This window comes from Micrasema longulum, unplaced genomic scaffold (genome assembly GCF_059751315.1).
Source record: "Micrasema longulum isolate JH-2025_06_02 unplaced genomic scaffold, ASM5975131v1 h1tg001221l, whole genome shotgun sequence".
Taxonomy (NCBI): domain Eukaryota; kingdom Metazoa; phylum Arthropoda; class Insecta; order Trichoptera; family Brachycentridae; genus Micrasema; species Micrasema longulum.
In genome coordinates, this window is record NW_028278408.1 from 3,490 (window position 1) to 147,668 (window position 144,179).

A 144,179-nucleotide genomic window follows, 5' to 3' on the forward strand; every position below is an offset into this window, starting at 1 on the left:
AAATTTTAGAGTATCATTATTAACAACAATTTAAATTATATTTATTATTAATATTTAAAGCATTAACTTTGTGGTTAAACATCTTACTAAATGTTATTAAATATTTGTAGATAACCACTTACCGACTTTTCAATGTCTACCGGTTTCGAGACGTACCTGTCTCTTCATCAGGACACCAATTAAACCAACATGCAAACCAACATGCAAAACCCACTATACACCTTCACCATAGTTGTTGCACAAAAATATAAAACCAACGCGACATGCATTTTAATAAGCACATGCACTGATTAGGACAAACATGGACTGATTAAATTATGAACATATTATTTTGTTTGAGAATTAATGAAAACGTAGAGGGGATGGAGGGAGGGGGTAAGCCTTATAGGTTTTATAGGGTGACCATTACAGTGGAACATTTTTTATTTATTTTTATTCATGAATTTCATAAAAAGTACATGTTTTGTAAAATTCTAAACATATCTACTTTTACACATCTAGTAAATGCTATCACTGTAACTCACCAAAAAAGAGACTAACTCTTGTGCTTGGAGAGTGACTTACACTATTTTAGTTACTTACACTGTATTAAGATACGCTGCGATCGGTGTACCAGTGATGCAGTGCCATATGCACCATTAGTTTCCGAAAGTTCAAGTCTATAGTTTAAATACGTGTAAAAAATATTATGAAAAGTAAGCATGATAAGATTATGAAAGGGTCTTTAAGATAGTTTGGCCGTTTGGAATAAATGGATAAAGAAATAATGGTAAAACTGGTATATATGGCGAGAATGAACGGTATCGTGGAACAAAGAAGATCGAGAAAGACGTAGCATGATCAGATGAACCGAAATCTTAAGTTTGGTCACGTTAAAAGCAGGCAGAACCGAAGGGCGTATATGACGAGATGAACGAATGTGGAAGAAGCTAGGAATGCATGCCAGGATAGACGCGCTCGGCGGTCCATCCTCTTTGCCTACCCCCGTGGGGAAATGACATGACGGTAGAAACAGTAAACAGCGAGTAAGTACTACTCCTCATGGGCTATTCTGGGTTAAAGAAATTATTGAAAAATCCAGCCAATAAAAAAGCCACAAATAAAAAAAACTCAACGATGACATTTTGTGATTAAACTCCGTCGGAATTCATTAATGTAGCAGGAAAAGATATTGTGGGGAAGTTAATATTGCTACCGGAATCCCCCTGATGATGCCTCGTGACCTCGTGACAAGGGTCTGTACTGGCGCACGGCGGTTTACCGGTTTAATCGCAATTCTTTCAAGAAAACGCTTATCATAAAATTATCACGTGAAATGCTTAATAAATGATTAACAAATTACAACAGGGATGAAGAATACCTTAAATAAGGGAATATGGAAGTCTAGGCATTTACAGGGCTTATGACCTGTCGTTGGCTGGTTCAAGTGGCCACTTTACACACTGTGTAACATTCACCATTTTGCCTATGTTTTTACTGACATTTCTTGGTTCATATTGTTTCAATGTATTCATTTCATTTCATTTTTTGTATTGTGTATTATTCTATGTCGCTTTATTCTTTGGTCATTATTTGTGTAGACTTGATTTTGTTTAGTTTTTTTTGTAACAAAGGTTTTATTTAAATTTTGTATTACTACTACTACTACTACAAACATCACGCCATTTCACAGTAGGGGTAGGCAGAGAGAATGGACCGCCACATACGTTTACCCTGGCATACATTCCTAGGTTCTTCCACAGTCATACATCTTGTCATACATGCCCTTCGGTTCTGTCTGCTTTTGACGTGACCAGACTTAAGATTTTGGTTTATCTGATCATGTCATGTCTTCCTTGGTCGTCTTCGTCTCACGTTGCCGTTCACTTTCGCCATTTATACTTGTTTTAACATTCTTTCGTTGTCTATTCGTTCTACATGCCCAAACCATCTTAGAGACCCTTTCTTAATCTTATCAATTATACTTTACTCAAATTTACACTCTCGCCTGATTTCATAATTCGTAATCCTGTCATACATTGATTTCCCACACATTCATCTAAGAGATTGAATTTCAACCGCGTTCACTTGACTTTCATCCTTTCTCTGCCAGTTCCATGTTTCACTTTCATACATAAGTGTTGGGACTACAACTCCATTGTGCACTGCCAGTTTAGCTTCGATTGTTATTAGCAATTACTGTGCTTAGTGCGTTGTTCATTTTGTTGCCCGCATTCACTATCCTTTCAACGTCTTTTTCTACTCTTCCATCTCTTAAAGACATGCTTGCCAGATACACAAATTCTTCTTCTTGTTCAAGACATTCGTTGTCTACATTTATTATGCAGTCAGTAACCTCACTTCCCTTTTCAAATACCATAACTTTTGACTTAATCTCGTTCATCGCCAATTCGCTCTTCAGGCATACATCATATATTCTAGAGACTATTTGTTGCAGATCCTCGTTGCTGCTTGCTAACTGCATCATCAGCGTACAATAAGTAGCTTACTACTGTAAATTTTGAATCCGTTTTATTAATAAATAAAGAAACATAAGCGTTGAGGAGCTCCCAGCGGTGGGAACGACGTGTTGGCCTCTTTTCATACGTCCTCCTCCCCCGCCATTATCTGCATTAAGTTCTAAAAAAAAGTGTTTGTAAGAAATATTACGTCTGTTGACGTTCCTCTATGCACAGCTAACAAAAAAATTCTCAGGATTCGGTAACAGCTGTGGGTGGATGGTGGGGTTTTGGATCTCCCTCAACGACATGTCTCGGTGTAACTGCATTTTAATTATTATTATGAATGAAATTTCCGATGTTGTTGCATGTTGGTATTATATTTTTGTGCAACAACTATCGCGAAAGTGTAGAGAGGGTTTCGCATGTTAGTTTGATTAGTATCCTGACGAAGAGACGGGTACGTCTCGAAACCGGTTGCCATAGAAAAGTCGGTGAGTGGTTAGTGGTTATATACCAATATTGAATAACATTAAGAAACTGTTCGATTTTAAATTCGACTGGAAATTATGTTTCAATCACTTACCGTGTTATCACTGAACCTTTATACAAATCATACGATTTCATTTACGTTACATATAAAATCGGTTATTGTAATGTAGGTATCCAGTAAATAAAATGTTGGAAGAAGATTATTGTAAAAGATTATTCATCATAATTCAAATAAAAACAAACTTTTTTTTTTTCAAAAATGGAATTTATTTAATTGCCGACTGTGCCTCGATAAAGGATAACGTGCTCGCACGCTACGGAACATAATTTGAAATCAATATTTCATGTCCATCCTGCCATGAATCGAACCTGCGATCTCAAGCGTTGTCGGCGAATTCGCCAACCACTGCACTACGAGGCGGAATTTTCTCCGTTCGATAGTATTTTTCCCGCCTGGATAAAGACCGAATTCTGTTTACAACTGCTCAAGAAAAAATATCGGTGATGAGTGAAATCATTACAAAAATTCTTAGACAATCGCGTTAAAAATCGGTTACTTATGCATTTAGCTATTTACCGATTTACCGGTGAAACCGTTTACTTTGGTTTTGCATACCCTGGCTGACGTTTGTGCCCCTGGTAAGAACCACTTTTAGGATCTACAGTCATTTAAGTTATTTCCTTTGTGCTGCGTCGCAAAATGGCTAAATCGGACATATTTTTAACATTCCTTTTTTGTTAAAATTCCATCTGGATTTGTGTACAAGTGTAGCTGGTAGGCACAAACACAAATCTCTCCCGGTCACGAGAAGACTGCTTTATGTAATTTCATTAGGCTGAGAGAACTCTTAATAATATTTATGGCAAATTTTGTAGCTTTTTACCCGTCAAATTTATTTTTATTTGTGTTAAAAAAGATCTTTAAATTTTAATCACGTTAAGTATTTTTTAGCATTTCTTTGAAATAGTTAATTATTTTAAATATTTAAGTTTGTTGCAAAAGAGAGGAAAAACATTTTGTAAAGGGGAATATAGACGTCTAGACATTAACATGGCTTATAACCTATCATTGACTGGTTGAGGTGGCCACTTTACACATTGTGTAACATTCGCTAATCTGCCCACCTTTAAATATCCACATTTCCTCAACTTGTCCATCTGTTGACTTTTGTGAAGTGAAAGAGCTGAAACCTGTTTCACGCGGGTGAGGTTCATCCGGCTGAGCCAACTCACCGGCCAGGCACTAAGCTATTCTAAATATCACCCAATTCCGCTCAATTTACCTTGTCACGAAAATATTTATCATTTTCTGTTATTTTATCAAAGAAAATAGGATTCAGACTTCTATTTCGCCTGATCCAGTAAGTTAAAAATCTGAATGTAATTATTTTCTAGATTTATCTAGAGGAAAATCTCGTTATTATTTTATGGTATTCGAGTTTTACCATGAATAAGACATGACAAAAGTAGATACGACATGACATAACATGTATTTGTCTAATCCTAAGGACTTTGGCTTTTTTGTACTGTAAATTCGCTGGAAAGGTATGAAGATATTTGTGTATTATCTTTACATTATAGTTTTTTGGGTAATCACGAAGGGTTTAGAATAATATCATATCTAACATAAGATAAACAGAAAGCGACCCTAACCTAACGGAAGGGAGTAGATGGCTAGCACTCACCGAGATGAAGACTTCCTCAGCCTGCTGGAGAATGGCGACCCTGGACCAGCCGAAGCGCTGCATGAGGCGGATCCTGGTCGGGTTGTGCACGGTGGCCGAGGGGTGCGTCCGGAACAGGGTGGGGAAGCGGCGGCGGTCCGACAGCGCGGGGGAGCTGGCGCCGTAGCACAGCTGTAACACAATGCAATTGTCGGATCATTCTAGAACATACCAGCAGATCGGCAGATCGGAGTTCAGATGGGACCCCTGCTTTCATAATCACGATAAAACTTCATTTCACAAGTCAGAGCAGAGAAGCGAGTTTTGTAATGGTTGACATATCGGTAGTGCGGTGGCCAAAGGGTAAATCTTTTCGGGGCCGCATTAACGCTATAGGCACTCTTGGTCCCGGCATAGGGACACAGACCTCGAAGGGACTACAAAAAACGAATAAAAATGCTGAAAATTTAGCGGATTTTATTTTTAAAGTGTTTCATAAAACGATTATATTGTCAATGTTGATCTTCGAAAGTGGTTATTGTAATAGTATAGCGAATCCGCGCGTCAGGGGTTCCGAGTCATCAGGTGGGCCTGAGCTCGACCGCTTTTTAGTTAAAAAATACTTAAATGTTTTAAAAATGTTGTGTACAAAATAAGTGATTCTATGTCCCAAACCATTAATTAATTCTAAATAAAAAATTTTAAATGAGTGGATGTGCTCTAATCGTTTCTTCTCGCTCAGTCACAAAAAGTAAGCCCCTGACTTCTAGGGGCCTAAATATCATGGATCTTTTAATGCTGGTCTGCATCCGTCATTTTCTAAAATATAAAGATATACAGGATAAGGGAATAATAACATTTGTCACATAGTTTAACGTGTAAAAAGAAAAGATGAACTCCATATTTTATTATGGCATTCTGACAAAAGCTGTTTTAAAATATATCATTTTGTGGTATGAAAAAGCATGATCATTTTAGCATATTTTATGTTTAGCTCTGTGTTATGGAAAAAGTGACATATAAATCCTTTTGCCATTACCCTACCGATGTATCAGATGGCTTTTGTTATTCTAACTCTCTTCTGAAACCTACTGGCTCTGTTCTACATTTCAGGAACTTTTCAAGCCCCTGAAATCACAGCGATTGCGACAAGTTCCAGATATTTGGTTAAAAATAATTGGCAGTTTGAGATTAACGATTGACATTTCATCCTCCAAACTTAAGCCCTACGCGCTACGCTAAGAACGATTGATCTCGCATCTACATAAAAATAGATCTTGGTCTTCATGACCAATAATTTTGATGAATGACAAGAACCGGAATATCTCACGTCCTTGGGTACCAACTACAATATTATTTTAATTCATTTTTTTTAAATAATTTTTTTATAAATTTTTTTCCATTATAAACAAAGATTAATAATAAAAATAGTTTGACCTCACTTGGGTTACCCGTGCCGAGGACACTTAACAATATACTTTAAAAAATAATAATTACAGGAGGGAATAAACAGAGGAGACTTAATATACAGAGATAATTAACAAAATGTTCAGATAGTTTTAAACACTACGTATTTAAGTTTATATTTAATTTATGTACACTATCATAAAACGAACAAAAACATAACAAAAACTATGCATTTGTGGAGCAGTTGATTCAATATTGCTATTTTACTTCTACTTAGCTCCGCTATTCAATTTTTTATAGCCTTTTTGAATATATTCTTATTTCTAATTGTTTTAATATACAGTTAAAGTAGGTTATAGATTTTAATAGCATTATACTTAAAATCCCTTTGTCCAAAATTAGGGATATGAATTTTCATAATCATACCTAGCACACAATTATTTCGCGACTACCTACAAGTATAGATTTATATAGATATTTTTCTATAAACAGCTTAGAGCGAATGCGCGCCTGTCTTTAGCTTATATACGGTGTTTAAGAGATGGACCGCGAAACTTCAGATTAACATTCTTCATAGTAAACTTTTAAAAAAATCTAGATTTTTTTTTATTTTGTTTTTTTCAAAATTTGAGAACGCATTAAATCCTTAATCTCTCAGACTAGCATCCCTTTCACAAACCCCTACTCCTCCCCTACCTATACGTTTCCCATGTCCGCGTCCGGTGCGTATCGCTTCGTTGGTTAAATACGTGTTTTTATCTTTATATCAAAATAAAGTTAATTACGGGGTCTGTGAAAGGTCCGAGAAATTAAAGATTTATTCCATTTTTAAAGAGTTTTTGAAAACAAAATATGGGGTTTTTAAGTTTCGCGGTCTGGCCCTGAAACGCCGTGTTTATGTCGTTAAACTGTTATATCCCTAATTGTTACACACAGTACTTCACAGTATGTTAAATGTTACAAATTAGCAATAGCAATCTGGACCTTTAACAAAATATTCTAAAAAAAATCGTAAAAGTTAATCACCAACAGTCATAAAATGGAAGAAATACATGTCTTTGACTTTCCGGTGTGTGAGCACAGTGTCACTTTAACAAAAGAAAATTATTGTTTTAGCGAGAGATTGCGGACATTTCCAAGGCAGTAGAAGAAATTGCTTCAAGTAGAAAAGTAAGCTTTATGGCAGTATCGAGCCAGTTTATTGTGTATCCAACACAGGCTGTGATTTATATTACGAACTTACTTAAGCCCTCGGTAAAAAAGCTAACGCCGTACGAACTTCGTAAAGCTTAGCTGTGTTTACGAATTATTGTTGTTTTGCGATTTATAGGAAAGAACACTTCTATATTTATTTTAGAAAAACTGAATAAAACAGAAAATAATGAATATGTTGTGTCCCCTTATAACGCATGTGTATCTTTGAATTTAAAATACGCTATTGTTTTTTTGGATAATTCTACAAAATGCTTGATAGGAAAATGGTAAACGCTAATTACCTGGCAACATGTAGGCCACTAAATTTCTATTAGATTTAATTTATTAACATTGACGGGTGTTTACGTGTATGAAACTTCGTCTTATCGTAAAATCAAGACGTAAATATTTTAGCAAACAAAAAAAAACCAATTTCACAACCCTAGAAAAAAAAAAAAAATTACATCACCGTAAGTATAATTTATTCGAAGAGAGCCCATATTAATTTATTTTTATATTATGGAAAAAAATGTAATATATTTTTTGCAAGAGGGTTAATAGTGTTTCTAATAAATAAATTTTACTTTTGTTTTAATTTATTTAAACACTTAATATACATATACAGTTTACAAACTTATTTATAAGGGCGGCCATATTGCCTTAAGGAAATTTCGTCCTACCTACCCAAACCGTTCAAGAGAAAATCAGTGGTATATGAACATATTGATATTAAAAATTTCATAACAGAACAAAATATTGAAAAACATAAATATTTTTTAAGAAGTAAGAATTGACTAAATATCTACATTAGACTGTGAAGGGAGGAGGGGGTAAAGAGGGAAAGAAAGAGGGAGGAGAAAGGAAAAACGGAAATATTCAGGAAGTAACATTTCATAAAATGTGAATTCAATGTTGCGAAATAATAATGTGCTGTTCCTCGATCAACACAGCACCAACTATGGCTTGCATGCGCCAATGTCCCAATTGTGTCGTACTGTAAGCTCGAGACAAGATCTGGACTTTTTTGGTGTAAGTCTTTATAGATTTAAAAATTTACTAAGAGTAGTTTTTATTTTTTTTGTCCTAGCTTTAATTTTATTAAGTTGTATTTTGTTTTATTAGTGCCTGTATTAATTATAAGAAATTGTATTTACCATCGTTAGAATGGACTGCATAAGTCCGTCAAATAAATAAATACGTGATTTAAATGTAAATAAAGATGATTATTGAATATTTGAAAGATGCAACGGAGTAAATTAAAATGTTTTAATGTAAATAAAGAAAGTACTAGGTATGATCACATGTAATTATTATTTTTACTTTTCAAATTTAATTAAAGAAAAAAATGTTATTTTTTGCTTGGTCTACCTATAATAAATTTCTAAAAGCGATAAATCCGCCATTTGACCATGTATACATCTGTTTTATTATGTTTAATTTATTACATTGCATATGATATTATGATAATAAACTTGTTTATTATTATAATTATTATTACAGAAGTAAGCTGTCAAATTTTAAGACTAAATATAAAAAAAAAACCTTAAATATTTTTATGTAATTGCAATTTGGTTATAAGAAAAGAATGACAATAAAGTTTAAATCAGGTCTGAAGAAACATCTCCTTTCTCTTCCTTAATCTCTCTTCTTTTCCTCTGTCCTCTTTTTTCCTGTAGTATTAATTTAAGGCAATTTATACGTAAATACAGTTATTTATATTTTTATATACCTTTAATTTTTTAAATTTGTTTTCTATTAAATATGTTTCGTAACATAAATTACAAAAATTAAACTTTTATTTTATTGGGTGGTTGGAAAAAAAATATCTGGCAAAGCGCACGCCTATGTACAATTACTTTATGTAAAAAAAGTTAAATAAATAAAAATAAGCAAAATATCCGACAAAGCCTTCCATACAAATTTAAATAGAAAAAAACCGATCAATTTTTTTTTGCACCACTACAGGCCAGGAGACCCAATCGTAGTCGTGAATTACAGCACAGAGCATCCAGGCTTGAGGGAAATCCCATTTTTTTGTGTTCTCACCGGGAATCGAACCCGGAGGAAACTTTTCGAGCGTGAGTCAGGTGTCATAGCCATTACGCCATTTCCGGTTAAAATTAAAGTATTTTGTTAATACGATCATGAGGGCCGAAATACTCATCATCATCATTACCTTTCCGCACCAAATTGTGCATAAGGCACAGCATTGGTACACTAATACTAGTGAATCTTGATCATTTTTGTTACGTGAAGGTAAGATGCTCAGTCTTACGCTTCAGATACCAGTCCAGGGACTGTGAAATATTCTAGAGTAAGAAAACTCTTTTTAATAAATATTTCATATCAATTATGTCAGGAATCGAACGCCAGACCTCTTGCATGGTAGGCAAACGCGCTGACCACTACACCACGAGGCCGATGTATCGGTAATAGCAGTTGTCACGAATGGTTATTAAAAAAACCACCAGAGAGGTGGGATATTGCAAAAATATTATCAGATTGTCTTTCGGGCGTTTAAACTATAACCGATACTCGGTCGGTAAATCCATTAATTGTAGATATTCAGAGAAAAATCAAGCATCTTAAAATCAGGGAGATGATTATTCAAATATGCTGGATAAGAGGACATGCTGGTATCGTAGGAAATGAGAGAGCAGATGAACTAGCAAGAGCCGCAACTTGTAAAAGAACGGTACCTTTTTTCTCGGAATTTCCTCTTAGCTTTGCTAAACGCTGTTTAAAACAAAATACGCAGCAGCGTTGGGAGGATCATTACCGCGCTTCTTCTACAGGTAAAATCACTAAAATGTTTTTTCCAACGCTGGCTGATGCAGGAAACTTCCGTCGTCATCACCAAAGTACTTTCGAAACGACCCAAATTTTTACCGGACACGGAGCTATGAGAAGTTACCTATATATGTTTAAATTGAGGAATGATGACTATTGTCCATGCGATGATATTTCTTCACAGAGTATCCGAATATCTGTTATTTCAGTGCTCATTTTTCAGTTTACAACGCCATAATCTTGAAGCAGAGTGCAGGAAAGATGGAATATCCTTAACAGATATCCACACTGTAGTTAAAAGTAGTTATCAAGCGCCATTGTTCTTGAACTTAGCAACAATGGTGATTGGACTCATAAAGGTAATAAACCGAAAGCAGTGATCGAACATCCCATTTCCAAGATAAACAAAAACGATTTTTTTTCCAAGTACCTTAGCCTTGTACATGACACGTAAGGCTACTAAATACAGGGGTCCATGTATATAAAAAAAAAGTAGTTGTCAACAACTTAAACCCTCTAATCTTAATGAGAAGGAACGATAGCACCCCAACAGAACAACACGACACATGATGGAGAGTCTCGTCCTTCGCGTGATTCGATTATCAAGGATTCGTGAACAGGATGTAAGTTGTGGTAGCACGACCCTCTTCAGGCGAGGCCCCCGGTGATAGAAGACAATAATACCGTTAGTGGGCCATTCTACCCGGCGGCGGCGGCGCGCCGAACAGAATGGGGATAGAGAACCAACACAAACCCTCCGTTTAGTTCCGCCAGACTGAGGGATGACGCGGTGGAAACGTTGCCCTGTCACTCTGCGGCACTAGTGACGCAAATAATCGTCACAGTAATAAAGATAATACGCTAACAATGTTTTGAGTATGTCCAAATGTTTATTGAACAGGCTGGATTTCACTCCTTAGGGAGATTTTAAGTTCTTAATATGGAATTCTAGGCATTTTCAGGACTTATGATCTGTCAGCGGCTGCTTTACGCATTGAGTAACATTGAGCATTTTGCTTGTATTTGAACTTTCACGTTTCCTCAACTCTACTATTTGTTGACTTGGCCCCACAAGAGACCCTATTACAATGGTAAGTTACAGCACAGTACACTCAGGCTTGAGAAAATCACATTTAATTTTTGTGATGCAAAAGAGCTGAAACATTTATTGATGCTGATAAGATTCATCTGGCTCAATTGTTTAACCGATTCAGCAACGCCCACAGAAAAAGCTGACTGGCGAATGTTTCACAGTGTATTGCGGCTATTTAACCCAGCTTGTTGAGTACAAAACAGCATTTATCGATATCATTTCTGGCCGATTACCTTTGTTTCCCATCCTCCCCTTGACTCATTCTTATGGTATTATGGGCACGCACTCACGCTGCATTTTTACCGCTAACAACACCGCGCAAGGCACATCGGAACTGCTCAACGTCGACACGATCGAAACCCGCCAAACTCTCCGTGTTCCTTGTCGGTTTCAGTTCAGTTAGCTTTTTGATCTCTCTCTCTCTCTTTAAGATTTTTGAATACCCGCATAATATAAATTTGAGTCAGGGTTAATTCATTCGTCGTTGTATTAAATTTAATCACTTTTTGTAAAATTTTGTATTCATCATTATTATCTTTAAAAACTCAGAAAAATGTTAGTGAATCTTTCATTCAATTTCATGCAACATAACAACAAAAACTGCGGTGAGTCAAACTATCTATTTCATTCCAACAAAAGAATTCACTACCGTATCTACCTAACATCGAGAAAAAATGGTAAATTTAGATTTGGAACAGAATAAACAAAAATTTGTTAAATATAATAATTATAGTGAACTTTCATCATCCAGGGCACTAATATTGAAAACCATTATAATCGCATAATGGTAGGTTCATTTTCGTGCAATTTCGGTCAATTTTGTACAAAATGGAATGATATTCGTTTTTTACACCGTTGAATATCATCCCTATTTCGAATAAATTTTAATAAACATGTTTTACACTTGTGCCCTTAAAATTATTTAAGTAGGGTAGATCAGAAACCTTTAATGGGTTTGATATTATGAAATAATGACATAATGTTTGATTGCCTCAGAGTAACTTGAACACGCTTGTATCGTTAATGAACACAATGTACCCTCTAATCTCATCTCAGTTAAGAGAGTTTAGATCAGAAGAGAAAGTTTAGACCAAACTCCTCTGGCAGTTAACTTGTACCAGACCTTGAGCCTGTTAACACTGTTATATAATAATATGGAACGTAATAACCCAATGTATGTAGGTACTGTACGGCTCCAAGTACGCGCTTTGTTATCTCAGGGCTTCCAAATCAGGGTCCGTATTCTAATGGGAAGTTAAAATTCATCTTTAGTTTTATCTGCAAAGTAAAATTATGTTTTCTGCTAAAAAATATTTTTTTAAATTATTATTATTCATATAAAGATACATATAATTAAAAAATAAGGTATCCCTTGCTCGATGAGGCCAAAAATCCTGTGTCGAGTTGAAATACAACATAATAGAAAGTGGAAGTATGCATATTTGACGAATACTACATTGAAGAGAGACCCTTAAGCTCACCATTCACCCGCAGCTGTTTTAAGAGTCCCGGAGACTCTCTGTCAGCTGCGTATAGAGGAAAGTTATTATAAACATTCCTAAGGAATACAAACACTACGCAGATTAAGGGAGGGAGAGGAGGATGTATGGACAGAGGCCAACACGTCGTCCCCACTCCTCAGGTTCCCCTCAATGCCTCTAAAATTTACATTAATAAACGTATCTAAATATACAGAAACAATTCCTAAAACTATAGTAACACAACAAACATAACATGCACAACGAACAGTAAAAACACGGATAATTACAATGAGAGAAAGGCCTCGAATAAAGAATGACTTCCCGGGTGGTCAGAGGCAGAGGATTCGAATACCACACCGGGACAAAACAAAAAAAAAGAATACTACAGATAAAAATTATTACATAAACGTAAATTTTAATGAACATCTGGACAAGACGCTTAATAGACTATGTACAAATATATGCAATGTCTCGCGGCAGTCTCCTGCAATGACTATGAATATGTTTGCTTTTTTTCTAAGCATACTCGAGGAGGGGGAGGGGGGAGTCTGGACTGCACGGCCGCACCCCCCTCGCTTCTCCCCTGCAGAAGTATACAACCATTTGTTTTTTTCTATTTTTTAATTTTTAAGATTTTAGTCGTTCTAAAAAAATATTTTAATATGCCAATATGTCTTCTTGCTCATACTGATCATCGTGGTTTCGGATGTGACAGGGTTTAAAAAACACCTGTATATTCAATTTGAAATAAAATGTAAAATTATCCTCGTATTTAAAAATAAAATAAAATAACGTTTTGAATTCAACGAAGTATTCAACTACCGCGAAAATCAATCTTCATGAAATTTTAAATAATAAAGAATGTAACGGTAAACAAATATTATATGTTTACCATCAATTAAATATAAATCAATTTAACGATGTTATTTTGACTCGGGATAACCAATTGAGGATGTTAACTAAAATAATTAAAGTTCGGTTATAAACAAGGTAACCCTCAAGTCCTAAGAACAATGTGTTCGGCTCTAGCAAACGATGCACGGTCGAATGGCTGATCAATACGAAACGTATCGTGCGGAAGTCCCGTCCTTAGTCTACACTCTACACTGTACACTACCGAGGATAATATACCGAGCGGCGCAGCGGTAAGTATCGTTTAGTTTCGTTAAGGCTGCCTGGATTTAGATTACGATATCGGGAAATGTGTAAGCCGCAAAGTGGTGACGTCACACGGAAAATGGAATGTTTCAATCCATTTAGATGATTACTTGATCAGATTTTAGTTGGAGCTATTCCTGGGAAATTATCTATGAAAATTACATTTATATCAACAGAAATATTACCATATAATCGACTGAAAATGCTGTAATATATCTATGGGAAAAACAAAAATAGTTGGATATCCTAGGAAAATTTTGAATTTTTTTTTTATTTCGATTAATTAATTAATTTTATTTGATTTATTCCGAATTTTTACTACTATTACATAAACCACGAGTAGAAATAAATTAATAATTTCGAGAAGAAGGAATATGTTAATCTATGCATTTACAGAGCTTACGACCTGTCATTTATTATTTTATTTATTTATTACATTATACATACATTTGTTAAGAACAGAGACACAGTTTATAGCGACACAATCAAGAATGACCCATGTCTGTGAACTTGCTCCGACTCGCTAGAAAATCCGTGTTGAGTCGGGGCACTTGTAATGCATTCATAACCATACATTCACATACATATATATATTCGCACATACATATTTATATTATATTTTATACATACATATACATATATATTAAGTTTAAGTTTAAGTTTAAACACATCATTGATACTTTATACATTATTACATTTTACATTTATAAATACATATTGATAATGTACCAGTTAGTCCACATTTGATCTTTCATTGGCTGATTTAAGGGGCCACTTTATACGCTATGTAACATTCACCATTCTGCCTATGTTCGAACATCCACATTTTCTCAAATCTTCCATCTTCCGGATGATCTTCACTCAATTGATAAAGGTTTCAGCTTTTTTACTTCACAAAAGTCAACAGATGGAAGAGTTGAGGAAATGTGGATGTTTAAACGTGGGGAGAATGGTGAATGTTACACAGTGTGTAAAGTGGCTACTTTAACCATCCAACGACAGGTCATAAGCCCTGTAAATGCCTAGACTTCCATATTACCTTCTCAAAAATGTTTTCCCTCTCTGTTGCAACAAATTTTTATATCATTGCCAATCAACGCCTTATTACGTCACAGAAACTGAAACACCTCGATTCCAACAATACTTGTAATTGCGTCGTTATATTTAAATAATACAAATAACATTTATGGATTACGTAATGCTAAAATAAAACGAAACATTTTGATACGAAAGAAAATAGAAAATGAAGTAGAATAATGTATTCTGTACTTCCTTAGCACGGTACTAGATAATATAATTTACGACATATAAACTAGTAAAATATTTCTCTAACGGAAGAAGTTTGATAAGACACAGTAATCAAAACACGAATTTTACGGTTCAATTGAAAGTTTAGTGTCATTTGCTTCCCCTTACGCGATATAAACTATTGTACGAAGGACTTTATGGGTCCTGCCAGGGAGACGGATCCAGTACCCGCCCATACACCCATACGAGGATACGGGAAAAATATTTCACGAGGAATAAAGATACAAATTGGAAGATCCTTATCCTCTCTCTCGGAGTTATTATCTTCTGGAGTCGGATTCTGGATATGAGATTTGAAATAAAGATTAATTTAATCCAGCGGTTCCTAATTTTTCCCTTCATACTACTTCGAAAAAAACCTCAAACTTACGTACTCCTCATTGCGAAAATGATAAATAAAAATGAAACGATTTCTTTTCTCATTTATTACCATCAAAGTACAGTTCTACTGATGTTAAAAATCAGTTTAATGTGACAAATGCGAGCGTTTTTCTTTGCACAACTCTGGTTGCTCTTTGGTCGGCTTCAGTCTCAAGTCGTCTTCAAGTTGAAGTCTGTGACGATGTTTCGTTTTTAAGCTTGGCATGGCCGAAAATCCGCTCTCGCAAAGCTACGTTGTTCAAAATGGCAGTAAACTGTTGCATTTTAATAAGCAACCCTAAAATGCACCGATGAGGTTATGAAAATATTTTATGTTGCAAAAGAAATAGCCGAAAAAAGAGGGAGGGGCGTGAGTTTAATAGGTATGGGCTATAGGGTGACCATCACAATGGTACATAGTATTATGGGCTATATTAAAAGTTGTTGTTTTTATATTTTTGTACAACAACCATGTTGGTTAAATGGTGTTCGGACAAAAATGGGTACGTCTCGAAACCGGTAGACACAGGAAAGTCGATAAGTGGTACAATACTAATATTTAATAACATTAAGTAATTTGTTTGACTACAAAGTAAATGCTTTAAATATTAATAATATTTTATCGGCTTGTTTACATAATTGGTTTTTTTAAGTTAAGTTAAGTTATCTTAGTCGAGAGAATGCCGCACTACCCCTTGATGCAACATCGCGTACCCCCGGGGATACGCGTACCACTAATTGGAAAACACTGATTTAAAATACATATTTGACTCTCGTAAACAAAAATAATGTTCGGACATACGATGTAATATGATTTCATTTAAACACTACGGATTTATGGAGCTTGATTGCAATGCTTACATTTCGCCAGTTGTGAGTTGATTAAAAAGATAGTGGGTGAGTTTTCATCATTTCAATTTGTTGAGAAAAAAGATTTTTTCTTTTTCAAAAATTTGTTTATTTACAAAAAAAAAAAAACGTTTAGTCCTGCTGGATTGCGTTTCTTTATTTTTTGTTTGTGTTTAATTCATAATTTATATAATAAGTACAAAAAATATCTATAACTCAAAAACTTGAAATGAAAATCGTTAAATAATATATAAATATTTTCGTTAATGTTTTTGTTTTAACAAAATAAATTAAAATAAAATAAAATTAAATAATTTCGAGAAAAAACAAAGAATTTTTTAAAAATAAAAACGCTAAAATAAAAGGCAATTTTCCAAAAATCTTAACACATATTTTAGACCACGAAAATGGTCACATGTTCAATTCGTCAGCTTCAAAATGAGAGTCGTTATGGAAGTTTTTACGTGACCGAGTCCACAAGATAAACCCGAATCAAGAAATATTAGTCTTTTCCGGAAGAATATAAATTGGGGGTTAAATGGCGTAATAAATTAGTGTCAATCAGAGAAGATTGTTATCCCCTCGCTCGGAGGATCAGAAAGTTACGGAAAAAACATCTTTTTTATTTGGTCGGAATGATATCAATCTTATCAGAGCTGGCCATCTTGTGATTGGGTCGACGGTCGCCATGCTTAGGTACTACTGACTTCTGACTTCTTACTACGGGCAACTGTTTCACGGCCGATAGACTGAGTAGTGGGAGGTGGGAGGCGGGAGGCGGGAGGCGGGAGGTGGTACACACCGCTCATTAACTGGAGCTCCTTTGAAAGAAGAAAAACATAAAACCAAATGGATTTATTTCTAATTTAAAAATAAACTTTACGTTTTTGTTCGATTTCCATTATTTTTAAACATTAATAATGTTAAGAATTATTTCTTTATCATTTTAATTGCTCGTTAACTTTTAAGCGAATGACGTTTTTTTTCTCTTTTAATTACTATTTCGTAATGGTTGTGCACGTGTCCTTCAAAAACTTCTTAGTAAAATTGACGAAGCTGGTAGAAAAATTATCTTCGTTTTTTTAAGTTAGTCTTCTTTATTTATTCTCAAATGTAATTTTAAAAAAAGTATATTGTTAAGTGTCCTCGGCACGGGAAACCCCAGTGAGGTCACATTATTTTTATTATCAATTATAGTTTGTAAGCAAAAAATGTGAATAAATAAATAAATAAAAAAAATAAATGGGCTTGAACACCAATGAAGCCAAAACAAAGATAATGGTGTTTAGCCGAAACCCGCACAATAATGCTGTATTGCGAATAAATGGTCAAACAATCGAGAAAGTGACTAGCTTTAAATACCTCGGCAGTCAAATCACTTCTGATCTGGATCCGGATAGAGGAATCAGATGCAGAATAGAGATGTAAATGTAAATAGCACGAACAGCATTCAATGGCATGAAATCATTCTTCTGCAGTGATAGTCTTCATTAAAAAATTAAGACAGAGGATGGTCAAGTGCTATGTGTGGTCAATACTGCTCTACGGGGTTGAAACATGGACTCTCAAGGTGAACTCTATGAACAGATGAGAGGTTTTTGAAATGTGGCTTCATCGGAGAATGCTGAAAATTCCGTGGACAGATTGCGTGACCAACGTGGAGGTGCTGAGACGAGCCAGTAAAAAAGAACTACTGTCCTCAATAAAACAGAGAAAACTCGCATATCTGGGCCATATCATGCGTGGAAGCAAATATGCGCTTCTACATCTGACCATGATGGGGAAGATCGAGGGAAAGCGTGGAGTTGGAGGGCGACAGATGTCCCGGCTGAGAAACATCCGCGGCTGGACGGGAGTGCGCGGGGTTGAGGCGCTGCTCCAGTTGGCGCAGGACCGGAATGCCTACTCTAGAGTGATCGCCAACGTCGGGGAGACCTGATATGGCACAGAAAGAAGAAGAAGAATGGTTATGTTACAACATTTGATAAGGTGTCCAAAATAAAACACTTTTATTGAATTTAATTCTACTTCAATTGTTTTAATGTATGTAACGTGTTTCGTCTTGTTAGGAAATTATAACACTAGGATATTTGATCACTGATTTAGGTTTATTACCTTTATGAGTCCAATCACCATTGTTGCAAAGTTCAAGAACAATGGCGCGTGATAACTACTTTTAACTACAGTGTGGATATCTGTTAAGGATATTCCATCTTTCCTGCATTCTGCTTCAAAATTATGGCGTTGTAAACTGAAAAATGGGCTCTGAAATAACAGATGTTCGATACTCTGTGAAGAAATATCATCGCATGGACAATAGTCATCATTCCTTAATTTAGACCTATACTTCTCATAGTCCGGTAAAAATTTGGGTCGTGTCGAAAGTACTTTGGTGATGACGACGGAAGTTTGACAGGCACCAACAGACCTTCCGTTACATTTTGAGAGCGTTCGGCATTTTGTGTCCTATTTTTATTTAATTCAACAAAATTAAATTAATATTTCTAGAAAATGCGGATGATGACAAAACATTTTAAATATCTATTCATATAGTATTTAGTATTTTAGTCGGCCTCGTTGTGTAATGGTCGGTGCGTTTGCCTACTATGCAAGAGGTATCGGGTTCGATTCCCGACACGGTAGATATGAAATATTAATTTAATAGGGTGCTTTACACTAGCATATTTCATAGTCCCTGGACTGGTATCTGAAGCAAAAGACTGATCATCTTGCCTTCATGTAACAAAATTGATCAAGATAAGGTGAAATTGGTGTACCAATTCAGTGCCTTATGCACAATAAGGTGCGGAAAGGGAATGATGATAGTATTGATATATTTTTTTTATACAGATAGCAAATTTAAATACGATATTACCTTATCTACTTAATACAATTTTTAAATTAATTAATAATATATATTTACATTAACGTTTCCCATTACGTAAAAGAAAAAATAATTCTTGTGTACATAATGGGGAGTGACATCTTACAATAGATTGTTTATTTTATTTTTAATTATTAATGTTTTTAGTATAACATATATATTTGGTTCATAACACCAAAAGAACTTACATAAAATCTAATTACATTACAATTTTATCATCATCGTTGCACCGACAATACCTGTTTGGTAACATTCTAAAAAACATTTAAATAATTTAAACAAAGTACCTTTTGAAGATTGATTTTTATAAAAACATATTTTTTAGTAGTTCTTTATAAGTACGTAATTTTTATTTTGAATAATGCTTAAGCATATTTCGTTGAAACAAAATTGTGTATTCTTAATAAGACATTAAAAATACATTTAAAAACGAAAACGCAACGACGCGCAACGACGCGCAACAATATCAACGTTTCTCCAGAACACATTTTAAAATTAATTTAAAGTATTTCTAGCTTTACCTTTTCTTTTATGTCTTCAAGAAACTCATTGTACAATTCTAATCCCTTGCACAATAAGTTTTGAGACTCTGTTTGATATGCAGTAGCTACCTATTTTTTGTAATTTTGTAAAACAGAAATAGTCTGTATATATAAAAGGCAATGTTTAAATAGTTGTCCTCGACGGATTGAATAACTACCCGACCGATTTACGTGCGGTTTTCAGACAAATGTACATCTTTGCCGCGAGAAGGTTTTAAGCACATAAAATCTTCATTTTATTTAGTACAAAAAAGTAAGGAGCGTAAATGTTTTTTTTATCCATCACCAGGGTTGCATTCGCCAAAAATGTGTTTACAAAAAAAAATGGATGTTATTTTTTTGTGTATACAAAAAGTTTGTTTTTTAATGTTCTCAAACAACATTGGTGTTTTTATGGATCCCAATCAGATTGTTTCATTGAATTCCTTATAATTTCTACCCATTTATTTCTTTTTACTGGATTTTTGGTTATACTAAAATAATATCAACTAAAGTTCTATACATTTATGAAAATCGCAATCTTGACTAAAGTGCCTGAGCAGTTTGACATTTGCTAAAAGAATTCTTATTTGAAAATAATTTATCATTTTATGTTTTGGAATTCAAACATATACATAGGTACCTACTAAAATTCAATTTTTGAATATATGTTATTTTTAGATTTGGAATTCAATCATAAGCAAGTACCTATGCATCTATTTACCAATGAAAAGTTATAACATCTTCTTTACGTTTATCCGAATAGTTTTTACTAAAGATTTTTTGATAAAGTTTTGTAAGTAAACTTAATTAAGTTTATCCTTAAGAGGAAATGCGGTCCGACTTTTCTTCATACAAACGTATTCACGTATTTTCTCTCTGAATTATGGCGTTTCAGATTTTTTTTCTCAATAACATCAACAACAAACTGTCACGCCGTTTCCCCGTAAGAATAGGGGGAGAGGATAGAACGCCACATCACTATATATTTGCATTCAGATCTCGTTTCCTCTACATTTATAAATCTTCTCATGCACGCGCGCCAATTATTCCGACTTTTGCTATTTCCATCTTCAAGTATTTGTAGGATTTGGTCATGCTATGTCTTTCTCGGTCTTTCTCTATTTCTGCATCCATGAACATTCGCATTTTAATATTTTTAGCCGTTTGCTCGTTTTCCATTCGCTCTACAAGTTTAAACCAACGCAGAACTCCTTTCTTGATTTTGTTGTTAATGCTTATCTCAGCATTATATAATGTACGGATCTCAACATTTGTGCATCTATTGTATATATTTTTACGACACATTCACATTCGAAATCGTATTTCGACAGCATTTGATTTTGATCATTTAATCTATATACGAGTATGAACTCAAATCTAACAATAGCAAAGTATTGCCGGGTTCAGCTTGTTAATTACATAACACAAAGTATGTTTTAGCATAAATATTATTATACATAAAAAGACAGTCGTGCTGTGTATACAAATAAAGAAATACATTATCTTAAAATTGTTTCTAGCAATGCTCGTCCCGATGGCCACTGGAGACTGGAGACCTGGAGATCAGATACTAGAGACAGGAACCGGGAGAAGTGGATGTGGGATTACGCAGCCGACTGCGGCTGTCGTAATACGAATTGTAATCTAACTTATGATCGCGGCATGAAAAGACGGCTCCGGAGAAATTGTTGCGAAAATTTTCATCAAAACATTTATTAGCCTTTATAAAACATGGCCGTAAAATGTTATATCAACATTGCTTTATCCTACAAAACGAGATAAGCGCGTGTTTACGGGAGACGATGAGATTGTTTCATGGTTCTTTGTTTCTGGTTAAACAAAATAAATTATAATCTACAATTTTAGGGATCCCTAAATAATTGTACATAACAAAAGAGAGTGTGGACTGGAAAACTGGTGATGAATTGGTAAATGAAAACACAAAACAATTTGATAAAACACCGGTTCGATAAAAATCTCCTATAATTAAATACCGAAAAAACATATTTCATGCCTAACAAATTACAACAGGGATGGAGAATACCTTTAATAAGGGAATGTGGAAGTCTAGGCATTTACGCGACTTATGATCTGTCATGGGCTGGTTTTGAATGGTGAATGCAGCGTGTAAAGTGGCTTCTTTCCATTCCATTCCCTTCTTTCCATCCCTGTTGTAATTAGTTAGTCTTAATGAATCCGGGGGGGAGGGGGGGGGGTGGTAAAATCAAGTATTTTGTCTGCAAACATTTGGACAAACTCAAATATTGTAATATTTTACGCCTTTCACTATAAACGAACTCAAAACCGATCTGAGAATAATAATAACCATACGCAATTGTGCATTTAAAAAATAATTTTAAAATATAAACAATAGAGAAATATTACGTTTCTTTAAACATTTTTAAAGTAATAAAGGTCGATAAAATACTGTCTAGTAAAATAATATTTTTTTCGATAATTTTTAGTAGCATAAAAAATACTTTTTAATTTGTAATTTTGAATTCCCGCAAAACGGCCATTTCATTGGCCACTCCCCTAATACGTCACGATTCATGTTTATTTGTTCCGGATCATTGAAATTTCAGAACATATCACGAATCTTGACGTCACAACAACCAAGGCCAAGCACGTAGCATTTTTCTAGCAACGTATTTTTATTAGATTTATTTTTTACAATTATATATGAAAACATTTCTCCACAATATCCATATTGATTTTAAAAATACAATTATTTTTTTCAGATACATTTGATATATTCTTATCGGTACTCGTAGTATGTGATATTTCCCTATTATGCTCAATTGTAAATTTGATTAAATAGAGATGGGTATGGGTTTTAGACCAACATTTTTAATGGAAAACACAAATTGATATTATTAGTATTTAAAGCATTTAACTTTGTGGTCAACCATTAAACCAAACCAAAACCACTTACCAATTTTTTGTGTCTACCGGTTTCGAGACGTACCCGTCTCTTCGTCAGGACAGCAATTAAACCAACATGCAAGAATGTAAATCGAATATGCCTGAATGCTCTTAAAACTTAGAAGTTTGGTGTTTTGAGTTTTAGTAACGTTAAATATTTTATTTGAGAAGATAAAGTAAACATTTTCGTTGATTTATAATATTCTAAATATATATATATATATAATGGAATTCGTGTAACTAACGAGTGCAATAAAACGACAAAAAAGTTAATGTTTTAAAAAGCACCGCGCGGCAGCAAAATGAAATGGAAAGCTACGGACGTTCATTTGCTCCACTAATAAAACACATTTATATCGCAATTAAAACTCTTATTACCTGGGGGCAGTTCCAGGGCCGGGGATGGAACCCGGCGCACCAGATTACGCCACCTCCCTTGCAATCCCTTCTCCACCGGGGATATTACGGAGGCCTTGTTTCACTTGTACGGAGAAAAATGAAGAATTAGCAGCGAATCCCTTTCATTACACCGAGGTGTCTGGTATGAACACAGCCGTAAATGAACGTGAAGAAAATTCGCCAGGCTTAAGTCTTATGATAATAATAATCTTTCAACGAAATTTTGAGTATGTCCAAATATTTGAATTGTTGAGTTAACTGACTGGTAAAAGAAGAAGCATAACAATCGGAAAATTGTTTTCAGGTGTTGCCTAGTAAGTGAATTTGTTCAGCCGGGTGAATTTCACCCACATGATAAGGGTTTGAGCTCATTTACTTCACTAAAATCAACAGATGGAAGAGTTGAAAAAATGTGCATGTTTAAACATACACAGAATGGTGAATATTACACAGTGTAGACTTACATATTTCAACCTCAAAAATGTTTTCCCTATCTTTTTACAATATTTATTAGGCATTTTTAGAAAAAAATGGATGGAACTTAAACATGGAACTGGCAGAGGAAGAATAAAAGCCAAGTAAACGCGGTCAAAATTAAAGAATCTGTATCATAAGTACATAAACATAACATTTACATATCGGCAGTAAAAATCATCCTCATAGTCATTCACTTTCTGCACCTAATGTTGCATAGGGCACTGCATTGGTACACCGATCGCTGTGTTTCTTGATCATTTTTGTAACATGACGGTAAGATGATAAGTCTTACGCTTCAGATACCAGTCCCGGGACTGTGAATTATACTAGTGTAAAAACACCTTTTTAAATAAATATTTCATGTCAACCATGTCGAGAATCGAACCCGAGATGGTAGGCAAACGTGGGAACCACTACACCACGAAGGCGACAAATAAAATAATGTTACATAAATAATATCAAGGGCACTGTAAAAAGGCAACAAAATATTCAACGGTAGAGAAAAATCTTTAATATCTTATGTCGTATGAGACAATTTTAAACTACGTAAAATCGATGCTTGAAAAATTTCTTGCATGAAAATGTAATTAAAGAAACCATTTTCACAAAAACGAAAAAAAAATAGAAATTCGTCAACTTTTCAATTTAAAATGAAAAGAGAAGGGAACTGGAAATTTACAAAACTATGGTGATCGAGTTAGTGTAGAGTGGGGTTCGAACCTCGGATCTTAGATCCGCGAGTCCGCGGCACAAGCCACTAGAATGTACTTTCTTCACTGCGACTGTGCTCTAGGACCCGCTTCGTTCGCTTTGAGGTCTGCGGGTTGTCGGAGACAAATGCTGTTAGGACGATTAGGAATTTTGAACAGGACTGCATCTACATATTGTTTTGCGAGAGATATGGTGTTACGACGAAATGGAACTTAGCGTCAGTTCGATAGGATCATGTTAAAAGATCTGTGTTGGGATTTTGCGTGTATTTTCATTATAATTTAACGACCCTTTGTGCTGCGGAATGCAAATTGTATTTCTTTTGTTTTTTGAGTGATGATGCACTGGGCAAATTATGTGATGATTCTTAGATGTGTAGGAGTTTTACGTAGTTGCGTACATTGCAACTATCACCGTTTCACTGTGATGTGATGAAATTAGATCAAGGGGAATGAACTGACCGTGTTTGTATTTGATTGATCACACATTTACAATACTGCAGTAAGGGGAGGTACGATAAAAGCTTTTAAAGTTTTCATGTTTGTTTTCGGGGCTTGATTGTAAAGAAATATTGAATTTTCAGCAAATGAGTTTTTAAAATAAAAATGTGAGACAATACACCAAACTTAGTAAAGACACTACATGGCCATTATGATTATTGACAATTGTTCTGTTACAATTTCGTTTTATAAGTTCGTTCGTTTCTTTATTAACGCAATCAAAATCGTATTTCGCTCTCTTTTCCGCTCATACGATACGAATACATTAACGACACGTATTAGTTACATAAAAAGGTCCCAGTTTCGGGACAGGGGCGGAGGCTTTCAATTTCAATTTAAGATTATGTTTATTTTTATCATATTTTCATTACTTTATTCATAAAAAAATGATTCAGTGGATGGGTATAGAGGACAGGACGGAATTTTAGGTAACGAAAGAGCGGATAAAAGGCTCGGGATGCTACGATTAAAAGGACAACTCTTGAGTTTTGCTGAGTCTCCACTTAGTTTTTAAACGAAAGTTATTTGGACAGATAACTAAAATGTTATACTCTTAAATTTTTGATGCTCTGATTTTAGAAAAAGGCAGCGGATGAGTTTTGAACTCACACAAATTCTCAAAGGCCATTGCGGGTTTACGAGAACCTGCAACGTTTTAATCTTTTCAAGATCAACAGCCTTCCATGTGATGATGAAACCCTTCGAGACGTTCCCCGCTTGTTGACGCATTGCCCCCTTTTCAGCGTCGAAAGACATTACCTAAAGGCGTGACGCAGAATCATCGGTGAGGATCTGAGGTACACCCATTCAATAAGTCACAATGACTTATTGCAAGATGTAGTATCTTTCATGGTACGGATGGTACAGGTAATAAGAACGATACATGATAACAGGACACAAAGTGCGGTGATCTGTTCAAGTGAGACGGAAGGCCTACTGATGCCTATTAATAGTCCGGCTTCTCTTGAATGAGTTTTCAGTGGTTTCCTCTTGATTAAGCAAATGCGAAAAAGTTCATATTAAGCTTTACATCCGAAATTTCCTCCTTTTGCGAACGTTATTTAGATATAGATAGTTAGAAAACAAAATCTACTTGAAAAATATAAGCCTTGTGCATTATAAGGGCGGCCTCCGTGGTGTAGTGGTTAAGACGCTTGACTCACAGACGGAAGGTTCTGGGTTCGATTCCCGGTGAGAACACAAAAATTAAAATGTGATTTTTCTCAAGCCTGGGTGTTCTGTGATGTAATTCACCGCTGTAATTGGGCCTCCTGGCCTGTTGTGGTGCAAAAAAAAAAAAAAAAATAAGCAAGGTCAATAGTACTGTAACTCCCACATAAAAAAACAAAAGTTTATTTAAATGCATTGTATTTGTAAAGAAGAAGAGTCCTTTATTACTTTTATTTTACGTGTGATTATTATTTTTTTCTCTCGTTATCTCATAAAATACCTAATAGTTCAAATAATAAAATAATTTCATCGAGTGTCATAAATGTCAATAGAAAAAAGAATGTCAACGTTGTGGATGGAGTATATTCAAATATTCATAAAGCCTTCTTCGTCGCCTGTCAACTTCTGTTCGTCCTTCTAAGTCAGATCCACGTCCCGTAGTTCCGACATCAATTTCCGACGAACTGCCTTCGGTGGACTACCAGATCGTCAAGAACACGAAACCTTGTAAGGCACGCAAGCGTGGTTTTACCATATCGCTTCCGCTTGATGACAGTTTGTCACCGGACGGGGTTTCCTTATTTCTACGTAATATGATGAATATATCAGGGTCGTTTCGTTTCTATATGTGATGATATTCACACTGAGTTACCTCTTTTACAATTCGAATCCAACCCCTCCGTCAAAGTACCGTTTTGCATGTCAATAAAAATGGGTTTCGTTTATACAATTTAGAACGATTAGAAATTAGTAAAGCCATTAATTAAAAACTTCAAATAATAAATAATCAATTAAATTTATCTTCGAGTCCTCTTTTAAAACATTCCGGATGTGATTAATTTTATCTTTTTTCTCTCTCTTTCTTTGATTTTTCTGTCTCTTTCATACAATATTTTATAATATAAAAAGCAACACGTGTAATTATAAGTTAGTTTAATTCCTGACGATGAGATAGTAACCTCGAAACCGGTCGAAGTGTAACTCAAAATTAAAGTGGTTTATATAAATTTATCAGAAAAATCTACCAGAGAAGGCAACGGGAAACCACTCTGGTCATCTTTTCCAGGGAATCACTATGGCGAGTATATCTAATAAGCAGTTGTCCTGGCTGCGGAGTAGCGCAGGACCAAGATGCTTCCGCTGTAGTGATCGCCAACGTCGGGGGGACCTGACAAGGCATCTCAAGAAGAAGATACAAACTTATAAACATATTAGTGTAAAATGTCATACCACAAAGTGAACAATGTTTTTGATAACAATATTAAAATAAAACTGTGTTTTAAGCTAAGCACTATCGTAACAAAACTTTAATGTTTTTGGAGAGATATTTGGGTTCATATGATTGATCCAGATATTAAAACTTTAAGGGCCATTTTTAAGGAGTTGTAATTAACTTACTATTGGAAAATATGAATCAAGTTACTCAAGACCTCGGACCATGGACCTCTGATCCGTGAGTCCAAGACACTAGCCACGGGACCACAATCTGGTATTTATCCATAATCTTTATGACTGCCAAAGTACAAAATGTGTCGGTCTTTGTTTTTTTGTGACTGTTGGATAGATCTTATTAACTCCTTAGGGAGGAAATCCAGCCTGTCTACGTGCATTTGGACATACTCAAAACATTGCTGTATTTTTAACGTGTATTCCATTTAGTAATATTCATACAGAAAACGAGTATAACAACTACTTTTGGAAATAATTAGAATATAATGTATCGAGCATTTTGATATTTATATAAACATCCTGATATTTTAGAGTCCTACATAAAATAATTTTTACGTGTACTCACGAACGATTTCGATTGATATTTTAATTCAATATAATATGCATTTTTGAGATTTATTAATTTAAAAAAGCATATTCCTATAAAAAAATCAACTACATGCTTTTGTTAAATTCTTTGAATTCACTAATTTTGAAGGATTGCAGGACAACAACAAACATAATATTTATTTAAAAAATCATCAATTTTAAATTTTATTATTGCGAACTCCTGGATTTAATAAATATTAACATTCTAACACGCAGAACAAGACAAAATAATCTTTATTATTGTCACCCTTCTCAAACCAACTATCTTTATCACTCACTTATACCGCGTATACACAGACTAGAAAATGAATGTACCTCTCATATCGACATTTTTAACTGGAGTCTCCATGAATTCAAATCATCTCTTTATAAATAGTTTATGATGTTCTATAGAAACGATTAACGGATAATTTGCAAAAGCTACTTATGCTCATGATTGCTGTTAACTCATTTTATGTTCATAATTTACTGACTTTTTTATACATGTTGTATGCTGACAAACATAATATGTGTACATATATTTTTCTTGTAATTTTTATTTTTCGTTGTATATATACGTGCTTAAATATTGTTTTATATTTTTGTATAACTAAACTCATTATAATGTTATATTTTATATTATTAAAGACACTTATGTTGTATAGTACATACATTAATATTTTTTTTTAAAAAAAACCATATGAAGGTACCATTATTTGGTGAAAATATTACGCTGGCGAACGAGCAGAGATCAGACTTGTACTGAGGACCTTTGATGTATGAAGTTGATCAGTCACAGAGTACTGCGCATAATATGATATAATGTAGTATTTTGTGTTGTTTTATGGGAGAGTATCCCCTCTCAACTCACCCCTAATCGACCCACCACTCACCACTCACCACTCACCACCACCTACTACTACCCTTTAACAAGAGTAATGTACCGAGTACCGGGTTACGCGTCCCAACTCATGGGATGAATATTACAGCGGTCTATCGTTGTATTATTTTATATGACTTAAATATCGATATACTGAATCCAGTCAGTGTCTTAAAAAAAATTGTACCAACTCTAAATATTGTTGATAAAACCAACCGGCCCAAGAAGAAGTTTAAAAAATTTAACAATATTTTCAGGTATGTGGATGAAAAAATTTAGTCAGATGAATCTCGACCGTTTTAATAAAGGTTTCAGCTCTTTAACTTCACAATACTCAACAGATGGAAGAATTGAAGGAATATGGATATTCAAACACAGGCAGAATAATAAGTTACACAGTATGTAAAGTGGCTACTAAACCAGACAATGACTGGTTATAAGATCTGCAAATACATCTTCTTCAGTCTTATTCTCTTCACTGCTGGATAAAGGGCTCTTCCAAAAGTATCTTTTCTTTCCTAACACCCGCTTTTATCATTCATGTTTTACCAGCTATCGAGGCAATGTCATCGACCCATCTTTTCTGTGGCCTTCCAACAATTATTTTGTTTGCCCACGGTTTCAACTTTATTATTCTGGCCATCATTTTGCCTAACCGGGTGTCCTGCCTACTGCGATTTTAATTTTGCCGGACGATCCATGATATCTACGACTCCAGTTTGGCGCCTTGTTTCTTCATTTCTTATTCTGTCTCTTAGACATACACGGAGCATCTGTCTTTCCATGGGTCGTTACGTGCATTTCAGTTTTTGACTGCTTTTATGTGTTACAGCTACGGTTTGTAGTCTTGTCTTGTCTTTTTAAGCATACTGGGACATGTTTATTTTTTACATTGAAATATTATTGTAAGTGCATAGATTTCTTTATTCCCTTCATCTTTGTTGTTATATATTAAAGGAAATTTACTGGCAAACTTGACTCAAGATCCATAACTATTAAATTTAATGTTCGAATTTTGTCATTTTTATTCAATTTCTTGGACCAGCTTATTGTTTACTGGCTAGCATGAAACGCGAAATTCTGAACACCGCTCGCAAAATCCGAAGATTATTTTTAATAAATCAGAAACCTTTTCGATGCTGGCTGAGAAAAATTATCCATATGTTTTTTAGTGTCCCAGTGCATTTTTTATATATATTTGAAGCAACATGATTTGATTTTATTCAGCATTTTTACAACTATTACAAAACAATAATTATTAGAAATATGTATATTAACAACTGGGTTTTACCCCGGGCTTCGCTTGTATGTATTGGGGAGAAAATAATCAAGTAAATAATTAGTTTTGTCGTTTAGACGAAGAACTTTCCCGATGAAATAATATATTTTTGAGAAAGAAACTAGCTCGTATCGATTGCCGGTCCTCTAACTATTACTTTGAAAAAAATATGACGTAAGTCCATGACGACGTAGCATCTTTGTTCTATTGAGAAATCCGTAATCCTACTACAATATCAAAATGGAAGGTAAATCAAACTAACCATAGATAAAGCAAGTCAATTGTAAAAATTAAAAGAATTTATATCGAAACAATTATTTTTGACATCCCACCTTATCTACCGCCTGCTAATTTTAAAATAATGTTGTTCATTGTTGACACATTATGTATTTTTTATTCTACTTTCTTTAAATTCGAGGTACAAAATAAGTTTACTATTTTACCTCTCATATCTCCGGCTATTTCTCTGTAAAAAAATATGTCAATCAGTCGCTCTGTTGAGACGTGAAAGAAACACAAACAAACAAACACACTTTCGCAAATATAATATAAGTTTGGATACTAGAGCCAATTAAATAAATCCACTGCCAATCTAATAATATTATTACTATGGATAACTTATAAAGCGCCATTTTCAGGCTATGATTTATGGATATAAGTATTTCTATAAATAAATAAATTATATTTATACTTTTTAAATTTGTTATTCAAGTAAAACAATTTAACATATTACAACAGAGATGAAAAACATTTAAGGGAAGGTAATATAGAAGTCTAGGTATCTACAGAGCTTATGACCTGTCACTGGCTGGTTTAAGATGCCACTTTACACACTATGTAACTTTCACCATTCTGTTCATATTTGAACATCTGTATTCCTTCAATTCTTTCACCTGTTGATGTTTGTGAAGTCAAAGAGATAAAACCTTTATTTATGCGGGTGAGATTCGTGTAATTAAGTTATTTTACCTACATACGAGGCAACGCCTGAAAATTTTATTTTTTCAATTTCTATACTTCTTCATGGGCCAGGTGGATTTATCTGCAATATTTTGAGTTTGTCCAAGTTTTTGTAGACAGACTGCATTCAATTCCCATTTCACTTCATCCTATTTCACCCCATTTCATCAAACTTGCTTTGTTATCATATGTGTTACGGATTTATTCAAATTATTTAGAGAACAAGTAGTTTTTTTCCGAAACATCACTTTACTCACTTCACAATGTATAAAGGAGAGAGTTATAATAATTTTATGTATGGATGTGTGCGACGTTTGTATTCATGTCTGTGTACTCGCGTGTTTAAATGAGTATGTACCTAAGGGTGCGCGTGCGGGTACGTAAGTAAAAAAATAATTTAATAACGTATACTTATGTAGGAATAAGTAATTGAGGGTTTGGTTGGAGTTCCTACCCCAGTTAGAGATTGACAGAGAAGAAACGAGGTTGCTGTTAAATGCGTATTTATTACATGGCAAATAAGATACAGCACTTGGTTGTGTGGCACGAGCGTAGCAGCGATAACAGGTTGAAGTAACTGCACTTGGAGTAACTACATGTTGGAGCTGAGCAAAATGCACTGATCTTGTTGGGCTGACTGAACGAGCTGACTGATGTTGGCTGCGTCCTGTGGTCTCTTTATATACCATATTCCTTTGTAGTTCATTTCTTCATGGTAGGGACGATGTGAATGTACTGCAAGGCAACGATCCCGTCTTTATGTGCAACATTGCTAGAGTTGCATTTTACGAATGTATTGGATTCGATAGAAAATGATGACATTGCATCGTCGGTCATTAGTCTACTTCGGGTGAACTAATTTAACACGTGTGTGTCATCGACTATGGACTATGGACCCTACACTTATAACGAAGAGGGTGTAGAAGAGCTCGGTAGGAGGTTCGATTATTTTAAAATATGTTTACACTTACTTACATTTGAAACCTTTTTTAAATATTTTAGTACTGTAATGTTCTAATGCTTTGATTGTATTTTAAAGAGTAGGGTAAATTTCAAAATCTTATTCTGAAAAAGGCATATTATTTTTAAATGATTTTTTTGTAAACTTGTTACATTGTTGCACGAAGCCAACAAAATTTCGGCGATATATATACTCGGTAGTCGGTAGAGGGTAGTCGGTAGTCGGTAGTCAGAATATTAGTCACGCGTGTGTTTTGAGTGCTCAACACACAGCAGCCGTCGGAATATCATATTATTATGGTCCTTCCTGTTTAATGGACCGAATTTGCGAGGAGGATTCCGAGTGACAACAGACAACATACCCGTCCGTCGTACTCGTACCGGGAGTATCGAGTTCGCGGGAGATCGTCTTACTAAAAGGATACAAATGTCGTTGGTTTTTTGTCTTTACACAAGAATATCATTGTTCGGTACAACTTTTAAATATTAAGTCAATCGCTCGAGTATTTTTCTTGATCCAATTACTTATTGTTTTTTTTTACAATATACATAAGAGGTAAAACAGAGTTTTAAAAAATAAAGGATAGTTACATAGCAATGAAATACATATTAATAGTAAAAATAGTAAACAAAAAATCCCACACAGGCATAGCCTGTTTGTAGAGAAAACGAAATGAATTCTCGCTCCTATAATAAATAGACAGTTATAATATTTTTGTGTGACATAAGAAAGAGAAAATAAAATATTCTGTAAAAGATTACATGGTATTTTTTTTTAGCAATTAAAAGGAAATAAAAAATATAAAAATATTCCTTATTATTAAAAAGCAACAAAATATATCATAGAAAAAAAGAGTTCATGTCTTTAGTTTAGAATCCAGGATAGTGCGTGTTTTTTTAAAAGAAGGAAAATTTTGAAAGTTTTCTGATCAATAAAATATTTTCAGTAAAAAAAGAATTAAAAATTTCGGGCTTATATAATATGCATGTCTCTGTGCGAGCCTCGTTTTACAATGTGGTGTTTCTAACACACGATTCCTTCTTTGACTTGATCTATTTGAATTACTTGTAAATAAATGTTGGTTTTAAAATATATATTTAAACAATATATTTGTCTTATTTCTAAAATTTTAGCTTCTTGAAACAGTTAAAAAGAGGGAAAGGTGCGATTTTTGTGAAGCATTATTTTTAATATACATTTTTAAACAGTTTCTAATAGTTTAATATGGTTGTTGTAAGTTCCCCCCCATCCAATTATTCCAAAGGAAAGCCATGACTGTACAAGTGCATTATATACCATTTTTATATTATTTAACTGGGCATAAATACTAAATCGTTTGAACACATAGGGTTAATATCTCAGTTTATTAACAATTATTTCAAGATGATTGTTCCATTTAAGTTGACATTCAATGATTACTCCCAGGTATTTTATGCACCTTTCAGATTTTATGTTTTCGCAGTTGTAACATATGTCAAGATTATAATATTTATTAAGAAACATCACATTAAGGGAAAAAGAAGGGAAAGATGATTTTGAGTTGTAAAATGAAATGAACAGTGTTTTATTACAATTTAGCGAGAGAAGATTTAGATCTAACCACTCCTTGATAATAGTTATACATATATTGGCTTTTTTGAAAGTGTTATCCCGGGTATCACTTTGCACAGTTATTGCAATATCATCCGCATAAGAAACTAATTTACCAGGGACAGCTATATTACAAAGATCATTCATATATATAAGAAACAACAAAGGGCCAAGAACCATTCCTTGTGGGACTCCGTGTCTTAGTATTACTAACATTAATTCCGATCCTGGTACATTGCAGTCTATTTTCTAAGTAACTTTCAAAAAACAAAAGTACTCATATTTAATGCCAATTTTACGTAATTTACTTATTAAAATTCTACGATTTACTGTATCAAATGCTTTTTTAAGATTTAAATAAGATCTGATTTTTTGCTTGTACCTTATACATACACAGCTTGTTTCTAATATAAATATCTCAGAGTAATAATGCGCCAAGCTATAGAAGAGCCCAAACGTAGGAAAACCATTTTATGACTATTGGGTATTGAGTAAGCTACAGTTCGCAGCAAAACAATGGGCCGTACTTAGGTCGAGAATTGCCAAATGGATATTAACTTACATTGTAAATACTTTTAAATATGAACCCGCGTATTTATTATTGCATGGTTATTCCAATTTATTTTTTTATAATTCGCCTATATTTGTTTTGAGTTTTTCTACTGACATTTCTTGGTGCAACTGCAATTTAGTAATAATAATAAAAATACGTATATAGTTTTATTCCACTGTTATTTATAAATTTTAACCAGCGACCGGGTTTTGTCGTGACCAACATCGTCAGACCAGTCTGACGACAATGACATTACGATAATATCAGAAAATATCATATACAACCTTCTAAAATGAGACAAGGACAGTCAAGACTAATAAATCAGGGACTGAAATTATACAATAATCTACCAGACAAAACTAAACAAAAGATTCAGACAAACTATTCAAAAGATGTAAATAATAATCTTATCAACAACAAAAATAAAAAAGAACATATAATTTTTGTAAAATGAACGTTATTTATTTTATTTGTTAATCTGTAAGGGTTCATAAAAAAATATCAAATAAAAAAATGTATATATTTTTCTATTGTGTCAATTTTTTAGTTCTACGTCTACAATTATATCAGTGGTTAATTCATGAAAAAAAAATTAGAATTCTACTTGAAATAGTTCAGTTTTATTTTATTGTTTAGTTTGATCAAAGAGTTCTTTAGTTGCTGTTAGATAAGGGAAATCATATACTAACTTAAAAGCACTTTTGCTTTTACTTTCATATTTTTATGGCTAACCTAAATATTTTAATAATGGGAACTATTACTAACAAGTTATTAATCATAAACTTGTTGAAAACCGGAACCAAGTTGTGTTAAACGGAGTTCAAACCTCGGACCTGTGCTCCGTGAGTACTTGACACTGGTCTCGGAACCACACCCCTGTTCTTATGTTACTACATAAATGGCAGAACGTATTTTAATACCAAAATTATTTATTTATAAGTTCACAATGGGACTCAAATGATGTGAATCGCAAAATATTATCTTGTGACAGTATCCAACTTGATGAAAATGCAATGAGTTGATTCGATTGTTAACCACATGTCAGTTAAATAGACATAATTCAGCATGTGATAATATTCTAACGTTGAACTTACCACCATCAGGTTCCACATCTTGGCTGCCTCCGCCACCGTGGTGCACACCGTACTGCAGCCGGCGAGGAGGAGCAACTTCTGGGGAGGGTTGTACAGCAGATTGTACATCACGCTCGCCCCCAGTCCCGGCTCGCACTGGAACAACCACGGACACCGTTACTCATGTTGGTGGTAATTGAGGGAGTGATGGATTCATATTGGTGCTAGTCAGGGAAGTGATGGATTTATGTCAGTGGTAGTAAAGGGATTAATGGATTCATATTGGCGCTAGTCAGGGAAGTGATGGATTCATGTCAGTGGTAGTAAAAGGATTGATGGATTCATATTGGTGCTAGTCAGGAAAGTGATAAATAGAGGGAGTGATGGATTCATATTAATACTAATCAAATAATTGATGGATTCATGTCGGTGGTAGTAAAAGGATTGATGGATTCATATTGGTGCTAGTCAAGAAAGTGATAAATAGAGGGAGTGATGGATTCATATTAATACTAATCAAATAATTGATAGATTCATATAGTTGGTAGTAGAGGAAGTGATAAATTCATGTTGGTGCTTGTCAGGAATGTGGATTTAAAAATTTAAATTTCGTTTTTTTTAAGCGTAAGAGTCTTTTAATAATTTATTTTATGTAATAAAATCAAAGTCTGATTTTTTAGTGTAACGATTCTATTATATCGGATGTGCGATGAGTGAATATTTCAATTAAAGCAAATGTAATGAGCAGTTATCATTGATTTTTTTTATAAGCTAAAAAATCATCAGTCAGAGAGATATAAAGGATTAAATTCTAGTAATTTAATGGTGCCAAAAACAAACAATTCGTGATGTCATCAAGTATGACGTTTTCGGATATTTTGTGACGTCATCGGATTTTAAAGAGTATTGTAGATAGCTTCCTTTTTCTATGTGTCGTTTGTTTACATTTACGGCGTCCTGTCACTTATCAAACGCTACGAGTTGTGATTTATAATTTTCATGATAAATTGATAATTCAATTTATCATTATCATAATTAATTAATATTTAGAAGAGGTTGAAAACCATAAAATAATAAAAGAAATTCGAGATGTAAGATGTAATCCGTTTTCACTTTCATCTGTCAGTGCCTGGAACTGGAGTGAGTAAGGGGGGGGCTCAAGATAATATGCATAGACAACTCTCCTTATATTCCTATCTGTGGCCTGTGGCATTACCAATATAAAAATGAATGCATTACTCGTGAACTTCTGTGACAAAATTTATTACCAACTTACGAAACGATCGTTTTTAAAAGACCTTATTTCCGAAACGAAAATAATGAATAAAAATATGTATTATAAGGGTTTATAGAAACACTCGGAGAATCTTTAAAAAATCTTTTATTTGTAGAGTAGGTTAAATCCGATATTTCTCCCAAGTGATAATATCCTATCATAGCATGTCGACAATATTGAAAATAAACAACAATTTGTTTAACCACATAAATATTTACTTTATTAAATTAGTAAGTACATTTGATAATAAAAATGATGATTTATTAATGAAGTGACTTAGAGTGAAAATTGTCCCATTGCTTCTCGAGTTTGCTTGTCTGTAACAATATAATGTATAATAGAAGGGAGCTTCGCGGGGAACAAAGACGCGCGATCAACAAGACAGACCTTAATGGGTTTAATTACTAAAGTCGTTAATATAAATTGAGAAGTGTGTTCACAAAAGATAATTGTTGGCCGTTTTATAAATAAGGGAAAACAAGGTTTTAAGGGTTCCCTTCACTAAAAACGACAAACCACCGATCTTCGAGAACTAAATGAACCCTTTTGATTTAGGTACTCTTAAAACTGTTGATAAATTTTCTTTTCATTACGTTTCTTTGTAAATATTATAACGACTGAATTAGAAAGCAACAAACAAAACTATTTTTATTTTTTTAAATAATTCCACCTCTTCTTCTTCTTCTTCAGCCTTATTCTCCCCACTGCTGGATAAAGGCCTCTTTCAAACGTCTTCATTCCTTCCTATCACCCGTTTTCATCATCCACGTTTTACCAGCATTTGAGGCAATGTCGTCGACCCATCTTTTCTGTGGCCTTCCAACACTCCCTTTGTTTGCCCATGGTCTCCACATTATTATTCTGGGTGTCCACCTGTCATCATTTTGTCTCGCCAAGTGTCCTGCCCAGGCAGATACAGAATACAGTTCTCTGTGTGAAATATAACCTGAACCCTAGAAGAATTCTTTTAATAATAAAATACCTGACTAAGGAAATAGAGCACAGATAAGTCCGCTTCGGTGTATATTGGTTGACGTGCTCGCTCACCAATCTTGAGGTCTTGTGTTCTATTAACGGCAAAATGGTTGTGTAATATCAATCTCAAATGGTTTTTGGATTGCAATATATCATTGTTCCTGGACTGGCACCTGAAGCTTAAGACGGATCACCTTACCTCCTTGTAACGTATGATCAAGTAATGCTGTTTTTGATTTAACAACGCCTTGCCAAAGGGTTTAATTATTATGATTATTATAGATTCATACAACAAATACATTGATAGAAAGTAACTTTGACTCTCTAACTAGGATTGATAACCCTATTTTAAGACAGTCAAAAAGACATTATGTTAGTAGCCAAATACACAGTAATATTTATTATATAATATAATACACGCATAGTAAAAGGAATAAAAAAATATTTAAAATAAAGCAGGTCTTCTTCTCTTTCGTCATCATTCTTGTGTCTTCTATATTACCTTCTCTTAAATGTTCTTCATCTCTGTTGTAATATGTTAATGTTAACAGCTCCCCGGGAGTTGAATCCAGTCTTTGTCTATAAAAATTTGGACCGACTCAAAATATTGTTCTTAAATTGTCTTTAGGCAACACTCTGTCGAGCACCTTAGTAAAATCCACAAAACATATAGCTGTATGCAATTTTGTTGCCTTTTCCTTTATCTGTCTTTAAATGAAAATTGCGTCTGTGGAGGATCAATTTTGTTGAAAACCCTGTGGTTCCTCTCTAATGGAAATCGTTTGCTCAGTAAAGTAATTAAAAAATGAGAATAACAGAAAATTTAAAAATTAATCAACAAAAAAAGATTCAAACAAGAACACGCGCTGGCCATTAATCATTTACTGGTATTATCAACTATCAACCTCTCAGGCTCCGCGAACAATTTCACCAAGAAAAGTAGTCAGTGACCTCTTTAGCTCGAGGCTCTTACAACACTTCCACCGTTCTGGTATAATATATTTTTTGTCCTATATAAGAGTATCGGCTCTGTGCCAAAGAAATTCTAACTTTTTGTCGAGAATAAAATACACCGTATTATAATTCACGCTTCTTACAAAATACATATTATCATAATTCTACATTACCGCGTTTTCAAATAAAACAACGTAAATATTATACAGACGGAGAATAATACAATACAAGGCTTATGATCTGTCATAAACTAGTTTAATGGCCACTTTACATACAGATACATATATATATATATATATATATATATATATATATGTTTGGATACTTTATATAACGCCATTTTTTGTAAAAATCACCTCAAGGGCGCTGTACAATAAATAAATATCCCAGCACGTCTTGCAGCTACAGAGCGCATGAACGGCTGGGATTCTAGTTCCTCGACCTCAATTATAATATATAAATTATGATAAATTGGAGCTAAATTACAGCACGTCTTGCAGCTACGGAGCGCATGGACAGTAAGAAAACTAGCCCCTTTTTACACTTTAAAATTTTTTATTTGACAATGAAGTTTAGAGTTTAAGTGATATTGTAAAAAACGAAATAAAAAACAAATTTATAAAAATAGACCTTAGATTACAACAAGTCTTGCAGCTACTGAGCGCATGGACGGTTGAAATTCGAGCCCTCATTTACTAAATTTAGATATTTGAGAGTTGAGAACATTTACATAATACGATTTATAAAATATGATTGCTAACATCACAAAAAGTCTTGCAGCTACAAAACGCATCGACGAATGGAATTTCAGGAACGTAAGAATGATTTTAAAAGGTTAACAATAAAAATAAAGAAAACGCAATAATAATATATCGAGCAAAGAGTGAACATGTTACAGCACAAAAAGTAAACGATAAAAACTGAACAAAGATAGTATTCTTTAACTTATTATTAAGGTTAACAAGATGATAGACGATACTCGATCTCGAAGGGTCCCTGTTTTAGGTATACACTTTACAAGGTCTGTTGTCTTTTTCCTAGTATATAACTGTAAAAACATTTGGCTGTTCCTTAGGAGATGATAGAAGTTGAGCATCTGTGTGCGTGGTGTAGGTACCAAGGGATCTATACGGTTTTTGTCAATTTTGTTTGTTATTCTTAGACGCATGTTTCCCGCTTAAAATATCTGATTATTATTATTGCACTTTGATTAAGATGTCAGATAAACTTAATTTTACGTTATACAGGAAAAAAAGTGTCATTTATATTTTTAAATGAACGTAGATAGGTAGCACTATATTATACTAGAATTAAAGATATAGGTATCCCAACATAGATTGAATGGTAAATGTTACCCAGTGTGTAAAAGGGCTACCAAGCCACCCAAGCCTTGGAGTTGCCTAAATTTTTGTTTTACCTTCTAAAATATGCCCTCCATCTGTGCTGTATGCAAAAAGTTGCATATTTATAATAATAATTTATCATATAAACAACATTTAACAGTATTTTAAAACTATCAATAGAAAATTATGTTTTAAATATTATCACTAGCAAAAAGATATAAGTAATACTTTTTAAGTGCCGCACTTTGAGATTGACTTCACTATTTGGTTTTTAAGTTCATCGAGTAATATACTGAATTTAGAGCGGCATCAGTCGTAATATATTGATCTTATTATTATATCTTACTGAGGCTTGGAGCTCCTACCACAGGAAGAGATTGACAGAGAAGACACGAGGTTGTTGTTTGACGTTTATTTATTACATGGAGAATCAATGATGAATTATGTCGCACGAGTGTTACGGCGATGAGGAGTTGAAGTAACTGCACTTAAACAACATGCTGGAGCTGTGCGACATCGTCGAGCTGGACTGACTGACTGAACTTGTCGGGCCGACTGACTGGCGTTGCCACGCGCAGTAGAGAATTATAGGCGACGTTTCAAATATCAGGCGACGTTATAAAGAGATTTATAGACGACGTTTCTTTGTAGTTCATTTCTTCATGGTAGGGACGATGTGAATGTACTGCAGAACGATGATCCCGATTTGATGTGCAATACTGTTTGAGTTACATTATAATTTTGTATTGGATTGCAAAGAAAATGATGACATTGCTTTCTTCGGTCATCGCACTATTTCAGGTGAAACGTTTAAGCACGCGTGTGTCATCGATTATGAACTATGAACCCTATAAATTCATGATTTTTTTATACGTTTTATTTGTATAATTTCTGTTGTTTTTCTAAATATAATGCATTAAACACAAAATGACTGCATTTTTTCTTAAATGTTTTATCTCCTATCGCACGTATTTGATATTATAATGAGCCGCTTACCAAACAAATAGATTTACTTCGTACTCTGTGTAGAGTATGGAGCCGCTATACGCCAGCGATTAATTTTCTTAATGCCATTTGGAGCTCCAACTAGCTAGTTTGAGAGAAAAATCACTGTTTCATTAGATACAATATATTATGTTTCACGAGAGACGGTTCTACTATGATCATTTATCACGTGTTTGAATAACTAATGACGCCCTTGATTGTCGTAATAACAAAAGCTACATTACACACACATATAAACATAATATTCCTATCTCATAAATACATAACTAAATCTGAATAAAATGGCTAATAAGTAAAAACAGTAAACAGATCTTTCGAACTTTCCTATTAAACTTCGAAACTTTTTAACTTGAACTTTTGTTTTACAATCCTTTATTTCCAGTTTTAGATCAACTCGGTCAAATGATTGAAAAATCAAGAAACCTGGTTGTAATCACTAAATGAAAGTTGATATTAGAATAAACCACACAAAAAATAAACCTTTTGCATTATTTGTGTAAAATAACAACACCACATGGGCCCCCAATTCTCGCATTTTAGAAAAATAATTTAATAGACACAACCAGGGTGCGGCAGCATAATTTGCCGATTTGAAGGGTCAATAAAGCAGAAGGAATTTTTAGGGTAAACTGAGTGTTTTGTAGAAAAAAAAGTATGTGTTTAAAAAGTAAGATGGCTCCTGCAATGATAACCGGAACGTCGGAACAAATTCAACACACACGGTATTACCCAAAAAATAAACAACTTGATTACAAAACTTAGTTTGCGGAAACTTTACACTATATTGATTAGAACAAATACCATAATAATATAATTTAGGTACAAAACGGTGTAAAAAACAAAAACATATCGTACCTTATTTTTTGTTTTGTAATAATAAACGTAAAAATGGAATTTTTCAATAAAAAAATATAAAAGCGATCTAAAAACAATTAGTTTCATATATTCGTTTCGAATCACCTCAAAACAGACTCAAACTGAAGATATATCTGTTCCGGGACAGGTAGAGAGAGAGTACGGAATTGTCCATTTTATGATCTCACATAAACAAAATAACTCGTATAATAAAACTGTGTAATGTGCAAAACGAGGCAATTTATCGCCTTACAGTGTTGTGTGCCGTTAGCAGTGTTACGCAGCGAACAAGTTTTTTTCGGAAGTCGAGCACGAATATAATTTATTTCGAAAAAATGTACTCCTAATGTATGTATGTATTATTATGTATCCCCATATATTTTCTACTAATGATTAATTTTTATTTTTATTATTATTTTATTTTTCTTTCTCTTCTTTATTCATTTTTATTTTTTGCTCCTTTTTTGGGTAAAATGCATTTCTGTCTTTATTTGTACATGTGAATGTAAAAACATGTAAAGGCCTAAAAGGCGTTTAAATAAATAAATAAAATAAAATAAAATTTCGAGTGCATGACATGTTTTCGTTTCTTATTTCCTTCAAACGCCAAAATATTATAACAATATTAGCGGACGCGACAGACGTTGTCCTGCCCGAACGCTGGCTTGCCTGCTACCATCTTGGAAAAACACTTTTCATCTAGGTACTTGTTTGTGATTAAATTCCAAAATTAAAATTTTTTGATATTAAAAAAATATTGAATTTTCGTAGGTACTTGTTTCTGGTTGAATTCCAAAACACAAAATAAATATTTTTTTTAAATATGGCATTTTTTTGCAAACGTCAAACTCCGATCGTCTCACCAACAACGTGGTGTACTTATGTAGTAATACGATTTTAAAACATGTATTGAATTTAATATTATTTGAGTGTTACCAAAAATCTAATAAAAAGAAATAAATGGGTAGAAATTATAAGGAATTTAAGGAAAGAATTTGATTGAGATCTACAAAAAACAAATGCTGTTTGTAAACATTAAAAAACAAACTTTTTTTATTCACAAAAAAACAACATCTTTCCATTTTTTTGCAAATGCATTCTCCTCGAATGCAACCCTGGTAGATCGATGAATAAAACATTTATGCTCCCAACTTTTTTTTTTAGGTATTCGATTGAAGATTTTAATATCTACGCACACGCACAGCGCAACGATCTATTTTTCTCTGAAAACCGCACGTAAATCGGTTAAGCCGTTTAAGAGGAGTACAGTGACATCACACGTTCAGAGGAATAATATATATAAAGATAATGCAATTCAATCAACTCATCCGGGCCTATTGGGGGTACCCAGGGTTTTCCAGGACTCCAGGAGCACATTCTTTTCAATAACTTTTTTGTTAACTCTTGTGTGGCTATGGTGTCACACTAGTCTACCTACGATACAAGACTTGACGAATACCTCTTATTTTTTTTAAAGAAAAACTAAATAATTTTTTAATCTTCAAATGGACATTTTCTCACCGGGTTTCGAAAGTAAAATCTGTATGCATACGCAGGATTTTAATACATTTTTTTACCTTTGTTATGAGAAGAATGAATATGACGCTAATACAGCAATAAAACTGTATAAGAGAGAGCATGAAGATAGAGCTCGTAGCAAGGAAGACAGAGACGCTGTTTTGTGGTTGATGTTTGTATGTGAAAAATATTCAGTCGATTATTGGCAGTGAGCTGGGGTGCACGCACGTTAGATGGCCAGCGAACTCGTAATTTTAAATTTATTTTATTATAACAGAGCTAAATGTATTTGTACTTTTTTTTATTGATGGAAAAAGTATTATAAAACAGTGTGTCTTTATGTTTTTTTTGAAATATTTGAATTTTTTAATATTCCGTCTTTTGCTTGAGGTAACACGATGTTACATCACTGCCCGCGAAAGATTTTTAATCACAGCCTTTTAAGAGTTAATTATCCAGTTGATTTCATTTCTTGGATAATCCTACCCTATAATGTATCAAAATCATCAACATATTTTTCTGCTCAATTTTTCAATAATAATTATCATTTTTCTTATTTTTTTATCTCTGTAAACATCAAACACAACAATTTATCCCTTTACAGTTTAATAATCTTTCATACATTGGTCATTTTGCATTGCAGAAGAAACCAACCATTTGCTTTTTTTGATATTTTATTTTTTTAAATTTTATTCGTTCTAAAAAATTATTTTAATGTACCAATATAACTTCTTGCTCATACTGATCATCGTGGTTTCGGATGTGACGGGGTTTAATGAACACCCTGTATAAGTGAAATCTCTAAAAGTGTACATATTTGTGTTAGCGAAAGAAAGTAAATACTAGCGTTCGTATTCGCTGTGACGATCGCATTTACCTTCGTTTGGTCGAGTTTGTTCATGCCCGGGACCCGAGTTTCCCGGATTCGGCTCGAATATACCCATGTATCAAATAAGGAAATATGACTTTCTCCTAACGGCCGCATCCGTCTCAGGCGGCGAATCCCCGCCCGGCTAAGAAAATAACCCGTAAACTAACCCCTGAGCTGCTTAGCCGAGTTTTATACTTATTTTTATTAGAGATGGTAGTTTTCAGGTAGAGTTGCCGGGAATCCATTATGTGCCGCGATGATGTGGCAAGTGGCGAGAAGGAAACTCTCCAGCAACTTGAGATTATACTCTTATTTAAATTTATTTTTATAGCTTTTTAAGTAGCGCTGAAGGTGCAAAAACGACTATTGTAAAAATAAACAGATTTAGATTATGAAATTTCATTAGGGAAATAATCAGGTGGAGATTTTTATGTTGTAAATGTGTTTTTTTGTAGCCGTATTAAACTACACATTTATCTAACAAATTACAACAGGGATGGAATAAGACCTCGAAGAAGCGAATATGGAAATCTAAGCATTAACAGGGCTTATGACCTGTCATTGGCTAGACTCCCAAGGGGGTGAAATCAAGACTTTTGTGTACAAACTCAAATATTGTAACTTAATCTGTTTGCATTTTTTCTTTAACAAAAAGGCAGTTCACAATGGAGTCCTGGTTTCGACCCTCATATAGGGCAGCAAAGTATGGACTTGGAAAAACAGGGATGAAAATAGGCTGAATTCTATTGAAATTCTCAGGCGAATGGGCGGTAAAACTATTCACGATAGATGCGCAAATGTTGAGCTCCATACATTATGGAAGGCTAAGATAAGCATTATCGACAGAATCAAGAAAGGAGCTCTCCGTTGGTTTGGACATCAAGAGCAAATGGACAGCGAAAGAACGTCTAAAAATATTAACAATTCTAATGTTGATGGATGCAGAAATAGAGGAAGACATAGCATGACCGAATCTAACAAATACTTGAAGATGGACATGTTAAACGTCGAAATAATTGGCGCGCGTGCATGAGGAGATGTATTAATGTAGAGGAAGTGAAATCTGTATGCAAATATAGAGTGCTGTGGCGTTCTATCCTCTCTGCCTGCCCTTATAGGAAAACGGCATGATGGTTTTTTGTTGTTGTTTGAAAAAATAATTTTTGACTTTGTTAAATAGTAATGAAAATATATTCAAAAAACCACTGTACCTCATTGTAAATATATTGCTATAACTGATTACTGATTCAATATTTTCACTGAGTAATAAAGTTAGGCACAAAAACATGTTCTCCAAAGTTTGATGTAAAGTACATGTAACTTATAAATTTTGTTTGGAATAATATATCAAAACGAAATGAGTGACTTAATGAATATGCCCTTCTTCCGTTGGAAAGTTTGTGGAGAAATCTCCAGGAGAAGTTCTATTCGGGAAGCGAGTGGATGTTGGTCGGGGTTAAGGGAGGGAGAAAGAGAGTAGAATGTTTACCTGAAAGTTAGGACCCAATAACAGGGGAGTTTTTTATGAAACTTCCCTTAAAAAATGAGGTAGAACTATCAAGTTTAGGATATAAGGATTGTTAGGAGAATGAGAGCACTATTGAGTCGTGTGTATATTAACATTCCATCACTTGTAGACAATGTTTTGAATAATCCCACTTCGCCTGTTTGTCCGAGAGAGTTTTTCCAACCTCCATCGCAACATGGACTATCTCTTCGTTCTAGTTAAGGGGGAATTCTTTTAATACCTATTCACCGCTATAATTTTCTTGTCTACTTTTTCACAGTAGTAGCTGCTCGATTGTGTAATAATCAATCAACTAATGTTAGAGACCTTAGAGATTGAAATGTCACCATCTAAATCTTTGAGTTATTCAAAATGTTTATTTTTTGGGTGATACTGTGTGTTTTTGATTTATTCCGACGTCTCGGCTACCATTGCAAGACTTATTTTCAGGGTAAAATGTGTTCTCACACAGCCCATGCGGCTCGACTGTGGAATTATCTTCCATCCATTATCAAAGGTGTTACTAAAGTATCTCTATTTAAATCACATTGGACGAAACATTTCATTTCTCTTCCTTAATCTCTTCTCCTTAACCTCTTTCCTCCTTATTTTCTTTTCCCATTGAGTAATATTATTATTATAATGTACTTTATTTACAAATACAGCTATTTCTATTTTTGTACATCTTTAGTTTTTTATTTTAATTTCTATTGAATACGCTTTGTTACTTGAATGATATAAATACAACTTTTATTTTATTTGTTGTTTGGAAGAAATTGTCATTTGACAATAAGCCCGCTAATGCACAATTTATATTATGTACAAAAAGCAAAAAAAAATTGCATATTAATACTTTAAATGTTAGTTTATCTACTTATGCAATTTTAAATTAATGAATTAATAAATACACTTAGAACACAGTAACCTAATTTTACAGTTTAATCAATGATTATTAAAATACACTTTCGTCATGTTAGTTTAAAGGTAATTAAAAAAACTGTATTTTACCGGATATAAGCTATAAAAAAATAATTTTCGTACCACTTTTTATAACTATGATGAAATACAGCTGGTGGTCATTAAACATAAATGTATTTTTATAATTTCAAATGAAAAAATAGATAAAACCGTAGTGAACTTAGGTTGTTTTAAAAATCAACACAAGATTGACCAAAGAATTAACCTATGTGTTTATTAAAATGGTTTCATTAGTAACTTTATTTTATAACAGCTCTATTTCTGGTAAATTTCCAGAATCATTTGTCACTAATTTATTATTCAATTATAAAAGTCTACTGCTAATGGCTTAATACACAAGATTACGTTTTTGTATCCTTTATTTTATTTATGTTAATCGGAACTTATCCCAGTGGACATGCTTTTGTCATTTTTTTGGACATGCATACAGATTAAAATTGAAATCTTTCCAGTTCTTCAATAAAACGTGTGTTAAATTGGTCCTCCTATAAATATGGGTGAGTCATCCCTGCTCACGGAGAAAGCTCCTTGGCAATACTCAAACTCCATATACGAACTAACAAAAAAAATAACTTTCTGTTCTCGTGGAGTGGCTTGGCTCAAAGTTATCATGTTTTCCAAAATAAAAGAGCAAACCTCGTTGGCTCCCTTCTTAACGATATCTTCGTGATATTAATAAAACAGTCATCAATAGACTTCACACTCTAGGCAATCAGTACCAGGACGTTAGCGACTCATTGCACACAAAATTGAGTACATTGGTAATAGTTCTAGATGACTATTTGTTACCATTTTAAAAAATTGTTTAAACTTCTTCATTGGTATTTTTTTTTTCTTTTTTCGTTACTTTTCTTGAATTTATTTATAAGTACAAAATATTTATTTTCATATTTTTTTTTTTACACCATTTTATATTTTTATACATAAATACATACTATTTACCCAAGTATTAGTTTTAGATAATAACATAACTTATAAATAAAAAAACATATCGCTTAATGTTATTCAAAATTGTTTTCTTAGTTTTTTTTTAACTGGGTCAAAGTATTTCTTATGCGAAATCATCCTTTTTTATCGATGATTTCTGGTACCATTTTATTTTTTTATAAAGTAAATCTTTTTTAGACTTTCTCAATTTGTTAATCAATGTGTAACTAATATGTTAAAAATACAACGTGCCGTTTCTTTCAATAAAATTAAAATAAAATAAAATAAAATAAAACATAGAACCATTGTTGGTTAAATTGTGAATTCTAAATACGCTAACCCAAAACCACCGAAGATAAAAAAATATTCTGTAGAGTGTGTAGCGGTATATTGGGTAGAAGGAGATTCTGCATATAGTCGTAGACTGTACCAAAATAAAAATTGTCATGTTTGCACAATTCTGCAAATAAAACTTGTGTTAAATTATAGAAAATCGTAGATAAAAAAAATAATGTAAAACAACTCGTATCCAGGACAAAAGTTGTTTTAAAAGTCACCAAGTTATTATCTACTTAATATTCAAATGAAATAAATGAATAAAGGATGTGGTTTTCTAATCAAACCATAGATTTAAGGTTTATTTTTTAAATAAAGTCAAAAAAACAAGAACTTTAAAAAATTGATAATGATGTCTTTAAATAATCATTGATTTAATTGTTACAAAACGCATTTTTAATTAAGGTCGTGCGTAGCAAATTAGGTTTGCTAAAATAATTCTGTATCGCAATCACAGGTAACATAAACATCTAAAAGTTTGCTCCGAAGTTCAGCCATTTACTTAAGGTGTGCTTCTACGACTAATTGGTGTTTTAATTTGTTTAAAGACCTTGAACAATAATTTAATTACACATTGCTTGTAATTAATGCAATTAAGGGAACGGTAAATTCTGTGAAGAAATATTTATACAGAACTTTCTGTTTCTCAAGAAATGGAATTAAATATAATTAAAAATACAAATTTATATAATTTTTCAGCTACTTCAAATATCGGCGTTTATGTGAAAACACTTATAAGAATTTTATATATTGATCATTGAAGTTCTAATTACTTTTCCCTTTTATCTATTGCGCCAGTATCGAAAGAGAACATTTAATTTAGGTATTTTTTAAATATTAAATATACCAATTTACAGCTTAAACTTACATATTTATTAGGAATATCTTTTTTAAAAACAAAATTTCACCAAGCAACGCACAGTAAAGGAAAGTCACAACAACATAATATATTTATAGTCAAACTCATTAAAATAACATTTCATAGTATGCTCTTATTATTTATTTATTTTTGTTTGGGAAAAAAAACAACAGTTTTTACATATATTGTATACAGAAAATAAAAATAAATATAAACGAAAATTGTGAAAAGAGTCAATAAAAATTTTTCACAGCGGTGTAAGGTATTGATTAAGTACAATATCGGTATTAAAATAAATGCAATTTAACAATTGAGAAATGTTAGGCACTTAAAAGTTGCAAATAAAATAAAAATACATCTACTTATATTCAGTTATAATATAGTAAGCAAGTAAGAGTTTATAAAAAGGTCTTTCAGGCAAGACTGATTGAAATAAATGACTATTATTTATTTTTCGATTTTTCGTTCTTACCATTTTCGTAACTCTTCAAAACCCGTGTTAAATAATTCCTTTACGCGCGATGAAGTAACATCGTGTTACTAAAGTTTCTATGGGGTGCTGGGTTGAACAGGTCACTTAAACTCGGGCGCGCGCGACGAGCGATGGATTTTTATAACCCAAAAACTTATGGACAATTACGCGGTGCAAGGATCCAAAAGTAAAAAGAAAGTACAAAATTATCACTCAAATAACTTATAAGCAATCGCGCGATGAAACGCCATCACATGCTTTCACATAGAACATCATTTAACGCACTGCCGTAAAAAAAGGTATTGTTCCCACGGCGAAGATGTGACATTTTTATCAGGGTTCAGTAGGTAAATTTATATAGTAACATAGAAACTTTCAAAGTAAATGTGGCGCACCAATAAATAGGCGCGTTTGCTAACTATTCTTAGAAACGTAAGGTTATTGTGTTACTGTATAATACTTCGAGCCTTGATGCTGTAGCGTTCTTTTGTGAGAAGTGTGAAAAATTTCCAGATTTTCTTTTAAAATAAAAGAAGGTCAACACTCAATGTATCAACATATTTCAAAGATTTACAAAAAGTTGAAAATTTGATTTTATAGAAAAATTCAATTGTGTCTTTATTGGTTGACAGCTACGCTTCGTGCATTGTTGCGAGGCAATGCAAAAAGTAAGCCGAACAAATAAATGCAGATCAAATTCCTCACAAAATATACGCTATTCACCAGTGTCGCTCAACCAGTAAATATGAGAATCTCCTCAAAATTAGGACAACAATTATGTCCAACCTTCCCACAAGATGAGCGAAGAATCAAGATAAAAATTTAAATAATCTCGGAGCCTCAATAATCGCTGTGTATTGCGATTAAACGTGTAGACAAGGTAATTGCAAAATATCAAAGGCTTTTCTCGAAGTTACAATTTTATTTTTACAAGCAAAAATTATACAGTTTTGTGCGTTTACCTAGCTAAATATAAAATCTAAAAGACCAAATTGCAAACGATTTAGAAAATTAAATTAAAAATGAAAAGAAATAAATAATATTTAATTCTTGACACCAATCATCCATGTTAAATTCTTTAAAATCTTCTTTGTAGACATTCAAAGTTTTTTTTTCCGTTTCAAATAGCCGGAGTATTATGTAAAAGGTTCCAGTTTTTAATGGTACATCTGGCCAACATCTTGGAGTAAGCCATCGCTGTACGCGTTATTCCTCTAAATAATACTTCAACCGATTTTATTGTTGTTGATTCGGCATCGAGTTTAGTAATTAAGAATTTGTATATAGAAATTGACGTAAATTGTAAAGATTTAGACAGATGTAATGATAATCCATTTTGAAGATACCATATATTTTAAATTTATAAAAAAAATAAAAGAGGGTGTTTAGGAAGCCTATAATTATGGACAAAAATAGATCATTAGATTTCGTGTTCTGGCAAATTGAAACGACAATACGATTACAAAATAAATTACATGGTATTTACATGCCGTAAGGCCATGCTTCCTTGATATAAAAGAAGTACATCTTTGATTTTGTCACGTTACACGTTTCTTCCGCTTGTCACGGGCGATTTTTTGCTTTTTCTAGAAATGCACAGTCTGACGCGGTATTGCCATGCTTGAATCTTAACATAGCAAAAATATCATTAAGACTCGTGCTTAATCACGCGTTACTTAAATGGGGCAGGATGAAATATAGTCGTTACAATGCCCAAAATCGCCTGACTGTCTAACCGAGTCATCAAAAGGGTGGAGAGTTTTAAATACCTGCGGTGATATTCCAAACACTCTCGCAGCCGTAGAAAACACTTTTATATCGCGTATTTTGTATGTTAATACACGACATAAAAGTGTTTTCTACGGCCGCGAGAGCGGTTCAGAATAGCACAGCAGGGAGCATAATATGTTGCAGAAAATAGCGGCATTAAAAAAAGTAGGAGTGCGGCCAGGAATACCAGGCGCCACATTCAAATGTAGTGAGATTGGATATTAACTACACAAAAACCTAATGCCACCCATATAATGCTTTCATAACACTGAGATATAATTCCGCTCAGAACCTATAATTCTCCTCTACGGATGCGAATCATGACATCTCACTAGGGCCGAAAACATCAAAATACTAAGTTTTGAGAAAAGATGTCTCAGAATGATCTTGGGTGAGCGGAGGTTTGATTTTGTTAGGAATGAAGTAATAAGACGACAGACGCAGCAAACTCCAGTGGCGACAACTGTCACTAAGCGGAGGCGATACGGTTAACTGGGCCATCTGCGAATGCCTTCTGAGAACCTTAACCAGACTTGCCTACTTTACAAGGCTTCGGGTTCTCGAGATCCTGGACGTCCGTTGCTAATTGTTCGTCTACGAACTACGGGATTCAAACCTAACTCGAGAGGATACACAGGAGCCGGCAGCCGACAGATATGCCGGGAGGCTCTTTGTGGACAAAATAAGGTCCAACTAGGGAGCGGACATGAAATAATGACGAAGATTATCTTTATATATTTATAATTCCTCTCTACGTATGGTGTCACCGAACTCCTCCTAAACGGCTTAACCGATTTACGTGCGGTTTTCAGATAAATACAGATCTTTACGCTGTGCGTGTTCGTAGATATAAAATTTCCAATCTAATTTATAAAAAAGAAGTTAGGAGCATAACTGTTTTATTCATCGATCTACCAGGGTTGCATTCGAGCATTTAAAAAAAGGGAAAAATGTTGTTATTTTGTGTTTAAAAAGTTTTTTTTTTAATGTTTATAAACAACATTAGGTTTTTCTGGATTCCAATCAGACTCTTTTCTTAAATTCCTTATAATTTCTTCCCATTTATTTATTTTTGGTAGTACTAAAATAATATTAAATTTAATACATTCTTTAAAATCGTATTCCTACAAAAGTACACCACTCAGTTGGAGAGAAGACCGGAGTTGGACGTTTGCAAAAAGAATGCCATATTTGAAAAAATTTTTTTTTTTGGTTTTTGAATTGAATCACAAACAAGTACCTGGGTACCTAATTATCAATTAAAAGTTTTTTTCTAAGCTAATAGCAGGCAAGCTAACGTTCGGGCAGAACAGCGTCTGTCGGGTCCGCTAGTTGTATTAAATATTAACGTTTCGTTCGAAGATCTGGTAAAATGCTTTTATTAATTCAAGCGTATATCGGTTTCTGATATCAAACCGATGCTGTGTGTCTTATTACAATAAAGTATTTCAATTAGAACGCAAACAGGTAATAATGAGTACCTGCGAATCTAATTTACCCGATCACAACAACTATTAGTGTAAATTATACCTTCAGACTAACCGCTGTGTAATTGTATACGCGAGGATTCAGTTAGCGCCTAATTTCAGTAAACAGAGAGCGATAATCAGTTGATCAACATGGCATGTGTATGTGTATAATGAACGAGAATAACCCTGCAGAACTAACAAGCAACGTGAAATATTGATAATCAAAATCAAAATTAGTTGAATTAATAGTAGTAATATTATTATTATGATTAGTTCTAGGCAGGCAGTTTTTGGTGGTGGGCCTATATCTCGTGTACTGCAGGCTTATTCTGTCACAGTGAGGAAGTTTAGCTCGACGGGAAATTAGACGTGGAAAAAATATTCTTACGCGTGGTAAAAATTAAAATATTCAATCGCGCTGCGAAGTGAAAACAAATAATGATGATAAAATAATAAAAATAAGACAGTGAGTCAGACGGGGATGCTCGCTGTCTCCAGTATTATTTAATGGATATATTATACAGCGCGCAATCGATGAAATCAGGGAAAACATGAGTCATAGAGAGAGTGTTAAAATACACGGAGAAAAAGTAGACATGATAAGGTTTGCCGATGACATCGTCCTGCTTGCTAAATATGAAGAAGACCCCACTGAGGCTCTGACATCCATGGAAAATGTATAAAATAATAAATATAATATGAAAATAAACAGGAGCAAAACCAAAGTAATGACTGTGGCCCATAATGAGCAACGAATGAATATAGTAATGTCAAGAGCAACTCTGAAAACCGCGAAAGAGTTTGTGTACCTTGGAAGCAGGATCACCTGGGATGAGAGAACAAAAAGAGAAGTCGACTGCCGCATATACCGAGCGATGCTTGCGTTTAACAAAAAATCAGAGATTTTCGAGTCGAATAATATCAATCTAAAACTCCGCAAGCAACTTGCCAAGACCAACGAGTATGTATGGAGCATATTGATGTACGGTTATGAGACATGGTGCCTAACCGAAAGAGATGAAAAAAACTTGAGGCCTTCGAGATGTGGTGCTACAGAAAAATATTAGGAATTTACTGAATAGACCACACCACTAAAGACGAGGTTCTCAAAATAACCGAAGAAGGTAGGTACCTAATCAAAACCATCTCAGAGAGGCGAGCCCGATAGATCGGCCACATTATGCGCCATGAGGGTCTCCTGCACGACATCATAGAGGGAATGGCTGAGGGGACAACTTGCAGAGGGCGCCCCCGACGGGAATATTTGGAGCAAGTATGCGGAGATTTAAACTGCGCCTCATATGTCGAGCTGAAGAGGGCTGCAGAAAATAAAGACCAATAAAGGACGAGATGCAGGGCTTCGCTGCAAACTAATCCCCAGGATTGAGACTGTGAAGAAGAATAAAAATATTTTTTATAAAAACGAACTACCACGCTTTGCATGACGTCCCTAGATCTTCCGAATCAACCAATGATAAGAGAGATATAATAGGTTTCCAGCTTACTCTAAGACAACTGACGTATCGGCAAACTCATCGAGAAGAAAGGGAAGAGAACTTGAGACGTCACACGCTAAGGAATTTCAATAATTCAAAACTAAAAATAAACATGGCGCTAATAATACGATACAAAATTTATGGAATTTAATTTTGCCTTAGTTTAATAGTCTATTAACACTTTTTTTTAACTACCGAACCTCCTCACTTCGTTTCGTAAGTTCGTTCCTTAGTTATATATCCATCTCACTCTAACGCAATCAAAATCGTATTTCGCTCTCGTTCGATACTATTGAATTTGCGAAACGAAATTAGTTACAGAATAAGGCCACTGCTTAAGTTTATTTCAACAGAGAGGGAAAACGTTTTTGAGAAGGGAATATGGAAGTCTAGGCATTTACAGGGCTTATGACCTGTCATTGGTTGGTTTAAGTGGCCACTTGTAAAGTGTGAGACATTCACCATTCTGCCCATGTTTAAACATCCACGTTTCCTTAACATTTCAGTATTAGCAATAATCAACCATTATAAATCCCATTTACCGAATTATTTCAAAAAAATATGTGTAGCGAAAATTTTAAAAACCTTCTCCTACACAATTCACTATTGGTCGCTTGCGTTGTTCTGTCGATTATAGGTCGAAGTGTTCTCTATAAGGGTTACCCCAGTGAGGACGCATTATTTTTAATATTTCATAATTTAAATAACGCAAAACTGAATGAATAAAATATTTACTTATTGCGTTTTGAAATGCTGATTATATACGCTCTGTTTCCACACGTGTTGGTTTATTACAGATATTGAAAGTATGGCGAAAACTAGCGACACCTATTGTTGAAAAGGGGTGAGTTTCAGATGTCACATAAATTAATTCTCCATAGTAAACCAGCAGGCGTGGAAATGAAATATCTAAACCAAGTATATATAGAGAATTGATGCGTGAATATAGAATATGCTCACATCTCTGACTGAACTAGAATAAATCTTCATATTACAGTGTAAGCGCTTTTCCCGTAGTCGCTCAGAACAAGGGGAACAAATGACCTCCCACGGAGCGTGGTGCGGTGCGGTGACTCGAGATTTATTCTCCTTCCCGTTATGTGCAATATGTACGAGTACATGCATCTACTCTTTTGTTTGTGTGGATATTCTATCGAGACAACAGGTCGCATGATGATTTTAGGCAAGATCCCAGGGTTCAAGAGTTCATACAAATTTAATGAACTTCGATTAATAAAATTTTAGTAAAGCAAAAACCAACTGCATTTTTTAGACCATTATTGTCCTTTGAAAAAAAAAACAAAATCGCGTATGTATATAAACGAAACTATCTGAAAAATATTCTGAATCTCTTATTTAAAAAAAAAACTCGTTTCTTAAATTGATAATATCTCTTACTTTTCCATCTTTATACATATCATTCCTCTGCACGTGTGATGTCACCAAACTTCTCCTTAACGGCTTGAACGATTTACGTGCGGTTTTCAGAGAAATATAAATCTTGCGCTGTGCGTGTTCGTAGATATTAAAATCTTCAATCTTATATGTAAAAAATAAGTAAAGAGCAAAAATGTTTTATTCATCGATCTACCAGGGTTGCATTCGAGGAGAATGCATTTGCAAAAAAATGAAAAGATGTGGTTTTTTTGTGTATAAAAAAGTTTGTTTTTGGATGTTTGCAAACAGCGTTTGTTTTTTGTGGATCACAAACAGATTCTTTCCTTAAATTCTATATAATTTCGTTCCATTTATTTCTTTTTACTGGATTTTTGGTAATACTAAAATAATATTAAATTCAAAACATTTTTAAAAATCGTATTCTTACATATGTACACCCCTCTGTTGGTGAGAAGACCGGAGTTTGACGTTTGCAAAAAGAATGCCATATTTGAAAAAATAGTTATTTTATGTTTTGAAATTCAACCATAAACAAGTACCTAGGTATCTACTTAAATTCAATATTTGAATATTAACAATTTTCAGTTTTGGAATTCGATTATTAATAAGTACCTTGGTACCAACTTATCAATGAAAAGTCATTTTCCAAGGTAATAGCAGGCAAGCCAATGTTCGGGCAGGACAACGTTTGTCGGGTTCGCTACGCTAGTATGCATATAAAATCGATGTTTTTTTAATACTTTGTTATATGCCCATATTGTGTTCTGTTCTATTATTATTTTATTTTATTTACAATCACTCTGTGTAAAAGTTAGAGCTATTTCCTCTACCAAATTCATTGCGACAAGTGGGATTCCTCAGGGATCACTCTTGGGTCAGATTTTGTTTATTTTGTTAAATAAAAAAAATATAGTAAAAAAATAAAGACGTCACTCCCTATTATGTTCATAAGAAAAGTTTCTTTCTTTTGTGTAATGAGGAATGTGAATTTAAATACTACATTTATTAAACTTATATTAAAAATTGTATTTATTCGTAATATTGTATACTTTGGTTTTTTTATCTTAATAAACTAAAAAACAAAATTTAGTTCAAACAATTCTTTCATCTGTTGATGTTTATGAAGTTAAAGAGCTGTTTATAATTATAAGAAAAAAACATTTTTTCATAAAAAAAGGCGTCTTGCACCGTATCTTCCTAGCTTCCTGATATTTTAAGTTAACCTCAACGAAATAGAGTTGTTTTAATTATCGCTATATAATAAAGCAAAATCTAAAAAACTGTGTTTATTTTTTTATTCCAACGAGTCTGGTAGTCTTTAATACACATTAACATTAGTAGTTGTTTGGTTCAGTTTAGTCATAGTCTGAATTTATCTTAGCAATCCAGAGTCAGTTTTAAATAGCGTGTCCATACACAGTCACATATTAATGGTGACTCCAACGTGATCACAGTAATGCACAGTAATCTAGAGCTTCATAATCTTGTAATAATCTAGATGTATAAACATTTATCTATAGGTTCTTTCATCAGCGATGGCGGTGGGTGTGAAGGTGAAATACGGCGACGTATAGGTATTGCCAAAAGTGCTATGAGTTGGCTGGTGAAGATTTAGAAGAATCGCAGTATAACCGTTAACACCAAAAAGAGACTGGTGAAGGCCTTGGTTTTCTCAGTGTTCATGTACGGTGTAGAGTGTTGGACACTGAGGGAAACTGAAAAGAAAAAAATCGAAGCTTTCGAAATGTGGTGTTGGCGGCAAATTCTGCGGATTTCGTGGTCGGCCAGACGTACGATTACATCTATACTCCAGGAACTGGACATCTGGAATCCTGGAATCCTTCAGTTCTTTGAGCATATTTCCAGGGAGAACTCTGATAATTTGGAGAAAACTATTCTTCTGGGAAGTGTTGAAGAGACAAGGTCGCGTGGATGTCAACAGACAAGATGGAGCGGCACAGTCACTGAATTATCAGAATCATCACTGACGAATGCCTATAGAAGAGCACAAGACCGCTCCAGATGGAAGGAGACTGTTTACAGACGAGCCATGCCTAGAGTCAGGCGTAATCACTATCCTCAGACATGAGGCACGGATTAAAGAGAGATAATCTAGATTAGGAACACAGCGATGTTGGCTTCATAGAGTTTGGGATACGTTATTATTATTTTTTGTAATATATTTATATGTATTTGCATTTGCCTACCATCCAAGAGGTCCTGGATTCATATCGGTGTTTTTATAATAGAATATTATTTCATAGTCCCTGGACTGGCACCTGAAGCGTAAGACTGATCATACCTTCATGTAATAAAAATGATCAAGATACACTACGATTGGTGTATCAATGCAGTGCCCTATGCACCATTAGGCGTGAAAAGGGAATGACGATGAAATAAAATAAAATGAACAAATTAATTAATGTATCAAAATAAGGTTTTGCTCTATCTACGGTGAACCGGAAATTTCAAAATCAAAATACTTTTTGTTGTAAAAAAAAAAAAACAAAATGTTTTTAAAAGTCGAAGTTCGTCCTTTAAGAATGTCCGAGTTCATAAATAGCCGGTGTTAATGGGACGGGCTCAAATCGCCGGTATCGGCATTCGGGAAATATGCCGCTCGGTGAAGAGGCACCTTTGTGTATCGTACTACTGGACCAAATTCACCCCGCCCGACTCCGAGCACGTATAGGTGAGGGTACGGAGGCATGTATCGTGCGCTTAGCGCGGGGAGGGAAAGGAATTTACACAGGACGTGATTTTACTAAAGAATCCTAGCGGTCGAAGGAAAGGGAAGTCATAGTGTACTATATTCCAGTTAATGTCTCAACACGTTTATTTCTAACTTTCATTTTGTACGACAACGAGCCGATTTGCTTAAATTTGATAATTATATAAAAGGCCATTCTAGATTACGCTGATGTTTCCATGATTTAAGCCATGAGCATAGTTACAAAAGGAATTCACAAAAAAATATTTAGAAAACTATAACAGATTTAAATGGATAAGAATGAATCTTTCGAATTGCAATAATCTTTACCCAGCCGCAGCCGGGACCATAGTACGGAGCCCCAGTCCTGATTGCTAGTTAGTTCACCCGACTTCTTCAAAGATAGGCCGATTTCATACAATCTGATCCGAAAAATCTACAAAGCACCATAAACACGTGGGATGCGTCGATATTTATTGTACCGCGTTTTTTCTTTATTTATTCGTTTATTTACTTATAAACATTTTATTTCACATTTTTCTTGACATAAGTCTCAACTCCATTTGACTAAAAGTTCTGTGTTGAGTTGGGACGAGTAATCAGTTAACACAGACACGCGAGTAGGTAGGAAGAAATTGCCTTAAGGCAATATGCCCGCCCTTATATGTATATTTATTGTATATGTATACAAAGTGTCAAATAAATAAATAAATATATCACCACAAATGTTATATATAATCAGAAACATAATATCAATTAAAAAATAATATTATGGGTCCCATCAACATGGCAAACAGCAAACTCAGACATTCGGAAAATTATTAAAGAGTATCCCTCCAACTAAGGAAAATCGAGTCTTTAAATCCTCTTTTGAAAATGGTTTTTGTCCTTGAGAGCTTAATACGCTCTTCCAAAACTATTGAACACTCTCAGTGCGATAAAGGAGAGATGTCTCTGTCCAAAAGTCGTATGGGTTTTGATTATGACAAAATTCATGCTTTGGAAAAACCTCGTAAAAACATTTTGCCAAGATCTCTCCTTTTTGTTAGACCAGAAGTGTAGAGTGCTTCTTTTAGGTAGAGTTGTCTCATATCCAGCACCTTCATGCATTGGAGCAACTATTCTGACGGGTATGTCGGAGCGCGTCGGAATATTATTTTCAATAATAATTTCTGTGAAATTGTGAGAGGCTTTAAGATTGGCACCCAGCCGACTATTCTAGAGGTTACAGTGATTTAAAACAGAACAAAGTACATATTTTTGAATGTCAATATCCAGAATGTCTCTTAGAGAGCAGAATACACGGAACTATTATGGCATTATTACTAGCGATATGTGCACAGAAGTCCGAGAACAGGTTAACAAAGCATCAACGGTGTCGGGGTGTCTAAGGAATGTTATATGGAGAAATAGGGATATGCGTATTGTTAGCAAGATCAGAATATACAAGACACGTGTAAGACCCATCATGACGCATGCTGTGGAAGCGCAAGATGATACTGTTAACACTATAGTAGTGTTTCCCAGCTTTTTTTATGCCGTGCCCCACCGTAGTCTTTTCAAAAGTCAGATGCCCCACCGGCATTTTTTTTTTGTTGCAAATCATCTTGTAAAATGTCTGTAAACATACAAATCCCTAATGAAATTAAAAAATCCTAATCTAATACATATAATATGACTGAAATGTTTACAAAACCCAAATTGAAAATGTAATTAAGTAGAATAAAATAAATACGTGTATGGTGCCCTTTATAGACACGTCTTCCGCGCATGGACATACCTTCAACAATGTGCTATTAAAATACCACAATACAATTATACAGCTCGGGCCCGGTACCAATACCACATCTACAGCTATATCCTGCACAGTTTCCGTGTTTTTAGATAAAAATTGAAATTGTAACGGGTTTCATTTTATTTTAAGTACAATTTGGCGTGCAGTAGATCCAGATGAAGATAGTAGCGACAGATTTGTGTACGCTGAAGCCAGAGAAATCTCATCTGAAGAACGTTCGCCTGGAAGACCACCCGAGTGTTGGAGGAACAGTTGGACCTAATCATCTCAGGAGAACAACTAGTTTTCCGCAACACAGATCTTAGGATCTTTTAAAGATGAAGAAGAAGAGAACTTATTTTTGCATTTTTAAACTTATTTAATGGCAGACAAGCGTACTAACCAGTACGCCCATAAAGCTAAATAACCTCTACTCGATTTCCTTTCGCGAAATTTTTACTTGAGAGTAGACTCTTAATATAAAAAAACTAAATAGAACAATTAATTAGGTAAGCATCGTATTTTATGGGTGACCCCGTGTAGGTTGGATTCGTTCCGAAGTTTTGGTTACCGTTGTAAACTATGTAATGTGCAGAAAAAAAAAATTTGTACTAGTAGTTTGTACCGTGTCGCAGTCAGCAGTAGGTAAAGTCGGTATCGTTTTGTTGTTTTTTCGTGTTTACTGCCAGTAATAATATTAAACCCGAAAAGCAAAAACCCCCTGGAAACTGAAGCAGTTTATAAACTGAGCTGCTAAGAAGGTGACATTGAACAAACGGGGCGTACGGCAAGAAAAATAATTGACGAATGCAAAAGAGTTTGTAAACTTGGACGCCCTTAAAAATCAGCTATAGCGCGGAACATTTCATAGAAACAGGTCATTTTTATTTCTTTAAATAAGGAATTCTTCAGGGTGCCTGGAAGAATGGCTAGACAGGTGCCACCGTTTTGTAGCAACAATTCACGGACAGTGTATACTTGTAATGCCGTATTAAACAGACTTCATGAACTCGGCAATAGTTATTCCCACGTATTCGATATATTTAGTGTAGAGTATTGTTCCTATAGAACAAACCTTTTGAACTTTTTCAAATATGGTGAATGGTAATTATATTTATTTATTCATGCATTTCATAATATACACAGTTTATTGTTCACTTCGCCCAGCTGTATGAAACAGTACTTATGATTTTCTTGTTGTATTACTGTAGAATGTTTTATTATTTAAACTTTCTACTGAATATGCTGTATAATTTTTAGGTTAATTTTATAAATATAAATCTTGTGTAATTATTTATATAAATCTTGGGTATAAAGAAAATTTAAGTTTAAAAACAAATATATTAAGCCAAATATGTAATATTATAAATGTTTGTAAAAGGCAGATTTGCGGTTTATGTTAATAAAATAAAAAAAATAAAAAAATTCTCTATAAATTCAGAAACTATAGCACACGAATAACAAAAGAAGCGATAGTTAAACAGGCACCCGAATAACATAAACAGAGACGACGGGCTTAAATTAAACTCAACACGGTTCCGGGCACTACCAGTAAATATTAAATAGCAATCCACCCTGCGTAATTTGATCGTGTCGTGTGGATTTGAACGATACGTATGAAATGGGCCATATTGGTACATTGAATTAAGGAGATGGAGTCAGAATGAACTGAGCCAAAGGAGATAAGGCTAATTTGCGCGCATTAATTCCTAAAATCATTCCGGCCATTTGTTGTTCCGCATCATTAGCCCCCGGGCCTGGGACTACACAATATACTTACCAATGTTATGCCGAATATTTCTCACAAGAAGAATATATCTTTTATCTCTCGGAGGAGTTAGAAATATTTTATTCATTTATGTGTCGAAAATGGGTTATCTTATTTACTTTACATAAAAAGAAACGTGTTAATTTACAGATACCTACTTCAAATTTTCTTTTAAATATACAAATATCGGTAAAGACAATTCGATTTTACTTTGCAGACAATTAAAGATAAACCTGACAAATTTCCGTTATATTCGAGACCCTGGCTTTAACGTAAAAAAAGGTGGATATACTATAAAAAATCCCTATTTGTTAAAAGCTTTCAGAAATCAATGGCAATAAAAATTTATAAATAAAGGCGGGTACGAACAGTTTTCTTTGTTTTCTAATAAGAGTTGCTTATTTTTTGCCTCGCCAATTAAGTACAATGCTTGCAATATTTAATACAAAAGGTATGTTTTCCCTGACTGTTCAGACTATTGCGTGAGGATCTGGCGGGATAGTCGGCTTTGGTCTTGTTAAGAAACTTCTCCGTATTTGCTTAGTGAAGAGAAAACCACAGAAAACTCATCCAGGAGAAACAGATCATTCGTGTTCGGCATTCTGTGTCCTACTTTTATTTATTTCAACAATTAATTACCTTCGCTATTTTTACCGAGTACGATATTACCTTAGTAATAGGTAAGTCCTCACGACTAACTTATTGCGGTTACGACATCCCATTCAGACTTTTGCGTGTGCAATGAAACCAAAACCAGAACCTTTCATTGGCTATTCTCAAGAAAAAGTCTCGAAAAAGAAAATTGTGGATAAGTCGGCCTCGCAGTGAAGTGGTTTCAAAAAACCATGACCGAAGGCCCGGGTTAGATTTTTTGGCAAAGTGATAAAGGATATTTGCTCAAACGTACACTGCAGAATGTATCTGTCTCTGGATTCGTACCTGAATGTACAATGCAGTGCCTTATGCACCATTAGGTACAGATGAGGATGATGATGATAATGATGATGATAACGAAACATCTGCAGCTGTAATAAACTGGATTTTAGTAACATAATATAGTGCTCGCTTTAAATTTACACTTTTACAAGAAAAAAATATTTGGTTTGAGATAAATTTTCCCAAAAACTGAGAAAAAGTTAAACATTATACATGTAAACATATGCAAATTGATCTGAATATTGAATTTATTCGTAGATACATAATGTTATTACATTACATTCGATTTTGAGGGTTTCAGAGTGTCAGACATTCTCAGAATTATATTTCATATTATTTACCTCATTGAACGTGTGTACCGAATATTGTTAAGAAATTGATACTTCCTTTTCAGTTTGTACCATGGTTATATTTTCCGTACACCAATATACTACATTATGAGACAGTAACATTTCGTGTGGTTATTTCTATTCAAATAACACTATTACGGGTGTCGTAAACATTTAGTTTTTTTAAGGAACTCATTTTGAAAATTCATATTTGTGAATATCTATCGAAATTCTAAACTATTGACAACAATGCACGTTGGTTACGTCTAAAAACGTATTTGTCATAAAACTATTCATTTTTTCTATTCGTTAGGTTAAAAAAAGTTTTAAATATGTAGGTTGTTTCGCCACATGTATTTGTAGGTTGCAACGTTAATTTCATTGACTGCCTACCGAGTCCCAGTGGGAATGTTGCAATATTATTTTACTGCTGGTACCATCTCTTTTCTCTCCGGTCCAAAACCACCTGAGCTATCAACAAATGTGAATGTGATTCTGTATCGATATTTTATTAATATGTTTCTTTTTTGGGTGATACCGTGTGTGTTAGATTTGTTCATATGGTAGGTATGCAGATCCTCTGGTAATATCTTCTTCCTTGTTCTTTTTTGTAGCTTGCGATTTAATAATAGTACAGAATGTGACAGGATAGCCAAAGTGCTGAAGAAACATAATATTAGAACAACGTTTCGGATGGTAGACAAAATTAAGAACCATTTACTGAGCCTAAAAAATAAGAATCCCTTGGAAACGGAAGCTGTTTATTAACTATGTTGCCAAGGATGTGGTAAAATATACATAGGACAAACAGGGCGCACATCAATGAAAAGGATTGACGAATACAAAAGAACGTGTAAACTTAGGCATCCTGACAAATCTGCAATGGCGAAACACTTTATAGACACCGGACATTTTTTCGCATTAGAACCGAAAAATTTGCATAAACCCAGTAATTACAGTGCACGAATAATAAAAGAGGCAATTGAAAGGAACATTTAGATCAGGTTGTGGTCCTGTGGCTTGTGTCTCGGACTCACGGACCAAAGTTCCGTGGTTCGAATCCCACATTACCCCAACTTGATTCCATTTTCTAATAGTGAGTTATTTGCAACTCGTTGAAAATGGCCCTCAAAATTAAATATTTGGGTAAATCATAAGAACACAAATATTACTTAAAAAAAAAAAAATACACAGACACCCAAATAACATAAGCAGAGACAACGGGCTTAAATCAAACTCAACATGGTTCCAGCACTACATACTACAAAAATTCATAAAAATGTGCCTACGGCCAACTGCGACACGGTACAAATTACTAGTACTTAAACACTTACTTTTTTCTACAAAACACTCAGTTTACCCTAAAGATGGCTCCTGCAATGGTAGCCGAAACGTTGGAACAAGTCCAACACACACGGTATCACCCAAAAAAGAAACATATTGATAACAGTGACCTTTAAAACCTTCATAACGATATTTTATTATTCGAAATAATACATTTTGGATCCGTCCACCGTGTTATCGCGTGCATCACAAATCAAAAATTTAATGACAAGTGCCTAGCTTGCGACAAAACATCTCATAGAACCCGCCGTGAAATAAGTTCGAGCATTAATGTCGGAAGAATCCCAGTACAAGGTACGTAATTGCGTTAATTTAGTAGTGGGGTTCAGTAGCAACAGTATATGGAAAATAAAGCAATTTGCAACTACAAAATTCGCGAACCAGCGAAACCGCAATTCGGACGCCTACCTGCTATCTGACGAGTAGCGCGATCACTATGTATAATACGTGAGCACAGATTATCATATCTAAATATGAGGAAAATGACAAAACTGTAGGCACAATTAAAAGCCTTACCAGCAGGTTAACTTTAAAAAATTCCTCACGTAATTTTTCATTGATTTCACCGTGCGTTTTTTTCATGTAAATTAGTATGGAATAAACCGAGTGAATCATTATTTACCGTCGAACGGAAAAGTAGTTTTTAAGCATTTTTTGGTTTGAGATAAACACGGAACCCTGACGGATGTCGCATCACTTGAGGTATTGTTGACACATCTAACTACGAAAAACATGTTTTTGTGTATCCTATAAAATATATTACTTACCCGAAGACGCTAGCCTACTGCCTCTATTTAACGTAATCTCATAAGAAATAAAACAACAGTGTCAAATCACAGAATCGTAGAGGCCAAGTGAGTGGCTCAGAGCCAAGGGTGCCTATCTAACATATTTGTACTTTTGAGATAATTGAGGGTAAATTTATATGAATATTATTATAAAGTTATGAGCACTAGCAATACTTGACACTGTCAACACCAGATGCCAGGCCTACCAATGCAGCGACGCAATACGAGACCAGCAACTACAAATCCAAGTTCAGGCTTTGGTTACTTTGACACTACGCTACGTGTTAACAATTTTCAATATTTAACGTAAATTTAATTTAATATCGGCCTCGTGGTATAATGGAGCGACTGTTTGCTAGGAGAGACAAATCTAGAATGACTTGCCAAGCTGTGTGGGTATGCAGACGACTGTAGATATATTGTTGTCACCAACAATATACCTAAATTCCTTACACTCACCATGCAAGAGGTCTCAGGTTCGATTCCCGACATGGTTGATTTAAAATATTTATTTAAATAAGTGTTTTCATACTAGAATATTTCATAGTCCCTGGACTGGTACCTAAAGCGTAAAACTGATCATCTTACCTTCATGTAACAAAAAAGGATCAAGATACGCTGCGATTGGTTTACCAATGTAGTGCCCTATGCACTATTAGGTGTGGAAAGGGAATGATGATGATGATGATGATGATGAGGAAATTTATTATCACGGTTAGGTTCAGCTAGATTGTCAGCATTTATTTTTTTGTATTTTTCCCCTTTACGGTCATTTAAGTCAATAATAAAACCCCAGATAAAAACATATGTGAAATATTTGTATTTAACATACGTAACCTTGAAAGAAAACATTCGGCAAATCAAAATTCCATATAAGTATTTACATATTTACACAAAAACAGTCAATCTACTTACCTAATTATAGGAATAGTGTCATCATAAGATCACTTATTATGACAGGCACAATTGAATGCAATAGAATTAACTCTTTTGGGAAGGAATAAACTATAGAAGAACCTAACTACAAGGTTAGAGTATTATTGGATAGGTACCTTTGACTCTGAGCCACTCAATTAACAGGACCATTTCAGGATGTCGCCAAACTTGTCACGCAGCAAATTTATAGCTTCACCAAGAGTCCTATACCTGAGGTGAACTGAACTATTTTATTTAAATCCACAATTTGCAAGCATTATTTGAATGAAAGGTATGAGTAATATAGACGCAGAAAAAAAAAAGATTTTAAGGTTAAGGCATATTATGTGTTATCAGTAAAAATTATAAATAATTTATATACATATGTACAATGTTGGGTTTTATTAGGGCACTGATAGAATATGGTGAAGTGTGCCTTACTTTAAATAAAATTTTAAAAATACCTGTCTATGTAATATAACATCTATTACGGCTATAGGCTAGTATACATCAGAAGCATAAGTGATTATAAAAATGTGCTTGATACTTATATGGTGTAAAATAAATCTTGACATATTCTGACCTACTATTTGTTTCAATGAATGTATTTTCGTTATGAAAAATAAACGATCTATATCATTGAATTTTGCTATGAGATTTCATTATTATATCAGATTTTTTAAATCAGATACATCTTTCTGGGTAAATAACATTTTTCTTCGCAACAGTACGTTCCTGACAACTCCAATTTTAGTCTAAGAGACCTTTTACAAAGAGAAATATCACAAATAAGTCTACAGCAAATATTCATTACGAAACAGCATATTACATCGCACGATCCTTTGTAGACTTCTACAATTCCACCAGTTTCCTTCTTAATAATAATTTCTACTAAAATTTTCTTCCATTCTGAATAAATTAAAACCCGTGTTTTTATAAGAATATCGCGATACTAGAAGGAATATGAAAACAAGCTCTACTTGCGCCGTTATGAACTAATTTTATATGGACGTATATCTTCAAAACCGCACCTTTTTATATTTATTTCATCCTCCTTGTGGAATCAGCGAAAAAATCTGACCTTCGCCTTTGATCCGTGAATCACCTTCTCGCTATTCACTGCATCAACTTTAAAGCGCTGTCCGCCGCGATAGCCACATTTTTGAGTTAGTTAAGCTTCCAAAAATACAGTTCTTCGCCCTCCAGTCAACTGACCGATATCCTATAACCCGCTCCTCAATTCTTTCTCACATAATCTGACACCAGTGCCTCGATTATAAACGCCATCTTCATCTTTATATATCGAGGCGGTATACTTAAATTCTGTACTATCTGTATCTCACCTCGGTATGTTCTACCTACTTGTCATATCGACATCATATGATCGAAACGAGCCGACGGAATAACCGCAAACAATTAGTCCGCATTCCTTACGTCATTAACATTAAAAATATTTCTCATTTATATTTTAAAAAGACATCTTTAATAAAAAGTGCTCACTTTAAAGCGATCGCGTAAACTCCAAACTTAACTCCAAAAAATCCCAATTCAAGCAAAAAATGCTCCCTTGAACGTGGTTTTTGTATGACTTTTGGAAATCACCGAGACGGTATGCTTAATAGTTAAAAATAACGGATGAAAAGTTAATGATATTTAATCTCATAAAGTATCATTAAAAATACATAAAAAAAGTATCGAAAGATTGATAAAATACGCGTTGTAAAAAGAAATCTAACCCGCAGTAAATGAGCCTCAATTTTTTCCATTAAACCTCTTACAAATGATAAAATGGGAAGCAGAATAACAAAATACTATTTTTATTAATTAAAAGTTCTAAATTACTTATTATCGACAAACTTCGATTTTTAACTATTAAATATTTACCTTTTGTTATAAAAAGAACCTTCAAGAAATCTACTATTATATATGCATTGCACTTACTTCACTGTCATTGCTGTGCAGTCTAAGCTGGAACCCTGGAAGGAGATCTTTCCTCTTGTTGACGTCCTCCAGCGCTAGATAGGCGGCTGGCATGCACGCCTGCCCACCCTGCCATCCTCCCTCGCCAGCGATAGGAAATATCCCTCCGATGTGAAGCACTTCTTCTTCCTCTTGCTGCAAGGCCATAGCTTCAGGACCCGCATCAACGCAACAGATCATCATCAGGAAAAGCGCAAGAATCGGTAGACGATACAATGCGCAGACACCACGACGACCAGATTTCCAGAAATGATGCACCGAACCACTCATTGTCACACTTGATTTAGATTGACCGTAAGATTTTGAATAACTTGATTTTATGAACTCGGCAATCACGCAAGATTTTAAATACGCACTTTTGAGAAATGACCGTGTACAGATATAAATGTTTTTGATTGAAGTAACTTTGTTTAATTCCAAATTTATTTGCGTAGTGTAAGAATGTTTTTGAGCGTTTATCGCTAATAAAGTGGCGATATTTGCCGCGAGACTGAGCTTTTGCCGTTTGTTTTGATTTATTTTTTCGGTGGGCATTAAGTTTACCCCAGAAAAAAGTAAAAAGCTTTCGATCGAATGCCAAAAACGTAGAAAAAAATCATGAATCAATTTTGATCTTAAAAAAATAAAACAATTTACTCTAGCGAGAAGCTTATCACAAAGTACATTCGATGATAGATACATTGTAGAAATGAGCATCGCTCCTATCCTTCGGTACATTACTTGAATTTTCGCAACTAGGCATTCACACCAATTTGATAAACGAACTAAACAACTAAGTCTATTCAACTTGAGTTTTGAATACTTAACAACACGATGAAACGGTGAAGTGAGAGTGATCAGTAGAAAATTTAAGAAAAAAGTCACGTAGAGAAATGGGAGATGTTTGCATAATTTTGTTTTGAATTTGATACGAGGAGTTATTGTTTTTTTGGCCATTTTCGTTCTAATTTTTATCCGAGTGCTACCGAAGCATGTTCTGAACTTGTTTGCCGCGCTGTGACTCAGTTGTTTGAAGTTGCAGGGAGCGTCCTCCTGTTTCGGCTCATCAGTTCCACTAGCAAATATGGAGTTCGGGACTCGCGAAGTTTGGGAGACGCGACTCGAGAGATGCGGTTTGAGCTGCTCCAACTTTCTTTCCGGTATCTTCTGACCATCTATTCCGCAGTTGGAAGGATAGATTGCAGCTTGCTGTTGCATTCTCCGATCAGCGACTTGCAGTGAAGGAGGTCTGTGGTACCGAGAGCGATTCTGAAACAATAAAAATAATACTTTAAAAACGATTCACCTTCAATTTTTAATAAACCGGATTTAACAAAACGAAAAACCGATGGTTAAGCTATGAACGAGGTGATTTTTAATTCGTGTAACGCATTTTACATATTTTTTTTTATTTTTACTTTAATTTATTTATTTCTGAAACCAACACAGTCATAGTAATAAACAATACATAAAGAATAACAACAAATTACAAGATCAATTATGGGTTTTATATAAGAACAAAAATATAAAAAAACAAAACGTACAGTTCGCTAGTGGGAAAGAAAGTGGGATGGGAAAATAAAGAAGGAAGAAAAGAAGAAGAAATACTAAGTAAATATAAAACAATGAAAAAAGAAATAAAAATGTAAATAAATGTATACATATTACAAGTTTTTCCGTAGGCTTTTTTTATTAACAGTGTTTTGAGTTACCATTCATATTTATTGTCATATACAGTAAAATAATAATTACAAAGCACGTAAATTTATTAAAATTGTAATAATTATTATGATTAACAAATTACAACAGGGATGGAGAATACCTTAAAGAAGGGAATATGAAAGTCTAGGCATTTACGGGGCGTATGATTTGTCATAGGCTAGTTTAAGTGACCACTTTATACACTGTGTAACATGCAACATGTGTAACATGCTTGTGTTTGGGCATCCATATTTCTTCAATTCTTCCATTTGTCGATTTTAGTGAAATTAAAGGCTGAAACCTTTATTGTTGTGAAGAGATCCATCTGACTGAATTATTTCACATACGAGGCAACGCCTGAAAACCATTTTCTAATTTTTAAACTTCTTGGACCAATCCAGTATTTTGCCTACAAACATTTGGAAAAACTCGAATATTATAATAGTTATGTTTTCGATAAATTTATATCCCAACGGAGCGACCGATAGACATATTTTTTTGCGTAAGTTTAGCCGGAGAGGTAAGAAATAAAATAGGATACTTAATTTTCATCCCAAAATTTAAAAAAAAATACATTAAAAAAATATGAGTAATAATAAAATCTTTATTTGGCATTTTAAGAAGAAAACGCTATGATACATTCTCACTTATCCTATTTATGCTGTATTTGGGGTTTCGCTAACAAAAACCAGATTTCTGAGATTCAAGTTCTTCAAAACCGAGCTCTGAGAAGCATTCTTGGTTTGAAATGGGATTCCCATGTCAAGGATATTTATCGTAACACAAAAATACTTCCTTTCAAGGTAATGGCACTGTATGACATCACTAACACTATTTCAAACATCATAAACTTTTCTGCTCACACAAATTTAAAACTTACATTTAATCATGAAATTCACAACTATAATACACGACATGCAAAAAATCTTCACATTTCTAAATTTTGTTCCACGAAGTTCGGCAAAAGGTCTCTGGAATACATTGGTCGTATACAATTTAATAAACTGCCTGATGACCTTAAAAATGAAATGTCGAGTGGTAAATCTCAAAGACCAGAAATGAAGACCTATTTCTTGAATCTTTTTGAAAGTGATAGTTTTTAGCTCAGTTTCTGTGAATAGTCTATATATTGTGTTTTAGGTTTAAATGTTTTTCTTTTCTTTTTTTAATATTAAGTTCACAGAATGTTTAAATGTTTTTATTTTCTTTTTTAATATTAATTTCACAGAATGTTTAAATGTTTTTCCTTTCTTTTTTAATATTAAGTTCACAGATTGTTTGAATGTTTTTATTTTCTTCTTTAATATTAAGTTCACAGATTGTTTAAATGTTTTCTTTCCTTTTTTAATATTAAGTTCATAGATTGTTAAAATTCGTTAAATTTTTTATTGTTTAAATGTATACTATGTATTGTTACAAGAAATGTACTATTTTTTTTATGTACCGTCCCAAATGAGTTTTCTCGTACAACTCCTGGGAATATAATATCATGATATTCATGTCTTATATGTTTTATTAATAAATAAAAAAAAAAAAAAAAAAAAAAAAATTACATTTACAAAGCACCAAATAATATAAAATAGAGTGTAAACATTAAAAAAGAATACTTATCTTTATTCCTAAAACAGTACAATTGTTGTACTAGTAAGTACATTGTTATGGATTGTTATTGTTACATTGTATTTTTTCCAATGTTAGTTTTTTTAAGTTATACATCAACAATGAGCAACACTATTTTAATGTCAACAATAATCTATTTAAAATTAATTCTTGTAATTTTTATAACTGACTTGATTTATCTATGGTTGGTTTGGTTTGCTTTTCGTATTGGTTTTATTTTTTTAAATTTTTTTTTTTAACATAAACGGCAAATCTGCCTTTTACAAAAAATTACATTACTAACATGTTAGGCATAATATTTAAAAAAAAAAAAACGCAAATTTCCTTTTACCCAAGATTAAAACAAAAATTAACCTAAAAATTATACAACATTTTCAGTAAAAATTTTAAACAATTAAAAAATATATTGCAACACAGATGAAGAACAATTAAGAGAAGATAGTATAGAAGTTTAGGCATCTACAGGGCTTATGACCTGTCAATGGCTGATTTTAGTAGGCACTTTACACACTGTGTAACATTCACTATTCTGACATATTTTAACATCTATATTTCTTGGTCCATGAAGAAGTATAGAAATTGAAAAAATAAGATTTTAGGCGTTGCATCTCACCCGCATAATAAAGGTTTCAGCTCTTTAACTTCACAAACATCAACAGATGAAAGAATCAAAGAAATATAAATGTTCAAATATAGATAGAATGGTAAATGTTACACAGTGTGTAAAGTGGCCACTTAAACCAGCCATTGACAGGTCATAAACCCAGTAAATGCCTAGAATGTTCAAATATAGGTAGAATGGTAAATGTTACACGGTGTATAAAGTGGCCACTTAAATCAGCCATTGACAGGTCATAAACCCTGTAAATGCCTAGACTTCTATATTACCTTCTCTTAAATGTTCTTTATCTTTGTTGTAATATGTTAATATAAACAGCTTCCCAGGGAGTTGAATCCAGTCCTTGTCTACAAAAATTTGGACAAACTCTAAATATTGTTGATTTAAGAATAAATGTAAAAAACAAATTAAATAATAAAATATTTTAAAGTAATATAACAAGAAAATCGTAAGTTCCAGGTTGAGCTCGGCAAAGTGAACAAAAAATTGTAAATATATTTTGTAGTAGTATTTTGGATCTGTGAACAAAATAACGATGCTACGTCACCAAAGACTAACGGATCATTCCATTTCTTTCACAGCGATAGTTGGAAGACCGAGCTTCTCTCTATCCCGGTAAATAAATCATCCCATCGGGAAAATTCTTATTGACAAACGACACGACAATTTAATTACCTCAATAATTTCTCCCCAATACCGCGTGAGAGAAACCGCGGGTAAAAGCTGAAAGCAAATAATTTCATTTTATTATTGTTACATTTTTATCTATGTTTAGCACAGAAATTTCTTTAATATATTTCGTCAAAAATTTAGGTATTGTCATTAATAACCATTAAGAGTGGCAAGAATAGGTTACCGAAGTGAGTCGCAAACTTTATTGCAGTTTGCACTCACATAAAAGATTACAGAATTTCTAGCCAATCAATGTTAACCAAACATTAGTGCAGAGATTACTTCTCCCATTCCTTGATTATGCAGATGTCTGTTACCCAGATGCTAATTCCGAACTGCTCGATAAGTTGAAACGATTGCAGAATATTTTTACACGTTATATCTTTAATCTTTGCAAATTACACCACATAACCGAATACCGCACGCAACTACACTGGCTCAGTATCGATACTATCAGGCATAGAAGAAACATTCACATTCTATCACTTCTTTACAATATTTTGATTAATCTCACTTTGCCTGTTTATTTGAGAGAGCTTTTCCAACCCCTTTCACAACATGGAATATCTCTTCGCTCTAGAAACGAGAGAACCTTTTAATACCCCTTCATCTCTCTAATTTTTTTGCATCCTCTTTCACAGTATTAGTTGCTCGATTGTGGAATAATCTACGCACTAATGTTAGAGTCGCCCCTTTCATTTTCAGTTTCAGTGCTGCAGAACAGCGTTTATTTGATATTTCAAAATACATATTACAATTCGTTACCCACCAAGTCCAAAGACTTTTTGGTCCTTCTTTATTTACATTGAAATCAATATTAAATTGTCATCCTATCACCTTTCCTCTCCTCTTTTCGTAGTAAAGTGTAATTTTTGTTTTAAATTTATTTTTTATTTATTTATTTAAACGCCTTGCAGGCTTTAACATGTTTTACATATATTTATATATATAAAGAACTGAAATACATTTTACACAAAAGTAGCAAAAAATTAAATTGATAATACGAAAAAGAAAATTAAAATATAAAAAAAATAATCTGACATAATACAGTACATACATACATAATATATATTCCAGAAGAGAGAACAGAAGTCCATTTTTTCCCAACGGTTATATCAAAAGAATTTTTAAATTAAAAGCATGTAACAATATTTTGAGTTTGTCCAAATTTTTGTAGACAAGGACTGGATTCAACTCCCTGGGGAGCTGTTTATATTAACATATTACAACAGCGATGAAGAACATTTAAGAAAAGGTAATATAGAAGTCTGGGTATCTACAGGGCTTATGACTTGTCAATGGCTGGTTTAAGTGGCCACTTTACACACTGTGTAACATTCACCATTCTGCCTATATTTGAACATCTATATTCCTTAAATTATTTCATCTTTCTTCAAAGAAATTTATAATAACGAAGCAAAATTTTGTTTAACTGAAATGGAAAAAACAAGTAAAATGTGTAAGCAAATTCCTTCGCTGTTAGAAATGTCTTAGAGACAGTACATTAAACTCTTATTAGGATTATCACGATCTTGCAACTATTGAAGATAGCAGAGTTCTTTTGTTATATACAGAGAGAAACTGTGAAAGGATTTCTTTTTCTTCCTTTGAGATTGGAATTTCCAGCATACAAGACTTGTGCCTCGCTTCTTTATGCTTTATACCTGGGCCGATTATCGATTATGCTTTGTTGGAGCTCGTTTGGCTCTTTTGTCCGTAGTTTGAGCACAAAGTGGCTTCGTTGGGAGGAAAGGGCTTAGCGGAGCCGATCCCAGCCAGGTACAATACTGTGCCGCCACACAGTGTTTCGATTCGTACGAGCTAGACGCTAGAAACGCACTTTTGAATTCTCTAACGATGACGTCATGGAAGTATTGGGAGTGGGAGTAAATATAATGCAATCTATGAAACAAAAACAAATGACAACATTGTTTGGTCAGAAGATTCACATGTACCTTGTTCACAAAATTTACAACACTCTAGCGACCTCTTGATTAAAAATTTTATACAAATAAACAGGAATTCAAATTATTTGTTAAAAAATAGTTTCTGGATTTGGGTCCTGAGAACTGCTTCGAGATGGTCACCCCACCAAAACAGTTGTCTTTTTGAATTTGGATTTATTGTTGCATGTCTGCTATTTATATCTATCGAACAAAATATAAAAAATAATGAAAATTAATCCCTCGACACGGGTTATGCCCAGTGAGGTGTTCATGTAGAAAAGAAAAAATATAAAGTTTTATTCAAAAATAAATTTAAAAAATTCCACTAACATGCAGTATTCCTAGATAATAAAAGTGACAAAGTCATGCTCGATTTTGGTAACAAGCGTTATCTAATGAGAGCATCCGAAAGTATTAATTTATTTTGCGAGTATAATTTGCTTTATTCTCTCATTGTCGCGCTTCGATCAAGGTTGTAATTTGAGTTTTAATGTTTGTTTTTGGTTGCAAATATAATTGAGGTTTTGTTTGACATTATAAACAATGTTTTTTTCCTTACAACCAATTTAAATTATGCTTCGTGCTTCTGTAAAATATACATAAATTTAATCATTTTGTAGTCAGTAAATAAACTGAACTCTCGAGTTTTTTTGATTAAAAAAGGTCAAAATATGTTTTGAATTTTTTTTATGTATAACAATCAATGCATAACTTAATTTACTTAAACGAGGTTAGTCGCAACTCATTGCATCATATCTTAACTTTTATTTTTCATACACTAAGTAAACATTTCCAAGGCAAGAGATTTTTCAACACCGAGATTTTTTTAAAATCTAATCAACAGGCTTAAGTAAGCCCTAATAGATTGGCATAAATGAGAAATACTCAATCTAAACAGTCTTCAAATCTAAATAAATTTACAAAATATATAATTAACAAAAGGTATAAATATGGCATAATCTAGTCGGAAATGGCAAGTGTGACATCGCGAGTCAGGAGAAACAACACGACTTGCTTCTTAAATGCCTGCTTTTGCTGTAGGAACACATCGACAGTACCATTGAGTGAGATTTCGTTTACTGTTCTGAAGATCCTCGGCAGAGGGGAAAGAATTCGATGTTAGTTTTATAATTTCCCACAGCAAAGACAAGATTGGTACGCAAGTTAAGGCGAGGTACATTAAGGTTTATCTGAGCAAGGATATTATGGGCATATACAGTTAGATATTAATTTACGCAAGAATATGAAACCAGCCAAAATCTTTCTGAACTCTAAACTAAAGATATAAAAGTACTATAGACGATAGTTGATAATAGTTGATTATCAAAGTATTTGATCCGATTCTAATTATTAACGATTTTAAATAAATGTTAATTTAACAAAACAATTAAGTTTGTCACGATGTCTAACAGTGTAATGAATAAAATTCAATTAAAATTTAGTACGTTACTCTTTGAAAATATACTTTAATATTGATATCAATTAATTGAAAATTTTAATAAATTAAAATGAATATATTTATTTCGGTAAACTATCAAAATATACCCGTAATTTAAAAAAAAACCTCTCAAGCACCTTACAAGGGCCCAAAGCGGCGAAATTCTGAGTTTTGAGAATAGGTGTCTTAGAAGAATCTTGGGTGCGCGGTGGTTTGACTTTGTGAGGAATAAAGTAATAAGAGAACGGACGCAGAAAACTCCGGTGACAACGATCATCAAGCGGAGGCAACGCAGTTGACTTGGCCATATGCCGCGGATGCCTCCTGAGAGCCTTAACCACGATTGCTTACTTTACAAGGCATCAGGTTCTCAACGTCCTGGACGTCCACTGCTGACTGTTTGTCAGCAGTTCGTATCAGAACTACGAGACGCGAACCTGACTTGAAAGGATGCACAGGAGCTGGCAGCCGACAGACATGCTTGAAGGATCTTTGTGGACATCATATGCTCCAACTAGGGAGCGAACATGCAATAGATTTTTTAATCGTGGAAGTAAAAACACTCCCTGCACATACCCGAAAAACATTTCAAAGACCAAGAGTCTTTCTATCAGTTTTGCTCATACCAAAAAAACATATTTTATGTCAAAAGTCGAGTACCTTTACTAGTTATCAATTTCAATTTCATAAACCACGATTTTAACTGAATTCAACTCAACTGTTTTCATTCCACTTTCTACTGCAAGTTTGGCAAGTTATAAGGACTGCTTATGTCGGACATTATCATTCATACTTATGGCCAAATTTCAGATACATAAACAGTAGGAAAAACTATTTATTCTTTTATATAAACTAATAATCTATTTACTTAAACCCATTTCCATTATAAGAATAATATCATCATTACTTTGAAAAATAGCCTAGCTCTACAGACGCCCTTCATACAAGTTACAAAATGACGATTTAGTCATGCAATTAACACCGCTTATTTCAATTAACTACTTTAATCTAATCGTAGAAGGATTGGTATTTTCTACATTTGACAATATTATAATAACGTATAAAAATCAAATCACAGCAGGATGAAAAACATCGCACTCGAGATTTTTTAAACGTTAAGCCTAGCTCGTATGAAACGAACGAAACACGGTGCGGCGCGGCGACTTAATTGGTAAGGGACAAAAGTATTCTGTCAACAAGAAGCATTGGACATCAAACGTAATTAGAAAACTTGGCTATGATTTACGGAAACTGATAAATTATGAATTAATCATTATCTTTTATCTTTTCGCAAACAACGGTGCGTAAGGCATTGCGTTTGTACATCAAATGCAGCGTATCTCGATCATTATTTAATTGAAAAATATCACTTTATAATTTTCCATTTGTCATTTCATTGGGCTGACTGGCGTTGACTGCATTTTGTGGTCTCCTTATAGACCACGTTCTTTTGTAGTTCATTTTTTCGTGATAAGTACAATCTGAACGAACTGCAGAACGATGCTCCCGATTTTATGTGCAATACTGTTAGAGTTGCATTTTATATTGTACTGGATTCTATAGAAAATGATGACATTGCTTTCTTCGTTCATCGCACTATTCCAAGTGGAACGTATCAGCACGTGTGCATGATCGATTATTGACTATGAACCCCACATGTACATTAAAAAATATATATTAAAGGCATACTTAAATAACTAGAAAAAAATAACAATTTGATTTGAGTGTAAAAAAATGGTAGAATAAAAATACGCAGTAATAAGAGTAAAGGGAAGTTATCTTCTAAAGTTTCTTGCTGAAACGTGAAAGATGTCGGCATCCAAAGTAAAATGGTTGAGTAAAGACACTGCTTTTCCTACTGGCATTACCATTGGCAGGCTGGTTCTGCAAGCGGGAAGATAAAACAGGTTGAGCCGCCGATGTTTAAGGTAGTCTTTAGGAACATACATAAGTTAATCGTCAAATAATAAATATGCTCTGCAAGCTGCAAGTCAACTTAGAAGGATATATCCGCAACTGGATTCTTAGACGTTAAATACAGCATACATTTTTGTATAAAGAAATATACCGAAATAATCAACTGCGGTACATTCACGGAGACTGGACCGCTGTGCGCGTGCAAACCACGAGCCCACTGCGTGATATCGCATGATTGGCCCGTTTCACACCACGGCATGATAAAATACAATACGGTGGATCGATATTGATTGTTTTACAACTATTTACTTATTTAATATCTGACAAACGCAATAACCATTACACCATGCGACCGACTAATCTTTAGTCAATTTCCATTTACGGGGTTTTTACTTTAAAGAACTCGCTAAATTAAAATTATTATTCTTATTAAATTATCATTTAAGTCGCTTTTGCTAAGTTTAATTATATTATTTTAATCGGGTTGTGGTCCCGTGGGTAGTGTTGCGGACTCACGGATCAGAAGACCGAGGTTTGAACCCCAGTCTACCTGACCCAACTTGATTTCCATTTTCTAATAGTGAGTTATTTACATCTCGCTGAAAATGGTCACTAAAACTGAAATATTTGGGTAAATTACAAGAACGCTAATATTTTATTTTTTTAAATAATATGTTAACCGAGACATTTAAAAAAATTTATTATCTATGGAGTATTATGAAAAAACGCTAAATATAAATATTATCAAATTTAAATAGGTACAAACGAATATAATAAATGTCAATCTACTTATAACTTTACCGTGCCGTTTATATTCGGATGATATGTGTGATGGCTATTTTACGTCGGGTATCACGCGGCTGCGGCTGGTTTGTTTATTTGGAAATTCTTGTAATAATGAACAGACTTCAGTTTTAAAATCGACATTCGCAGGAAACAGGCTGAGCGCCGCGCTTGGTGCGTATATTTATATTTATCTTTGGAGGAAAGCATAATCAGTGGTGATAATTTATAATAAATAACAACTATTTTGTTTATTATCTATAGTCAAACATAACGGTAAGGTATGGCGTAATCGCTTATTTTGACGATTCGCCCCTGGCGTGTAACGAAGTGAGAGTCACGCTATTTGTGTATTACGAAGCGGTGGAATGATCGTTGTATCGACCAGATCGACAAATGCTATTTGACTACTGAAATCTATTTCCACGGAATGTCACTCACTCTGCAGTGTGGCGGGGGGACATGAACTTGTCAAACACTTCATCGCCGGCGATTATCTGCCATGCCCAACGATTCACGATATCAATACAATTCAAACTCAGTTAATAAAAGGAAATTTTATCAAATATTTCAATAAAAACATTTAATTTTGCTAGTGAAAATTCTTAATGGAACATTGTAATTTATTATAGAAATAAAAGACAAGTGATATTTTCGAGTATATTCAAATTTGAGATAAATAGATATTTACATAGATAGGTAGACGAGATAGATTTACATACAAAAAGTCTACAAAAACGTATATATAACATTTTTTAAAATTATTTTTTTTTATTCAAAATTACACTAGTTTAAATATAAATGAACTTATTAAGGCTTTTTAGGATATGCCCGTGTCAATTAGATTAAATTAAAATGACATGTGATGCAATAAAATAACAATGTAGGAAAAAAGGTATAAGTAATAAATAATAAAATTCCAAAGAATACAATGCAAAAAAGATAAACAGAAATAATTTTAAAAATATAAATTTTTCAAATTAAGAATCACACATAATCAAAAATACAAAATAATGGTATCATTAAAATCAACAAAATAATAGTAAAAATATAGTAGTATTTAAAAACAAAATATGAGTATCATTGAAATCAACAGAAAAAGAATATATATACGAACACATAATTGAAATGATAATTGAGATTTGTTTTCTAGAAAATCACTCAATACTATTATAAGAAATATAAGAGATAGGAGCAATAAATCATATGCCAAATAATAGTACGTACTAAATTAAATAATACAAAAACACATTATGAAAAAACATAAAAATATCAAGATATATAAAAAGCAAATAAAAATAAAAGCATGGAAGGAAAGCAGATTTGTAAGTTTTTGCTAAATGCTAATCTCGAAAAAAATGACAACCTCGTCCCTATCGATGTGCAGCAACCAATTACAAACATTTTTCTTAAATACTTTGGCACTTGTGGAGTTTTTTATGGCTGCCAGAAATTGATAAAAAAATTTGGAGCCAGGAAGGTAAAGTTTTTTGAGCTAGCTTCAAGTGATTCCATATTTATGTTTAATTTACTATATGGCTTAATTGATGTACCATCGGTTACTCGAACGAGTGGCTCAATGCTCCAATCCGCCGGTTGCGAAATATTTATGTGCTGTTCCTTGATCAACACAGCTCAAACTATGGCTTGCATGCACCAATGTCCCGATTGTGTCGTATTGTAAGCTCGAGACATGTTCTGGACTTTTTTGGTGTAAGTCTTGATAGATTTAAAAAATCACTAAGATAGACAAGATTTTGTCTTGAGGTAGTAATTTTTATTTTTTTGTCCTAGTCTAAATTTTATTTGGTTGTATTTTATTTTATTTGTACCTGTATTTATTATAAGAAATTGTATTTACCATCGTTAGAATAGACTGCATAATTCCGTCAATAAAATAAATAATTAAAAAATAGATAAATAAAGATAGAAACATTGATAGACGAGATAATTAAAAGTTTGCCAATCATTTAATAGAAAATAAACATTCCTTTAATTTAAAAAATAATTGCACCTAGAGGCCATAAACTTGACATACTAGAAATTTAAAAAAAATAATAGCTTTAAAAATAAACCCGACTGACGTAGAATTATTTCATGAACAGAAAACACACGTGCATTCTTCATTACTATACCCATTGTAATATTTTTACTAATGACTTTTTACCCTTAATTTAAAAAAAAATATAATTGACCAAAATCACACTCACGAAGGACGGGACACTAAAAATAATATATATACAATACTTAAACTTATTGAAATAGCATTATATGAACTCATTAGTTAACCCGAAAAAAACCTTAAGATAAAAATAATTTGATTTAATTTATTTTAGTATAATTTTAGATTCTCTGAAACCCCTGCTTTTTATAAATACATTGAACTCTTTAATAAAGATATTAGTTTTGAAGATGTCCCAAAAGCGATGAAACCGGTCACTGGATATTCCAATTTTGTGGATTAAAGTATCCCTCGTCTTTTATTTCTAAAATAAATATTTATGCATTTACGGAAATTATAATACAATACTAATAACAATCAAATACATAATGAAGATACTTTTTATTATTTCCTACAAAGTCGTCGCATCCACATGAACCCACACTCATTTTGCAATAAATGTAAACCTTATGCGTAGTAAGCAAAAACAAAAAAAGGAAATCTGGGTTAGGAAAATTGTGTTGACTACTAAAAATTTATTTTGTCAAATAAAATAATGATAAATTTGTGAAAATATTCAAGCCGAATAGTTTGTATGAAGTTGATACACAAATGGTGCGCTGGCTACCGAAGTATTCGGGAACAGAGGAAAGTTTTCAATAGCGAGCGCTTTTTATCCCCGAAAACCCGAGACTCGAATATTTCCACGCGAACTGTACGTAAACCCGAAGTGACGTCATAGCTGTACACGCCGTCACCGAAAACTTTTATTTATTTTATTACCAAAAGTTAGAATACTCTTCGTTTTACGCCAGGGATTTTACGGAATTTGATCAGAGTGACAAATAAAACGAAATTAAATGGTTGGATTGGCCGTGCGAACGCATTTCGAAAAACGTTCAAACCAGGCGAACCATCACGTCGTACCCCATTAGGGTTAGCCAGAGAGGATAGAACACCACATCTCTGTGCCTTTGCATTCGGACCTTGCTTTTTTTACAAATCTATTTGAAAAAAAGAGTTTCATCTTAGGGGGCGAAATTCGAGAGGAAAACTCCTTGATGGTTTTTCAAGTATTTTATTTATTTTATTTCAATTATTTTTTTTATTTACTTCGAATATTTTTAAATTGTATGTTTTCATTTAATTTATTTGTTAGTTACATCGATAACATTACAGAGCATCCAATTAATTTTCGAAACATTACAAAATAAACGTATCAGATTTATTAAATAGAAAAGAAAAAAAAAGTCTTGTGAAATTGACATACATACATAGAATTAGGAAAAGTTTAGAAACCGCATACACACATCAAACAGACGGCGACACAACTACTCATAAATAAGTCCGTTTACTTTTGACCCGTTTGTTACGTCGTTCAGTACGCAACTCCTAATTTGAGTTCAACTATGCCGTGTTGTGTCCTTTTAAAGTGTAGAAATACTGCTAGGATCTTAAAGAAACAGGATCAAATTTCATGTGTAATAAGCAAATGAATGTGTATATAACAAATGCTTAAACAAATACTTAAAAATTGAATTATTTTTCCATCTGTCAGATTGTCGAAGAAACAAAGTGGAAATTTCGTTAGTGTTGCCAGGGTAGTATTTTTTTTTACCCTACTTTGCTCATCTAATAAGAGAACTAATGAAAATTGCATTTCGGATTAAACAGCTCTATAGTAGACATTTGACCGACATTATCTTTAAAACATCAAATATTATTTAACTTGATATTAAAATATCAATTTTATGTCAAATAAAATTTGTTTTATATTTTATGTTTAAATTACTCTTATTAAATGACCCTTTTACTATCTACTCTGTTGTGTCAATCAATATTTCCGAGTGCACAATAAAATTTTAGAGAAATTAACAGATTTCTTTTTTTTTACCTTAGATTTGTGTTATGTTTATTTTTTTACCATCAAGCAACATTACCCTGCGACCTCACGAATGCGCGCGGCGAAAGTTGGGCATAGTGGGGGAATTATTGGACACAGTACGATATATTCAAATATGATTCTACGCTCCTTCTGGACTATTTTTAATTTTATGCATACATATTACAATACAGGTTCAGCCGGATGAATCTCACCCGCATGATAAAGGTTTCAGCTCTTTTAACCGTCAACGGAAGAGTTGAGGAAACGTGGATGTTTAAACATAGGCAGAATGGTGAATGTTACACAGTGTGTAAAGGAGCCACTTAAACCAGCCAATGACAGGTCATAAGCCCTGTAAATGCCTAGACTCCCATACTCCCGTCTCAAAAATGTTTTCCCTGTCTGTTGCAACAAATTTTTAAAAAAAGTTGCACTTGCCAAAGCAGATAAGGAGAAGATAGTGGAATTATTTTTTTAATTTACTAATTGACATAACTAGTGGGAGTTTTGTGGGACGGTGTACCGTGTGCCGTGTGCCGTGTGCCGTGTGCCGTGTGCCGTGTGCCGTGTGCCGTGTGCCGTGTGCCGTGTGCCGTGTGCCGTGTGCCGTGTGCCGTGTGCCGTGTGCCGTGTGCCGTGTGCCGTGTGCCGTGTGCCGTGTGCCGTGTGCCGTGTGCCGTGTGCCGTGTGCCGTGTGCCGTGTGCCGTGTGCGGTGAGTATACGCGGCGCGGGTGGCATAAAGGTTCGCGTATCACCGTATGAATATTGAAATATGATGCCCATTAAATGAATGGATCACTCCAAATATCCAATCACAAAATGGAGAAAGGTCTTCACAGTTATTATAACTCCTAAATACACAAACATTTATGATTAATACTCGAAACCCGCTGAAACCAAATCTGAATCGTTAAAATGTTACAATTTGTAAAACAAACCCAGCTTTTACCGTACAATTAACAAAACCCCGCGTAAGCTGTTTATTTTAATTACAATATATCCATTAATTTAAATTTGGAAGTTTCTGTTTTATGTTCATTTTTCAACTATCCACATTTTCATTGGTTTACCGGCTTGAAATAAACTAACTTGAAATCATGTTTTACAATACGTTATTCAAAATATATTATGTGTCCAGGTGAACAAAAAATACAGTTGTGTGTATGAAATAGAGACTGAGCCCTGTAGGTCAATCGCAAATAACTATCGACATGTTTAAAAACATGCTAAGCATTTGGGCGATTAGAATGAACAATAATGAACATGCTTAAGTTGTCGCAATCATAAGTCAACGCTTGTGTAATCTCTAAGTCAACGCGTGTGTAATCTCTAAGTCAACGCTCGTGTTGGTTTGTTTTTTGTTTTCCTCGTAAATAAATACAAATCTTTGGCAAAAAAAGATAATTTACAAACAAATACGTTTATTTCTATTTTTATACATTTTTAACTTTTTTTTTTTTCTATTGAATATGTTCTGTAACTTGAATTATAAAAAAAAACTTTTATTTTATTGGTTGGTTGGAAGAAATTGCCATTTGGCAATAAGCCCGCCAATGTACAAATAACATTATGTACAAAAAGTTAAATAAATAAAAAAAATGGCGTTTACTAAAAAATAATATAATATATTGCATTTGCAAAATAGTAAGGAGTATCTAATACAAAAAAGTGAAATTTAAATTACAATTACTATAGCGACTGCTTTTTTTGACATTTGGCTTGCCAACCGCCGGCCAAATGCAATAAAGAGCATAATAAACAAATAAATATAAATAGCAGTTTTGGAATATTTTCCATATTTACACCGGTGAAATTTAAATATGTGATTGCGCAGCAGGATTATACGTCGCGAAACTTTAATATGTTGACATTTAATATTAGGTGCTCACGGAGATTCCACTGTGATCGCGAATACGATAAACAACCATGGTGAGAAATTGTTATCACGTCGTTTATTAGCATGTCGATAGTTATTTGTGATTGAGCTACTGGACGAGTGTTTATGTCTCGATAGGTAAAATCCTGAAAAACGAATCAAAGGAAAGCAATCCGGCTCGTGTAGTAGTGGCTGGCGCGTTTGTTTTTCATGCTCGAAGTCCCGGGTTCGATTCCCGGTAGGGTGAACGTGTAACATTGATTTTAAAGGTGGTTCAACTCTGACGAGTTTCATTGTTCCTGGACTGGACCTGAAGAGTAAGACCTTGCCTTCCATCCAAATCTGATCATGATACGCCGCTATTGGAATACCAATGCGGCGCCCTATGCACCACTGGGTGCGAATAGCGAATTGAAGAGGACGATATTTCAAAAATGCAGAAATGAGAATAGTAATTCAATAATTATTCAAATAAAAACATGGGTAAAACTGAACGAAGGATAAGATTTGTTGGTTTTGTTATCAACATTTAACAAAGTTCTATTAAATAAATACTCATTTCTAATAAATCGTTTTCTGTTTGTGAATTATAATAATAAACTTTTTTTAAAATTGTTTTTTTTAACTTTTGATGTATGTATTATATATTTTTTTGGTTGAATTTTGGTTTTTAAGTCTTGTATGAAAAAAGTAATGTATGTTTTTTGAAAAAAATAATTAAACCAAATATATTTATATTATGTTTTATAAAACGCAATTTGGCCGTATATGTTTTTTGTTATTATTATTATTTTATTTTATATGAATATTTGCGTTCTTATGATTTACCAAAATATTTAATTTTGAGGGCCATTTTCAACGAGTGAAAATGACTATTATGAAATGGGAATCAAGTTAGGGTATAGTGGGATTCGAACCACGGACCTTTAATTCGTGAATCCGAGACACTAGCCACAGGACCACAACCAGATCCGATCCGTTATTAAAATAATAAAAATAAAAAAATCATCATAAAATGGGCTGAGATATGTTAGATCGAGACTAACCTTCATTACAGTCTTTTTTTATTTTTTTTTATTTATTTATTTATTTTTAATTCTTGCCAAATTGCAAAAGCAGTTTTTTTTGCAGGGATTTCTCTCTTTAAACATTTTGGTTACACAATATAAAAATGTTTACATAAAATATAAAAAAATCTTAAAAATATCAATAAAATAAATCTAAACTTCACTCTCCACATGAATATTCAAGCCGGTTTCGCGGTTTAGTGGGTTTCATTATTTTTCCTTTTATATTTTTCTGTTCATGTTTACCTTTACCTTCTTAAATACTATAGTCTTGTAAATATTCATTGAATATAATTATAAGAAAGTATACGGCAAAAAAAAACATTTAGGAAATGTGAATGTTTCAACATTTTTAAATAAATATAATGAATATTTTCTAAGCTCCTACTCTAAGGTTTCCCAGGTTAAAAAATATGCATTTCGTTTGAAAAAAATCAAGTTCAACATGCTGACCGGTTTCAGAACTCAACAGTCATGAATGAAATATCTTATATAATATATTATTTGTAATAGAGGTCTTAAATGAGGTTTTTATAAAACTAAATTTATTCTTTCCAAAACTGTCTATAACATTTATTTATTTGACACTTTATATACATATACAATATATTTACATATAAGGGTAGGCATATTGTCTTAAAGCAATTTCTTCCTACCTACCTACACCAAAATTATAAATACATGAACACATAGAATCTTACAATTTTATACAAAAATTAAAAACAAAGATTAACAAAATAATAAAAAAATATATTTTAAAAAATTAACACTTTACTATGAAGAGAGGAGAGTGGATGGAAAGGAAAGAAGAAGGATAAAGGAATAATTTAAATATTTAGATAGTGACATTTCAATCTTGACTTAAATGTAAATAAACGAATATTAATAACATTGTCAACTGATGATTAAAAACTAAATTAAATATTTAAATAACAGTCTTCTAATAAAATGTTTCATTATTATTTTGCTATGTATCGTCATCATCATTTCCTTTCCACACCTAATGATGCATAGGGCACTACATCGGTACACCAATCGCAGCGTATCTTGATCATTATTTGTAACATGAAGATATGATGACCAGTCTTACGCTTCAGGTACAAGTTCAGGGATTATGAAGCATTCTGGTGTGAAAACGCCACTTTAAATCAATATTTCATATGAACCATGTCGGTAATCGTACCCGAGACATCTTGCTTGGTAGGCAAACGCGCTGACCATTTTGACACGAGGCCGACAGATGTTATATATAATACTTAAAATTTTACACGAATTAAATACGTGGTAAATATTTTATGATAATAATTGGCTAATTGCGTAGCCCCGTTTTTGTGAGAAATCACCCCAGACAGTGAGTGAGATAGAGAAGTCTGTAAAGTGATCGTGCAAATCAGCCAACGAAAGTCCATAAGCCTTTCATATTTCCTTCTTTGAAGAACTAATTTCCCCCATCTACTCGTATGTCTATCTTGATTAAATCTCTTAAGATTTTACTCATCAGTGACTTAATCACTAATTATTTATTACTCACGAATAAACTCTGATTAAACCGCCATTAAAAGTTACGTGAGAACACCCATTAATAATATCTGTCCAAACGAATTACGTTGTTTAGACGAGAAATAAGTAAGAAGGCCGGATCGGTAAAGTAATGCGGCCATTTTGGTTTCAGTATCGCTTGTATTAGTAATCTGCAAGCGTACACTGTGATATATCACAGAAATACATCAAAATATAATCTTCGGGACTTTTGCTAACATTCCCTGTTATTTCGTTCAACTCCGCGAGTATCCGGAAACTTTCTTCCAACTACAAACTGTGTTAGAAACTACTTTATTAATAGTTTTGTACAAAATAAAACGAAATTATTTATTTCTGCAAGCTTTGGACCAAATGTGGACCTGTTTCAAAATATCTTTTAACCTTATTTTTCTATTCGGTACTCGGTAAACCTACAACAGTTTATTTATAAATTCTCATCGTTAAACAATAAAACTCAATAAAACTTTTAGAAATAAATAGGACTATTTGTATTAGTTTATTTATGCTATATTTATTTACTTAATAATGTCTTAAGAAATAATATCTGTATCTAAGAGGCAGACGGATGCAAAAACAAACGTCAAACAAAAATTTAAAGAATCTACTTTCTCTAACTTTCTCTAAAAAAAATAAAATAGAAATATATATATATTGCTTTAATTTTTTTAAAACCAACTTAACTTTTAAACACAGTTCTATATTTTATTACAGTATATTGTATTTTTTTAAATTTATGTTGTTAATACACTCATCTTTTTATTTTTATACCAACTATACTTCTTAACACTGTTCCTTTATTTTGTTCCTTTATTTTATTTCTTTATATTGTGTTTTTTTTTTTTAATCTATGTTGTTTATATACTCATTTTCTTTTTTTATACCAACTTTACTTCTTAACACTGTTCTATCTTTTGTTGCTTTATATTGTATTTATTAAATTTAATGTTGTTTATATACTTATATTTTGTAAAACTTTCAAGTATTGTTATGTTTATATTTCACACTTAAAGATTTTAAAGGATTTATTATTCAAATCTTCCCGCAAACGACCAACAGCGCCACTTACGCCCACTTTTACAACTATTCCAATCATACCAACCAAAAATAACTTTAATTCTCAGCACTGACAACCTAACAAAAACCTTCTAGAAAGGGCTTCTTTCATCTCCGACGGGAAGTTCGCAGATCCGGGCCAGCCAGCAAACAGCAAGGACGTTTCTTTAAGAACCGCCCCGGACTCCGCGGATAACCCGTTCCAGCCATGTTGTTAGAAACCGCGTTATCAACGGGCGACGATCTCTATATTTGTCAACGAGCATTATAAAGTTGTGAAGTTTTATATACGACACCGCGTGTGACCGTTTCAACCCGAGCGTCAGTCGGCAGTAAGCGATTCCTCGCGCCCACCTGTCCGCGCCTCGTGACCACGCTGGTCTCCATCCTTCGTAATCTGCCCCATCCGTGTCTCCGATAGTCCTTGGGAGACTCTGGTTTCAACACGGAATCTCTGGCACCCTAGGAACGGTTTCCTTTTGTCCATGCGCTCACCCGAGCCCCAACAACCGCCTCGATAGCCCCCCGGAGGACTTTAACGAGCTCCTGGAAGAGTTACTTCCCGAGCCAGCCACTTTCCACGTGATGCAGCCTCGACAACATCTCGTCGTCCCGCGTGTTTAACGCGAGGCCGTTTACCGGCCTCGCTTCAGCCAGGCCAGGTCGCCTTGGTCTTCGGGATTCTTCAGACACCCCGTCACGGTGAGATCGTTCCATAATTTCGAGCTAGCTAAACCCTTATTTTCTCTTTAGATCCGAATCAAGCGTGTTGTGGTTATCCTATCCCGCCATTCCTCCTTGTCATATGTAATCTGAGAGTTTTGTAGAACTAAATCTGTTATATTGTAATATTAAATTGGCCCCGAGCCTTGAACAACAAAGCTGTTTTACTTATTTGTGATTCCTGTGGTCTCGAGCGTTGAGGAGGAAGGGTTTGGAGTCATCAAAACCCTTACGATTTAACCTGGATAAGTGTCTTGTACTCTCCGCTGAAACTAGCCGGGCAAAAGCTAAGAGCGGTAATCTCCGTCTTCAAGTAGAAATTATTATGTAAACTCAGTGGAAGTACTGTCCACTTCCCGCCTGTAACACTGGCGCCCAACGTGGGGCCGATTCTAAACCTTTTTTCTAAAACGCCGACGCCACGGAAAAACCAACAGCTTTGTTATAAAAATTAATTCGCCGGTATATGTAGAAATATTCATAAAAAACTGTCTATTAATCCCTTGTTTACAGCAAAAACCTACGTGGAAAAGTGAAATTAACCATGAAAAAATAGTTTCCGCGCATCAAGTATTTTATTTTAGTAACTGTAAGTTCGTTACATAGTGTCAAATAAGCGCGCATTCAAACCGCCAAATTTATCTGCGTCTCGCATCTAGGGCAAATACATTCGACCATAGATCCACTCATTAAAATTCATAGATTCCTTTTTTTCTCTTCGCTCAAAAAAATATTATTGTCTTTCGTCTATAATAACCAGGAGCATAAACACAAACAGCTGTGAACTGTCAAAAGTAAATTTATTTAATCAAATGTAAACAAACAATTTAATTATCAATGAAACAATTTGGAATATCTCACAAACGTCAAACATCGCCAACTCACTTCATATACGAGTTAATTAGAAGGAACTCTGTAAATAAGTTATTACCTTTCAACAATTTCGTTACTTTAAAAAAAAAATAATATCAAATAAATTTCCGAAAATTGAAAATTAAATTCAAAAAGAATTATTAATAAAACAAGCACTATAAAAGTGAAATATATCTATTCTTACGCCAGTCCACAAAATTTCTATTTTTACTTTCCGTTCCTAATAATAGTTTTTTCTGTGTCTTAAATAAAGTGAAAACAGTGCTTGAAAAGTGAAAAATAGCAATACCTAAAGTCAGTCCACGCCAAAATTTTCTCAAAATTCCTTTTTGCTAAGTCAAAAAGTCTTGCTTCAAATTTGATAATTAAAATAATACTTTAACAAATTTTAAAAATGAAACCTAGTACGAAAGGATCCACTGCTAAATTAACCAAAGGAATATCGTCAGCTCAAAGAACACGCCCTAGGAAGTTAAGCGCAATAAAGGCTCGCACTAGGGGAACCCGCAAAGAACTCGTGCCTCACCGAAACCAGTCATCAATAGACACCAATACCAGAGAAATTTCGTCACAAAATTTCGATTGTAGAAACAATTCGGCAATCTCCCTTACATCCTGGAATCTGCACTTCAATGGAAATACAGATGTTCGCGAATTCATTTTCAGAATCGAGGAATTAACTCAAGCCCGAAGCGTACCCGAACCAACCTTAATTAAATGTTTCGTCGACCTTCTGACAGATCGAGCTCTTGCATGGTACCGCTCCTTAAAAAATAAACCCGAGACATGGGCCAATCTGAAATCAATCATAACCAAACACTTCGAACCTCGCAACGCTCAGCACAATTTGAAGAAACAACTGTATGCGGCAAGACAGTCCAACCGATGCCCCGCAGCCGATTTTTTCATAGCTACCCGCGCCATTAACGATAAGTTAGATGATCCTCTGGCAGAAGCAGACCTCCTACAGATTTTTATACATGGTCTTTCTTCAGAATACGCCAGCATTTTGGCATGCCAGCACGTAGAGAGTATACAACAATTAGAAGACCTCTGCGTCAATTTCGAAACATTCAGACCGGCACCCGAAGATTTTCGAGCAAGAACGAATACATTGAATAGGGGAGATCAGCATTACACCCAACAACGCTCGTGCCACTTTTGCCATCAGACAGGCCACTTCAAAAATAATTGCGAGGCTTATCTAAACCAAAATAGAAACAATAGACCATCAAACTTTCCTCCAGCGCGGCTGCGCAATGAACAATCTTTGTATACTCCTCGCAGGTGTTATTTCTGTAACAGATCTGGTCACATAAAGTCCAACTGCGGAGAATACATTAAGTCTCTATCCAACATTAGGATGCCCCCGCCGATTGATACTACACGTCCCCCGCCACCATACCGGTACCATCATCAAAAAAACTAGCCGACGGTCACCCTACAATATCCGCACCCAGTTCGGAGGTTCGAATCCCCGACTGGCAAGGGTGGCTGAAGAAAGTGCATTTTGTGGATCATATGGCAAATATGTCCTCGGTAAATTGTAAAGAGGCAACGGACGGTCGCCCGTACACCCATTTCACCATAAACAACGTTACCTTCCGCGGATTATTAGACTCTGGAGCAAATGTGTCATGTATCGGAGGAAATGCCCACATACCTTTCATCAACTTCGGATTCCAGCTTTTGCCACACGATAGCAACGTGCAGACCGCAGACTCTAGGCAACAATTGGCCCTTGGAGTACTTCCGTTACCCGTCACCTGTACCGGACAAACCCGTGTCATCAATTTCCTAGTAATACCCACCCTCACACCAAAATTTATTTTGGGAGTGGATTTTTGGAAACTCTTCGAAGTGGCGCCGCATGTCATCACCCCTAGAATACCCCCGCCCGCTGTTCACAAGGTGTGTGAGATCAAAACCATCGTCCCCATAGGAAATTTGTCTCCGGACCAGAGCCAGATTCTACGTGAAACCATCGATAGTTTTTCAGAAATTTCTTTCGACACACAAGGTCTAGGATTGACCCACCTTATAACCCACGTAATCAACACAGAGGGACCACCCATCAAGCAGTCTTACTATCCTCTCTCACCTGTTCGGCTGCAACAACTGGAGCAGGAGCTAAATCAAATGTTATCTTTAGGTGTTGTGAGACCCAGCCGATCACCCTGGAATAATCCCACTCTGTTGGTACAAAAGAAGGATGGTTCGGCACGTTTTTGCTTGGATTCACGACGCCTGAATGCTGTTACCAAGGCCGATGCATACCCTTTACCCTTTATCCACAGAATACTGGACAACCTGCGCAATGCAAAATTCATAAGTTCTATTGACTTAAGCAAAGCTTTCTGGCAGATTCCACTCTCGGAGGAATCCTGCGAGAAAACAGCCTTCACCGTGCCAGGAAGAGGCATGTTCGAATTTGTTAGATTGCCTTTCGGACTGAAGAATGCCCCCTCGGAATTACAGCGCCTGGCCGACAGACTGTTTGGCCCAGAATTGGACGAACAACTATTCTGCTACTTGGACGACCTAGTTATTGTAAGCCCTACCTTTCAGAAACATATCGAAACCCTACGTGTGGTAAGAGATCGACTAAAATCTAGCGGTCTTACAATTAATTTCCAAAAGTCAGAATTTTGTAAAGCTCGCCTTCGGTACTTAGGTTACATTATAGATCAGGACGGACTCCGCACGGACCCTTCAAAAATCGAAGCGGTGGCAAATTTTCCCCGACCACAAAACTCCAAGCAAATAAAGTCATTTATAGGTTTATCTTCATATTACAGGCGTTTCATCAAGAATTTTTCAGATATCTCCGCCCCCCTGACGAAGCTCACTGGTACCAGAAAAGGAAAGTCCAATTTTAAATGGTCGGAAGCCGCCGAAACAGCATTCACAACTCTAAAAAACGCCCTTTTGACGGCACCCGTACTAAGTTGCCCAAACTTCAAGCAACCTTTTACCTTGCATACTGATGCCTCCAATGTCGGAATAGGTGGCGTTTTAACTCAACTGGACGAGAAAAACGAAGAACACCCGATAGCGTTTTTCTCACGTAAACTGAACAAACATGAGCAAAATTATGGCATTACGGAAAGAGAACTCCTCGCAGTCTTGGAAACCGTCACTTATTTCAGAGGTTACATTGAAGGAAGTAAGTTCACAATCATCACCGACCACTCAAGCCTCAAATGGCTGTACTCACTTTCCAATCCTTCAGGCAGACTGGCCAGATGGTCTACCCGGTTATCACAATACACCTTCGAAATACAACATAGAAAAGGTGGCCAAAATGTGGTACCAGATGCCCTTTCACGTATTGAGACTTCGACAATAGCAGTTATAAACACACTCCCTGACACCACCGACGAATGGTACCTGAAAATTTACAACGGATGCACAAACCACCCCCAAAGGTTCCCCAACTTCACAATCCGCGAAGGAAAACTTTACCGTCACTCTAAAGCCTCCCTATCCTTGCTAGAAGACTACGCTTGGAAATTAGTCATCCCCAAAGAACAGCAACAGGCCCTCATAGCGGAAAACCATTCTTCCAGTACAGCCATTCACCCTGGCACCTTCAAAACTTTCAAGAAACTGCACCTACGTTACTTTTGGAACGGCCTTTTCAAACAAGTACGTAAATACGTAAACCACTGCGATGTCTGTAAAGCTTACAAACACTCTACCTCCGCCCCCCTCGGTTTAATGTCTACAGAAAAACGCGTGAATCGCCCCCTTGAAGTTTTGTCCTTGGATCTGGTCGGCCCACTTCCAAAAAGTTATAAAAACAATATGCATATTCTAACAGTAGTTGATGTATTCACAAAATATTGCTGGTTTTTTCCATTAAAGAGAGCAACCTCGGCCTCCATTATAAGTTTGTAAGAATCACACATTTTTATTCCCCACGGTGTCCCGAGGACAATAATTTGCGATAACGGCAAACAATTCATTTCAAAGGAATTTAGGGACTTTCTTGCTAAATACGGCGTGCCTGACATTTTTTCCAATAGTTTTTATACTCCAAACAATAACACGGTTGAAAGATACAACCAGTCACTTTCTACAGCCCTCGCAATCCTGGTACAAAAGGATCACCGCACTTGGTGTAAGAATATTCCGCAAATTCAAGCCTCTATGAACAATACTGTAAATCTCACAACAGGATTCACACCGTTTTTATTAGATCATGGTTATGAACAAATTGCTCACGGTTCCTTACATGAGACCATGTTCCCTACAAACCCAGACCTATCAGCTCAAAATTACGCTCATAGGCTGCAGGAACTTTCAGCTATATACGACAAAGTAACCAATGCCTTGTTTCAGTCCCATCAAAAGAGTGCAGAACGTTTCAATAAGGGTCGCAAACACGTGGAATACGCCCCAAATGACATCGTGTGGAGAAGAAATTTCGTACAAAGTAATGCGGCCATTTATTTTTCTGCCAAATTGGCGCCCCGTTTTGTTCAAGCAAAGGTTGTTAAAAAGATATCAAGCCTCATTTATATGCTCGCCGACTTGTCTGGTAAATCATTGGGAAAATACCACATAAAAGATATAATTAAGTCAGGAAGCAGCGAAAAGACTTAAGATGTGAATCGTCAACTGCGTGCTTTCATTACCTGGTTCGCGCATTAAAAACATTCCAGGCGCGTAAACAAATGACAACGCGTTAAAAATAATTCATAAATGCACAAAGAACACCAAATAGTCCTTCCATCTTGGTTTACTTTATTGTACGGAACAATGAGGTAACATTTCTTTTCTTATTTCATTGTTCCCCAAAGTGCATAATTTCAGCTTTCCTACCTATTCTATCTCCTTGGGCAATATTCGAATCAATGTTTGATGAGGTACGACCAAAATTTTAAACCTTTATGATGCATTGTGTACATGCTTAATTCTTTGGACAATTGAGACGATAACCTTGGGTTCGATACCTGAACTCTCACGTTCGCTGTTCCTTGTGATCACCTCAGCTGATCATTGAATTGGAGTCGCATTGGACTCATCGCATCATATTTTAAGATTCTAACAACGCTCAGAATTAATAGCACTATTCCACTGGTAGAGAAATTACTTTTTTCTCTAACTTTGAACTTTAAATAGAAATTGCTATAGGTTTTGTTATGATGTGATCATTATTGATATCTGTTGTTCAATGTTTAGTTGATTTTTGAAAAGTCACAAGTGTGTAGTATATTGGTCGTTTAATCTTGTTCCATGTATACAAATGTGCTTCTCATCGATTTATTTTCTTATATTGGGATAAGCTCATGTAATGGCTTTTCTGTTTCCATTGACAAAAGCAAGTATAATCAGCCTAAAATACCACGAAGTATCCTGTCTGGCCTCATTAACCAGTCAAGGATTATTTCACCTCAACCTAGAATGGACATTTTGTTGGGAATAATGAACCCAACATTGTGCTCTAAACACCAAATTATCAAATCAATAAATTCATAAACTTGCCCTTTCCTTAATTTTCTCTTGGAAATTATTATAAACATTTGAAATAAAAAACCAGTTCTTCTATAAAATCTTTAATCAACTTGCAACAACCTTGGATAATACCAGCAACAAAAGCCAAATACCCTGCTATGACTTAAATCTTCATGATCCTTTAATTCATTTAACCTAGGAGTGGCCCTAAAATGCCCCAAACAGCATAGGATCATGCAGATACTCTTGCCTCAAGGCAAAAAAGGCAAATTTTATGTATATTTTTATATGTCAAAATCAACTGCCAACAATACTGACCTTCTAATTTAATGGGAAAAGACCTTAACCTTATGTTATACAATCTGTGCTCCCGAATCTGTCTGTTTAGCGGCTCAGCTACTAAACCGACTCATAGGCTATGTCCTTTTTCAAACCAAAATCCCTGTAAGGGATACTACTTGTAAATATTGTGAAAAAAAAAATTGTAAAATATTGTAAATAATGCATAGGTTAAGCAAATGATAATTTGAAGAATTTTATCATCTTCTGCGAAATAACTATTTCCATGTATGTGTATTTATTCTTATTGTATATTCTTGTAATTGTGTAAAGCACTATTCGTATCGGGCACGAATAGGGGCTGTATAAACATGTACGTATATTTTCACCGGTTTAAGTTTAGTAATTCTGGTTATTTGAGAATGTTTCTCAATCTTCTTTAATCTCTTTCAATAAATTCCTTATATGATTTTTGTCAAGAGTAACATCGTCCCATGAATAACAATACCTTTGTATTATTATTGGCAAAACCTAAAAGCCAGACGACACTCTTGCCACAATTCTTTTGAAAAATTTTAACATCATGTAACCTGTATGTGTTGTCTTGACAACAGTTAAAATTGTTATCACCACCTTTGTGTTGATACGGCAGAACATCCTTATTCAAGGCCTATGTTGCTTCAGGAACAACCTACTTTTTATAAACCAAAACTGTCTTAATTTCTAAATCCTTTTGTTATTAATTTAATGTCATTGGGTTCCAGAAACGTACCCCTTAAAACTCTGGTGGCGCTCAAGGGAGATAATCTCATGGCTCTGGAACAGTGAGGTATGGTGAACAACATACCCTCACGTCACAAGTTTTGTGAACTGAGCTAGTGTTTGATTTGGTGCAGTAATTGTGTGTATAACATTACTGGCACAGGAAATTGTTTGTTCAAAAATGAAATTCGTGGTGTTATACGAATATCCCATGGAAGCGTTATTCACTGTGGTATGTGAATTAGTCGCTCGGATTTGTGCACAAAGGTTTTGTGTGGTATTGTATTATTGAAATTGTATTATGGATATCGTATTGTATTATATTCTGAAATTGTATTTTGTATTTGAATTTTTGTATTTGTCTTCTTGATATGCCATTTCCTGTTTTAATAATTGTATAAGAAGTGCCTAGGATTGTGCAGGAGGTAATTTTGTTAGTCTCAGAATATTTTATCTCTGTCGAGTAAATTCGGTTAATTGGTACCGCTGATCTACATCATTCCTGCCCATCCTGACACAATTTGCAATATATTTTGTAATGTTATTTCTTGATGTAATTTTTCTATCTTGTATATTTAATTGTATGTATATGTCATTATTAATGTGCCTGAGATTAGGCATGGAATAATTATTAGATTCAGAAAATTTTATCTCTATAGAGTGAATTCGGTTAATTGGGATCGCTGACCTATTTTATACCTGCCTGTTTCAGTCACAATATGCTGTTATGATTTTATTACGAATGTCAAGTTGATACACTGTAGTACTGGTGCAAACAAGAAGTAATTCACTCCTTACACGAGCGAATCGAGTCCTCGGACTAATGTTGCAACATCTCTCTGTGTCGGCATTTGCAAACGTAATTAATGTATATTTTTTTTTTTTTGTTAAATTTATATATAACTCGCTTTTCCTGCTACCTCTGCATTCTCTCACTATTATGTAAAATAATTGTAATTTCCTAACTCCTACAACGTATTAGACCACACACACATAGGAAGGTAAATCTCAAGAAATTTTGAATATTTAAAAATAACACTTAGCATAGGGGAACTAAAAAGAAAATGCCTCAAGAAATCTCACCCATCGATTCTACGCTAAGTGTGGGCTTCACCTAAAAATCATAAAGCCAAAGTGTTATTCAGTGGAAAAAAATTGGCTTCTTCAAATGTGATACAGTGCAAATTCATCACAATCATCATTTATATGCTAGGCTACGCCATAGCGTAATATGTTCCTCAAACATACTACTGAATAGGTTTTCTTACTACTATCAATTTTGTATGTTTTTCCATGCTCAGGTTCCACTACACTACCGTCTGTTGTATACACATTCATATTTCACTAATCGCCCTATGTTACAATTACCATCATTTTTGTATGTTTTATCATGTACAGATTCTATTGTATAACCATTTGCTGTATGTATTTATTACTGAATGTCCTATGTCTTCCCCCACGCACCACATATAGATAGATTAGAGGATTTTTTAGACCTAAAACCTTCACTACCGCGTCGGTTAAAAAAATTTGGTTAAATTTTTTTTTCATGCCCCCTGGTTCCGGGAATTGTGTTATGTTTATATTTCACACTTAAAGATTTTAAAGGATTTATTATTCAAATCTTCCCGCAAACGACCAACAGCGCCACTTACGCCCACTTTTACAACTATTCCAATCATACCAACCAAAAATAACTTTAATTCTCAGCACTGACAACCTAACAAAAACCTTCTAGAAAGGGCTTCTTTCATCTCCGACGGGAAGTTCGCAGATCCGGGCCAGCCAGCAAACAGCAAGGACGTTTCTTTAAGAACCGCCCCGGACTCCGCGGATAACCCGTTCCAGCCATGTTGTTAGAAACCGCGTTATCAACGGGCGACGATCTCTATATTTGTCAACGAGCATTATAAAGTTGTGAAGTTTTATATACGACACCGCGTGTGACCGTTTCAACCCGAGCGTCAGTCGGCAGTAAGCGATTCCTCGCGCCCACCTGTCCGCGCCTCGTGACCACGCTGGTCTCCATCCTTCGTAATCTGCCCCATCCGTGTCTCCGATAGTCCTTGGGAGACTCTGGTTTCAACACGGAATCTCTGGCACCCTAGGAACGGTTTCCTTTTGTCCATGCGCTCACCCGAGCCCCAACAACCGCCTCGATAGCCCCCCGGAGGACTTTAACGAGCTCCTGGAAGAGTTACTTCCCGAGCCAGCCACTTTCCACGTGATGCAGCCTCGACAACATCTCGTCGTCCCGCGTGTTTAACGCGAGGCCGTTTACCGGCCTCGCTTCAGCCAGGCCAGGTCGCCTTGGTCTTCGGGATTCTTCAGACACCCCGTCACGGTGAGATCGTTCCATAATTTCGAGCTAGCTAAACCCTTATTTTCTCTTTAGATCCGAATCAAGCGTGTTGTGGTTATCCTATCCCGCCATTCCTCCTTGTCATATGTAATCTGAGAGTTTTGTAGAACTAAATCTGTTATATTGTAATATTAAATTGGCCCCGAGCCTTGAACAACAAAGCTGTTTTACTTATTTGTGATTCCTGTGGTCTCGAGCGTTGAGGAGGAAGGGTTTGGAGTCATCAAAACCCTTACGATTTAACCTGGATAAGTGTCTTGTACTCTCCGCTGAAACTAGCCGGGCAAAAGCTAAGAGCGGTAATCTCCGTCTTCAAGTAGAAATTATTATGTAAACTCAGTGGAAGTACTGTCCACTTCCCGCCCGTAACAGTATGTAAAAGCCTTATGGGCGTGAAAAAATAATAAAATAAAAGAAAAAAATAAAAATTGATTTCTAATCATTTATAGAATTAATTTGTGTTTTCAGTATCTTAAAACATTGGTTCATTCATTATAAAACTTACATTTCTTCAAAATCAATGGACGTGATCATAAACTGGATACGAAATTCGAAATTTCATTTTATCAAATTATGGATTTGCATCTGTTTGCCTCTGAGGTATAAATACATAATTTTTAAACATTGCACAAAGCTTCAGGATACATTAAAAAATATACACATATCTGATCTGCTCCGTCAGCAGATTCTTAGAAATGTTTTCCCAATATCATTATTTGATTAAATAAAATAATTAAATAACGTATTTTTGTGGAAATTGTCTCAAGGGCGCTGTGCAACATATATCTTAAATAATTCGTTTTGCAGGTACAGAGCGCATTGGTCGTAAAAAGACATATAAAAAAACATTGCTAAATAAAATTTATTGCAACAACGAAGGCAAACAATTTCAGAGAAACGAAATAAGAAGTCTAGGCATTTACAAGGCCCGTCATTAGTAAGTTTAAATGGCTAATTTACACACTGCCTAAATATAATTTAAAAAAACTTCCTAACGAAGCTTGTTTTAAGGCAGACATTCTTAAATGCTGTGCATAATAATAACAAAAAAGAGACTACTTGTAAGTGAATAAACTGTACCATTTTAATTATCTCCAAATATACGTGTTTTTTTTTATTGTCTGTGTTTACCAATTAAAATGCAATTTTAGTCCTTCAGTTTACGTTGGAAGAACATCAAGAAATTTTGATATTCGTGTTAAAGAACATATTATGAGGCGTTTTCACAATACTAATTTCTCTGAATTCGCAAATCACCTTATCAATTTAAATCATGACTTCAATAAAAAAACAGGAGTTAAAATCTTATAAACCAATGATAAAGGGTTAAAAGTAAATAATATGGAAATATTTCACATTGGGAAAGTTTTAAAGAATAATGTTCCTTTGATCAATAATCAAACATCACAATATAGTCCTTCGTACGATGTTCCACTGTAATGGTCACCCTAAACCTATTAGACTCACCCACTCCCTCCATCCCATCTACCCTTTTCAACTATTTCTTAAAAAACATAAAATATTTTCATAATTTAATCAGTGCATGTTTGTCCTAATCAGTGCATGTGCTTATTAAAATGCATGTCGTGTTGGTTTCATATTTTTGTGCAACAACTTGAAGGTGTATAGTGGGTTTTGCATGTTGGTTTGCATGTTGGTTTAGTTGGTATCCTGACAAAGAGACGGGAACGTCTCAAAACCGGTAGACAGAAAAGTCGGTAAGAGGTTATATGCAAATATTTAATAACATTTAGTAAAATGTTCGACCACAAAGTTAATGCTTTAAGTATGAATAATATCTATAAATATTATTATAACGAATGAATGTGTTTGTTTTCCTAAATGAATCCAGGCCAACGTGTAGTTTATATGTTAACTATCAATTGGTATCAGGAAAACATGTATGAAATTATGTTTTCCACTTACATAAGAGAAAATTATGGCAATCATTAGAATAGGAGAAGTTTGTCTAAGTGCTTCCCAAAGTAGGTGTGGTGTAACTGTCTCGTTCTTGGTACTGTCCCGGGTACAACTATTCTACTCTCGGTAGAAACCCTCCACCGCCCGCCGCGCACTCGGCACAATCTTAACCCGCTTTTCCCCGATTCATTAAAACTTACCCTTATTCATTGAAACATAAAACACTCGAGGGTGGCCGTAGCCGACGTCAGAATATTTTAAATTATAACCCTTTTAATTAGTTTATCGCTAGAAAATTATATTATCCCATGAATAATGAAACAGAAAAGATGTAAAAAAGACACAAAACGGAATGCAAATTGAAAAATTTTGGAGTCTACCACTTGTTAAAAAGTTAATTTTAAAACTATGCATAATGGCAAGAAGGATTTAAAAACAGCGTAATTAATTCATAGAGAATAATGAAATACCCCTATTTTACAACTTAACAATTGTAAAGCTTGTAAAATACTGACGAATAAAAAAATGTTTTTAGTACTTCCCGATAACAAAAAATATTTTTAAGTTTATAACTTTAAATTCCCGAAGAAACAATTCGTTGCATTGTTCACGCCCCTAATACGTCGCTAAATTTGTTAATGCCTGTTATTGGCTGGTTTCATAAGAAATGTAGATGTTCAAAGATAGATAGAGAGGTGAATGTTACCCAGTTTGTAATGTGAAAACTTAAATAAGGGCCCCCTATTTTTATACTTTTACAAAGTTTGTATTCTTTTATTTATACAGAATAATGTTCCCGCACTGGGGTGTCCCGTGCCGAGGGAAATATTTTACAATAAGTAAAATATGCCTTAAATGAGTTATTTTACAAAGTTAAAATAATGATAAAATAAAAACGTATTAAATCTAATTAACATAATTATCATTAACATAATAAACAATATAAACTTAAATAATCATAACAAACCTAACCAATTTATATTATTACAATAGGAAGTTAACATTTATCTTAAATTTAATCTACAAAGTAAAATTAGGTTTTCCATGCTATGTGTAATTATTTAACAAAGAAAATCGCAAAATAAGCTCATAGATTATTAATTTGTAAGTAAAATGTATTTATTTATTCTTAAAACATCTACACTGATTCTTAATGATTTTTGTCTAAATTAACCCGCCCGTTCCTGTGATGTAATGGGGTTGAAAATTGTATTTAATTGATTAATATCTCGGTAACTGGTACGAATATGACAACGAACTAAGCCTTTGCACATAAAAAGAATATAAAATATATTTATCAGGTATATTGGATAATTTTAAATGAATTATTTTGTCCATCAGGATCTCCGAAAATGACAAAATATCGAGTAACCCGAAATAAATATACAATAATATATTCATTTGAAAGAAAAACATGTAATATGATTAGATCACTAAGAAACGTACACACATTAAATTCAATAAGATAAAAAGAGACAGTGATTATCAAGAGATCGTTTTTTAACCTCAGGTTACCACACAGTGAGTAGAGGGAATTTATATCGATATATAATACACTAAATTTCGTGTCAACGTGGACAAAAGAGTATGGTTTACTTATAAACCCATCTAAAACACAAATTATGTTTGCGGGTAGTCAAAGATTGCTTAGTAAGCTGGACGTATCTTTACTTAATCATCTTAATGTCAATGGTACCAATATTCAATACAGGAAATTCGTAAAAAATCTAGGAGTACTCATGGATGACCATCTATGCTGGCGGGCTCGTACTAATGAATTAAGCCGCAAAATATTTTTCAATCTACATTCACTTAGAAGGTTGCAAAAATTCTTACCTTTTAATACTAAATGCACCCTTGTACAAGCATTACTACTACCCATTCTTGACTACGCTGATGTTTCCATGACTGATTTAAGCTGTGAGCACCTCGATAAACTTGAACGACTTCAGAATACATGCATAAGGTACATTTTTGGTCTTTTTTTTTTTTTTTTTTATTTATTGCGGATATCAACAGTAATACATGTAACAAAAATATAACAAATAACATATACAGAGAATAAAACCAATGACAGATATCCACAGAAATACATTAAATACACGTACAATACATACTAGTGTGTTTGTGTGAGTGTAAGTGAGTGAGAGGGTGGGTGAGTGGGTGTTATATTGGAATGAGGGTGTCAAGTGTCGAAAATATAAATATATATAAAATATAGCTCAAAATTAGACAGCTGAGAGACTATCACTCCCTCTCACTTCTGTTCAATGTACTTCATAGTCCTAACGCTCCTATCTTTTAATACCCATCCACAATACCTCTTTCTTCTCTCACTCATATAGTGACCATGCGGCTCGACTGTGGAATCATCTCCCATCCACCACCAAAGATGTTACTACATTATCTCGAGAGTAATAGTTTCGATTTAAGGTAATTTATAAACAAATACGTTTATTTCTATTTTATCTTTATATATCTTTAGCTTTTTGATCTTTATTTTCTATTTAATATGTTATGTAACTTGAATTAAAATAAAACTATAATTTTAGTGGTTAGTTGGAAGAAATGCCATTTGGCAATAAGCCCACCAATGTACAAATAATATTATGTACAAAAAATGTAATTAATAAAAATAATTCACGTAGGATGCTATAGGTTTTCAATTTTTTTAAATCTATTGATAGGTATTTCAACATTAAGCCATTATTTTGTCATTTCTAGCGGAGATACTAAATTATAGTACACTCGAATCTCGTCTTTATAAATATACTGAAAGAGATCTGTTAATTAATTCCTAATCTATGCTTTTACGAGATTGTTTGCACAAATTTACCCGTCCAGGAGCCGCACAAATGCATGTGTCAGAATCCAGCCATTAAAAGGTTAATTAACACGCTGAATACGGCCTTCGCACATAATAAAAGATATTAAATACAATTGGAAAATAAATAAATAATAAAAAAATTAACTTGTTAATTTAACTCAATAATCATTTGCCCCGGAAAAAGACGATTCCAACATTTGTTTAACGTTTTTTTTTCTAGAGTTAACTTAACACGCACGTACACCTCCACATCATGTTTGATGTGATCAATTCCTCAGGAAAAACGCTGAGTACTGAGGTAATTCAATACCTTTTGTTAGAAATAAGGTCTGTTTTCATTTTATGAAAGCTATAAAGTCCGTCCGTTACTTAGAACATCTGTAGATAAGAGTTATTGGATGTTTTAACGATCAGAAAATCGCAGAAGGCAAAGGTTTTCCAGGTCATTAAAAGGAAGAAAGATTTCGAAATCTTGTATCGAAAGGGATATCGCGAAACCATAAAACGACCTACAGTATTAAAAGAAATTACGAAGAAGAAAAAATGGTCTTTGAAAAAGAATTGAAGATTACCATTTTGCATAAGTATTATCAAGATACATCTTCTTTGGGAGATCCCGTATAAGTTACACATTAACAATATTAAAAGCATTAACTTGTGGTAAAACAATTCAATAAATGTTAGTTAATACACATACAAATAAGCATTTTCTTAAATACCGGTTTCAAGAAGTTCATGTTTTTTGTCACGACAATAATTACTCTAACATGCATCCCCTCCTTTTTTTCAACTTAAAATGAAAATATTGAGCATTTTTTACTAAAATCAGTACACGTTGGTGTTAGGCTTTTGAAAGTATGTGCCTTATCAGCACGTTGGTTTTATATTTTTGGGCCACTGATATTGCGAAAGTGTAGTGGAATTTGCGTTTTATTACTGGACTGACGGAGAGACGGGTGCGTCTCGAAATCGGAAAAGTGAATAAGTGGTTATATATAAATATTTAATAATGTCGATAACCGCGTTCGCTCACCATGCGAGAGTTCTCGGGTTAAAGTTTATTATAATAAACATTGAAACGTCTGCAAAGGTATATTTCCAAACATGCATTAGGTATTTTCCTTAAAAATATTATCCCCGATGAATTATTTGATAATTAAAGATTAAAGTCACAATCCTTATCATAAAAATAATCAGCATATTAAGGGCCAAATGCATAAGCTAAAGTAAGCTAAATAATTGTTGAGTTTTCGTCAAAATGGACAAAAGAGTTTGCACTATAAAATCAAGTAAAACAACTAATTTTGCACATTTTGACAAAAACGCAACAATTAGTAATTTATTTTTGATGCAACTGGTCCTTAGTCTACTAAAAGATATAGGCCGCTTTCCTTCTGCCTCCCCCACAGCTATAATATTTATTTGATGGACGATCTTGACTTATTTAACGACTCAGCTCTCCGCTATAAACGGAAGCTCGAAAAAACGGATTCTCATTGACAATATTAATATTTCGCGTGCAAAAAATGAGGGTAAAAAACAAAGACTAAAAATACTAAATCTTCTATACATATAAAGCAAACACCACATTTTACACACACCACTGCATAAGCCACACTCCATATTCACAACAATGGAGATACCAACACAAACAGAGTCATGTGTTGTACATATTCTCGTCACATTTTGTTGTTCTGTTCAGAAATTGTATTACGAGGCATATCCAGAAAGTAAGAGTACTCAATTTTTGTTTTTAAAAAAAATATCCATAAAAAAAAACTACAGCACATTGCTTGTATATATTACTAAGTTATTTTTTCACGTAGTCGCCTTCCCGTTCTAAGTATGCAGGTTGTACGAGTAAGTCGTGGCACAAGCTTTTTGATGCCCTCCTCATAGAACTCCCGCCTCTCCTTCATTCACTTTAAGACCTCTTGTTTTACCTCCCCAGATGTCAATTATTTTTTCCACCCATGTGAGTCTTCAGGAAGGTGAAAAGATGAAAACCTCAAGGTGCTAAGCCAGGGGAGTGAGCAAAGTGATTCAAAATGTCTCAACCAAACGAGTTCAAACGCGCCTCCCCACCTTCTAATTCAAATCGCCCGAGGAACTCGCGAGCGCCGGCGACCTGATTCGATGTGTGCTGCTCAGTCAGTTGTTTTGAGAGCCATTCTGAGCACGATTTTCGATATTCCAGCGTTTTTGTAACTGTTTTGTAAAACAGAGATCTGAAAATTTGTGAAAACATCGCAGACATTTCTTTTACTGTCATCACGAACAGTTTTGTCGATTTTTTGCACCAACTCATCGGTCGCGATTGAAGGTCTACCCCTTCTGTGCTCGTCATGGATAGTCCTTCTTCTTTCATTGAACTTACGACACCATTTAAATCCGTTTGTTTGGTTTATAGCACCTTTGCCATAAACAGTTTTAATCCCTGCTAAAATTTCAATCGGATTTTTAATTAAAAAAAATAAATTATTTGTAAGTTCAACAAGGATACATAAAATACATACATTTTGTGTAAGCATTACTAACATTCTTTATATATATCCTCAATTATAGAACTCTACCATTTTTCATAAATTATATAAAATAAGTGTGTAAAATCAATTTGAGTAATAATAAAGATTAAGTTTAGTGAAAGATAAGAAAAAGATTGAGTTTTTTTTTTTTTTTTAATATTTGTTTTACAAACATAAGTGATAAAACAGAGTATTAAAAAAATTAAGCATAATAACATAGCAATGAAATACATATTAATAGTAAAAATAGTGAACAAAAAATCCCACAAAGGCATGGCCTAGTCGTGGGAATACAAAAAAATGTTAATGAATTTTTGCTTCTATAATAAATAATGGACATTTATAATATGTTTGTGTAACACTTATGTCTTTCTTAAAGGAAAAAATAAAATATTCTGTAAAAGATAAAATGGTGTTTTTTTTATAGTAACTAAACAATTAAATAAAAAATATTTAGTTAAAGATATAAAATTGAGTTAAACATAAGAAACTATCTTTTTTTTAAGAAAAGAAAATAAAATAGACTAAAATTAATTTACATATACAAAAATAAGAACAAGGCATTTTATTTAAGACAAATAGTATTTTTTTTTTATAATCATTTGCTCTATCATGATAAATGTCAATGTTAACTTTTTTTTCTATTTTGTCATAGAGTCTTAACATACTTTTGCGAGAAAGATCCTTATGACAGAGCGCACCTCGCACTTAGCGTAAAATTTGTTTGAAAATGCCCTAACAAGGCGAAACAATAGTCACGAAATTTTTGTTTTTACATTTTTTATATTTGTAAAAATGAAATAAAGTGTTCAGTAGACTCAAATCAGTGTTTGATTTCTAATATTATAAATTTTAAAAAATACTATAATCTCCATCTCTTTGATTGCATATAAAATTAAATAATAAAAAAAATAAATGAATCTGTTTAAAATAAAATAAAAGATCCAAAAATGTCTTAATAAAAATATCTACAAGAATACTATTGTTTGTCTTTGGTTATTTTTTCCCGTCAGTTTGCTCACCATGGCAATGTTAAAGAATAACTTTGTTTGAGCTGAAATTTTGAAGAGGCCTACCTTCCTTTATAACGCCCTTAGACTTTATTTTAAAAGTTCGAAAACTTGAATTGGGGAAAGATAAAACCTTTTTTTAACTTTGAAAGTTTACCAGAATTTGTTGAAATAATACTTTTCACTTCAGCGTCAAAAAAGATAAATTTTTCTATGAAAAATAGTTTAAAAATACGTTTGTTTTAGAAATTGAATGTTGAATTTATGAGACTGTAAAAGTTTGTTTTATAGTTATTATCATAAAAAAACATTAATTTTATCTTTGCACTGTTTTTTTTTTCATCGAACGTAGTTAGTGTTTGGGTTGAATTTGATTAAAAATGTTTTTTTTGAATTTATTTAAAACACATTTTAATACATAATCCAAGTTAATAGGTTTTCACGGTCTATCAGATTCTTGTGATGTTTTTTTGGGTTCTTTGTGCCGTGTATTAAAATTCCTCGCTGAAGTTTTGTCTGGGTTGATGTCCACAACCGAAAAATACCACAATATCATTTTAATACAATAAAGGTATAGACGAGGTCTAGGTTTAAGGTGCACGAAGGACTGCGGTATTAATGCTGCCCGATTACGTTTCGATGAAAATTGGCGCGCCGATATTCTGTATTTTCTTTTTTTGATTTTTGTTTCTGAAAAATCTAAACTGCCTAACTAGAGATTCCCTCTCCGTTTTAAGACAGTAAATATGTTTTTTTTAGAATCTGTTATAGTTATCATGAATATTATCCACTTAATTTTTTTATCATCCTTTTTGTTAATCTTCCCATTTGTATAATTAATATTCAAAAGGAAGTTGAATTTATTTATTTATTTATTGTGGATAACTTATATAGCGCCATTTTCGTAATAAAATACCTCAAGGGCGCTTTACATGGTGATTCTACTGTTAAGTTAATTTAATTGAAGCTTTAAATTTGTAATTTGATTAAAATAATTTATTTTGTTGTCACGTGCTACGGATTTATTCAAATGATTTAGAGAACAAGTGGGTTTTAAGTTTTTTTCCGAAACATCACTTCACTTTCACAGCCTCGCACCTCTGCTGGGAGAGCATTCCATGCCATAGGGCCTGCGACCGCAAATGCGCGCTCACCAAATTTAGTGCGCTGTTTGCGTAGAGGTATAATAACTTTTCCTCTCGCCGTAGACGTAGCTGATCTAAGCGTGAGACGCCTGTCAGCTAGTTCATCTGGAATGCATAGTTCCCTTAGATATTCCGGAGCCGAGTTGTGCAGTGACTTATACATAAGCCAACAGAGTTTGTATTCGACCCTCTGTGGAAAACGTAGCCAGTGTAGTTCCCGAAGTAGTGGAGTGATATGACTGAACTTAGAGATTCCGAAAATAAGTCTCGCTGCGGCATTCAATACAGATTGTAGGCGAGTCATTTTGTTCATTGGTAGACCTGCATAGATACCATTACAATAATTATACATAATGTAAAATAAAAAACGTATAATAAAAAAAATTGATTAACCTTTCTAAATCTAAATAAAACTCTATCGTAATAAATTAGGCAAAGGTTCATCATCATATCAAAATTCAGACTTAAAGTTAAGACACACAGTTTATTAAAACACAATCGTCACAAGTCACAACACACTAACGTATTCCTTCCGTGCGCCCTGAACATAGACCCCGCCCATACAAATTCAAGAAAAGTAGTAAGACGGTGTGACGGTGGACAATCATTTTAGCACCAAAATAAAATTTTGCGTAAATCGCGTTTGAAGTTCGAATTTTTTTATTCAATCTAAATTATTGATATAATATGTATATATTTGGCTTCTTCTGATATATTAACGTTTTATCTTTATTTTAAAAACTTTTACTATTCATTACAGAATAAAATATACGTATGAATTCAAGGGTTGTAACCCTTAAGTTAAGTTGACTTAAAAACCGAAAAAAAGATTTTTGGCGCTTAATTGATTATTGGATAACACCGTCCAATTATAAGACTTAATGAACCAATTTGTTTGGTTTGTCGATGAAGTTCGCAAAATACGTAAAGTTGACATTTTGAGTTTGTCCAAATTTTTTTAAACGAGAACTGGATTTCACCCCCTAAGGAGGTATTACAATAACATTACAACAGAAATGGAGACGGTTTTTGAGAAGGGAATATGGAAGTATAATATGCATTATTGGAGCTTATGACTTAACATTGGCTTGTTTCAAAAACCACTTTACAACTGTATAACATTTACCATTCTGCCTATGAGCCATCAAGTACACGTGACACGTGAATTTGTAAGATTTACATAAATATTTTAAGTACATTTTCCATACAAGGCCGTACCCTCGAACATCAGATTTCCTCTTCTCAGTGGGGCGCATAATTGCTAATTATATTTAGGTAAAATATGTCTTCTATCTGCCGGGTTTACTCCGCAGTAAAATAAAACGCCGCAATGGCCGGAAACTTCCAGAAATTAAATTTCTATTAATCCCGCGATTACATGCGCACAAGATTCCCGGGAAATTTCAAGGGAATTAACCCCCCTTTACGAGACACATAAAATACGCCCTGATTAAATTACAGGTGAAATGACTTTACCTTAACTAATTCGACTTACATAATACATGCACGGTGACGTCACGAGTAATGAAATTACCGAATTTAATTCCGATGTAAAATTTAATTCGAAACGCGTGCCGTAGATAACCGCCAATGAACAGTTAGTGCGCGTTAGTTAGGTGTTAACTGATGCTAATTTCAGTTGTCGATAAATATGTTAACCCAGTCGCGAATCAGATCTGAGCCAACATCTCTCTCTTTCGTAAAGGTGACAACTTTGGCCGATTTTTGTCTTCTCTAAGCGAGTATATCTAATACATCTGAATGCGAAAAGTGAAACGAACTAAGGTTTGATGTTTCCAACTGTTCGGTCACGTCCTTCACTAGTGTTCAAAAAACTCTATTTATCGCTACAAATTAAGTGACTATAATTTGATACAAACATCAAATCTTTAAGATCTGGGCGGTAGGTTTGTGAGCGCCCTGATATTTCATGATCACATAGAGGCAATCAGTGGCAAAGCATTGAAGATGTAAGGATTCGTTTTGTGAACTGCTAGGGTTTTCCAAAGTACCCGTGTACTGAGAATTCTTTGCAACTCCTTGGTACGAAGTAAACTCAAAAGTGTTTCGATAATTTGGGGGCCACGTGGGCTGAAATACTCTCCTATGATAAAGAAAATCGAAAGAGATATCTATACATCAGAGAGTGCGGATATTATTATTTATTTAGTTTGTAGAGTGACGAAACCAATATAACACTGCGTAATATATTGTCCACTTTAGGTATTAATAGTATATACTATGATTTGTGCAACTCTGTTTTGGCCTGCGGTTGTATTTGTTGGGGGGGAGCGGCCAATACTATTCTTGATCCCTCGGTTAAGGTACATAATTCAATGTAAATGATAATATTGCGAAAACCGTACAACCACCCGAGAGAAGGCCTTTTCAAATCCTCAGATGTCCTTAAGGAAAGTCTTACTCGACATTCACAAAAATAGAAGCACTCGGGTGATTGCGAGTCACGCGCACTCAACCAGGAGTACAGTAAGAAACGATTTGGTGATTCCAATAGCACGTACAGCGGTATTCCAAAAATCGTTTTTATATAACGGACCTAAACTATATAACCTGATTCCGTGTGTTTGGAAATCTGATAAACGATCAGTATTGAAAAAGAGAATTACGATTTCGTTGACAGACAGCGGAAGTAAGGAATCCTGAATCTTAATACTATGTAATTCCATTGAATCATTTATAATTTTATTATATTTTTTTTATTTATATTAAAAAAAAACCTTTAAAAAAATTCTATTAACGTAAACTGTTTATTATTTTTTTTTCTTTTTTGCGTTGTTACCGTTTTTCTATTTCTTCAATATTATTTTTATTTAAGGGAAACATATTCAATAACCATATTTGCCGCAACTAATCGGTTTCTTAAAACAGGCATTTGCTCATACAGGAACCGATTGCAACATTAGGCATACTTATATTTCTGCTTTGCCAACCCTTCATATACTGAGTCTACTCCTAGTACAAGCAGAATTTGTCAGTGTTTTTCGTGCCACTGTGTAAATAAAATAAATAAATTATCCTTGGCTCTTCCCGACCGAGTTTCTTCAGTGCTCGGCAACAACAGTTTGTAGACTAGAAGGAATGCGTATTTGACTACACATTTTTGTCGATTGTTGCGCGGTATGCTCGATAATCCTGAGATTTTGATCAGCATTGGTTTGCATGTTCATGATAATTACCTAAGACAGCGTCAGCATAGATTCTTTCGTATTTAAATATATTTCAATTTTGGTGGCCATTTTCAACGAGTTGTTGATTACTCACTATTAAAAATTCCCATATTGATTGTTGTACAAGAAAACCTATTCAGTATAGTTATTTTTTTAGTACAGTTATTTTGACAGATTTTTTTACACGGTGCTGTATGGGACTTTTCCCCCGTGTAAAAAGAGGTTCCAGTGTATATTTTTAATCTGTGTACTGTTGATCAATTTAAGAAAAAAAACTAAATACATCATTCATATGTTGAATAAACTATTCGCATCTGTAAAATAAACGGCTGAATCTTTATACATATCTAACACTGCAGGAAACCAAATTTCTATTCGCTCAGAGCGGCCCGTCTAACCGCAATGCTGGAAACAGATCGGGCGACCATACACGGCTCCGTACTCCCGGGACGCACCCGTGCGCCGCCTGCGGTATCGCACCACCCTGAAAGGGTGCTCACCCCGTGCTAATTATTTCCATTACAATCCGATCCCTAGCAAGCGTGACGTCATCTGCAGTCAGGGCATATTCTATTGGGAGATGAGTCCCGCACATATCATCGTTCCCCTTTATGCGCCCAGTGGTGTATACGGCACTGCAATGGTTAACCAAATGCAGCGTATTCTGATCATCTATTACACAAAAGTAAGGTGGTCCTGCGCTCCAGGTGCCACCCTAGATTTTTTTTGAATCCATTTCCGAAAAAGGCTCTAAACGGATTGGTCACATGGTGCGTCATGAGGGTCTTCTGCATGAGGTTATACAGAGAAGGTCTGAGGAAACAATTTAAAGGGAGAACCCTCGTCGAGAATACCCAAAGAGGGCAGCATAGGACAGACCGAAGTGGCAGAGGAGAGGCAGAGCCTTGAAATAAAATAAAAAAAGACAACCTTTAAAATCAACATCTCACGTCAACTCTTCCAGGAATCGAACCCGGGACGTCAAAAATGATAAGCGAAGGCGCCAATTACTGCACAACGAGGCGAATTTATCTCCACTCGATTTCCTTATTCAGGGTTTTTACCTGAGAGAAGCCATCAATAGCAAAATTAGTTTTCCCGGCTTATTCCATAATACGTAAATAATATCGCACCTTTATGACAAAAACGACTCAACTAAAAAAATAAACTTTTTGGGTAATTGCAAAAGAAGAATACATAAAAGTTATATCGAAGGTTTTCAGCTCTGAAATTATGAAAAAAAGCGGAATAAAAGTTATTTTAAGTTTTAACGAGACATTTATTTAATAAGACATTATTAGATTGAAAAAAAAAACAAATAAAAGCGCTTTGATAAATTAGATAAAGACATATTTTTTATAAGTTTAGATCAGGTCACCAAACACGTGTTTTTATTTATTCACGAAATGACATAAACATAAATAAACCACTAAGATTATGGATAATTAAAATAAAACAATGACATTGACTTAAATAAGTCACTTAGATTATCGGAAAATCGGAACGAAACAATCGCAAAACTAAATTGGTCGCTTTAATATTTCCAGAGGAAAATTGGTAAACATGCCATTTGTATCGAAATAAAATCGACTCAACCGGCTTTCGGTAACTATATGTTTATCTGCGTTACGTCCTTCACATAGCAATGTAAACACAACACTAATTGCGTTGCTTCCATACTGTCACAGAATCTAAATTCTCCGAGTAATGAAGAGACCGATGTAACGGTTTTGTCTTATTCTCACCCGAATGTTGCGTTTTTTAAATGCAAAAAGATGGATAATGTTCATTAAAGTCGTTTTATGATCTTAATTTATTTAAAGATTTCTTTAAATAAGTTGTTTTTATCCAAAAGGTGCGATATATACATAGAGTTTAACGCAAGCAATGAATACCCGGCAAAGATATTGAAGACATTCGATAAACGGGAAATATAGCGGGAATCGTTCCTTAGGGAACTACTATTTGCAACACGCACTCCCGAGTAATGTCATAATTATTACCTTCCGAATGTTCGGTGGTTGATTTGATAGGCTTAATTCGGACAGAGGCGTTTAAAAAAAAATCATTTATTGGAAGATTACGAAATGTAACAGATATAAAAAGTAGTGTTCTAATATATAAAACAATAAAATGTCCACACATAAATTACTGTTCTTCCATCCTTTTTTTATGTAATGAAGGAGAAATTAAAAATATACAAACAAACAAACTATCACGCCGTTTCGCCGTAGGGGTACGCAGAGAGAATAGAACGCCATATCACTCTATCTCGGCATACAGACCTCGCTTCCTCTACATTCATACATCTTCTCATTCACGCACGCCGATTATTCCTACTTTTGACATGTCCATCTTCAAGTATTTGACGGACTTGATCGTGACATGTCTTTCTCGGTCTTCCTCGTTTTCTGCATCCATCAACATTAGAATCGTAGATCCTTTTAGCCGTTCTTTCGCTGTCCATTCGCTCTACATGTCCAAACGAACGCAGCATCCCTTTCTTGATTCTGTCGATAATGCATGCCTTACACACTTCACGGATCCCGACATTTGTGCACCTATTATACATCGTTTTACCACACATTCGCCTGAAGGATCGCATTTCGACAGCAGTCAACCTACAATACATATTCTTTAAAATAAGACGATGAGGATTATACTAAAAAAAAATATCTATTCTGATGTAGAAAGAATGCCTAAAGAAATTGGCTCGCTCACAGTAAAGCAACAAATTAAACATAATGTAGCAATTTTTATACGTAAAATAATTAAGGGGATGAATAAAATAAAAAAAAAATAAAAAAAATTACCAACAATGTCATACATATGAAACAAGGGGTAAAAAAAAGATAAGATTACCAATGAGGAGAAAATAGAATCTCAAAACTCACTGTACAAGAGATTGAAGTTGTGCAATGAGTTAACTGAAGAAATAAAGAAAATGGAAAAAATCTAAATATTTAAAAATAATTAAAAGAAATATGTTATTGAGAAATTTTGATAAAAAAAAATTAATATTAGTTTACATTTGTTCTCAAGATGTTATGAACTAACATTATAAATGATAAATAAATAAAATAGAGGCGGAAGAAACGTTTTAAAACAAAAACAGTCAAAATTCATTTTCTGTACATTTACGAGTATGCACTCTGAAAGAAAATATAATCGTATTAATTTTGCGTAAATATTTTATGTTTATTAAAAAAAAAAAACATATATTATTCCAATGTATATTAATTATCATCATACCTCCCAGTCCACACTCTATGGTGCATATGGCACTGCATTGGTAAACTAAATGCAGACTATTACATCGATTATCTTTTTTTTGCCTTACGCTTTAGATGTTAATCCAGGATTTTAAAAATTTATTTTGTTCATTAAAGCCCAAGGGGTAGTGACAAAAAAGAATAAAATACATGCAAGAAAATAGATGTGAAATTAGTTATAAAAGTAATAGGGTTAGAGAAATGAAAAGATATTATAAAAAGATTGTACAAATATTTTTTAAAAAAATATGACGGTAAACACGAAAAACCCGTAAGCGTTTCAACAAAAAATGCAAAGATATAAGTTAACAAAATCAATTCTTTAAATCGAACAAAGTAAATAAAGGAAGAACGTGCGTAAAATAAATAGTTAAGCGAGCATATTATCGCGAAAAAATAAGAAATTAAAAAATATATGAATTGCGTATTTGCCAACTCTTAAATGGATTTGGATATTATAGCTAATAAAATTGTTTATGAAGTAATAAAAATAAACAGGTTAGTATTTTTTTATTTATATTTAAAGCATTAACTTTATGGTCGAACATTTTAACAAATGTTATTAGATATTTGTATATCACCTCTTACCGACGTTTCTATGTCTACCGGTTTCGAGTCGTACCCGTCTCTTCGTCACGACACCAATTAAACCAACATACAAACCAACATGCACAACCCACTGTACACCTTTACCATAGTTGTTGCACAAAAATATAAAACCTACACGACATGCATTTGAATAAGCGTATGCACTGATTAGGACAAACATGCACTGATTAAATTATGAATATATTATTTTGTTTGAGAATTAATGAAAAAAAGAGAGGGGTCGGAGGGAGGGGGTAAGCCTTATAGGTTTAATAGGGTGACCATTACAGTGGAATATCGTAAAAAGGACTAAATTGGAAGTTTGTTTGAATATTGATCAAAGGAACATTATTTTTTAAAGCTTTCCTAATGTTTTTAAATATGGTATGCAAATGCGTCAACTACTACACAATTGATTAGGTGATTTGCGAATTCAGAGAAATTATTATTGTGAAGACACATCACATTGTTTACCTTTAAGACTGAAAAAGCACACATTATGATAAAACTGTAAATACTTTTAAATATCATTATAAAATACATAATTTACTGCCTTAGAACGGGGAAGCTATCCCTAGTTAGGCAGTTTAGATGAACCAACAGCAAAAATAAAAAATATGTATGCTTACTTTTACTACTGAATTAATTTGTTGTATAAATAATTACTTGTATATTGCTGTAATAAATATGTAAAATAATAAAAAAAAAAATTAAAAAAAATCGTATGTTCTTTATCTTTAATCTTTTTATTTTTAACTCGAATATAAAAATTTCTTGATGTTCTTCCAACGTAACTTGAAGGACAAGAATTGCATTTTAATTGGTAAACACCTGAATTATTTAAAAAACTATTGTTGTCTTTATTATTAAGCAATAATTTAACAATATTGTTATTTGTATAAAAAGCAAGTTAGATATTATTTGGTAAAAATTTGGATACATTTGTGGATATACTCGTAGTATTTACATAAAGAATTCTTCTCCATTCATTATCATTATTACTATTATTATATTTACTGTTGACATGACATAAAAATTGTTTGATTGATTTTTTCTTAAGTATTTTATTTAAAAGGGTATTTATTAAATCAATTGTTTATCCATTATTGATAGCTATTTTTTTAATTAAATTTAATTCATTTTTGAAGTAAGTTTAGAAAGAGGAACATTAAATTAACGATGTAACATTGAATGGAATCCGGAATGTTTTCGGGAAGTAGAGTATTCGGATGAGTTATCAATGACGATATCCGTGTAAGTTGGTTTTCGGAAAATGTTAAATTCTATTTGATTATTGATGTTCGTAAATGTCAAATCTAGAAAATTTTATTTATTGTTTTTTTGGACTTCTAAGGTGAATTTAATTTTGTCATCTAAAGTATTTATAAAATGAAGAAATGAAGTTAATTGACGTTCTGTTCCAGTCCAAATACAAATAATTTCATCAACGTTTCTATAAGAAGACATTGTTAATTAAAATATTATTAGAGTATGAGTTTAACAAAGAGACGGGTAAGTCTCGAAACCGGTAGACATAGAATAGTCGATAAGTGGGTAAAACAAATATTTGATAAAATTTATTATAGTATTTTTTTATTTCTTGAAACAAAAAAAAGCGATAATTTTTAAAACGAAAAAGAAAACATGGAAAAAATATAAAAAATAACTTAAAAGACCTTATTCATAAACCGGGTATAAAGTAACGCCTAGGTATAGTGGTAAAATACGGATGGAAATACCATCCATATTAAATTGGTGGATTATGAGGAAGGTATGCTAAGTTTGTGAGTGAGGCCCAACGGTGATAGAACTAATCATCGATAAGAAAATATAATCACGGAACTGAATTTGTACCAAATATTCGGTTTGAGACTCCCATTTCAATTTGAAATTAAACACCGACCCTCGTGTATGGTAGGTAGTCAAATGGTCTAAGCACATCTTCAAAACACGTAAAAAATACTTATTTGTTAAAACGTAATATGACATTCATGAACTTCTCCGATTGCCCAGTGAAACTACCTGATCCTAAGGTGGAAATTTCGTTTCGGGAATTACTCAGATAATTTAAATTCTCTGGAAGAGCAATTAAAACAACCCAAACTTTGATTTATATAAAATGATATTTCCAGGAAATTACCCTCAGCAACCATAAATCAGACCGACACACTACAGGGGATGATAATACTCCGCGGTATGTGACCGCCCGACCCCTGTATCTCACGAATTCTGGCTTCTTATCTCTCGGGCGATTTCAGATTAACTTTTAATTATAGTAATACGTGATGTTTGATGGTACTTTTTGCTAAAATACAGTTTTTCTCAAAGAAAATCGTTTTCTTGATTACTCTTTTTCCCTTACACATGACATTATTTCTAATACGAAGAAAATCCCCATTATATTTACATTGATATTTTTTGGTCGTATTATTTACAACATTTAAGTTTGTAAGTGAAAATTCTTGATGGAAGTTCATTGTAGTTTATTATATAAATAAAAGACGAGTGATTCTTTGATTCTCTTCCATTTTCCATTACTTTACCTACCGTAATATATTTTTACTAATGACATTGTACCCTTTGTTTTTCAAAAATCATAATTGACAAAAATCACACTCACGAAGGATGGAGCACTTAAAAAAAATTTGATAATTATCCTTAAGATAAAAATAACTTTATTTAATTTACTTTCATATAATTTTGAATTATCTATCCTTACCTCTGTTTTGTATGAATACATTGAAATCCTTAATAAAGATACTAGTCTCGAAGATGTCGCGAAAGCAATAAAACCGGTTACTGGATATTCTAAATTTGTGGATTAAAGTATCACTCATTTTTTATTTATATAATAATAAAAAAATATATTATTTATAGGGCACACATAAATATATTCTTATGAGTACTCTAATAATAACAAAGTACATATATTTAATTTACAAGTTGTTGGACACATATTTTTTAACCCACAATTTGAATTTTGTTTTTTTTTCATAAATGTTTTTTTCCCATATCAAAATATTGTTGTACTGCCTTCCATCATATAGAATGGAAATTTGTGATTTCACCTTTTTCTAAATAAGAGTATGATTTTTACTTTTTCTCTGGTATTGTGATCATGTTCATAATGGATTAGATTTTTTTTAGAAAAATAAATATTTGCGTTAGACTCTCTTTGACCAATTTCGCCAAAGAAAGTTAGTTGTCAGTAACTTCTTTAGCATGTGGCTCTTATATTTCCACGGTTCTGACATTATATTATATAGCTTTTGTCCAATGTAAGGGTATTGTCTATTTGCTAAAGAAGTTCTTACCATTTGTCGGGATTACATTAAAATGTTAAAACGTTTCAATATAAAAAGCGGACAGCCAATCCGCGTCGTAAGTCTAAATCTGTCTATAAACATATTGATTTGCCATGTTCCCAGTAGTGTAAGAATCCTACGGCGAAAGAGACACATGGCGATATTAACTCCGGGACCTCCACGGTTTTTGAATCCAGCACTTCGCGTTTCGCTAAACGATTCAATCAATTGCAAGCTGTCTCCGGAGACTCTCCTCCACCCTCCGATAGTTACAACTTCCCAACTAAACAGTACGTTGTGCTTTGTGTATATTGTTTCCTTCTATTTCTGCTCCACTAATTTCTTCCACATACAAAACAGGGTTGCCACAATCTTACGCTAAGGTTCATAAGCTAGCCGGAAAAAAACGTTATCGGTTGACTGCTTAATATTCCTGGTGGAAAAGGGTGAATTCAACATTTTCTGTGCCTGTTGTGGCAGTCCCTAGCAGGCAGCAAAACTTTAGACAATTTTTAGAAATTCTCAGTTGAACCGCTGCGCCGTCGTAAAATTTTTAATAACTCCTGTCCGAGTATTTTATCGAGCTTCTTACAGATGCTTCTGAGTGTGCGAAATTTTAAATCGTTCAAAATACTTGACCTCGACGCGTAAAGCGCATAAATAGGCACGCGTCTTTATGCGTTGTTTTAGTATACCCGGCCTTCCAATCACGAAAACGCAGAGCGCGTTAACGCGCTTATGACGCTTCACTGGTTAAACGCGTTAAATATATTATTTTTATACGTATCCGCTAAATAATTATTCAAGATTATGACATTATTACCAACGTAAAAATAAATTCTAAAAGCGTACAAATACATTTTGAAAGCAAGAAACAACGGAAATGACCTTATTACAACAAATAGACAACTATTTAGCGAAGAAAACATGAATGTTCAAACTCTTTCGTGGACCAGTTGGTTTAATTAACAATATTTTGAAATTTAAAAAAATTGAATGTTTAAAAAAGGCATAATAGTGAATGTCATACAACGTGTAAAATGCCTACTTAAAATGCCTAGATTTCCATATCCATTCTCTAGCTCTCTTTATTATTATCATAATAACACCGTATGTGGGTAAATCCAGTCCACGTCTACAAAAAACTGGATAACCTAAAAAAAATTAAGGAAAGTAACATATCGTAAAATAACATTTAAACTGGCATTTCATGCCAACATCCCAAGCTAAAACCTCAAGCAGGGTGGAGGATGCATCAATTTCTACTCTGCGATGCGGGGTTAACTCCGCTTGATTTTCGTTTTCAAGATTTTTACCTCATAGCAGCCTTGAAGTCGAAAACGTAACTAAATACTTGGACAAAGACAGAATTGAGATTAATCCGATAAAGTTAAAATTTTAACTTAAAAAGCATGTGTATTGTACTTGTACCAGTACTTATTCTTTATACTTTTTAAATCCGATATTAGCTATAAAAAAAGACACCGAAAAGCTATTGAGCTTAATAATTTAGTTTTCCAGATTCTGTAAAGATGATTTTTTCCAGTTTCAGTGCTGCAGAGCAGCGTTTATTTTATAATTAAAAAATACATATAATAATTTGTTACCCACTACGTCTAAAGACTTTTCGGTGGGACACATTTTTTTTTTTTTTATGACAGGTTTATATTACATTTATTTTATTTATATTTTACAGATTTATTTATAAACAAGTATCTAGAAAATATTTCTTCAGTTCTTTTTTTTTCATTTGAAGATTTTTCATGTTAATGATGGTTTGAGGGAGATCATTGAACAATCTTGGAACAACGCAATTTAATGTTCTCTCTCCGAAGTAATTTGTAATTCGGGGAACAGACAGGGAGCCCTTAGTTTTTAATCTAGTGTTGTGAGTGTGGGAAACTCTTTTTTATATTCCGGATCAACAAATTGCAATTTTGAAAGGCCTACCCCTGGCACCAGGAGCGAATCGTCCATATAAGGGATTATGCCTAGCTAACCATTATATTTGACCAACCATAATAATGTTTTACAGTAAATTCATTTACCAAAAGAAAAAAAAACAATATTTCTTATTAATCATTGCCACTGTTTGTATTTTTCACCAAGTATAAATAAAACGCACCCAGCGCCAGCAGAGAGCCAAGAAACTAGCCTATTATTCCAGCTTATTTCTTCAAACAAATAAATATTTAACATATCAAATCCATTCGCGGTTTTTTGCTCCTCGAGTAAGCTTGCAGATTACACAAATTGTATGAAGATTCTCAATTTAAAAAATAGTATTTCGAACATTTTACCTAAAGGGCTTTTTTTCTTTGATATGATAAGAGTTGACATATGACCGCCATTACTTTCGTGCAATCATATCGCAGGACATGTAGCGCTCGACACGGCTGTCTTTGGAATTATTCACTTCTGTAACAAATCGACCAATTGACATTTCAATCGAAATAGTAATAGCAATTAAATTCATTGTGCTTTTTTTTTATAAACTTTTGATATAAGTAATGTATTAAAGCAATGGATAATATTATGCATTATATTATGTGCAATGTAGGTACAGATTTACGATATTTTTTATCGCTTACCTGTAAATAAAACTACCGCTCGCCACTGCCTGGCACCCCTGTAATATAATCGGTTTCCACGTGTCGTACAAGAGATAAGGTTTCTTGTCCTCCCCGTGCTATGTGCCATAGCACGGGTTGACTCAGAACTGCAAAGTGCCGGATTCCCCCGAGTAACGAGGCCACACGAATCAATAACTGGATTTCTCATGAACGCCTTCATCTGATTAATGAAACGACATTACTATGCGATTTCACTTCGTAGATAGATACGAGAGTACATCAGCAGACACAATATATTATTTAGTGGAGGGATGACAAATATAATTCTAGTTTGTTTTCTGGTAGGTTGTTAATAGTAAATGCAAAATTTGAGTTTGTTCAAATGTTTGTAGACAAAAGCCTGGATTCTCCATCCCTGTTGTAATTTGTTAATTCTAATGACTCCAGAGGGGAGAAAACCAGTTTTTTGTCTACAAACATTTGGACAAACTCAAATATTGTAATGAAACCAACTAGTCCAAGAAGAAGTATAAAAATTGGAAAATTGTTTTCAGGCGTTGCCTAGTATGTAAAATAATTCAGTTAGATAAATCTCTTCACAACAATAAAAGTTTCAGCTCTTTAACTTCACTTAAATCAACAAATGGAGGAATTTAATAAATATGGATGTTCAAACATAGGCAAAATGGTGAATGTTACACAGTGTGGAAAGTGGACACTTAAACCAGCCAATGACAGGTCATAAGCCCTGTAAATGCCTAGACTTCCATATTCCCTTATTTAAGGTATTCTCCATCCCTGTGCAAGAGAAGCGATTTGCTGATGAATGTCGATAAATCGAATGTGATGGTTTTTGAAAGAAATGAAAGTATGACTAAATGTGAAATCACTGTGAATGGAATTATACTAAAACAAGTAGAGGAATTTGTGTATCTGGGAAGTATGTTCACTAGGGATGGAATGACTGAGAAAGATATTGAAAGGAGGGTGAGTGCCGGGAACAGAGTGAACGGTGCACTTAAATCGACCTTGGCAAATAAATGCTTGTCACAAGAGGCAAAATTGGCAGTTCACAACGGAGTCCTGGTCCCGTCCCTGATGTATGGAAGCGAAGTATGGACTTGGAAAAACAGGGATGAAAGTAGGCTGAATGCTGTCGAAATGCGATCTCTCAGGCGAATGTGTGGTAAAACTATGTACGATAGATGCACAAATGTTGAGATCCGTACATTATGTGAGGCTGAGACAAACATTATCGACAAAATCAAGAAAGGAGCTCTGCGCTCGTTTGGACATGTAGAACGAATGGACAGCGAGAGAACGGCTAAGAATATTTACAATGCGAATGTTGATGGATGCAGAAATAGAGGAAGACCGAGAAAGACATGGCATGACCAAATCCAACAAATACTTAAAGATGGACATTTCAAAAGTAGGAATAATCGGCACGCGTGCATGAGAAGATGTATGAATGTAGAGGAAGCGAGATCTGTGTGCAAAGATAGAGTGTTGTGGCGTTCTATCCTCTCTGCCTACCCTCACGGGGAAACGGCGTGATGGTTTGTTTGTTTGTTTGTTGTTCCATCCCTGTTGTAATTTGTTAAGTAAATGCAAAAGTTTTAATAAATCTTTTTACATTTTTTATCCATATTCGATACACATGTTAAAGTTGCAGGAAAAGTATTTGTGTTTTGTATTTTGTTTACGTGATTATATTTTTTAAACTTTGTTAAAAGCATGAGCTGTTAAGAAGCTTTAATTATTAACATATTACAACAGATATTAAGAACATTTTACATAAGCTAATGTTTATTTATTTATTTATTTATTCATTTAAAATTACAAAATTAAATATTTATGAACTTATTAAGGCTTTTTAGGCTATGCCCGTGTTAAGCCACAATAAATAACAATAAAAATACAAAGTAAAATAATTAGATCAAATTATAATGACATAGAATCACAATTTAGAAAAAAAGGTAAATGTATTAAATAATCAAATTCCAAAGAATACAATGCAAAAAAGATAATCAGAAATAATTTTTAAAATATAAATTATACAAATTAAGAATCACACATAATCAAATATACAAAATAGTGGTATCATTAAAATCAACAAAATAATAGTAAAATATAGTAGTATTAAAAAAAATTAACACAAAATAAGCATAATTGAAAAATTGAAATATATAAAAGCATAATTGAAATGATAATTGAGTTATGTTTCTAGAAATGCACTCAATTTTAGTAAGAAATATAAGGAATAGGAGCAATAAATCATATGCCAAATAATAGTACGTGCTAAATTAAATTATACAAAAATACATAATAAGAAAAACATAAAAATTATCAATATATATAAAAAGCAAATAAAAGTAAAAGAGTATGGAAGGAAAGCAGATTTGTAAGTTTTTGCTAATTTCGTACTTTAAAAAAATTGACAACATCGTCCCTATCGATGCGTAGCAACCAATTGCAAACATTTATATATATAATAGAAGTCTTAACATCCACAGGGCTTATGACCTGTCATTGGCTGGTTTAAGGGGCCACTTTGCAAAATGTGTAAAATTCACCATTCTGCCTATACTTGAACATCTATATTCCTTCAACTCTTCCATATGTTGACGTTTGTGAAGTAAAAGAGCTGAAACCCTTACTATTGCTAGTAGATTCATCTGATTGAATGATTTCACATCCATACTAGGCAACGCCTGAAAATATATATATATTTTTTAAATTTAAATTTTTATACTTCTTCTTTAACCAGTTGGATTCATCAACATACTCGTAGAATGGTGAATTATACCTAGTGTGTAAAGTGACCACTTCAACCAGCCAATGACAGGGCAAAAGACTTGTGGATGCCTTGACTTTTATATTCCTTTAAATAAAATATTTTTTATGTCTGTTGTAATTTGTTTATATTAACAGCTCCCTTAGAGGTTGAATCCAGTCCTTGTCTACAAAAATTTGGGCAAACTGAAAACATTGTTGAGAAATACAAATATTTCTACGATATTTGAATGTTAAATTGATGTATTTCTATAATTACCATATTTACTATGACGTGAATTATTATTTAAAAAAAATATGTTCATTAAAAAAACAGCCGAGATATCCTACAGCCAAAATTGTCGGTTATTCTATTTTTTTTAAATGATAATATAGGTAACGTAACCGAAATGTTTTTTTAAGGACACATAAGTACCAATTTTAAGGACACTTTAAGTATATTTATACTGACAATACTCATAAATCTACGAGTAAATTATTCTCTAGTATTTATTTTAGCAAAAAATGTCCGTTGGATATCGTAGCTTTAGGTCATCTACAGTTGAAAGAACTCACATTTTTGTCACATAAATGTATGCTTTTTAAATTCACCCGTGCAAAGCAAACAGCCCAATTTATTAGTTATTTATGCTCTGTATTCATAAATAGTAATACATATTTTTTTAGTGATATATACATGCCAAAAGGAAAATATATCCTCGTTCTAGCATAATTAGTTGAGACCGGAATAAGGAAACTGTCTTGCGTAATCCGAATGGTTGAAAGATGGTTATTACAAGTAGTTCTCAATATTAATTATACTCCGAATATAAATTAAGGGAACGAACGGGCGGGAACGATTAGACGTAGACATTTTATTGCTTGTTTGGGTCCTCAAAGGGGATCCTCAGGGAATCGAGTTTGGACCCTTATTAATGTTTGTACATTGATTCTCAAATTATGCAGGAAGTTTCGTCGATTGGGTTAGATAGGCATCAAAATTCAATCGGATACGCAATTTCCCATCTTGATTTGCAAGGATCGATAGAGTTATGGGAGGCTAATCGATATACGTGCAGGAGGAAAATACTTAATGATTTAATGATGTTTTGAAAATAACTTATATAAACATTCTTAGACTGTCTTCTTTTTTAGCTTTTTCACCCCCCAACTGTTCTTGTATCAAAGGGAAGTAAAAGTAACCAAAACCCCGTTTGGGTGTTTTTGATTCGATGATGACTTTCGAGTAAAAATCTTGACGAAGCAAATAGAGTAGAGATAAGATCATCTCGTTGTGCATTGATCGGTGCATTCGCCTACCATTCTTGATTCTTGAGGTCCTAGGTTAAATTCCGGGTGGGGCGGATGTGAAATAAAGATTTTAAAACTGCAATATTTCAGTGTTCCTGGACTGGCAATTGAAGTGTTAGATGGGTCATTTTTTCTTTATGAAAAAGATGATAAAAATACGCCGCATTTGGTTAAACAGAATCTTGATTATGTGAAAATCATCAACGTAAAAATCGGACAAATATGTTGCTTCTTCACGAACTGGTATTATCTACAATGAAAATACTCGTATTTACTTTATTTTTCTTTACTGCGTCATTTTCCCACCCTGTACGTCTTGCGGGGATGACTGGGATGGCAATATGCGAAATGTCGGTGGCAATGACAGCGCAAAGTCTTTTTTTAATAACGCCGACAGCACCTTTGACACGCGGCAGGTGGAATTGTTTAGGAAGGTGGTGCGTCATGCTATTGGTCCGGCGCCTGTGTGGGAACGCGAAAATCTCTTTTGTCGGACGAAATACAAAACAAAATAAAGTAAACGAATTTACGAAATAAACATAAGAAAAGATTCAATTTGAGGTTGAGCTTCTTTTAGGCAGATATCATGATATAAATTTAATTTTACTGTGAAAGGATTATGGTTAGGCATTTACAATAGGGTCTATTTAATACTTTTCAGTAAAAAAAAAATTTTTTGCTAATTATTAGTAGCATAAAAAAACCTTTAAATTTGTAATTTTGAATTCCTGCAAAAACGGCTGTTCTATTGGCCACGCCCCTAATACGTCACGATTCACGTTTGTTTGTTCCTGGAATTTGTTCAGAACAATATCACAAATCTTGACGTCATCACAATAAAGGCAAAAATAGCAACGTATTTCAATTTCGAAAAAAGTTACATTCATGTTTGAAAACATTTCTCTTTTGATTTTGAAAATACAATTAATTATTCTAGGTCCATTTAATATATTTTTATCGGTATTCTTAGTTTGTGATATTTCCCTTTTGTCGTCGAGGATTAAACCATTCAGGAAGCCTGAGAAAATTGATAGACAATACGCTAGTTCAAGTTAGGGTGTTTACAGGGCTTATGATATATTGTTTACAGGTTTAAGTGATAACTTTACACACTGCGTAATTATTCTTCTTTTCTATCACCATTCTACTCTATTCAATAAGATTGCTGATGTGGGCTAGATTTATTCATTTATTGGGGGATCATACAACACAGTACCTAATTACCCCTTTCAAATATTTTTATTTAATGAAATTATTTTTTTAAAGTATTACGTAATCTTTGTTTCTATCTTTTTCTGTATTTTGATGTAATGTGAACGTAAAATCTGTAATAATTATTGTTATTACTTCCTTATTTTTTTCTTATACCGTGTGTTTGATTAAAATAAAGTATAATTTATAAAATAAATTTACACAGAAAAGTAATAAGAAATAATAAATACTTTAAGCAATTATAAAAACAATTAAATGATGCTACAGAAAAAATAAGAATTCAACAAAAGATAATAAAATTAAATATGCAGAGAGGGACGAGGACTTTTTTTTAATAAACGAGAATAATTTATTTTCTTTTTGTGTTTTACTTATTCACATATTATACGGGTGCCGTAGTGCAGTCGATCGGACGATCAACTGCGAACCTGGCGTTTCGGATTCAATTCCCGGCAGTTGTAAGAACAAAACAAAGATTTTTTTTTCTCAATTGGTTTTGTTGTAGTGTATTTTTTATAATTTCTTCCCGTTTCCTCTGTTTCTTACCTGCTGATAAGCCTCTAAAATAGAAGATCAGAGGGTTATTCCTTTTTTTGAAAGAACATTAATGTACTAATTTCCTATCGAAACATTTTCTTTCCAATACATTAGTAAAACATAAAAAAAATCGTCCTCATAATCAAATGATAGTTTGTCATCGGGTGCTCAGACATTAGTGTTTGTTATAACTTCTAACCACTTTTGAAACAAAAATATAATTTTATTTACATTAAAATATGTTTGCTAGTCATGTACTTATTGGTAATGTAAGGTCAAGTTAAAATCCAGAATATATCTTAGAAAAAAATGGTATTGATTTTTTTAAAATTAATATTTAACCCCCAACCAACTGAAAGTACTATTTCCCCACCCTGTTTATTATTTCTGCAAAAGTATAAATAATTATTATCCAAATATTACAAAAGCTGGTTTCATATTCCTTAATTGTAATTCTTCATAGCATTAGAACATTTTGATACTGTAATGCAGTTCTTGCAATATGCATGGAATAAATCCCAATATTAACATATTGAACGAATATTACTATTCATCGATTTAGTTACTTCTATTGTGCTTGGGTGCGTTACGAGAGTGTTCTGTGTAATTATTGATTTAATTCAATCAAATTAAAATACATGGGTTTCTGGCAGATAAGACGTGCAAATATATTCAATCATAATATTATATTATTCTTTATACGATCAAACTATATATTCACTTGGGACGGTACAATTTATTGGCGGGTAAAATATGTTGAACTTTTGAAAACGTTTTCGTTAAATAAACGAGTTCGGTGCTCGATTTCGGAAACGAATCGAACATTGAGTAATGTAGGAATTTGTAATCAGACAGAAAAAATCTGAAATTCAATGTTTTCATTAATATCTGGCAGATTAAACGTATCCATTACGCCGGCGGAGATTAATAGCTATAGAAACAGGTCCGCTGTTCAAAAATAAGTGTAAATTAATCAGAAGAGCCGATAGCACTAAACAATAGCCATTACAGGAACTGAAAAACAGCGGACGGTTTATTTTCCTAATAAAAGTTTATCCTCGCTATAAAGATTAAAAAACAAACAGGCCCTAATGAAACGGGACGCCGTTCCCAGGGAAGCGCACGAAGCGGAATTTTAGAGAAAATTTACACTTAATTGTTTTTTAACGATGTTTCAAATAATAAGCGAATTTTTTAACGGACTTTGCTGATATTTTAAAGCGAGGATTCGAGTTTTGCTTTATGCGTTTTCGTTATCGTTCGAGAGTTTAAATTAACAATGTTTTTATCGTGGAGTTTTGACACTTTCGACAAATGACAAATGAAGAGAACACGGGTAAAATATGTTATTTATTTCACAAAAGTTTTTAAGGATGATATTCAATAATCATTTTCATCTATTTTAATGTTACATACAATAATACAGTAGAAAATTTAAAAAAATCTATTATGGTTTCTGTTCAAGGGTTGAAAATCAAAACTCAAAATAAGTATATATACAAACACACACACACAAATATATACATATGGTAATTGATAAGCTTAAATAAATTAAATTCTGATAATATTATGAAACAGGTTATTACAAATTATTTTACCTAACTAACATGAGGGACTATTTGATTTTATAAAGTGCGTTACAGTTTTTCTATAATTAATGAATGTATCGTTAAAGATATTAATATCAGCATAACTATTAACATAATTATATAATTTTAACATATGCCATATTGCATTTAAGTATGCCATAATTATCATTGAAGGTTGGAAGACAAAATGTAGCGTACGATCTCAATCGACGACTGGGAACATGTAAAACTAAACTTAAAAAAAATATTTACTATCTAAACTACATAATCCAATTCAACAATAAGTAAATGAAATTCAACAAATTAATAAATTCAAATTAACAAAACATTTAAAATCAATAAACTTGAATCTTTTGCCAAGCTATCATGTTCTGCAAATATTCTTTGACTCTAAAGTAGCTCTTTCCGAATAGCATATGCTTGAAAAATTCTTTGTTGGCAAAGCCTGAATTTTAAGACCTCGCTGTGGAACTGTATGCTGTTTCAGGCAAACATATTGTTGTAATCCATCGACTAGCACTTATTTTTTTCTTTTTCTTCTTCAGCCTTCTGTCCTCCACTGCTGGATATAGGCCTCTTCCGTATCCTTTCATTTCTTTCGGTCGGTTGCTGCTTGCAGCCAATTTTTACCCCCCACAGCGGCTTTGTCGTCGGATCATTTTTTCGAGGTCTTCCGACGCCTCTTTTATTCTCCCAAGGTCTTCATCTTAAAATTTTAGGGGTCCGCCTAGTGGGTTCTTGTCTCGCAACATGTTCTGCCCATTGCCACTACAGTCTTGCCCAATGCGTAAGATTAATCATATTAACAGAATGATCAAGATACGCTGCGATTCGTGTACCAAAGCTGTTCCCTTTGCACCATTAAGTGCGGAAAAAGAATGATGGTAATTATCATTTTGAAAATAATCCAATGATACTCGATTCGCTACATTTTTTTCTCCAAAACAAAAGCCCTCTTCAAGAGAAATATTTAAAATTGGATTTTGTCTAGCGGAAGAGGCCATTGCAGGAGACTGCAGCGTGACATTGCATAAATTTGTTTAAATTTTATCATAATATGGTTCACACATAGTAATATGGCGTGTTCTTTCAAATAGCAATATAAAATTGTTATTTATGTTCAAATTTTTATTTTTGTGTATTTAAGTACGCTTTCAATGTTTATTATGTTGTTCTCGTATTTCAACTGAACCCAGTGCTTTTGGTTTCATAAAGCCTGGCATACGTTACTATTTCATTTACTATACATATGTACTGTAGTAATGAATAAATGAATAATATTATTCAAAGAAGTAATTATTTAGAAAGCTGCGACCAAAAAGCATCACATTTCAGGAATATATGAGTACAAAATTTCAAAGTAGCAATGCAATTTTCTATATTTCTCTAGGGAGTAATGATGACAGCCATTACAAAAGTAATAAAATGTGTTTCAGTCTGTATAATAACATACTATTATATTGCGTAAAATAAAAAAGGCATAACTTTAGAATACTTGCCACCATCTCGTCTAGCACTTGGTACTACTGAGCGTACTTAGGAGTAACAATAAAGAAGTTCATTACGACGGGAAATCGCATGTGATAAAAAAAAAATACACGTGGTAAAAATTACAGCATTTATTGAACAGCGAAGTTTCTAGAAAATGTATGTGAAAAATTATAAAAATGATCTTTTTGCAACGTCACGGGTTTATGTGACCACGGCACGGACAACCTGGCCACATCAAACGGAGTTTAACAAAGCCAAGCAAATATTATTATTTATTTTGTTAAAATATTTATATTGATGTCTTTAACGATACTTTTCATAATTATTGAAGGACTATTACTAAATTCATAAATCCAAATACTCTCTTATGTTGATTATGAATATAAAATTGTAATACCTTGTAGGCCTTATTTTGTTATAAGTATTGAGCTGGTTAATTAGAATTTTGATATATTTTTTATGTACTTATTTATACATGCTTTGATCACATATAATTGAAAATGGAAATTTAACAAAATTTACTAAATGTTATTAAATATTTATAAATTACCACTTGCCGACTTTTCTTTGTTTAGCGGTTTCAAAGCGTACCCTTCTCTTCGTCAGGACACTAAACCAACATGCAAAACCCACTATACACCTTCACCATAGTTGTTGCACAAAAATATAAAACCAACACGACATGCATTTTAATAAGCACATGCACTGATCAGGATAAACATGCACTGATTGAATTATGAAAATATTATCTTGTAGAGACGGGTACGTCTCGAAACCGGTAGAAATAGAAAAGTCGGTATGTGGTTATATACAAATATTTAATAACATTAAGTTAAATGTTTGACCACAAAGTTAATGCTTTGAATATAATAATAACAAAATTTAATTGAATTTCAATCGTTTGTGAATCATAATAAATAAACAGAAACACTCACCTACCTGAAGCTCGATCAGAGGTGATTATCGGCGTCGATTAAAAGTCCTTAAGTAACTTGACCGATCACAATAGAACTGGACCGCGATAATAAACTCGCGCTAGCGCATTGGAAATATTAGTTTATCGTGGTCAAGTGGCCAAGTGGCATAGATCAAAATAATCCCGGATGTTTCAGTCGGATCGCTTAATCGATAAACAACCGCGGTGAGAAACTTTTATCGCGTCGATTATTATCTACCATAGCGTCGGGCCCATTGTGATTTAGCTACTGAACTGGTGACGTCACGCCGTGTCGCAGCAGGCGTTATTTCGAAGTTTGGGTGGGAATTTTTAAAAGCGTGAAACTTAAAAAAAATTATGCGATATCAATACGACAGACGGTTTTTTTAGCAAAGTTTAATAGTCTTTTAAAACATATAAAACTACCACTGCACATCCTCATTGGAGTACCAATGCAGTGATCTATGGACCATCGGTCGCAGATAGGAAAATGATGGTTATTCTCCCTATCGTTTTACGTGTATATGTGTGACTAGGTAAAGATAGTAGGGGTGGGGGTAAAAGACCACGTAATATAATATAGGGCGGCGGAATCACATTCCTCAGTAGCGACTCCCCATTCAACACGGAATGAGATTTTTCTCTTGAATGGATTCATCTCAAGAATACTATCCCAGATCACTTATCTACAGATTGCGTACGAATCACAAAAACGTCCATTTATTTGACCAAACTTTATTCTTCTATATTTTGTATTTGAAGCATTGGCATTTTCCATATTTAATAATATAACGGCGTGTTTAGTTTGTGTTAAACCAGTAAAATTAATTTAATATACTGACCTATTTTATATTATGACTGTTGTTTTGTCAAAGATAGAAATTAATAGAATTTTTACAGCATTTTATAATAATATATTGATTCTTTTGTCATGTTTTGGTGGAACTGCAATTTAATCATTATAATAATTAAATTACGTATAAAAAACTCGTTTGTTCATATAATTATACAAAATCATGATTGACCACCTTTGCTTTCACTTGTACGTATATGCATCATAAGAATATTATATTATTTGGTTAGTGGCATGGTATTATATTATTATGCCACTAACTTTATCCTCGTTCTTGATGGCCTTGCCGGATCCGACTCGACACTTGCGAGTGGCACTAACACGATGACAGGCTCTAATCTGGAGCTCAACACTGGTGGTTGGTGGAAACAAAGTTTTATAATGCAGCACACACGTTCAACAAAATAAACGCGTGATGTACGACGCGAGGTCTTAATGTGGCGGGTGATCTAAGGATACTGAGGCGAGAGGTGAACAGTAGTTGTGGGAAAAAAGGATGTAGAAGTTATGACAATACTTGACCCATGCATACCCACATAATTTGCAACCACCGGTCACTGGTAAAAATCTCTGTTGTAATTTATTAACATCTTAAATTAATATGAAAATTAAACTTTGTTATTGCTTTTACAAATTTTCAGTGTTACTTCAGGTCCATCGCTGATTAATTTGTTTGATTTTGTATCGATTCGATAGTGAAACCATAAACAACATTATGTATTTACTGTTAGTTTTATATCACCCGTCGATGGGTGGAGTGCTCTCATAAAACTGTAGTAGTGTTCTTGTAAAATAATAAAAAGATTTAACACTAATATAAAAGTTTTATTGACAAAATAATTCATAATGAAGTGTTACAAAGTAAATGCCAATGCAATTAATAATATGGTCAACATTTTAGCTACTTTTTTTACAAAATATAAATAGGGCTAGATTTTAAACGCTCTGTAGCTGCAAGATTGTTATAATCTAGCTCTTGAATATTTTTTAATTCATCATAATCAGAAACGGAGAACCAGAATCCCAACCACATATGGACTATGTAGCTTCAAGACGCGTTGGAATGTTTAGAGCATAGCGCCCACCGTCCCGCATTTTTCCCTGTATTATGACACTAAAACTGTATTTAAAAAAAATATAAATATGACCATAACATATGCGTATGACGATTTTCTTGTTTTTGAATTGTTTATTTTGTGAGCTAGGACCACCCAAAAGCCCTCAAAAGCACCAAGTTTTACTTATCGTTTTTAGATTTACGGTATACAAATATCAAAATAAATGTTTTTGAAAAACGCGAAAAATGCCGACGATTCTCAAAAATAACCACCAAATCGGTTCAGTTTTGAGTTGTGGAAAATGGGACAGTAAAACGTTGATAATAGTTAGTCATAATCAGTTTGACGTGAATTTTATTTTTCGCAAAGTATCAGGGAGGCAGCGAGAGTAAGAGAAAAAACCATTATCAATTTTTCAGAATTCTCAACCATCGCATGTCCTCTTATATTGAACAAATTACAACAGGTATGGAAAATACCTCAAAGGAGAGAATATGGAATTCTAGGCATTTACAGGATTTATGATCTGTCAATGGCTGGTTTAAGTGGCCACTTTACACACTGTGTAACATTCGTCCTCTTGAAGTGATTTTAACAAAAATGGCACTATAAAAATAATCCAGAATACAACTCGCGGACAAAATAACGCACCCCTAAACCGTGATTTTTTTGATACCGTGTCGGAGTCGTCATATTTCTCTCTTACCCCATTAAGGGGGTGTCCCGTCGACCGACAGTGGCGCTAAAGCCATTTCCACGTTTACTGCGCCACTCTCCATACTTGTACATTGTCCATACTACACCATCAAAAAAGGTCTAACAGATTTATTTCATTTGGGCTTTATTCTTTATTGGGAGGAGATCGTTCACGCTCGTATATGTGCGTAGGTATGTTGCTCGCCGGGAAAATAGGACTCACTGTAAAAGGGACGGATAAATTTGATTTTATTCTGCAAATTGGTCTTAGGAGGGTTTCGCTGAAACGATTTGCATATTACAAATTTATTTTAAATTTCAAGTAGAAACATATATGCGCTTTGGCAAGATAATCGCTAAAAGCTTGTAAAAATATCTTCCAGCCCAACAAAATACAGGCTGGTCAATAAAAAAATTGAGCAAAATTTGTACTGGATAAATCATTTTTACGCATTTAAAATATAAATAAAACAGCTTTGTTTTTAATCACTTATATTTTGACGCTTCATACCTAAGATTTCATATTAAGTACACTATTAAAATGAAATAGGATAAGATTCATTAGTATATCAAGTTTATATCTAAATAAAGAGTTTTTCAATAAGGGCGGGTAAATGTTGAAATGAAATAAAACAAGTTGTGGGTGAGGTATTAACAGAATTTATATTTTATTTGAAAGACCCATATGTGCCATTAAGTGTGAGACATGATATCGTTTAAATGCCCGCCTCGGCTTTTTACGGTGGCACGGATCCGAGTGGTCCAATTTTCAATGACTCTTCCATGTAGATCCGGCTGAATTTGAGTGATGGCCTGTGTTTCGTTCACCTTTAGGACATCAATCAATTATGGTTTATTTTCATAAACCTGTGATTTCAAGAAATTCCACAAGAAAAGTCTAGCGGGGTCAAATCGCATGACCTTGGTGGCCAATTCAGATCACCCCTGCGATAGATAACCTTATCCTCAAATCGTTCACGCAGAGTGTCAATCGTGGCATCCGTTGTGTGGCACGTAGCGCCGTTTTGCTGAATTCACATGTTGTCTAAGTCCATATGGTTCAATTTGGGCAATAGAAAATTGGTTATCATCGTTCTGTAGCGCTCGCCGTTGACGGTGACCGCCTAACCAACGTTTTCGAAAAAGTACGGACCAATGATTTCAAAATTCTTGTTGATGAACAAAAACTCTTATTGATAAACAATACAAATATTATATCAATAATACCTCCTTAATAAACGTGAGTGAAGCCGCTAGTTAACGCTAGTATACTCTCAAGTCTACAAAAACGTAGAAATAACATTGACTCCATATTTATGTTTAGTTTGCTGAATGGCTTAAATGATGTACCATCGTTACTGAAACAAGAGGCATTCAATGTTCCAATCCACCGGTTAAGCTAGGGTTTCCTAGGACAGCGGTGCCAGTATTTTAACGGCCGTGGTGAACGGTGATGCGGTGGATAACCGTTGTAACGGTGACTAGAGTGTGGTTTCCTAGGAAAACGGTGTTATCAACACCATTTAACACCGTTACACTAGGAAATCACTCTCCAGTCGACGTTACGACGGCTGTCTACCGCATCACCGTTCACTACGGCCGTTAAAATACGGGCACCGCTGTCCTAGGAAACCCTAGCTTTACGAAATAATAATTTGCTGTTCCTCGATCAACACAGCACAAACTATGGCTTGCATGCACCAATGTCCCGATTGTGTCGTATTGTAAACTTGAGACAAGATCTGGACTTTTTTGGTGTAAGTCTTTATAGTTTTAAAAATTCACTAAGATTGACTAGATCTTGTCTTGAGGTAGTATTTTTTTTTTGTCCTAGCTTTAACTTTATTTAGTTGGATTTTATTTTATTAGTGCCTGTATTTATTATAAGAAATTGTATTTTCCATCGTTAGAATGGACTGCATAAGTCCGTCAAATAAATAAATAAATAAATACTATATATATGTGAATTGTTAACTGTTATTATTCTCATCAATATGTATCAATATGTATGTAAATCTTTATAAATCAATAAAAAAAAAATTAATACTCCATGACCGGCTGTGAGTTGAACTTTTGATTATTTCTATAAGCTTGTGACTCACACCGAAACATTAATTTATTAAACTTCCTCGTTAATCCAATCAAGTGGGTTTGAGTTCTATTTACTGGGTAGATAATATTCTCCCCATGTTCCAGACAATACTTATTTTTCTTCAGTTGCGACTTAAAACAGATTTCGCCAACGATGCATAAAAAAAGGATTCTCTAGGGATAAGAAACTTAACCAAGCAAAACGAAATGGTCCACAAATAAAAAAAAAGTATGCGACCGACCATCAGACGATGGAAATAAATCAGGGTTTATGGTTCCAAACAAAGAGAACATTTCGATCAATAGATTCAACTTGGACTAGAGAAAACAGTCAAATACAAATTATTTAGTAGTCAATTTAATTTTTTTTTTGTTCTGCGTGTGAAATATAACCAGAATCAAGGGACGAATGTTTTCAACTGGACGGCAGTTTTTAGGTAAATATCCCGGCAAGAAAACCGAATAGAGAAAAGTATGTCTCATTGTGTAGTGATTGGCACGTTTGCCAGCCATGATTGAGGACCCGGGTTCAATATTGGCATGAATTTTTTTTGTAAAGATGGTTCTCACTGAAGTTTTTTATTCTCATTCTCATTCAGCCCGGAGATCGGGCTGGGCTGCTTCGTTGCCACCGTGGTGTGCTATAAGGACGCTGTCGTAGTGTGAAGGATTGGGTTATTATTTTGCGTTGGGTTAATATGCTTGGTTGGTAGATTGGTCGATAGGTCTCGACTAGGACGATGTCAAGGTTTTAAATAAGCCGGTGCTAGGTTCTCGTCTCGAATAGGGAGGTGCTAGGAATAGAGCGAAATTATGAACAATGCGTTTCTTTTGGGCCTCATAGATTTGAAGTATTTGGCCAGTTAAGGGGTCAGAATTTTAAATATTTGATCGAGAGTAACTAACAAATTTACTACATTTACTAAGGATACTATGACGGCAATAGGAGAATTGTAAGCAGTAAAATGTAGATTATAAAAAAGGGATCTGAAAAAAGGCCACAAGACCTTTAAACGGATCTAGGTAAGAGGGTGGCGCTTTTAATTAAGTATTTCACATCACGGCCCTTAAAAGTATGTTGGAGTTAAATATAGAGCCACTTATGTTGTCAAAGCTGACATATGCAGATTTAATCTGGTGGCATAAGGCCTAATCTAGAACTGTACATCAAATATAAAATTTTGAGTGGTCAAAGATCGCCAATCTCGGGGGCTCATAGATCTGTTTTAACAGGGGTATTGCCTAGTTTGGCGGCTGCGCTTCACACTGGTTTGGAGATGAGTCGTATGGCAGCAATTTTTAGAATAAAAAACAGGGAACCGATTGAGTGTTTTGAACACAAAGTTTGTCGTCACGACGAACCCGTAAAAGCTGGTATTGAATGTATTACGGAATTGACTATAAATAAATGGCAGAGACGTTGGGACTTCTCTCCAAAAAGTAGATCGACCTATTCCTTTAACCCTCGTCCTCAAGACGAGAGTTCGAAACGAAGACTGGTGTCTTAACCACCATGCATTTCAAATGATTTCAAGTCATGGAAAATTAACGGATGGGGAGATTATCCGGGGTTTCCTATAGTAAAGTGACCGATACTTGAAAAAATAGTGTAAATTTAATTTTACATATTGTCAGGGAGCCCAACGTCTCTGAGTATGAACTGATTTGCTATTTTGTGCCGTCCTTTCCCATCGAATGAAAACAGTGGTGCTAATCCTTGGTGTTCAAATTGTCAAACGTAGTGCACCAACAAACTAAAATTTTCACATCGAATTTGGAAATAAGGATTTGTATAAATACACTGGATTTTAATTCAAAAAATATTTTTCATTACTTTGCAAAGAATAAGTATACGAATGAAAATGATGCCAATACCGCAAATAATCTGTTTTGCAGTAAATAAAAAAGCACAATAATAGAGCTTATAAGTAGAAAGACAAAGATGTTGTTGTGTGGCTAGTGTTTGTGTGAAAGAGACAAAAACAAGAGAAGAAATTCGTTCAACCAGTCGGAGTGCGAACTGGCTATATGACCGGCGTATTCATAATTATAAATTTATTTTACTATAACTGACCTAAATAATATTATACCTTTTATCTATTGTGGAAAAGGAATTATGTAATAGCAAAAATAACAGTGTTTTCAACCAGAGCTACACAAAAAAGAATTATAAATACAACTTTACGTTTTTTTCTTAAATATGTTGTGTTCTTGACTGCCAGATTGTTGATAGTGATAATTAATTAAAACTATGATAATCAATATAATTTTTATTCTATGTAAAAAATGAGAATCAAAGGCCCATCAGATGTAGCAGTTTTACACATATAATGTAAAAAAAATTATTTTGTATGATTTCTACCAGAGTCTTCCAGTGTTAGCGTTCAATTGCTGATTCTGGGCTTATTTGTTTCTCCGTAATTTGACGGCGTTAAGCTAAAGTAATACAAAATAAAAAGGCTATTTTTAAAGGAATAACTCGCCGAGCTTCTATTGTAGAGGCTTGGCAGCAGATGGGAAGAAGGAAGTATTGAAAAATACACCACAACGCACAAAACAATTGAGAAAATAATCTTTCATGATTGTTTGTTGTGGGAATCGAACCCACGACGCCAGCTTCACAGTTAACCGTTCAACCAACTGCGCCACGGCGAAAAAATATCAATGAATGTGATAAAATTATAAATAAACTAATCAATGAAATTTCTTGGTTTAGTTATACTTTTTATTATTTTGACCAACGAGCGCTTTTGCCTAAGAAGGCATCTTCAAGACTGGTGAATTGTTTACAACATTTACAGTTTTTATACTATTCTTAACATATTTTGCAGATAAGATCAAATAAGTATTCGAACAGGGGACAGAAACATAAATATTTACAATTAGTTTGCTAAACAGTTCATTTTTGGGAGTTTTTGGATCGAGATTGAGATTAAGCTTTTATTGTTGTTATTAAAAATCTGCTTTCCGTTCTATGATACATCGGCTTACTTCAATACCACTAAATAAAAATAATTTTGACTTAGAATTAAGTACTATAAAGAGTATTGCTTTCAATAATGGCTATGAACTAAATTTAATTGACAATATTTTGAATAAAAAACTTAAATTAAACAATAGGAAAAAATACTTATACAGTTCCCAAAATATTTCCAATAAAAATGAGAACTGGCGTAGAATTTTGTACATTAATTCATTTTCTAATAATATAGCACAAATTTTACCTAACAATATTAGGACAGCATTTTATACTAATAATAACATAGGTAAAATATTAACAAATTGTAAAGATAAGGATGATAAATTAAATCATTTGGGAATTTATAAATTAAATTGTTTAAATTGCCTAAATTTCTGTATTGGAAAAACTTCACGTAAATTTAAAGTTAGAATCAAAGAACATATAAGATGTCTGAGTAATAATAATTTTTCAGAATTCGCAAATCATCTTATATCCGAAAACCATGAATTAAATCAAGAAACGTGTGTAGAAATTTTGCATGTCAATAAAAATGGTTTTCGTTTAGATAATTTAGGACGATTAGAAATTAGTAAAGCCATTAATCAAAAACTTCAAATAATAAATAATCAATTAAATTTAACTTCGAGTCCTCTTTTAAAACTATTCCCGTTATGATTTATTTTATCTTCTTTCTCTCTCTTTCTTTCAATTTTCTATCTCTTTCATACAATATTTATTATATAAATAGCACTGCGTGTAATTATAAGTTAGTTAAATTCCTGACGATGAGGTAGTAACCTCAAAACCGGTCGAAGTGTAATTAAAAAAATTAATTACACTTCGACCGGTTTATACAAATTTATAAACAAAAAGGTGTAAGTTTTTATTATTTAAATGGTTGGAAAACAACACATGGCGAAATACAACAGAGTGGGAAATACACATTTTAACAGATAAAGTTAGCGCAATACTTGATTTTTAACAAGAGCAAGAGACAACAGTCTTGAGGATGCCTACTTAGGCGAAAGCGCTCGTTGGTCAAAATAATAAAAAGTAAAACTAAACCAAGAAGTTTCATTGATAAGTTTGTTTATAATTTTATCATAATTATGAACTATGGAGTTTTATCAAGAAATATCAACAAAAAACATCAATATTGAAAAAATATCATCTCTCACGAGCTTATTTGGATAAACGTCACGTATTGAGAGACAAAATGTACTTCCTAATCTCATTAGAAACAGTCGGCGATAGCCAAATATTTCCTTCTAGTTTCTGTGTTAATATTTTATCATGACATCTTAGTTTATTATGTAATAAAAAAGGCCACTAGGCGGAATAGTAAGGGATAAAGATTAATAAACTAATATTAATATCCATTTATAAAGACCCGTAATTGAAATAAGTTTATTCAGTACTAAACACTTTTTGTTAGGCAGTCTGATTTATGCTAACAGGTACGCATTAATTTCACAGACATTTATTTTAATAAAAAGTCTCAAGAGAGCTTTTAGAGGCTCGTAAAACAACAATGAAATATTTGATAACATTAATTGAACAAAAATTAGCTTTCATCTTGACTCAAAAACCGTTGTAAATAATAGTTTATTTATTTAAGTGTTTTCACCAAATAACTAAGTAATATTTGTGAAGAATTTAAAAGAGACACATAATTCATTAGTTAACCCATAGAAAATTTGTTGATAAGGATCACCTTAAGATAAAAAGAACTTTATTTAATTTACTTACATATAACTTTGAATTATGTGTCCTTACCTCTGTTCTGTATAAATTCATTTAACTTTTTAATAAAGACACCAGTCTTGAAGATGTCGCGAAAGCGATGAAACCGGTCACTGGATATTCCAAATTTGTGGATTAAAGTATCACTCGTGTTTTATTTATATAATAAATTACAATGAACTTCCATCAAGAATTTTCACTTACAAACTTAAATGAAAAGGGGTAATTATTCCTATTTTGAAATAAAGCAATCTCTTAATCTGTCTTCATTGGAGAGACGTAGAACTGAGATGGACCTTATATGCATTTTCAAAATACTTAATGCTTTAAGCGATGTCCCATCTCTGTTGCAATCAATTTCTTTTCATGTTCCCAACCGTGTCAACAAAAGTCAAAATCTGCTATTTATCAAATCTTCTAAGAGCAACTTTGGTTTTTATGGCCCAATGTCCAGAATGTGTAGATTAGTCAATTCATCACACGACTTGGAATTTTTTGGGATAGATCTTCCGGCTTTTCGTAGATCTCTTCGCGACTAAACAGTGTGGGATGAAGTTGGATTGGCATGGTTTAGAATAAAGTTTTAGGTCTTTCGTTTTTTTAAAAATATATTGTATACAATTATTGTTTTGCCCTTGTTTGTCTTTGCTTAATAGTTCTATGTTCTTTTTGTTCAGTTTCTTGCATTTATGTTTCTTCATGTAACTGTTGTAATTGGCTTTGGCCGTATATATAATAAATAAATAAATAAATAAGTACTTACGAGATTTCACTCCCTAAGGAGTAGCCTAGATTACTCTTGTTAATTAACACATTACGACAGAGATACCATAGCATCCATCTCTGCTGTGTTGTGTTAATCTTGATAACTCCCCCGGGGGTGGAATCCAGATCCTGTTAGTAAACATTTGGACAAGCACAAAATATTGTTGATGAAACTAACCTATCCAAGTATAAGGAAAAATAAAAACACTAGGCGGCTAGATGGTGAAATAATTCAGTCGGATGAATCTAACCCACAATAATAAAAGTTTCACTGAAAATAATTACTGCCATTACGCCATTTCCCCGTAGACCCCTACTCCGAGAGAATGGACTGCTACACACGTCTATCCTGGCATAAATTCCTAGCTTCTTCCACATTCATACATGCTCTTCGGTTCTGTCTGCTTTTGAAATGACCAGATTTAAGTTTATCTGATCATGCCACGTCTTCCTTGGTCGTCCTCGTCTCACGTTGCCGTTCATTTTCGCCATACATACTTGTTTTACCATTGTTTAAGTATTAGTAATTTGTACCGCGTCGCAGTCGGCAGTAGGCACATTTCTATTGGTTTTCGCTGATCGATCAAACTAACCTAAGATCGATCCGAAAATCCGTAAATGCATTAGCGAACTTTCATATTTAGTATTAAGTATAAGTTATTACTCAATAAAAATTAAATTTAATTTAATTATATTATCTGTATCCGGGACAATAAGAATAAATTTCTGAGTGTGAATTGGAACCAAAATCTCGGACGAGTGTTTTTGACTTATTACCAACTCTTCGGTAAAAATCCTGAAAAGTGATCGAGTGGAGAAAAGTCAAAATCGTGGTATAGCAGTTGGCGCGTTCGCCTACCATGCTTAAGATACGAGGTTTTATTCCTGGTAGGGTCAAAATGAAATATTTATTTATAAGGTGCTTTTCACTTAAATGTTTCATTGCCACTGAACTGGCATCTGAGCATAAGACTGATCAGTACCTTCCTGTAATAGCTGATCAAGAAACTGCCCTATGCACAACCGGGTGCTGGTAGGGGCTTAATGTTGATACATATATGGTTTAAAAAAAAACAAGTATTTTTTTATAATCATTGATCAATAAGTCCACCTATATTCACTACACACACTCTCGAATACACACCCATACACATACGCACACACCCTCACACACCCTCACCCTAACTAACATGTACAATAATAAAACAGATACACTAAATAAGAGTAAGAATTGTTTTTTATTAATTTTATTTTATTGTGCCTATTATGACTATAATATATTGATATACATTAAAAAAACTTATTATTACGAGACTTTATTATTAATCTAGTAAAATTATATTTGATTGTATAAATTGCATCTATCTTAAATTAAATTTTATTCAAATTAATCTCATGTGAATTCTAATGAACTGCTTTAATAACATATAATGAAAACTAAATTTTGGTCTAAATACAATTTTCAATTTTTCTTTTGTGACTATTGGTGTTCAGATATAATTGGTGAAAGATGTAAAGTGTTTTCATTTTTTATTTTATAAATTGTATTTATATTGTGATATATTTTACTGTTTGCGAACTGAAAATACATTAGTAAATATGTCTACGCAACGTTATAAAGTAAACGTTCGGTTCGTTGTTTTGAAATTACCCGTTCTTTTTAACGAATACTAAAACCTCGGTTCTTAGCACCCAACTCCAAAGTTTATAAGGATTTATGGGTGTTATTACAAGTAAGATTCATTCGCTAATTTAGATTCTTTAGAACTAAGTTACAGAAGGAATGAATTCTACAAAGAGATATCCTCATTAGTTGCTCCTGTACTCTGGGACAAGTAAATAAGAACTTTCTAATGACACTCAAGTACAAATGTGTGTCTCTTTCATTTAAGAAAGACCTGCGATTTGAATACAAAGCCCAGACAGCTTTGCTATAAGTTTGTTTTGTTTAATTTTAACCCTGCAATGCGCAAAGAGAAAAATATTTTTTTACAATATTTTCCACCAATAATTTTAACCTTCTTCCACTCCATGGTGGAGGTTGGTCATAATTATATGAGGGAAAACACAACGATGTACGCAGCTTCTGTTAAAAGCAAAATCACATTAAAAAAATATGTAAATTGATGACTGAGCTAAACTAAAACATTAATCATCAGCTTTCACTTTGTAACACTTAATTGTAAATTATTATAAAATTAAAAGTTTTTTAGTAATGTTAAAATAACCTTAATAAAAAATTATATCTGATCTAAGGCCGCGAAAATCTTAAAAGTTTCAAATTTTATAACTTTCTACTCGAACATCAAATTTGTTTTGATTGAAAATCAGCGACAATTTTAGGGTTGACGTTATTCAAAGTTTATTCGAAGTTTATGACAAGTCAATTTAGATTCGAAGTCAAATGAAATTTCAACACTTTGTTAGACTATGGGTAGAAAATTAAAATAGGACAAAGGTAAGACAGACTTAATAAATTCATTTCAAACAAAGGAAACGCGGTTGGTTGATATTGAGTAAACATTTATATCGGACATTTGTACAATGAATAAAAATTTTAACAACAGAGATGAAGAAAATTTAAGAGAAGGTAATATAGAAGTCTAGGCATCTAAAGGGCTTACGACCTGTCAATGGCTGGTGTAAGTGGCAAAGTGGCCACTTAAAGAATGGTGAATGTTACACAGTGTATGTAGTGGCCACAAAAACAAGCCAATGACAAGTCATGATCCCTGTAAATGCCTAGACTTCTATATTCCCTTCTCGAAAATCATTTCCCTCTCTGTTGCAACAAATTTGAAAGTTATTTAATTTTATTTACAAGTTTTCTAAATGTTTACGTCGAAAAATATGTAATTATAAATAGTATTTTGAGTATGACAAATGATTGTAGACTTAGGTAGAACTTTCTCCCTAGGGAATTATTACGATTAACATTTTCCTATCTTTGTTCCCAGGCATTGCTTAGTAGGTGCGAAAATTCAGACAAGTAAATCTCCCTCACATTAATAAAGGTTTCAGCTCTTTTACCTAACAAAAATAGACGGAAGTGGTGACAGGGCATAGGTCTTGTTTATGTCTAGACTTCTACATTTCCCTCTCAAAAATGTTTTCGCTCATTTTTCCCTGTTGTAAAAAAATTCCAAATTATTATTACCTAATTTAGATATGAAGCTTTTTTATGCGTAGTGTCATTTTTTTAATGAAAATCACATTAAAGGCGGTGTGAAATAAATATCATGATACGTCTTGCAGCTACAGAACGCACTAACGAGAATTTAGACGAAAAAATCGGTCACACCAGATAATAAGAAAGTAAAACAAAAACCTTGTTAAACCTATTGGTCTTCAAGCTAAGTAACTCTGGTCCATCTCACGGCTGTCATTAAAATTCCTCCTCTCTCGTCCTTTGTCCAGGAGTCAGTTGAAATCCAAACGTTATCGGAGGCACACGTTTTAATTCTAGGCGCTTTCATTTAACGGAAAAGTTTCTCTTGCTATTTGTACTAGTGTGATTAAGTTTTATTTAAAAAAAAACCTTTTGAACATGGAAGATAATAGTATGTACTTTATTTAAGCAAATATTTTTCTTATTTTTTTGGTTATTTAGTGTAAGT

General features: G+C 33.7%; 1 protein-coding gene across 1 annotated transcript; it reads right to left on the minus strand.

Annotated features, from left to right (window-relative positions):
• Nucleotides 1–4,615: 4,615 nt before the first annotated feature.
• Nucleotides 4,616–68,682, minus strand: LOC148276408 (uncharacterized; the record flags this gene model as incomplete). Its single annotated transcript, XM_088234308.1, has 3 exons — nt 67,432–68,682; nt 34,939–35,073; nt 4,616–4,786 (listed from the first exon to the last, which is right to left on the minus strand). Coding segments are annotated over exons 1-3 (1,542 nt in total), but the record flags the coding sequence as incomplete, so codon positions are not given.
• Between the last annotated feature and the right edge of the window lie 75,497 nt (nt 68,683–144,179).